This window comes from Saccoglossus kowalevskii, chromosome 11, assembly GCF_978046115.1.
Source record: "Saccoglossus kowalevskii chromosome 11, keSacKowa6.1, whole genome shotgun sequence".
Classification (NCBI taxonomy): Eukaryota; Metazoa; Hemichordata; class Enteropneusta; family Harrimaniidae; genus Saccoglossus; species Saccoglossus kowalevskii.
In genome coordinates this window covers 18060052-18204230 of record NC_140651.1, presented here as the reverse complement: position 1 = coordinate 18204230, position 144179 = coordinate 18060052, and the positions used below count along the sequence as shown (strand labels likewise).

At 35.5% G+C, this 144179-nt stretch overlaps 4 protein-coding genes and 1 long non-coding RNA gene across 5 annotated transcripts; 2 read left to right on the top strand and 3 right to left on the bottom strand.

The window, feature by feature from the left end:
• Nucleotides 1-35220: 35220 nt before the first annotated feature.
• Nucleotides 35221-57037, bottom strand: LOC100371562 (eukaryotic translation initiation factor 2 subunit 3). Its single transcript, XM_002733605.4, has 12 exons — nucleotides 56936-57037; nucleotides 52976-53039; nucleotides 48652-48779; nucleotides 47453-47574; nucleotides 46896-46990; nucleotides 46603-46761; nucleotides 46002-46136; nucleotides 43867-43961; nucleotides 43377-43521; nucleotides 40012-40181; nucleotides 38333-38505; nucleotides 35221-36935 (listed from the first exon to the last, which is right to left on the bottom strand). The coding sequence occupies exons 1-12, from the start codon at nucleotides 56990-56992 to the stop codon at nucleotides 36869-36871; spliced, it is 1410 nt and encodes a 469-aa protein (XP_002733651.1). The 5' UTR covers nucleotides 56993-57037; the 3' UTR covers nucleotides 35221-36868.
• Nucleotides 57038-87135: 30098 nt separating this feature from the next.
• On the bottom strand, nucleotides 87136-87815 carry LOC102803296 (uncharacterized). Its single transcript, XR_013420094.2, has 4 exons — nucleotides 87741-87815; nucleotides 87516-87614; nucleotides 87328-87426; nucleotides 87136-87229 (listed from the first exon to the last, which is right to left on the bottom strand). It is a non-coding gene; the product is annotated as an uncharacterized LOC102803296 (long non-coding RNA).
• On the bottom strand, nucleotides 87815-95533 carry LOC146736255 (uncharacterized). The gene is made up of 12 exons (XM_085505234.1): nucleotides 95396-95533; nucleotides 92167-92259; nucleotides 91359-91424; nucleotides 91142-91237; nucleotides 89708-89806; nucleotides 89515-89613; nucleotides 89319-89417; nucleotides 89128-89226; nucleotides 88934-89032; nucleotides 88202-88300; nucleotides 88000-88124; nucleotides 87815-87839 (listed from the first exon to the last, which is right to left on the bottom strand). The coding sequence occupies exons 1-12, from the start codon at nucleotides 95531-95533 to the stop codon at nucleotides 87815-87817; spliced, it is 1137 nt and encodes a 378-aa protein (XP_085361360.1).
• Nucleotides 95534-96356: 823 nt separating this feature from the next.
• LOC100371404 (membrane-bound transcription factor site-2 protease-like) lies at nucleotides 96357-110087 on the top strand. The gene is made up of 9 exons (XM_085505461.1): nucleotides 96357-96517; nucleotides 99112-99381; nucleotides 100671-100774; nucleotides 101446-101692; nucleotides 103277-103457; nucleotides 104974-105068; nucleotides 106713-106905; nucleotides 109146-109221; nucleotides 109779-110087. Exons 1-9 carry the CDS (start codon nucleotides 96443-96445, stop codon nucleotides 109999-110001), a joined length of 1464 nt encoding a protein of 487 aa, XP_085361587.1. The 5' UTR covers nucleotides 96357-96442; the 3' UTR covers nucleotides 110002-110087.
• Nucleotides 110088-113361: 3274 nt separating this feature from the next.
• LOC102803052 (uncharacterized) lies at nucleotides 113362-141337 on the top strand. The gene is made up of 7 exons (XM_085505460.1): nucleotides 113362-114008; nucleotides 121746-121877; nucleotides 124518-124591; nucleotides 124905-125005; nucleotides 126001-126141; nucleotides 128869-129025; nucleotides 139967-141337. The coding sequence occupies exons 1-7, from the start codon at nucleotides 113368-113370 to the stop codon at nucleotides 140917-140919; spliced, it is 2199 nt and encodes a 732-aa protein (XP_085361586.1). The 5' UTR covers nucleotides 113362-113367; the 3' UTR covers nucleotides 140920-141337.
• The last annotated feature ends 2842 nt before the right edge of the window (nucleotides 141338-144179 follow it).

Sequence of the window (144179 nt, the reverse complement as noted above, 5' to 3'; positions counted from 1 at the left end):
TTGCTTGTACAATTTGTGCAAGTAACATGATGAGATGATCAGAAACACGTAATGTAACGTACAAACTCCTTGAACGTGAATCTATATCAGTGATATTCAACACAGATGCATGTGTACAATTAACATCATAATCACGGCATGTACACCCTCCTGGGCAAAGGAACTCTGAAAGATATTGACAAGAAATGATTAATGTCAGACTAAAATCAGTGTTTTTTTATAGTTTCCTACGTGGAACGCATTTGGATTGTTTTAACTCACCACAATATAATTCGTCATCGCCATTCTTACACTGACACACATCATCGCATATATGTGAAGGGGACACAAATATATTGCTGTGTTTACACTTGTAAGTACCATTTACATATAATGTAGAGTTATCCCCTAAAACACAATTTAAAAACTTAATATTGATTAAAATTTCATTAGGATCTAGATTAGAACAGTCCGAAATAATTTGTGTTATTAAAATGTTAAATCGCTCATTTGCATCAACTTGCCACAGTTCATTTCATCCTCGCCATAAGGACAGTTGTTTTCTCCATTGCATCTAAGATAGGTTGGGATGCAATAGCTGTCTGGGCATTTGTATGTGTATGTTGGACACGTGTATCGCTCTGTAGAACGTAAAATAAATATGTTAATATATGACTCTTTTCAGAACACATGACATCATCTCTTGAATGTACACCTTGGGTTCTATGTATAATCATCTGTAATGCATTGTATATAATTAGATTATTAAAAATACTGGCACACTGTAATAACATTTATATTATACAAATGAATACATACGACAACTCTCCAAATGTGTTGTGTCTCTACAACCAATCTGGTATCCAAGCTCATCCACGTCATATAAACACCACCTATTTATATCAATGCATGCACCATTTTTACAGCGCAATTGATTTTTGGAACATGATATCTTGTATTCTACAAAAATAAAAACGTAACTAATGACACGACAATCTTAATAAGTGACCTGACAGCCAAAATAGCTTCGTTTCGAGTGATGCACAAAAGTAACTATTATATAGGTCCGAGTTACAAATATAATATTGTTTTAAGTATCAACGCATTTAGAGTCAACACTAATATTTTAAACAAAATATCATCACATAATGAAAAAATCGAACAGGGTCCACCTAAGGTACTTATATACAAGTTTTAAATATAAAACCGAAAATATCATTTTATTTATTAAAAATGATAAATCTGCCATGGGTCAAGCTTAGGTACCAAGTATAAAATCAGTTGAACTGGTAGTTTTCAAGAAGAATACGGAAATGTAATTTTTGATAGAAGGATGGCGTATAGATGACTGAAGGACGGACGTCGATAGACAATCACCCATATGTACAGTTATCGCTTCTCTCATTTAACCATATCTGACAAATGTTTCAATTATCCATAATAATTTTTAAATTGTGACTTCTGTTAATACATTGATATCAACTTTTGAACAATTGCGACATTTCCGAGACCAGACGTATTGAGTGACGATCATTATTGGTCTATGACTCCGTCCAATGTCTGACTGACTGAACTGTCTTGAAAAGTTTGAATGTTGAAATGACAGTAATAATATTAACCAGTCTTGTTTATATTTAAATTCCGGTATTCCAAATTATAATGAGTGGAAGTCATGGAAACAATTATGCTTTATAATATAATGTAAAACAATTTTACATTACCGCAATTGGCCTCATCAGGAGCAGTTTCTCTTTCGCAGTAAACGCAGTCAGTTGCGCCATCACATTTCAATGAAGCTGGTATGCATGTTTCATCAAGGCATCTAACTGCATTACACGTGTCTACAATAAAATGATAGTCATATTTAGTTTATTCGAGGTACATAGGCCATCGGCATTTAAGTGAAGAAAAAACAGCTAATAAATGCAATATATATATATATGGCTAACTGGTTGACCGACAAATGTATGGCAGGTCACGTGTACAATCAAGCCTAACTGCTGAAGTACGTTTCTTTGTTGCATTGAAGATAGAAGTAGGGATGCATCGTTTAGGTTAATAGATGATTTACGTAGTAAACAACAGTTATTTGTAAAATTGTATGAATTCAAAATGTGCTTGTAAGATATAAAATTCATTTCGTGGGCCTCAAAACACAAATATTAATATTATTTGAAATATTTCAATACATTATTTTTGCATATTTGGGTGTTTAGAATAAGATTATTCACATTGTGATACTTAGTTTACTTTAACTTCTGGAAGAATAAATTGTGATTGCACGCATACTACTGATTCAGTATTTGATTCACTTACTGTTTTCTGTACAACTCTCTTCATCACTGCCATCATAACAATCCTTTACCATATCACACTGCTTATTTGAGTCAATGCATTGACCGCTGTCACACTGAAAACTTCCAGTCCTGTTTTTACAGGCACGATGATCTTTACAGAATGCAACAATACAATTAATATGTTTAACATTGAGACGATTATTGCATCATGTATCAAGAAACTTTTCAATATTCCCGTGTTTATTTAAGTGACTCACCACAGTTTTTCTCGTCAGACAAGTCTTTGCAATCATCAATTATGTCGCAGTATTTTGAAAAGGGAATGCATCTATTCTCGTCGCATTGAAATCCTTTACACGTCCCTGAAATACGATAAAACGAACCATTTATGAGATTTCCATCTGGACACTGGAACATAATGTTTTTTTATTGGATTCACTGTTACATATCGTGGAGATAATGAACCGGCTATAAAAATCAATCATTTTATTTTTGTGAATATTTGATAAGTCCTACATACCACATTCTAATTCATCGGTACCATCAGTGCAATCAATTTCCAAGTCACACACGTCTGATAAATGAACACATTCCCCGCTACTACATTGAAATAAGCTTCTGGGACAGAGATTGTAATCTACATAGAATGTTACACAAATATATCTTTATGAATAATGTATTGTTATTATATATCATATGGTTTTCATTTAGTACTCGTTTTATTTAGTACACTGCACGAGTAGTGATCACTGTGTTAAATACACACATCATAATGTAATCTACGATATACTGCAAGCCAATTTTCATGTTGTGCTATGTTATTTCAAAATACACACGTGCATACGTGACACTGATTTGTTTTAAAATAAGAGAATAATTATAGTATATAAATAAAGTGCAATAGCTTCAATACTCGTTATGAAGTAAATATTATAATTTTGCCACTGAGTTAAAGTCACAAAATCTAACCTGGTTTGGATATACCGAGACCGGTATTTGAATCTAGTAATGGCGATGCTGTAAATGAAAATATTTTATTTTGAATATTATTATTTACAATGTCTGTATAATTTAATTATGCATACAAATATGGAGTATCAATTCAATTCAATACTGTTTGTATATAAACAATAATTTTCAAAATAATATATATTTGGAAACGCCTATGTGGAAACATATTATAACATAAAGAGGAAATAATATTATTTTCTTTCAAATATTCAAAATATCAATAGATTATTTTGAGTCATCATTATAAAATGGTTATCACTGTATCAAAAGATAAAAAGACCAACTGACCAGGGTAATAACGTGTAAGCGTGATTGAACATAATAAATGAGTACTCGGTACTATATAAACTATATGATATTAATATAGATTAAATGAGATGGTTACAATTTTTTCCACTTACCACGACTTTCAGGTTTGTTGGCAGGTTTCTTGCAAATAAATCGATCAGTTATATCGGTGCCACACATTGTATCATGCCAGTGTGCCGTGGAATATAAATTGGTCAAATATATCGCCACACAGTTTCCATATTGTCCACTGTCAGGTTGATAACTAAAATACAGTGAACATAATTTCTTGAAAGAAAGCATATACAATATTTGTTTCGGAACAATACATCTGCACACAAAAAATTACATTAATCATATCCAATATACTAAAATAGAAATAATAGGTCTAACTGGGAAAAGTCCACGGACAAAAGACGCTTAAAAGAGACACAAACAACACAACATAAACACAGACAAGTCAGTTAAAGAAAACATATGAATCCCAAGGCACTCAGCCATGAAGTGATGTTTCGAAAAGAAGAACACACCCTGCTCCATATGTGGCACTCGTCATATATCGATCTAAGTCATATTCATGGAGTGGTCTTCTTCCTACAGTATGATTATATTTTCTTTCAAGCTCCTGATACCTGCCAAATAATCTGTTGAATGTCCTGGCGCTTCATAAACTCAGTATACGTGCTACATGCTCTAGCATAGCCAACAAGTTGTAAAATGTGGAATGTTACCGGAAATGTGTGGACAATTAATGATGGCGAAATCGAACTCATCTTTTTTGTCATATGGTCTAGTAGAGATGTGACATTTGGAGTCAAATTCTAGATAAATGTCAAATAATGATACAGAATTATTTGATTCTATTGTTTCTTTTATTTCTAGCTTGGGTGGATATATCCTAGACAGATAATCAATGAATGTACGTGTGTTGGATAGTACATCATCTATGTATCTGAACGTGAAACTAGCTTTTTTGTGATTTAAATCTTTTAACAATTTTTTAAGAAATATTGCTTCATATGAGTAAAAAAATAAATCAACCAGCAAAGGAGCACAATTAGCTTCCATTGGAATGCCGCCGATGGTTTGTTGAAAGATGTGTCCCCCTAACTCTACACACATGTTGTCAAATAAGCATTCAAGCATACTAACATAACTATACTCTGTATAGAATGCTTTTGCATCAGTTTTGTTGTTGACAAAATAAGTGCATCTGTAGCCTAATACAATGTATGTATATCTACGTGAACCATTCTCTGTAAAGAAGGCTTGGTGAATGATGTGTTTCGAACGTAGTTTTGATTTGCTATGTGGTGTTGTATGTAGTGTATAGTATGGAAATTTAACGTTATTGACATTAACATGGAAAATAGTCGTGATTTAAATTTTCCCTAAAATTCTTTCAAATGTTGCAGTATCCACATATGATTAATACAACTTCTAGAAAATACAGCACCGCAGTATTATTCAAGACCTTCTTTTATAATACATAGTTTTGTGTTTTTATTTTGATATCATCACTAATGCTAGAACTCTTATTCTACATACCCTTCAATGTCCCAATCAGTATATCTTACTATTTGATGGTCCGTCCATTTGTACAGTCCTTCAGTGTCAGCATCAGTTAGACCTAGATTTACAGAACAAAAAATCGCTAGATGTAAAAATCTCTTATATTCAACATACTCAAATTGAAATTGTCAACCTTTACCCATTAGTCCATGGACACAAAACATGGGGGTATACATATGACAAATCATAGTTATATATAACTCATATGACTAAACACGACGAGTCATATATCAAAGAATTGATGTCATGAGGGTAACGCATGTACATAATATATATGTGTCACTACTAAACCTATGTAAGTCAAAGACATATGTCTGTCAGATGCCATAGCATGTATGAACTCTGATTCATCTCTGGATAAGACACTAGTCAAATGTGCACTCTGAACTTGACATGTGTCTTCTGCTTCATTCCATGATATATCGTGTCCTACTTCATAAAGTCGGTAGCATGAATCATTGAATAGCTCCCAGAATGGATTACAGAATATACCTGAAATAATAATACTGTAGAAGTCAAGAAACTAATATGTCAGTACAGTGGACTTGAGCCACTATGTAGTGTTTGGTAATGAAGTGAGACCCAGATAATTTCAACCCTCCAAAACAAACAGTTTTCTCGTACAATGTATTGTATTACCTGCACTATCTGTTAACTCAAGTGTTATTTTTTTGAATCTGTATACAGCAATGAATCCTTTGCTGTCGTCATCATAAATATCTGACAGAAATATGATATACAGGTGATTGAAGTCCGAGAGAATTGGAATCGTCGGATAATGTCCGTTGCAGTATCGACCACATCGTTTTCCCTCTATAGACTGACCACTGTACACCTCAACGTAATCACTGTTACATGCGTATTGACTTTGGCCAATGTCAAATTCCTTGAATGTCAGTTCAATATATGAACCATGAGGTGATTCCAAAATCCACGAACATAGGTAAGCTTTTTGGTATGGGGTTGGATAATCTATTGTTGAAATAATTCCAAATGGATGTTTGCACAATAATTTCCTTGGGCATATTCTACTGATGTCGTAACAGTTGATCACATCTGAACACAGGAACAATAATAGGTAAAATATATCAACAAACAAGATGAAAAAATACTCTTTTGATGGTGGAATGCAATATTTGCAAGCAAACTTTAATGAAGAGATAGAAGGATATTGTTTTTGAAAGAAAATATGCTCAATATGCTAAATAATATTCCTTTTCAATTTACTGATATACAATTAGAACACATTCTATTCATGGTAGAGGAAAAGGTTTCATGAATCCTGCTGATTTGATCCAAAATATTCTTATAGTTGAACTATGTATATATGTATGTATGTTCAAACACGTCATTGACGATAATTTGTGTTCCTTACCGTCTAATAGACGTATGTAATAATCCCATTGATGAGCCTCTCTCAGCTGATACATCGTACCGTTCATCCAGTGTGTGATATTTCCGAAAATACAATAGTTTTTCACGGTAGAATATGACATGTATCGACATAAAAATGTTGGTTCCTCGAAACACAAATGTAAACATTCTTGTAGAGACACATATAAATAATGTCTTGGCAATGTGTCGTCACTTTCCAGATGAAACATATTGCTTCTCTTGAAAAATGTAGACGATATACTACCTTCAAAAAGAATATATAGTGCATACTTTATCAATATCAATATTTAAACCTTGTTCTTGTCATTAATTTACATGTATGTCAATGATGAACTTATTAGTTCAACAACTACAATAGTAAGTATGTTAATTTAAAATTGACAACCACAAGACATATGAGTATGCCTAATAAAATATTGAGTTAGCATAAAATTATTTTGTATCAGTTCAGAAAATTTCAAAATTCATAACAACTTCACCAGGATTGCGCAAAGGCAGTAATCTATTTTGAAATTTTACAATGATTGGTTAATCTGGCGTTCTATTCTGACCGTACGTGAATATTTACAGACGCGCTCTCGTTGCTGTGTTTGCAGCGAAAATACTTATCGACAATTAAAGCAGAAAACTAGTTAAAACAAGCACAATGCAGCCTTGTTCTTGAAATATTGGGCGTCGCCATGTATATTTTAACATTGACATCAATCAGGAAATGGAAAATCTATTCCAATCTAGACACGGAATTCAGAGAGTACGTGTCTGGCGATATATTTTCAAATTTGCTTCGTTTTCAGGCGATCCAGGTTTTTGATGCATTAAAGCTACACAATTTGCTGATTATTATTTTTGACTTGGTTTTGCCTTTATTTTTAGGTTTTAGCTTGGTTTTGACATTGTTTTCAATTAGAATATTATAATGAATACAGAAACCTATGTAATAATTTATTTTAATGAATTGAATGACGTAATCACTACACGTCATTCAATAAAACAAGTTGAGTTTTCACCCACAATTCAAAGGCTCGACCTTTAATCAGATCTGCCTTGATGATGGCATGGAGATGTGTGTGTGGTATGTCATATCAGCCAAAAATTCACCTTACCGTTACGCAGTTTAACAGGTCCATATATTTCAATTAATCCTCCAACAAGAACATCTGTTGTACGAAAAGGCCGTATGAAATCTAATACGATGGAGGCGGCTTGAATTGTTGGACATAGCGAGGTGAAGCTTATGGAGGTGACGCCACGGGAAACAATGACCTGAGCAGTGATTACATACAAAGAATAAGTACTTCGGTGATTCATTACCTATACTCAAACAATATAATTGAAAGTTGTATCATCATTCACAAATATAATCACGATTGAATTCATAACCACGCTGGTCCATATATACAATTGGTCTGCTATATGTAAATCCGTCCATTACTGAAAAATCGCCCCGCTACTTGAAAATCACGGTAACAACAATTATTCAATTAAAAAACAACAGAAGAAAAACGGCAAACAGTCGAATGTATGCACCCCAGTGGGCTGACGATGAGGCTTTGGGTGGGTTATTAGTTATGATGCACAAAACAACTTAAAAATATTGTGCTACACGTACAATGAGGATTTGAAAGTTAAATCCACAGAAATAGCTTGACATAAACACGGAGATCTTTAACTTAACTTAACGTAACGTTGAGTAGAAATACCTTTTAATTTAAAATTTAAATTAACACAATTGTTGTTTGGGAATTAAATAAAATTAAAATAGTATAGATATGCATATTGTTTTGCATTTATGAATTATTATCATCACCGGGTACCGGTTTTGGGGTGGTTGTGAACGTCAGTCGATCAACAGTACCTTCACCCGGTTTGTTTCTACTATATGATATAGTATAACTTGTATATATCTAGTACTCGAGATTCTGTCATCGTTTTAATATCCAAATTATTTGAATAGTTTTTATACATTCTTGAGTTTTATAAATAATTATACTTCGTATACAAATATTTTGTTTATTCCAAAGGGTGTTTCATATAAATATTATAGTGCGTTTTACAACTAGTTGGAGGGAGTCGGTGACTCGTGAAAGACTACCCCCCAACTCTAAACATTTTAAACATGTGGAAATTTTCAAAGTGAAAAGATCTGACTCTTTCTCAAATGAAAACTGTGCACTCGTAATCGTGAACACACACACTGCTCCGACTCGTCAGGACCTGACGTGCTTCCCGGAGCACCAAGTTATTGACGTTATAGAACATATTTTTATAGATCCATTGGTAAGGCTGTTTTAAATTTCCAAATCCTTGATTAAGTTAACCGCATTATAGACCGAACCTTGAACTCATACTGTCCACGGTATACGTTCAATTTCATTAGCATAATGTATGGCAAAGTCTTTACAAATTATATAAAAATTAGCCAGTTATCTCTTGTTGTAGAAAAAGCAAACCTTAAGGATTACGTGGAGATTTACATATCACCATAGAACATATCCGACGAATCCAATACGCTCGGACTTCAATCATCAGTATATTACATATCTGTCAGATAATTATATATGAATCTTTATCCGACGAAGAAGAGTTGTTCGTTGAAGCGAACTTACTTGTTTTTCTGCCAACTTGAGTGAGTCTAATAAAGTTTTCCCGTAATAAAGTCGGTATCTGTGTATAATAGCATAAATTTCTGCTGGGCCGTCGTTTATGTGAGTGATGCTTATCCCAGTGATTTGAATAGACTCTGCAAATTGGACTGTCAGTCTGGGACTGGGATCGTTCGGTTCTGCAGCCCAGCCATACAGTCCATATGGCGGATGATAATCCGATATAACAAGGTGTTTCTTATATGATTTCCATAGATATTTACCAACATACACAGATGAAGCCCAGATTGTCGGGTTTATTCTTCCATCGACAAGTCCATATGGAAAATGTTCTGAAGAGCACGTGGAGTCTTTTAATAAATAAATTTAGATAAATAAATTTAAATGATTAAATGATTAAATAAATAAATAAATAAATAAATAAATAAATAAATAAATAAATAAATAAATAAATAAATAAATAAATAAATAAATAAATAAATAAATAAATAAATAAATAAATAAATAAATAAATAAATAAATCCAATCAATTGAATATTTGCCTTGTGTCGGACTAGAAATAAAGTGTGTTATGCGATTGCTAGGTAAAATGGTGAATCACCAAATGGGAATGCAAAAGTCAATAATTCGCAACGTGAAACTCTAATAACAGTGAAGTATGACGTTTTTTGATGAACAATTATCAAATATATGTTGAAGTGTGTCATCACAGAACAGACATAAGAGTTGTTCAAACAAGCCTTGAACAGAAATCTCTCTGTTAGAAAGGCACCATGGAGATGTGCCACAACAAATCCCTATTCTTTTTACTAAATGGTGCTTCATAACAATTCTTGAAATCTGTAGCAATTTAAGGCAGACTAAGTATGTCACGCAAGACAGTTTCCACTTGTTATGAGTGTGGTCTTATGAAGAGTACACGGATTAAATATTTATAGATTGTGAATGGACAATGGTATATATGAGGCGACTGTAAGAAATAAAACGGTCACCAAAACCAAAAGCACTATGAATAATAATGAGATATCCGAGATGTATTCTATCAAATGCATTTTTTTGTCAATTGCAACAATGGCAAGGGCTGAGTTGGTTACGTTGACAAAGTCAATGCTGTCATGAAGAAGATCGATTTTGACATGAACATGTCTATTGCAAGTTTGGTCTTGAATGCTCGAATAATGCTGCCAATGACTCCACACAGACGCAATGCATGTTGTGAAACACGTCATTTTAGCTAGCATGTCATTTTAGCTAATTTAGCTAACCTGTAATTTCGCTAATTTAAGATGTCACTAATTTAAAATAAAGTATATTCTCACAATGAGATCGTTGGCATTTTAGCAAATTAAGATTTTGTTATTTTTTTTTCAAATTCGCTAGAATGGCTTGTAGCTATTTCAATGTTCAACAGACACACAGACCGTCAGTAACGTTACTATTATATGAAATAAAGTGACAACAGATAGAGGAAGTTCATTTCCATTTGTGGCAGTAGTAAATATATTGCACAGGTCTCGTCTAAAACGTTTGGTAGAATTTGTTTGTTTTCCCGTCTATACCGAAGGGTATGTCCGTGTGAAAGTAGTTTGACAGTAGCGTTCAATTCGACAAATGTGATTAGTTCATCACGGTGTGTTTCGCCTAGTTTTGGCAGCACTTCAAGGAGACTATTTTGAGCTTCAACGTCAATGTTATCAGGTGTGTCAGGTTATTGTAAAAGATGTGTATTTGATTTGTTCTGTTAATTTGGCGCCTAAAATAAATGATCACCTTCTTGTTGTCATTCTTTCTAACTAGAAAAATAAGGAATTGCATACATCACTTTCGTTTAAAAAATTATGTCGCGCACGCAAGGCTACGCCTTTGTGTTCGTGTTTAGCAAGGCGGGGCTTTCATTTTCTTACTGCCAATAGTGTTGTTTATGTGGACAAGGAAATGACCAGAAAAAGCTTACGCACCATTGCTTATGCCGATATTCTTAATTTTACCATACATGCATTTAGTAACATAAAATATGTCAAAGCGTACAAGCCAACTGTCACGCCACCAAGTGAAGTTCCCCGTGGTATTGGCGCAATGCATTAAGCAGTTTGTGACGACGCAGGGCAGATTTTAACAGATTTGCAGTGTGCATGCCAGGTTCAATTCATATATTACGGTCCACGTCAGATTCAGTAGCACAGTTAAAATAGCCTGCCGTGATGACTGGGTCGTTATTATTACTTAGTCAAGTATTTTGTACGATCAGTACCATTAATGGGTGCATAGAATATTGTTACTATGTGAATATGGTTATCATTTATTTGATCATGAGCGGACAACACCTATCTCGGCACGATTTCACAATGTGATATAATAGACGCAGTTGCTGCTGGAGTAAATAATAAAGCCACATCTTCGCGAATAGCAGTGCCATGAGGAAATATTCTGCGCCACTTAAATTGTTAAACATTTTCATCGCAACATGTAGTATATAGAAATTTCAAGGATGGTAACGCTTAGGATAATTAAAACACTGTACCTTTTAAGGGCATCCCGGCAACAACTAACATTGTATATATGTTGCGCATGATTGAGCTTGCCATCATGAAAATAGGATTTAAAAATTAGCGATAAAGTTACCCGATTAGATTTGAACAGACGTGTGCTCCTGCTTGGTATTGAATTAGTTTATAAGAGAAAACTCAAAACACCAAGAATGATTTGATATTTGCGTTAATATTGTTGATTCACTACTATCAAAACATGTTGAGACATCTGAGACAGTAGATCCACCATTTTCACTGGATTTGCTTGCAGTTTCACCCATTTCATCAGCAGTTTATTTTGTGACAGTTTTGTGTTTAAGAGTTATTGTTACTGTTCAGTTAAACTCATTTTACTCAATAGAAATAGTGGCGAGTAACGCGGGGATTCAACTATGACTCAAGTTAAGAAGATGATGAAAATAAGATCGACACTATTACATTTGCATAAACGTGTGGGAGGGGTTTTGAGAGTGAGGGGAGCTATGGTGATGCCTATCAGTACGCTTTTAAAACCTTAATTAAGACTTATTTCCGTCGTTCATGTATCATCGTTTTTTTTTTCTTTATTGACTGATGGTATCCACTTCAGTTTCAATGTATTTTGTTGTGCAAAGTGTGAGGAGAATTCATATTAGTGATGGTCTGTTTCGCCCGAGTGGGATCGCTCGTATTTAAAAAAAGGCATTTTTTTTGCGGGTGAACAAGAAGTTCAATAGGAACGTGGAGATATACGTGTCAAGAGATAAATAGGAGACTGGCTCATTTGGGAGGCTGCAACAGTATTACTAGCGCTAAATAAATACGCAATCAAAACCAAATAAGTCACCAGACCAACCGGAATGCCATCAATATTTTCACATAGTACCGCATGTTTTTTAATGAGATGACATATGTTGTTGTTGACGATGACCTTGTATGAGCGGCAACCCACCAAAAACGAGGCACAAAGGCCAGAAAAAAAAAACCACAATAACCAAATAACAAAAATAATAAGTTTCTCATGAATAACTGTACGAAACTAAAAATAGAAAAATACGTTTCGGATAGAAGCACGGATCCCCTGAAGATAAGGGTGAAATAAAATAAATGACGATCACGTAACACCTTAAAACCCCGCAGGTGTGACGCCGGTTCACACTCGAGGGGTACACCCCTGCCACACTCCAAGGAAAAAATAAATTTGGATTTATTGTACATTAAACTCACCTGTTATGAAGGAACAATACACGCCGCCTTTTGCATGGATAGAGCCTTCTCGTCCATCTGCGCTGATAACTGCATATGCCCCAGTTGCAGTTGCTCTAAAACTTAATATGTCACTAGTTAATTTTCGACGAACTCCACTTTCAGTCCAAAAAAATTCATCATCGCTTATTCCGAACCAATATGCATCCCTGACTGTTTTAAATGGCGCCAAGGCTGCATCCAATCTTGAACATACTGTTTTGGCTTCTTTGAAATTAAATTGTCCTTGAACTGGAAACGCTATGGCTGAAATCACATTTCAAATACCTGGTTTAGCTTAGAGCAGTCAAACAGACATGCACGACGTGAGTGATGCCTTTGTAGCTCCACTTTCCTAGTCATTCGCCTTATATAGTTCACTCGAATTGGAATAATAATTATGTTATTTTATGTCATATCAAATTAACCGATGTAAAAGCGATAATATTCTACTTTAACTGTACAGAATTTCCCAAAAAAAAGTGATATATTATTACGTAATTTATCAAGATTGAATACTACATACACATATATACATATCATATAAACAGAATATTATAATACATTGGATACTACAATATATTCTTACCTGTTTCGCACTTACTTCCACTAAAACCGATTGCACATACACAAGTATGTTTGTCATATAATTGTAAACACGTTCCACCATTGTTGCAGTTGACATCAAGACACAGGTCATCCGTATGGTGAACTGTGGAAATAGAAATATTGTGACACATCCCATATGAGTTATTATCCATGTAACATGGTACACTATATTGCAATTGTTGTGTTTATATGCATACAACAAATATATTAAAACTCGTTTTTATTTTAGTTGCTGTGGTTACGCACACGTACATTATTATTTTTAGTTCGCGATATATGCAGAATGCAATGTTGTCGGTTATCAAGTTGGGAATAAAACTCAAGTAACGACAAATAGAGTTCGTTTTCCTGTATTATGATGATACTAATATCAAATATACTTATATGAAGCGCACACAGAATAGCGAGAACAAAAGAATTTAAGACATTTTGGTAAGTTCAGCTGAAATTCTTGTGATGACAGAACAATGAGAATATATGAATTCAAGTAGAAATTCTTACCACAACCTTCTCCAGGATTTCCTATGTTGCATTCACCAAGCAACAAGTCACTATTTGACACGAAATAACACACAACGCTTTCTGTCATAAAGTGGCAAAAGTTATGTTCGTATCCCATTTCTCGTAGGACAGGTATATTGTCAGCCATATCAGCAAATTCAAATACGGCTTCCCAGTTTAAACATGGTTCACCGCTGCTAGTTGTACTCACAGACCCGTGGTAGTCCTCTGCATTTTCAAGAAAATAACACTCATCCACTCCACCTGTCGAAATAAAAAAATAAACATACACAGTAGATAAAGACATTATATATATATATATTAAAATCAATTATTCGGTCTACATGAATTATGTACAAGAAAATTCCTACAACCAGGGTGTCAAACCGTATTGGTCAAACAAGATAACGATACGGGATGATTGTACACCATTTGAATTCAATAAGGTAGGCAGGGAACATTTCGTCCTGCATTTTACGAGCGTCTTCACCAATAATTATTTTTTGTATATTCAGTCGTAGTCGACGTTTTTCAACTTTGACTCGCTCGGCGAAATACTTACCTTCGAGAGGTACTGAACTCGACTCAGAGGAATACACATCCATTTCTTACAGTTAGTTTAGTATGTATACATAAAACCAACCAATCGCATTAATGCCAGGTTGTTCACTGTTATTACAAAACTGACATACCTCTTATAAAAATTCTAAGGCGTGACAAAATATGTAAACTACCTATGAATGTAGTCGTTGGCGCGGTCACGTGATTACCAAAGGTGTCTTAAGAATTAAAGCATTTCGGATTGAAAATACGAAACACTATTAGTATACAATGCGTGTTTTGAAATTTTCCGAATTATTTGATTGTTATATTTAAGGTAGCGAGAAGGGAAATTTTCACTTTTTTCTTGATTTTTCAAAAATTGATAAAACGGTTACTTTGGACCTTGACACATCATCTCATGTTTACAAAAGATCGAAATTGCGCAATAACGTTGCTTAAATTAGTGTTTCAAAACGCTAGAAGAAAAGACTACAACTGCCGTTTCGTGGATATTTGCATAATGTTTATCTTTGGAAGGGTTTAAATGATAACATCTTATCTGTATTCTCAGTTGTTGACGATTCTGATATAACGGGTGATAAGCTTTCCGTCGCAAACAATGCGTGTTTATCTAACGTCCATTGTCAGCATTATTGTCAGTCGAGACTTCGTCTGAGAAACATAGTCATACAGTCCGGGGATACAGTACTCATTTCGCCCAACCTTCCGCTTTTACATCGACCGCTTATCGCTTAATTTCCGACCATGCGGTCTTGTCCGACCGGAAACCGAGCGCATTTTAATCGCGTTTTTTTCGCTAGCTCGCTCATTGAAACACCGACCGCTCGCCCAAACACGGATCACTGGCACATGAGTGGTCGAAATAGTAATAGTAAAGTGTGAACATACAACTAGTATTAAATATTATTAAATTCTGAACGACACTTCAAATCTAATAGTACGTTGTATTACACTTGTATCGTGACAGCAACTGAACTGTGACCTCTTGTTACGTGTTTTGAGTGCTTGTTCTAGATGTACTATTTTTTATTATTTTAATGACAGTTACATGAAAAAAGCATAGGTAACTCATTTTGACAGAGCATAGAAACGAGGAAATGTTAATGATTAATTCCAAAAATAACGATACCGAATCCACGTCGGTCCATGTCTGGTAAAATTTGACATTCAATTTTCAAAAATAAGTCACAATCATTGAATGAGTTCAGTCTATACCGTATACGTACCGTAAAAGTGTTCCCACAATAAATATTTTCGACTAAAAACTGCCACATGCCCTGAATAAATCGAACAGAGCTTGAAATGTATGAATAATTTATTAGGCTTAAAAAAACGTGTCAAATTTAGTTATAGCCATAAATATTTGGTGGCCAGTCGATGAACAATACGTAACTCAGGATTCACACGGAAGTCCTCCAGGGCTGAAAATCATCGACCCTACTCTGGTTTACTTTATTTCCCAACCGTGGGCTCTAATGTATCTAAGCCTAGTATTTTCTTTTTGAACTGAGATCAAATTCCATCCGTTTGTCAAAATATACCGATGTTTTTCAGCGAATAATTTTGAAGCCTGTCACAGCACGAAAACACCATGTGAATCGATGCCGGAAATTGGATGGTACGACGACCCTTCAATTAGCGTCAAATATGCTTTGTTACAACATCATTGATTGGCTGAAAGTCACATGATCGGAGCACAACCTGGGTCACAGAACCATATTTGTCCGTATTTGTCCATTTTCAATCTTTTTTAGACCGGAAGTTGCCAACAAATGTCAAAAAAATCGTGAATTTCATGGATTCGAATCAAATAAAGCAAGCGATTGATAAGAATGATTATTAATATTTTCCCCGAAGCTCTTGGAATTTTTAGTTGTTTTTTTTATTTCAAGGTAAGAAATGGCTAGTTGAAGTTGCATCGACTTCAAGGCGGCTGTTTCACCGCGAACAACTCTAGCTCTGATGTAGTTTTGCGATGTAAAATAATATATATATTATAATAATGATAGTACTTGTTTAATTATTTGGGGTTTCAGCCCACAAATTACGGACATGATTCCCATGAATTACGGTAAATGTTTGTCCTGTTTCGGCTGATTGTGTTGATCGACGCCCTTCCTAAACTCAGTATGGAGAAACCAACTGGGATCGACATTCCAAACAAATTATTGGGACACGGTAAACAGACATTCCAAACAATCGAAATTATCAACGAAAAACGAGATTTTCTAGATATTTACAGACATACTGTCATGAAAAACATATGTAAAATTAACAAATACACAAAGAGGTGTAATATTAGGTTTTATTTTAGCCTTAGAAATATTTCCTTTCACTCAGCCCTTGCATGAAACTGCCATTTAGCTTCATGGTCCATCAGCTTGTCTTTGCCTCGGGGGAAAACAACAATAATTATACAAAACACATTGCGAAGACTCAACAATCAGGAAAGAAAACCCAGACAACCATGTCGTACTTGTGTTGAAATACATTTTGTATTTCACGTCAGAATATTGTTCAAAATAAAATATATTCAGTCCAAGCCAAATCGAGGTCAAAGGGTCAGATTGCGTGCATATAATTATAGATAGTTAAAACAAAAAGTATTTGAACTTTTGCCACCTGTTGAACATTCATAAAAAACAGAAAGACAATTATAAGACAATGTGAACCTCGGAAATTTTTCTATTAATCCCAATTTCAAATGCTCACGAGCGAGCGGGCGGTGACATTTCGGGGTTTGCGCGGTCGAAAATAAAGCGGAAATTGTACGGTCGAATTCAACAAGCGGTCGCAAAAGCGAGTGAAAAAGGTGATTGGAAAGCGGAAGCGGGTGGGAGGTTGTGCGAAATAAGTACTGTAATTTTGCGCAACTTTCTTTTAAATCGTTTTATTTTCCAAGTCAATATTTTATTTTACTAATACCATTTTTTCTAACGCAATGGCGAAGAAAAGAACGTCTTGACAGACGAGGCAAAGGAAAATCTGCCACGCAGTGTCGCAATCTGAAACAGCAATTTCTTTTCAAACATCGGCTATTTTGTTTCACCATGAAAACCGTTTTATTAGATCTCTTATCAGAGACACTTGAAGGATTAGCTTGTTTGTAAACTGTCAGCGTGTACAGTGGGACAGTAATGTTTGTCAAAGGATTATCTCTCGTTGTGCGTTCGCATAACAATGGCAACCCGAACGTTCCTGAAGTACGGACTCAAATGCCAGCAGTTTTCTTCATTTTTCACGCTCGAGCTTGAAATTATTCATTATATGACACTCTTTATGAGTACTATGATACCAGAGGTTAATATTTTTGGCCATTTTTAGTGTATATTTATAATAATGCAGCAAATCTACAGTGTTTTATTAACCAAAACTGTTTTTCGCGTTTTTCTCGAGTTGAGATTTTAACTGAGTACGACTCATTGGGACCGCCGCCAAATCAAGTGCGTTCGGATTAGGACATTCAAACTTGCAGTTATCGTTCAAAAGATAATGATGGTGCGAAATATGTCTGGGTTTTTAAAGAAAATGCTTTGTCACAGAATAATAGTCTGCTAAAGGTGCCAAGTATGAAATAATTTGAGGACAAACAAACAAACCTGCATAGAAATCGGAATAATAGGTCTTTTGATTACCGGGGACACATTTCAATGGACTTTATTACGGACAATGCATGACGTAAATTTCACCAGGAAATTACGCAGTGTGCTCTCGCAATCGCGGACTTAGTCATTTTTACAAGGTTCGCTATTTTTGATGTCACGTGGTAATTATGTAAACAATGACTGCCCAGTTTGTGCGAACTTGTACCTCTATACTTAGTCTTTTGAAATATATACTAGTAAGCTAAATTACTGTTCTGAACGAGACAACAGACAGAGAATGTTTTATTCGAAAACGTCACAAAACCTTCTCGCTACCTTAACTTAAACACGGAAGGTTTTGATCCAAAATATTTATATGTAACTTCAAGTAAACACAATCTGTGTACGCGATGTAACTATGGTAATATTGAGAACACATCTGCACTTTGGTACGTCAGAGTACACATTTAGTTGATTCTATGGAACCTGTGCTGTATGAAATATTATACAAATGTTACGGAGTTAAATGGTAGCTCGAACGTATTTAATAACCAAACACGGGGCACAGTTATACATTCTATTTGGAATAATATAGCAAGTATTCTTTGATTCATGCTATCCGTAGAGTAACACACTAAACGTACGTACTACTTACCGTATGTAGTATACACTTCGAATTCGAATATATGAATCCCGTACATTGTCAACCACAAGGATACGACATTTATTTCTCTGATTGGTGTAGTCATATAATTACAGTATAGGTGAATCCAAACTAAGTCGCCAACCTCGTGTAATCTAAGATGTTCCAGCTCGTTTTTGTACAGTACTCCACACACGGAATAAATACCACTTGAACTGTGACCGTGTACATGCACCATGATCAATTTAGCTGAAAAGTGAATAATGAAATTAATTCACTGTGAACAATTACAGTATAGCTACGATAAGAAATTTTCTACCAAAGCAATCACACTCAAAATACTTGAACGATTGTCTGAACGAATTACATAAAAAGATTCTATATGAACGAACAACCGAAATACATTTTGGTAAACTGGGATTGATCTAGTGCATTACACAAATTTAATCCCACGGTGCATTAATTGAAAACAATTCGCCGAGTTTGTTGCTAATTGAGGTATTGACCGTCCTCAAGGTATCTATTGCCATGTATAGTCATCGTATATATGAAGAAGCAACATCCCTGGTCGGGGGCATAATCAATGACAGCTTACCATTTTATTATCTCTCAGGATTTCGTGTAGTCATAAATATTCATAAATATTATGCGGGAACACGTGTATATGTTTATAGCAAAACAATCAGTTGAACGTGGATGATTCGTACCAATTCTATGTGAAGTTGAGGTCTTAAAAGTCAATCTTATCGTAAAGTGCACTCGTGCGCACCGAATGCGCATACGCTCCTGTCCCGTTCAATATATACACGTTGCCTAAAGGCCATATATAAATATTAGCATGTATGCACTATAATCATTTCAGCTAAGCCCTATCAATGTAGCACAATATTGCATACATATTGATATAAGTGATGTGAGTGAATATATGATCTGTAAAATATAACTACATTATGTAACTTGTTGGATCTACATCTGTACACTTATATGGTTGGGTTGCCAACGGCATAAAGAAACCCAAAAAAAATAACACTTCAGATGCAATCTGTCACACTCATTTTCACATTGAAACTCTTTATACAGTAAAAAGTGGTGCAACCTGATAACGTGTAGATATGCTCCCTAGATTCATGAATTAGTATAGTTGGATATTTATAATGAAACCTGAAAAATAAATTTTAGACGAAAATAATAACATTTATATTTAAATTGCCTCCAATATTTTGTTTAATGTGACTTTAATAGTAATTCGCATGTACTTGCATCGACATTAGCCGTACCTTGCTAGCACTCGCCACATTTACAGACATTTACACTACAATGCTGGAACTCGCCATCTCCCACCACTATAAATGATCTTTGGCACTTGGCAACATCTATAGTAACCTGCTAGAACCCTCCACTGACATTTATAGTACCTTCCTGGCACTCGCCACTTTCACCAACATTTCCAGTATCTTGCTGGCACTCACAACTACCGAAATTTGCAGCATATTGCTGGGAATCTCCACGTCCTCGACCATGACATTTATGGTACCTTGCTGGCACTCGCTACCTCCTTGTCATTTAAGGAAATTTGCTAGCACTCTCCACCTCCACCAACATTGATGGTACATTGCTAGCACTCTCCAGCGACATTTACAGTATCCTGCTGGCACATAGCACCTCTGACATGTACAGTACCTTGCCGACACTCACAACCTTTATGTCATTTTGAGGGATCTTGCTGGTACTCTCCACCTCCACGGACATTTATGGTACCATGCTGGCACTAGCCAACCCCCATTTCATTTGAGGGATCTTGCTGGCACTCGTCACCTCCAGTAACATGTACAGTACCTTGCTGGCACTCACCACCTCTCATGTAATTTAAGGGAACTTGCTGGCACTCGCTCTAGTGACATGTACGGTATCTTGCTGGCACTCGCCATCTCCGATGACATTTATAGTATCTTGCTGGCACTCACCACTTTTCATGTCATTTGAGGGATCTTGCTGGCACTCTCCACCTCCACCACCATTCATGGTACCTTGCTGGTACTCTCCAGCGACATTTACAGTATCCTGCTGGCACTTGGCACCTACGACATTTACAGTACCTAGCTGACACTAGACGCATCCAGCAACGTTTACAGTTCACTGCTGGAACTTGCCACTTCTAGCATCATTCAAATTATCTTGCTGGCACTTGCTACTTCGAGCAACATTCATGGTAAGTTACTAGAACTATCCACCAACATTACAGTTCCTTGCTGGCATTCGCCACCACCGCCAACATTTACAGTATCTGCTGGCATTCTCCATTACCGACATTTACATTATATTGCTTGGAATCGCCACCTCTACGACAGTAACATTTATGGTACCTTGCTGGCACTCGCTACCTTCTTGTCATTTAAAGGATCTTGCTGACACTATCCACCTCCAGCAACATTTACAGTACATTTCTTACACTCATTTACGGGATCTTGCTGGCACTTGCGATCTCCAGCAAAATTTACAGTACACTGTTTGATCTCGCCATCTCCACCCACATTTATGGTACCTTGCTTGCTCTTGCCGCTTCCCATGTCATTTAAGAGATTTTGCTGGTACTCGCGACCTCCAGCAACATGTTTGGTGCCTTGCTGGCACTCACCACCTCTCATGTCATTCAGAGAATCTTGCTAGCACTGAACACTTTTCATGTCATTTAAGAAATCGCCACCGACATTTATGGTACCTTGCTAGCACCAGCGACATTTACAGTAGCCTGCTGGCACTCACCACCTCCAGCAACATTTACATTACCTTGCTGGCACTCACCACTTCTCATGTCATTCAAGGAATCTTGCTGGCACTCGCGACCTAAAGCAACATGTAGGATACCTTGCTGGCACTCCCACCTCCAATGACATTTACATATTTTGCTGGCACTGAACACTTTTCTTGTCATTTAAGGGATCGCCACCGACATTTATGGTACCTTGCTGGCACCAGCGACATTTACAGTATCCTGCTGGCACTCGCCACCTCCAGCAACATTTTATTGCACACATAAACAATTGTCCTGCTAACAAATGAGTCATCTCCGTCACAGTGCATAATTTCCTGGCTAAGTTTTGTCGCATACAACTTGTTTACCACTTCCTTGTGACTGAGAATGTTCTAGAACCGTACTGTGTCTGGGTGGAATTTTTAGAAGTTGGTTGAATATGTAATAGGACACTGTAAGAAGCAATAGAAGGTAATGGAACATTCTACAAATTTGTAGTAAGTTCCAGACTCATTATGTATGCTGATGTAATGGTCTATTTATAGACAGTGTGGGTATATATAGGGGAGTTGTCAGTACTGAGATCAGATCGGAGATCTCGTTGAATTGTATTGGAGTTTAAGTATCTAGTTATTGGAGTAGTGGAGTTTTACCACGTTGTTGTACTTGATGTTTGCAGAGTATAATAATACCAGTACCAGTTGAAACCTCATCTGTTGGCTCCGTGTTCGTATTTTATCATCGCCGCCAGGGAAGTCTTTTTGTTACTGTTGCCATTTTGGTATTTGAACCATCACACCTGTACTATACCAATTACGGTAATATTACGTTGCGTGTGACAATTTTCATCATTGTACTCAGTTCCACATAATTTGATTTTAGCTTTATAATTTTACAACTGTAGTGCATCAGAATGTTTTTATGTCCAATTTAATTGTTTGTGTTCTAGGCTCTGTGAATTCTTCCACCACGTAAGTATCATTCTGCCAATAATAACCCTTTTATGTGATATCATGGAGTGAGTATTTCCCATCTACAAAAACAATATATTCACATTGAGTTTTGATTGTTGTGACTGTAGCATCACATATTTGTCTTGAACAACTAAACCTGCAGTATTCGCTCAGTCATATTCTGTAAATAAAGGCTTTAATTAACCCTTCTTGAAAAAACACATGTGAGCCGTTAATAGTCAGATAAGTCTTGATCTTCAGCACATGCTCCGACAACATGGTTTGGTCAATGCAGCATTATTTGCTGATATTATTCTTTATAGACTGTATACGGCTTTTGTGGCACGAGGTCGCTCTCTAGCATTACGAGGCAGGGCAATACGAGGTGTATGATAAATAACCCAATGTCACGTGATCAGACTTGGGGAGAAGAAATATATTAAACTTTCTGTTGAATATCAACGAATATCAAACTAAGCACTCCAATTCTGGACATTCATTGCTGCAATAAAACATGTGTATGTTCTGTATTTAAAATGGGCAGTCATTATGCCATATCAGAGCAAAAAGATGAAGAACAAAAATATCAATGTTTAGTACTAGAGTTTACAAAAAATAGAGATTTATTTGCACATTCCATATTCATCGAATCATATTAACCAAATAAAAATATTTCACACCGTGCAAAAATAAAAAAAACTTACAGCAAGTTCATAAAAAATAAATGAAAGGAAAACAAAAAATGTGAAAATTTTTTCTTCCATCCAACACTCAGATTTTCTTGACGTGAGGGTAGGCGATTAGGTGCCGTACGCGAGCGTCGATTTGAGACATGCACGCAGTACATGCTTACTTTGATTTGACTTAATATTTTCCATGCCATTTATTCGATACTATTTACAGAGTTTCTAATGGACCACCTGTTAAATTGTCATGAAACCATTCGTTATTTGTTTTGAACCGCGCTAGCTTTTCTTAATTCAAAGCACTTCTGCTACACAGCTCCACTATTCATTGGAAAATAGATGTCACCTGATATGTAAACCATTAAAAACTCTGCGAAATGCCATCACCAAATTGGTCGCATTTTGAAGTGATAAACTAATTACAACTATTCATAAAATAAATACTTTATGTTGAGTATAAAAGAAAACAATACATCGGCCAGCGGAAATGTCCAGCACAAGTCGTCAACTGAAACTAAAACCAATGATGATCGTCACTGCATGGCGTTCGAGTCCATTCAGCCAGATAAACATAATTATCCGTGAAACGCGGACACTATCAACGAAATACACCACTAAAACGAAAGTGTGCCTGTTGTTGAAACTATTTCCTGCGTTTATGAAGTGAAACATTCAAAATGCTAGTCATCGGTTACTCATCACAAAAAACGCCACAATGTTCAAAGTCATACAGTAACCAACAATATTTGAAAAAATAAGATAACTCATCATGAAATTGAACAAAGTTCTGAAGATATTGTGCTCTAAATAAATGCGTTTGCCAAATCGAGTCAATCATAATGGCACTGTGTGCACTTCCACCAGGCTTATCGCTGGTCAGCGCACGCGATAATAGAGCGCTGCCTCAGCAGCAGGACGAATGGCTGACCGTGTTTTTGAGTGATGTTTACATCATGCGACGACCACGACCATGATCCGACTTGACCTAGATCTGTTGGTGCCTGGTACAACAATCACCGACAATTCTGAAATATCACGTGTCAATGGCTACTGGGCATGCATATAACCTTTTTTTAGTCTTTGGATTCAACATTGACAAGGAAGTACAGCTAGAACATGTTTCCCGGCGATTTAGTCGTTGTATATACCTTTCCGAAAGCTGTATCCTTAGAATTACATACACCTGTTAGGTGCATAAAATAGCAATCCCATACGAGGGAGGTTCAATAAGTAATGCCCCTGACCCACTTTCAGTTGTCTAATCTAGATGAAATTTGCATGTGTAATGATTAACATCTCTATGGGTAATGTTGCAAAAAACAGCTCTTGTGGTTTCTGATTTACAGGTTTTCGAACTGAGTCAGGTGTGAAATGGAGCTAGTTGAGTGTAATGCAAGGTGATGATGCCCCATCATATGACCTTGTAAAACTCTGGCATCGTGAATTCAAACATGGTCGGAAGTCTGTGGGGACAGCACCCAGACATGGTCGACACTCGTCTGCCATTGATGAGGCATCTGTCCGTCAAGTTGAGGCAGCCATTTTGAAAGATCGACGCATTACTGCTCACCAAATAGCCCAAGAGGTCAACCTAAGTACAGGGTATGTGGAAACTATCATTCATGACCATTTGCATATGCATAAGGTGTCTGTCAGATGGATTCCCAGGTTGCTCACACCTTTCCAGGAGCAAGAACACGTTGAGTGCCAAGAAGATGAGTCAAAGTTTGTCAAAAGACTACACAGGATGAAATTTGGGTCCATCACTATGATCCAGAGACCAAAGCCCAGTCAATGCAATGGAAGCACTTGGACTCACCACCTCCAAAGAAGACAAGAGTGCAGCCCTCCGCTGGCAAGGGCATGACCACAGTCTTCTGGAACCAGGACGGAGTAGTGATGACAGTTTTTCTGGCAAAAGGTATCACAATTACAGGAGCCTATTACGCTTCACTTTTGATGAAATTAAGCGAAGCTATCAAAATTATGAGGCCGGGCAAGATCAGCAAAAGTATCCTTCTTCTGCTGGACAACGCTCTGGTCCACAACTCGAATGTCGCCAGATCAGAAGCACGGGCGTGTGATTCTGAAATCCTCCCCATACCCTATTACTTTCCCGACCTTGCACCCTTTGACTTTCATTTCTTCCCAGCCATGAAGTTTTTTTTTGAAAGGAAAGCGTTTCGCAGATGATGCAGCCTTGATTTCTGAAGTTACGTCATTAATCTCCTGCTTTGGGAAATGGGTCAGGGACTACTATATAATTTCTGAAACGCAGTATTTATTTCTCTAATGCTACACTGCAATATTCACTGTAGGCCATCGACTATTTATGTATTTTTTTATTTACCCGTGAACACTAAATTAAATGCAGATAATACATACCGTCTTTTTTTCTAGTCAGTAGTCGCACACTTTGGACATAGATGTCATTGTCGAATTCAATTCTGAATACACCAGGGTTGTCTTTAAATGGCCTTTCGTTTGCGGTTACTGCCCACCATTTGGTCATTACACATTGCTGTGTATTCCAATCAGTGTCAAAATTTCCAGGAGAAAAATCCGTTGAAGGTGACAAAAAGGGAAGAGTGAGAGTTGCAGCTACGTGACCTGTCATGTCGTACACACCATCCTTTGGGTATCGCCCATCATTAAGCGCCCATGGGTGCCGTACCCATCCTAATACTATCCTGTTAATTGCAGCATTGTAAATACCTAAAATGTGACATAACATATTTGTATTTACATATATGTATCGGAATTAAAAAAAAGATTGTATTATAGTTAGTATAAGTATTAACGAAATAAACATAATGTACTTACTGACGTTTGATTTTTTATAACAAGTAATATTGTACGTATCCCAACAACAGTCATTGTCCATACAAGCCAAATATGTTACTGGCCATATGTTACATGATGTCCTTTGAAATGGTGTCACCCAACATGATGATCCTGTAAATGTGTCAACAATTGTTGTTAGTTAAGAATTGGTCATATAACTATATATAATTATAATTATCCTTCTGACTGACCGTGTTTTATATGTTATATTTTGATTAAATAAGTTACTTCATAACATATTACCTTGGTGTAGTGATATACTCATAATCCCAGTTATGTATTGGAACGAAGACAAAACAGTCATCACAACATATAATCGAATTACCATGTTCGTATTATTAAGCGGGATAGGTGATTTGAATTCTTTTCTACGAATATATAAACTATAGTTTATGTAAATTAGAAAAAGTACATCTCTATTTATCACATTATTTTATTATTAATTACTTAGTTTGAACCTGCCCATCTTATAGGCATCTATTGTCTGATACTAAAAACCCTTCGTTTGTGTCAGAAACGGAATAAATCAGTTCAAATTTATAACTGAAAGGCGATCACAGAATTATGAGTCCCGTAATAGTTATTGCGCAGGTAAAATCAACAAATCAGAGCAAGGTACAACTTATTGTACAAACTATTATTGTCTAAAGTGTTCATAATATTGGGGATGTTTTGAGAATTCTTCGTAAGTAATATGCACAATATCTGCAAGGTATACTGTACACATTGAACACGTGAGATTATTTGCAATACTAGTACAATCGAAATAATTTGAATGAAGTTTTGAAAAGTATGATGGCGTATTTGGTACCGCATATTTGAAATTGTCATATTGTTGCCAGACAACCACTAATCCCTGTTTTTATTGCAATTGGGTTAACAAATTTACATCTATCACAAAGTATAATCAATTGGTTCCCGATTGCATGTACAACCCTTCCTATTATATCATGTAATTTGTCCACAACTGTTTATCAGGAATTGGAAACCGACTAATCCCTGCTTTAATGGAACTGGATTTACATCTGTCACAAAATATAGTCAGTTGCTTCCCGTCGTATTGGCAACTCGTCTAATTATGTCATGTCATTTTCCACAACTATTTAAATTATAGATTCACCCATAAGTGGTAAAGTTATATTTGCGCATGCGCTACAATATTCAATGTATTCATTAGTATAATAGTAAAACAGGCTACTGACTGAGATTAGAATATCAACCATCTCTGACCAAAATAATTTATGTTGTATTTGACAATATGATTGTGAGTGTGAGTTCATATTTGAATTAGTGTATCCAGCAACAATTTTAATGTGCCTGTTATTTTTACTGTTAGTCAACTTGCTTCTCTAACTTGCAACCAGTCTAAATTCAGAACTCGGAAATTGTGAGCAACCGTCTGTGCACTTGTCGTCGACTTAAACTACGACTGTACGATACTAAAAACTAAAAGAAAAAGTTTATTATACCCCAGAAAAGAAATCTATTTTCTTTTACTGTTTTTATTATTTGTATACTTAGAAAAAATATTGTCAGTCGACTTGCGTCTTGCCTAACCAATTCTGTACTTCTTTCACAGTTGTTTGGCATGACAATCTATATACCTTTAACTCAATAATCAAGCAAAAATAAACAAGTTTCAGAAATAAAACAAGAATGAGTGTCCAAAGTATAATGACATATGTTTCGTGTTACCTATTATATATCTGTACATACGTACAACTTAACTAATAATTCTGTCCAAATTCGTTATTCAGAAATTATGGGCACCCGTTCGTAAAATTATCGACTTCACAAAGTCACTTAACAAAATTTAAAGCAGAATAAAATTATATTAGAAATCAAACAATGAGATTGAGTGTACCTAGTAAACATTATTACTTAATCTACTAGAATACAATATAACTTAGTGAATTCATTACTTACTTGCAATGCTCATCTGCAGTTGTCGAAAATATAATGACATGTGTTTCGTATTGCCTATTATTTATCTGTACATACGTACAACATCAAAAGAACTAGTTGCCATGGTATTATCGAACCTTAGGGTAAAAACATTTTTCACTGTTAATAAAATTGCGTTTGCCCTAACCAATCTGTCTAAATTCAAAATTTCACAGTAGTTTACTGTGAAATAGTTCAACATATAACCGAGTATTCAAACAAAATAAAACAAGTTTCAGAAATCAAACAATGAGATTGAATGTACTTAGTAAACATGACCTACTAGGATACAATATAACTTAGTGAATTCGTCTCTACTTGCAATGCTAAATACTTTAGCAGTTGTTCAAAATACAATGACATATGTTTCGTATTGCCTATTATTCATCTGTACATGCGTACAACATCAAAAAAACTAGTTGCCATGGTATTATCGAACCCTAGGTTAAAACACATTTTTAACTGTTTATAAAATTGTTTTTGCTATAACCAATCTGTCTAAATTCAAAATTCAGAAATATTGGCACTTATCCGTGCAATTGTTCTCGATTTCACAAGCTCATTCATAAAAACCTAAAGCAGAAAAAACAAATACACTTTCACAGTAATTTACTGTGAAAAAATTCACCTTATAACCTAATATTCAAGCAAAACAAAACAAGTTTCATAAATCAAACAATGAGTTTGAGTGTACCTAGTAAACATTATTACATCACTAAGATACAATATAACTTTGTGAATTCATTTTATACTTGCAATGCTGAATACGTCTGTAGTTGTCCAAAATATAAAGACATATGTTTTGTATTGCCTATTATTCATCTGTACATACGTACAACACAATATTACTAGTTGTCATGGTAATATATGATCCTGGGGAATAAAATGTCCATCATGTTTACTGCCTTTACTTCCTAACCAATCTGTCTAAATTCAAAATTTTGGTAAGCCGTCCGTGTAATTCTTGTCGACTTCAAATATACCTTTGTCAAAATTTTTATTTAAAAATTTCAAAGTAGTTTTGCATGAAAATAATTATAAATTAATTTGATGATCTCGCGAAAACAAGGTTTGAAAATGAAGTGGTGGGTGGAGTTTATCTAGTGAACATTATTATCGGTTTTAGTAAAATACAAATAATTTCGAAAATTAATTTCTTACTTAATTAATTCTCAATGTATTTGTCAGCAGTTTTTCGAAGTACGGTGACATATTTTCCGCGTTGGTTATTCTTTATTCGTGCGCTCTTGAAGTAAACATTGTATTGCCAAAAAGATACATTTTATTGTAAACGATATCGTGATTACCTCCAGCTATCAATCAAATGCAGATCTAATGAACACTGTACAATACCAGGAAAATGTAATGGACTATACATGTCAGTCACGTCCATGCAATATATTTATCATGTGTATATTTCACTCATTATTATCTAGCACATGGTAACATGAGACGACACACTGGTTCAACATTATGAACACATCTTTATTTCTACGGCATATGTATACAAGACACGAATACTTTTTACAATGAATGATACATAATGAAATCTATCGACCGACCTGCTAACTTTATGCTTTAAATTTTGATCTATTTGACTGTATTTAAACTACCATAAACATTGTGCAGAAGTCTCAAAATATCACAACTCATTTTGGAGGAAGTTGATGTTATGCGTAATACATGATGATGCCTGAACAGTTGTGGATACATATTACTGTTCAATTAATTCATTCATTTATTCATTCGTTCATTCATTTCTGTTTTTTATTGTTCAGTAAAAAAAATAGTTATTTACAAGTTTAAAATAAATGTGAAAAAGAACGAATCGAGAAATCTGTATCGAATTAACAGTAATTATTCGAGTATATGAACAATTATATAGTAACCATGAGAAGGTAAGTGGTAATATTACATAGTGAATGTCAATAATAACGATAAAAAACTGCTTTGTGTTCACGTAATGCTGTCAGATAATTTGAGATCTTCTCCAATGACTGTAGCGATTGCGTTGTGGGTGCAATATTGTTCGATGAATGTCTGGTTGGAGTGGTTAAGTAGATCGTACTTAAACTCATTGATGACTCGGTTGCTGACACGTAGTTTGAAACATTGTGCGTCTGTGAGATCAAGCTCCTTCAGTTTATTTAAGCGTAACATGGATCGCTGCTTTAACGGTTGTTAGCAGGTAGCAAAGCAAACGATAACTGTTATAGACGTGTCTTTTCCTCGGTGGGTTTAAATGTATCAGGCTAGCGGTAACGTGTCGTGTCGTTCAGTAGATCTTGTATTATTGTTCTACTGTGGCGAATAGAGGGTTCAGTCTCGGGCTTTCCAGGAATACGTGTACAATATTGTCTATTTCATTGTAGAACGGACACTTGTGTGATTGCGAGATGCGACAATTGTAGAGTTTCCTGTGGGATATGTGCCGTGTAGCAGCCTCCATTGTAGATCGCCATTTGTTTTACGTAGAGGCGAGATGTAACAATCGCGAAAGCTCGGCTTGTATTCTGGAGGTATTGAAAGTATGTCTTTTTATATAGGCTTTGGAGGTATTGAAAATATGTCTTTCTATATAGTGTCGCACTTGATCTTTTGTTTAGTGAGGTAATTTATTGATGTCATGATTTTATATAAAGTGTGCCCCTATTTCCGTTTTGTATTTAGACTTTTTCGATTTCATAGTTTGTGTCAAGTGGATTTGTAAGATTTTGATTGTATCCATATTTAATAAGAACTTTCCATTCCGTAGGTATTGCGTTTTTAATCACATCTAGCGCTATATTCAGCACCCTTTTTGAGTAGATGGATAAAACTCGTGAACGCTATCAATATCAAGCCAATCATTCAAATTTGCATTACAAAAATATTACTTTTCCATACACATATATGGCTGTGAATTACAAAGTTCCCTACATCTCCGGCCACATACTTGCTTATGAATTACAATATAAGTTATATACATCTCCACACACATACTTGCCTATAAATTACAAAATAAGTTACATGCATCTCCACACACATACTTGCCTATAAATTACAAAATAATTTTTGCATTTGTTCACACACATACTTGCCTATAAATTACACAAAATGGTGCAGCTGACGTGTCGGGTGTGAAACAGTATGCAAGTCTTGCATACTGAGATTTTTTAGATTTATTAGAAAGCCTAATCGGTGTAGTAACTCCTTTGTTAGCCTTACCTGCTCGCCCAGCAACCTCTTATTTTAGTTTTGTAGCTACCAGTCACCTAGATACGGGTTGAACCCTAGTGAACACGTATGGAGCATAACCCGAAGGCAAGCACCCCGAATTTGAATACTTTGCCCAATAGAGTCAATGACTCACTGGGCGAATCTGTATGTGCCAGTAAGCATCGCTTAAGTCTAGCGAGGCTATCCAATCAAAATGGTGCATGGAGAGTAAACAGTGCTTGGCATCTCCATGCGGAACTGATCATGGAGCACATACTGATCTAGTTTGTATAGATCCAGAACTAGATGCCCACCACCTGTAGCTTCGGGAACTACAAACACGTGTGAGTAGAAGCCAGGGCTTGCTGCCAGGTCTTCTACCTCCTGTCGAATTGCCTCCGCTTGAGGGGATCCCCTTGTAGCTTCCGCATTCTAGGGGACATCCACCACACGGTCCCTTCTTTTGGGGGATGGTCTCTCTTCTCTCCAAGGGTTCAGTCCGCTTGCCTTTGGCAGCAGCCAACTGGCTCGATGATTCCACCTGTACCATCTGGTCGGTGACTTCACGAAGCTCTGAGACTGCACCCTCCATGTCCCCATTAAGGAAAGTGGGGGAGATCCAGTCTGCGTAAGGCGCAAGGCAGTGATGCACCCTGTGAATCAGCGGAAACACAAGCTGTCAAAATGGCATTCCACTGCACAGAGGTATACCCTGTCAAGAGAGCCACTGCAGGATATCACGCATAGTCGTGTGATGTACCGCCAACAATTGTGTATGTGGTCTAGTAGGCTGGTGCATTCCACCTCTGAAACTTTGAGTCCTTGAAACACACTGTAATATGTTCTAGTGTGCTCCACAAACAATTTATGGGTCGCAACTCTGATCTCAGAACGTAGTGGACTGTTTCTGACTAAGATGCTGAGAAACTCCATGGAACGCAGCCATCCCCCTTTACCCGTCCTGTGCAAACAAAGGTTTGTGGTACCTGGGTTGGAGGAAGGACCTGAGGGATCCCATCAGGGGCGTGAGGTTTGGCTCCAGACTCCATTACTTGATACAGTACATATCGGATAGTGCTTGGTCAAGCAGAAAGGGTCGTCATAAGGTTACCCCCACCCTGGTGTCTATACTCTTCTGCAAAGGACCAACACCCGCCCATAAACACCGTGCACCCTCTGCCACATTCAGCAATCAGCCGGACGAGGGGAGCCATGCAGTTGGTGTTTCCTTGGATCCCACACTTGGATCCTGACAAGAGCAACTGTTTCAGGAACGATGGTGAGGGTATGAACATTGGGTCACTAGGGCCGATGATTTCCCACATCATCCTCATGGCGTGGTTCACGGAATCATTTCGGAGAACAGTGTGTCGTCTGTCCCTTCTGAGAAAGCCTACAACTCATCGAAGGGGGAGTGACCCGTAGAGAAGGCAGTGCCTGGGAAAGATCCCTGGTACTGGTTTCGACTGACGATCCCTGGCTGGCAGGAAGTGGAGGAGAGACAAAACCAACGTCCAGTCCTGACCGTTATGCTCTTTATGTAGATTGTCTACCCGACCTGCAAGGGACAAAATTTGTTCTGACAGGCACTCGACTATAGCCCGAATCTCGGAGGCAAACCCGGTAACTCGCGAGGAAGGATCCACAGAGGGAGCCGTAACAGGCCCCATAGGAGCAATACGCTCGAGGGGCACAGCCTCGTCGTAGCCGACACGATCGAGCAGATCTCCGGCTGGATCCACTGCTCCCTGCTCTCACTCGCCAATGCAGCACCTGAGGTACTGGTAGATGAACGGGAGGACCCATACCAGCACTCCTCTCACTCAAGCCCCTGGGCCACCCGAACTGACCACGCTGTGAGCCCAAACGCAGAAACATGGTCAGCCTTAGCAAAAAAACTTGAACCACGCACATATTCAATCTACTATGGGGTTCCAACCTGGAATATCCAGGTGACAATTCCACAAGAACGAGTAGACTTTTGGGGTGACAACACGGGAGGTGAGGAGCTTCTCTAAGGAGTGCTTTCTTCCTTCTAGTTGGTCATCTGAATCGGACATTAATGCCTACAGTTCAAAATAGTTATTTTGACTGGTCGAAATTTATGCTGGGTAATTAAACGTAGCGAATTAAGTTACGTAATATTCTTTCACACACATACTTGACTTGCATACTTTTACACACACATACTTGACTTGCATACTTTCACACATACTTGACTTACAAACATTCACACACATACTTGACTTGCATACTTTTACACACACATACTTGACTTGCATACTTTTACACACACACATACTTGACTTGCATACTTTTATACACATACTTGACTTGCATACTCTTCCACACACATACTTGACTTGCATACTTTTACACACTCATACTTGACTTGCATACTCTTTCACACACATACTTGACTTGCATACTTTCACACATACTTGACTTACAAACATTCACACACATACTTGACTTGCATACTTTTACACACACATACTTGACTTGCATACTTTTACACCAGTGTTCTCCACAATCCAAAATAGCTGGTGGGCGGCCTAATTAGCATAAATTTGCATATTAATTTGCATGTCATTTACATACAGCATTCTAGCATTTATGTCATGAACTGCAATACACACTAAGTTATTTCTTTTTAATTTAATTGAAACATGTTACATTTTTTTGAAATACAAACAGATTGGTCACTATTATAATTTACGAAATGCAAAAAGTTTGAAATCGGTGATTTACACGTTCGCAAATTATTCTACGTTCATGAAATGCAATTCGAGTAACCAAGAGCAAGTACAAGAGTTATAATGTAGAAAATATACGAGATGATTTGTCCCCGACGCCAAAACGGACGATTTGTCAAAATAAAACTCATAAAATTTTTTATTTGTGGCGTCAGTACTCACCCGTGCCGACGGACGGTAAGATGCATTTACGCATTTACGGTCACGATACGTTGCGTTTTCACACGTTGTTTTGGAATTCAAGAAAAAATGCTAGCAATCGGCAAAAGAAAAGAATCTGCTATGTTCTCGAAAGATTATACATAAAAAATGGATAAATTGAAAAAAACATGGAAAAGATAACTAAAATATTATTCAATTACAAATACTCGCGGTAAACTAATCCGGCAGCCATGTTTGATGTTTATTACCGCTTTCCGAATTTAGTACACGAACACCCAGAATGCGCTGTTCCCCTGTGCAACTTAGATATTAAATCGTTACAGCGCCAACAACGGTGGGTGGCCGACGGTCGTTGAATGGGGTAGGCCAAAAGGTCACCAGTTTGCCTACTCCATGCTGTTTTTACGATGAAAATCGAGCGAACGTTGTAAATACGGCTAGAATTTTAATTTTTGTTCGAGTTTACATGCAATCTGCTAATATATTTGTTTATTTACTGTGCATATACATTTCGTTCGTATTTACTTCTTCCTTTCGTGATCGGAAGATGATTATTAAAAATACAGCTGTAAATTTAAACCACTGTAGTTGCGTATCGTGAGAAATAAGTGGCAACAATGTCGGGCGACGATGAATTCAGGCGATTGACACATTGCCATGAATACATTTGATAACTGCTTACAGACTTCCAGTGGTCATTGTTTATGTTTGGACTCTTGAAACAATAGCAAAATAAAGGGTTGGGCAACTACTCCTTTGTTTAGGCTTGGGAAGAACAATGCAAGCTTTTTACAAATAATTTCAGCTGGATGTGCGTTGGTGGGCGGGTGTTGAGAGTTACTAGGCGGCCGTAAAACTTGATGGGCGGGCCGCCCACCTAAAACCCCTTGTGGAGAACACTGCTTTTACACACACATACTTGACTTGCATACTTTTATACACATACTTGACTTGCATACTCTTCCACACACATACTTGACTTGCATACTTTACACACTCATACTTGACTTGCATACTTTTACACACACACATACTTGACTTGCATACTCTTCCACACACATACTTGACTTGCATACTCTTCCACACACATACTTGACTTGCATACACACATAATCACTTCGTCTCTGTAAGATCCCAAAAATGTTTTTTTATTTCTCATTTTCGATATAATAGTTCTAAATATATAATAACAATGTTACATAATCATTCCCATTATTATGAACAATTAGGAATTTACAACATGTGTAACTATGGGATTGGTAGCTTCTCAAAAATCAAATACAACCACTATCTTTATGCAGTACTATAGGAAGAAACAAACCCTGATATAATTTTAGGTTTGCGATGTGGAGGTAGAACTTTTGTTCAAAACATGGTTTTTTTTTACTAAATGTTCAATGGGTGAGGCTTTGAGTGGTGTACACAAAAAATGTGGGGGGGGGGGGGGGGGGGTTAAATAAAAACTAATAGTCTGCTACTGCACACATCAGTAACCTGTCTGTTCAATGTGAGAGTGATTGATGTTGTTACAATCATTGTCATTGCTATGACAACTATCTATTATTATAAGATATGGGGAAAATGTCTGTCATCCATTGTTTTGTAAAGTAAGCATATTCAAATTAGCAGAATGCTATAATTATGAAACAATCAACAATCAGTCATCAGCCAAAAACCACAAATGAAATCAAAGGAGAATTTTCAGAATAATGGGGGGGGGGCTTTGTCTACACAGGGCATAAATTTTGATTAATTTTCATTCAAAAAATCTTGAATAGGATCATAAAAACGAATGGACAAGTTCATGTTGCCCAAAATGTGATATATTTTCCGAAGTTTGAAGTTTAAACAAACCAGGCATGACTGAGACACAGGTGAAGATGCACAGAGGTATGCATGATGATCAAAACATAAGTCCCTGTTTTCAGACTCTGTCAGCAAGGGGACGAAAACATGTCTTCATGAACTGACAATGAATTCCATTATTCAGAACGTTATAAGTTACGTACTTCTCCACACACATACTTCTCAACATTGCTGCATGCAATATTGTCTCAGCATTGGTATGTGAATTTTTTTTTTTCAATTTGTACAACATTGTTTCAATATTGCTATGTACAACATTGTCTCAACAATGTTCTGTGCAACATGATCTCAACATTGTTATGTGCAGCATTGTTAAATGACGCATTATCTCAGCATTATTAAATGACGCATTATCTCAACATTGTTATGTGCAGCATTGTTAAATGACGCATTATCTCAACATTGTTATGTGCAGCATTGTTAAATGACACATTATCTCAACATTGTTATGTGCAGCATTGTTAAATGACACATTATCTCAACATTGTTATGTGCAGCATTGTTAAATGACACATTATCTCAACATTGTTATGTGCAGCATTGTTAAATGACACATTGTCTCAACATTGTTATGTGCAGCATTGTTAAATGACACATTATCTCAACATTGTTATGTGCAGCATTGTTAAATGACACATTATCTCAACATTGTTATGTGCAGCATTGTTAAATGACACATTATCTCAACATTGTTATGTGCAGCATTGTTAAATGACACAATGTCTCAACATTGTGACACGCTACATATACCAAATAAAGGCAAATATTGCAATGAAAAACATGCCACATTTCCTAAAGACAATTAGGGCCCTTTCTTAGAGGTTTGATTGTCAAATAGTTGTATTATAATTCAGATTTTCTTGAGAAAGCTGTGTAGAAGAATGTAATCTAAATGTTCAGGTTGTAGCTTTATTCATCTTTCGGATTTGATGGTTGGATTGTTACTCCTCTTCGAATTTGACCCCAACCAATCAACCTGAAGAAAATGAGCAAAATACAGAATTTAATGGTGAAGAACACTATCTAGGTACATCGTCTTTTGATCAACGGAGTAACAGCTTAGCATAATACATTGTTAAAGCATAAAGACACATGCAAAATGATAAGCAGTACCCGATACCACTCTGTGCAACACTGAATGCCAAGTCTACTAGATATGCAACAATGAATGTATAAAGAAGCTTCATAACACTACTATGAGATGTATTCGATACAAGACTCATAGCAACGTGTTCGATATGGGACTTATAGCGACGTATTCGATATGGGACTCACAGCGACGTATTCGATATGGGACTCATAGCGACGCATGCAACACGTTTGAAATACATTGTTTATTTACACCAAATTCAAACATGCACTTTGTGGTGAATGGTTTAAAAAAGCAGAATTTCCTTGTGGTATTACATCAAGTATTGTATGTGAAAGTGAAAATAATGTAAACTACTACATTATCTAATTTGTAGTATCATTGAAGAATTTCATAATAGAATACACAAGTTTTTTACGCAATAACAAGAGCTCAGTTGTAAAAAGGATTTGTCAAACCCCAAAATGAAAATCTAATTTCTAAGTTGTTCTGTATTTTTTCAGAAGAATAGTTCTTAAAAAGGTCAATTTTAAGCTCAGGAATTTGTACAGTTATGCCATGTTCATCAGTCAGGTTCATTTATTCGGCTGTCAACTTACTATTATACCTTTGTTGAATTCCCCCTGTATAATAGAACATGGAGTATTGCAATGCATTTCCATGGGGAATCTAAGGTGAAGTCACAAGCTTTTTTTTTAAGCTATGACGTGATATTAAAGATGACAAAATATATATTGGTTTAAATTTGAAATTGATGTGGGTATAGTTGTTACAGGAATGCTGATTGATGAATCCAGCTCCTTGGTGCGCCCAATTAAATCATTCAATTTAACTGACGTCAAATACAGCTTTTCCTAACATGCTCAAATATGAGTTGTAGAGACGACCATGGAAGGTTGGCTTCAGAAAAAAAAAGGTGAATCGGACAAAGACAGTTACATTTTGTGTATACATATTGTTAATAAGTTGCCTGGTAAAAATATTACTTATTACAAGCAAGTCCTACAAAAGCTGCATTGTCAAAGTTGTATAAGAGATGCACACCTCAGTTTACATGCATATCTACTGTAATTGAAATACTTTATTTTACCTGGAATTAATTTTCGCTGAAAACACATTTTGGATGTTTTGTGTGGATTTTATTTGTACTGATTTTTGCAGAGTTGAATGTAAAATATAGAAAAAAAAAGTATATTCGCTGGATTTTATTTTCACTGAATCATTCCTTCATTGAAAATTAATTCCAAGCGAAAATAAAGTATTTTACAGTATTTAACACTTACCTCCAATGTTTTTCCACTCTTCTACTGAGGGCTATTTTCTCACCAATCTCTGTACACACAGGATTTGTTAACATAATTTTAGCCAAATCAGCTTTTACAGCAAATACTCTACCACCGGTAGATAAAGATCCAATGTTCACCATTAATACCTCATTTCTGGCTAATTTTTGCACCTTGTAATAAAAAATAAAATCGTGTAATTAGATGCTCGTACACAAAAACGATTAATTCGGCCAAATCTTGTTAGCGATTGGCTCAATAATACACCATCGGTTGGTTTGGCTGTGAAATATTGGTATTTTTTTTTGCTGATTTGTGGGAATCTGAAAAACACATTTAACAACTTGTTTCTTTATTTAGTTTCATGTTGTATTCAAGATGGCAGCCCCCATATTAGACTGGCGCAGTCGGGGCGATTAATTTGTTTTTGTAGTTTAAATAAAATTAAAAAAAAACGCGAAATGGAGGTGTTAGCGCGAAATCACCCCGACTGGTTTATTCTGCAGGAAATTCATTGCTATTAAATATTCATGATGCACACATTATGAGGTGGGCGCGGAAATACGTGCATAATGAGGTCAACATGGTAAAGGTCACACTGCAGACCCAACATGGCGGCACGTTGAAATTCGAGTTTGTCGTAGTCGTCGTTTCTAATTCATCACAATGTGTAAAAAAGTAACTCGTACTAGTCGTAGAATTAAAAAAATATTGACTGCTACAATCAGTCGACGTCTTCTCGGTCAGAGGTCAGTTGAAGAGATGCTGTGATTGGCTCAGATGATTGTCAATTAGAACACTCATTAACATAATTACCCATTGAAAAATCGACGGGTTCCTGCAGTGTCGATAGAGGGCCATGCAGAATAGACCAGTTACAAGGGATTTTGCGCTAACACCTCCATTTCGCAATTTAAAAAAAAACTACAAAAACAAATTAATCGCCCCGACTTCGCCAGTCTACCCCCATATAGTAAATATCGCATTTACTTTATTATCACTTGTGCACCAGCTGACTGTGATTTATAATTTTTTAACATTAAATTATGTTCGTCATTTCTGCAAGCACATGTGCTAATATGGTATATGTACATCACAATGTCACTGAAACAGGTTACCTAGGTCAGGTCTACTGCACTGCAATATTAAATTCTATAAATCCATCAAGTGCACAGCTGAAATCTAAACATCTATACAATACCACTCAAATCTATGAAGTTCAAGTCACTCAAGTTCACAATCATTTTGAAGTTCAACCTGGAATTTTACTGATGACTTTGTATGACACTGTGATAGTTTTTTGTACTACATGTATATTGCCAGATTACATTGTTTTTGAAAAAACAAGGCCTTCTTTTTTTATAAATCAATAAAAAAAACAAATAATGAATAAAAATTAAGTACACCTATAATAAATAATAAATAATAAATTTGCAACGAATAAATTATAAAACTACAAATTTACAATTTTAGGCTATTATTATACTTATTGATGCTACAATGATGCAATGCAACGCGGTGTGATGTGATGCGATGCGATGTGATGCAATGCAACACGATGTGATGCGAAGAGTTGTATGTGAATGCGAAGCAACCAGCAGTTGTGACAATGTGTTGAGTTATGCGATACATTATGCAAAGGCTGCATTGTATGGACACTGATATTAAGCATGTGTTACCTTGGCTCCTTTTTTATCTCCTTCTGTTCTGACACCGAGTAGACGTCTGAGTAAGAAGTAGGAGATTTCCAACTCTGTGTAGATGTCTGGTAATGCACCAACAGATCCCAAAACCTGCCCAACCAGTCTATCAGCACGACATAATGTAGGATCAATCTTTGTGCCAACACCTGTCAATAGGATACCATATTCATTCTATTAGAAAGCACATCCTTAACAGAAGCACATACAAATTTGTTGTATGCTGAATTATTAAAATACATGTAGATGCATCGCTGTAATGTTTGTAAGTCAGGGTTCAAAATTAAGGTCTGTCCAGCTGTCCTAGACAAGCTGATTTTAGCAGGGAGAGGTGGATGTACAAATTGCCTGACCCTGTGGACAGGTGAATAAAGATATCAAGTTTTTACTAACTAACCGTATAGGGCAGTCCTAAGTTTCTAATGTCTTTTTAGGACTAATAATTATGAGCCAAGAATTAAAATTTTATTTCAAATAATATGTCTCAATAAGAATAGGTACATTATCAATTGTGACACACAGTTTTATTCTCTCACCAGTCAAATGAAAAGACAAATGTAATTTTTAATTTCAATTCCCGCGTGTGTATGCACTACTACCGTACTTATCCGGGTAAGAGCCCATGCCCCGGCCAAACGCCCACCCCCCACTTTTGACATAGTAAAGAAGTTGAGGTCATACACACGCCCAGGGGGTCTTTTTCTACACAAAAAATATAAAAAGAACTACCGGTATGTCCTATTCGTTGACTGTGGTTGTATGTTACTTTCTTGAAGTCTGTCGTGATACTTATAAAAATTGTTAATTGCATAAAACAAGGGGTGAACGCAAAATAGCTGTGACAGCTCTCTGCCTTCAAGCAAATCGTATAAGGAGAGCCGCTAAGCAAGTGTCACACTCGTTCGGCTTTAGCGTCGTCAACAACGAAACCAATGTTGCAATATTGTAGCAACCCGTACCTGGGAGAGTGGTTGAAATCATGTTATTTTGGCTTTATATAATATTTTGTAGCAGCTTGCGAATCCATAACTGGGGCCAGCAGTTTTGCAATGTCAAGCCGAAGACTGCCAACTTTTTTACCATCTTTCATTTCTGTCATGAAAACTATTCTTCAGTCGTTGGATAAAAAAAAAGCTTTCTATTTCAAGTCCACCGCGATATCCATATAGTGAGACATTCCAACCGCCGGAACTTGCTGAATGATAACTTTCACCGTGATTGATAAGCGTCGAGTCTGATAAGAAAGCAATGTCACGATTTGACCTTTATGATGAAATACTAGCAGTGATGTCATTCTTAGCCAATCAGTAAAGCAGATGCATAAAGGTCAAAGATGATTGCTAGACTGTAAACAAAAGCATCGTGTGCCATCGCAGCAGAGCGACCCCATTCTTTATTATGATTAGACATGAATGAAAAGTGCCAAGCTGACAGACTGCGAAATCTGTGGATTAAAAGTGCTAAGTCCAAATTGTGTGGGACGAATTTCAGGAATACATGTAAGTTGTAGGGATTTGCCGTTCTATTCCCTGCCGCAGTTCGATCTGCGTGTTGTCAATTTTCGCGAATTTTCGGTTTTTTTTGCCGGGGGTCTCCTGGCAAACGCCCACCCCTTCTTTTTGGCAATTTTCCATGTTCAGGACCATGGGCTTATACCCGGATAAATACGGTAATAGAACAACTATGGTGAATATGCGACAGATGACCAAGTTAGAAACCTTGATACTTTCAGTACAGAGAACCAAGATTACAAGGCATTATATAAACTACTGTGGAATACTTTATTTTCGCTGGAATTAATTTTCGCTGAAAAGGCTTTTTGGGCGTTTTGTATGGAATTTATTTTCACTGATTTTTGATGAGTTTAATGTGAAATATAGGAGAAAAAGTATATTCGCTGGATTTTATTTTCACGGAATCATACCTTCAGCGAAAATAAATTCCAAGCGAAAATAAAGTATTCTACAGTATATTTAAATTATGGATGAAAGGCATTGACTATGCACAGTTCCCATTCTGTATTCAATGACAAATTCCATCACGAGCAGAGATCCAGAAGTGGGCATATGTATTCGCCGACGGTATCCTACTTGGTCTAAAAATATTAACACCTTTCCTAAAATAGCACCGCTTGTAAGTTACCTATTGATATGTTAATTTTGGAATATGTGTCTACCTATTGTCTCTGAACTATGAACAATGTATCAGTGATTATTTGTTCACTGTGCAATTTTGTCCCACCTATGGTGGGGATTAACAGATAAATGTACCCCGAACCTGTGGAGGGATTAAATTTTAAGGAGCAAGAAGTATATCGTTGGGGTGGTTATAATGCATTTGGCTAAATAGCGCTGTGATGCTACCAGTCATTGCTGGGAATGTCCTGTAATGTACTGCGCTTATTTTGTTGATTCACTGAAAAATGTAATGTGTAATCAAATGTACAATCATTGTACTGATTTGTGAATAAAATCATGCCATCTCAGAGATACAGCTACATGTATAAACACATTAATAGACTACGATTTTAGAAAATGGCCCTCAATTTAACAAATTTGATCAAAACACAAAATAACACAACCATAGGTATTACCTACGAGTATAGTACTTGTTTCCAAAATTTCAACTGAATAAGGTGATACATTAATGAATCAGAATAGAAATGACTAACAAAATACGGTAGCCGTCAATTAGTCATTTCTGTTCAAATATGATATGTACCTGTAACCCAATATGCATGATCCAGATATAAAGTTTGAATAAAATCAATCAGTTCATTTCGAGAAATAGTTCTGTACACAGAATGTTTAACTATCAGAATTTAGCAAATTTACAAACTAAAATGGTTGCCAGACAGTCATAATTGTCCAAATGGGAATGAAAAATGGAGTGCATATGTAAGTTTGAATCTGATCGGTCAAAGCATGCCCTTGAAATGGCTTGGATGCACAGACAGATGAAATCCAAATTTCTAACTGTTCAAAACAGGAACTAAATTAGTGCTTTTAGATTTTTATTTCAATAATAATCATTAATATGAATAATATCTTACTTTATAAGGATATAAATTTAATAAATGCTGAAGTATATATTAATATTTGTATAATAATGTTTTATATATTTGACTAATAACATTAATCTCATGAAAATTACCAAATAGTATAGCAATACATCTAAGCAAAAATAAGTCATGATATACCAAACTTGAACTACACAGAGATAATATATCAGTTGATAAATAAAAGTTTGAGAACGACTGAACATGAATTACTTGATGACAGACATTTTAATCACTATACATGTACCTTGCCACATCAATATCATGAGAGGCAAAGATAACTCACCAATCAGTCCACCTGGTACTGCATATTGTAAATCGTTCTGTTCTGCGTATAATGATACAATCCGTGAAAATATTGGATTACACATCAATTTCCCATCCTGATCCTTGGAGACAATTCCAGGCCGCACTTCAATCTCCTGACCAATCTGAAAACAATTGTGCAATTACATTAACCCATTGTCCATTTTATATTCCCATTGTTTTCAGCTATCTATGATGCCTTTCAGCAAGTGATACGTTACAGACATGTCATTTTTCAGATTATACAAATTATCAAATAGACGAATTCATAGTACACACAACAGACATCATGCAAATATCTCATTGTGAACATCACTATTTATATGTGATGAAACCTTTAAAAAGAATTTACACAAATGCATTTGAAAACAATATCGTCAATTAATATAAAAATGATCACTCTCTAAATGACTTGGACTGCAGACTGTATTCCATGTAGATCGTACTGTGTTAGTGTTTAACTTACTTACCCTAAGAACACCTCTAAGGATGCTACCACCAGCCACACCCCCTTTTAAATCATCCACTTCACAGCCAGGTTTATTGACGTCAAATGACCGAATAACTGAAAATAAAATTTATTATTATACATCTGTCACCATAATGCCATAAGTTACAACGTGCTATAATTTTGCGGTATTTAACAGGGTATTTTCATCCTACCATATTAGGAAATGCGAATTCCAATATGGAATGATTACGCACGTAAGCATCCTCTAATAGTAAAAACAAACATGGCTGCCATTAGGGTTTGACCGGACTCCACACAAAGAAGTTTGCCAAAACTGTTGTAAACATTTTGGATTTCGGTATTCCCATGATGTATCCTGGGAAGAAAAGATGTATAACAAGCCATGCATGGCACAGTCCCCGTTAGTTATCAAATTCAAGATATATAGTTTTGTTTATAGTAATATAGCTGGAATATAACCATGTCAGGAATATGATTTTTTAACATTAAAATGATTGACAATTGTATCTGATCGTCAAAAAAGTACTTGTCCATATTGAGAGATATTGCTCTGGAACAGCATTCAAAATCAGCCATTTTGAATACATGTATATATATAACATGATGTATAACGAATATATAAAATTTGAATATAATCAGTCAAAGCATGTAAGAGATATGGCTCTAGAAGCCCAATCATTAAAACAAAATGACCGCCAGACAGCCATTTTGAATCCGATCTGAAAAATAAATGATGTGCATCAGGAACCTGTAATGTTTCAACATATGTACCAAGTTTGAACGAAATCCATTCATAAATGCTTGATATTTGATGATTTTTTAGCACAAAAATGGCCACCATTTGGCCATTTTGAATAGGATCGTCAAACCAATATATCTGTCTATCTATGACATGATGTATAATGAAAAAATTTAAAATTTGAACATAATCAGTGAAAGCAAGTCAGAGATATGGCACGAAAACCACATTCATTAAAACAAAATGGCCGCCAGTCAGCCATTTTGAATCTTATCTGAAAAACAAAATTATTTGTATCAAGGTCCCATAATGTCTAATGTATATACCAAGTTTGAACAAAATCCATCTGTAAACAGCCGAGAAATGCTTGATTTTGATGATTTTTTAGCACAAAAATGGTCGCCATTCGGCCATCTTGAATCAGATCGTAAAACAAAATGATGTGCATCAAGGACCTATAATGTCTAATGTATATATCAAGTTTACACAAAATCCATCTGTTAATGGCTGAGAAATGCTTGTTTTTGATGATTTTTAGCACAAAAATGGCCGCTATTCGGCCATCTTGAATCAGATCGTGAAACAAATTGACGTGCATATGTATACTATCATGTATGATGTATGTGTGAAGTTTGATTGTGATTGGTCCAGACATTTCTAAGATAAAGGCTCGTACGCACGCACAGATGCACGCACGCACGCACACACGGAGGTCAAAACATAAGTCCCCGTTTTCGGACTGCGTCCGAACGGGGACTAATAATAAGGTTATTACGAGGATACTGCAAAGTATGCACTCAGACAGTACACAATCACATCGACCTTCACTGCGCATCAGTTGATACTCCCACTGTACTGTCTTCATGCATACTTTTCTGTGTCCTCATAATAACCTCATATTATTATGCATCTGGCACTAAAAACAATAGAATTTAGTAAAAAGCTGTATAAAATCAAAACTTTCCAACTTAATTTTGACATTTAATCACTTCTGCACTACAGCACGTGATAGAAATGTTGTCACTGATTACAAACGTTCTTACTCCACAAAGCGTTTTTAATTTCACTTCATACTGCTACTTCCACTTTATACCGCTACTTCTCATTGAGTCTTTAGGTAAATCTCTCATGATATAATCATAAAATCAAATCATTGACAAGATAATGAATTATAATATAATATTGCCATTGTTTACATATATATATATATATATATATATATATATATATATATATATATATATTTAAACAGTGTATGCAAATAAAACAATTGATATGTAACATTTTTACAGCAGATCATGAGCTAGTGGTTACCAAACATTTGAATGTCGTTTTGCAAAAATGGAAACAAATGATGCCACTGAGATGGCTTAAAGAGGGTAAAAATATCTTACCAATTAATCTTGGTTTGGATGTGAAGTCTCTGATGGGTTTAGGTATTTTTTTGACAATGTATTCACAAATTACTTCAATGTTGTACTTGAGCTGTGCTGAGATTGGAATTACAGGAGCACCTTCTGCTATTGTGCCTGAAAATAATATTGAATGTGAATTTTCTTGTACAATAAAAATGCTTTTATGCTCCACAAGATTACTCCTGCATGTGCAACATATATAAATTTGGTTGTCGAGAATTACTTCAAAGTTTGTTTTGTGTTTTTTCTCGAATTTAGCTATTTTCACCAGCTATTCAACCAGCACTCCACACCAGCTCGTGCAGAGCCCATAGGAATACATGGTATAGTAGTGCACATCTTAGCAACATGGAACGTCTTGTGACGTAGCTTCACCCCAAGGATAGTGATCAATTATTCTACCACTAGAGGGCAGTATTAAATTTAGATTACACACATTGTAAAGCAAACATAAATTTGACAATATGTCACATGTCTAACACACTTTAATTTGATAAGTCATTATTCCGTGTTGACACAGTAAACCATTGTCTTTTCACATCTGATATTTGATAAGCTGGTCATGAAAACACTAATTTACCTTGAATAAACCTTTGAATTTGTTCAAACTGGTCCTTCGCTTGACTTTCTTTCACTAAATCTATTTTATTTTGCAAGATGAGTATGTGTTTCAATTTCATGATTTCAATAGCTGCCAGATGTTCTGATGTCTGTGGTTGAGGGCAGGACTCATTCCCGGCTGTAAGACGAAAACAAAGCAGGTTACAAAAATCATCTGATATTATGTATTGCGACTTCTATACTCTACTAAAATGTATAATATAGGTGAATATAGGGAGTATAGAAGGAAATCAAGTAACTGAAATGACATACCAATAAGTAGCAACGCTGCGTCCATAACAGCAGCCCCGTTCAACATAGTTGCCATCAAAATATCGTGACCAGGGCAATCTACAAAGGAGACATGTCTAGAGAAAAAAAATGTCAATTATATTCAGGTACACATTATACACTTAGAAAAATAGTGATATACTAGGAGCATAGCAGGGAATAGGTCAGGTCGTGTGTTTTTTTTTAAATGGCTGGCAGACTAACTGTGCTATTCAAATCTCTACAAAATGTTTGAATTGAGCAAGAATTAGCTCCTCTGTGTCTTAATTTGTGTGAGTGATAGGCAAAACATCACTGCGGCATGTCCTGGTAAATCTGAGTCTCGCTTCCCGGGGATGGAGAGGGTCAGACTCCCCTAGAATGGTTAGCCCAACTCACTCTCATTTTGCCCAATCCAAGGAAATATGGAGTCTGTAACTTCCAATCATGAACAAAAAATTTCACCAATAATGCTTAGTCATAAATATCTTAGTTTTCAAAAATTTTACACATAATTAAATTTCTATGTATACCTTGAACACCAGAGTTTGTTTCCTCACCTAAGTATTTTGAATCTACCAGGACATCCAGGTCGGTCACATGGAAACTCATCTTCCTTACTACTACCAGCTGATCTATAACAAGTTGGTCTAGGACAGCGTTCATAGCTACACTTGAATATCTGGAACAAAAGAGTAAAAAATAACAACGTTGTAAGTATAAAGATGACGATACTGGATCACACTAAAATATGCATCAGTAGAAAGAGTATTTTCACAGAATTGAGATGTGGAATTTATTTCATGTTTCAGTAAATAGAATACGGGCACAAAATACTGAATGAGAAGACTTCGGATAGTATGTCGTGTTATATGGCCCATTCTTGGAAGTGAACATCCAGGAATTTTCACCGTCTAGCAACCACAACAGATGAAATAAAAACTCTCAAAAACAGTACTTTGGGCTAGCAGTTGAGCCTCTCCTGAACAGTGAAACTAGATTACCTCTACAGGTGCAACATACATTGTATATAAATTAGGTTGCTCAAGATTGTCTCATAGTTGCGTTTGTGCTGTTTTTGCATCTTTTTTCACAAGCTCTTCGATCAGCTTTCCACAACAGCTCGCACATAGCCCATAGGAATACATGGTACAGTAGCGTGCATCTTAGCAACCTAGAATATTCTGTGATTTAGCTCTGCACTCAGGGAATACATAATATAAATATTAAGTAGCTAGAAAGGTAATGTTGTTACTCTTCCAGTCGTATATGTGACGTTTACTTATGTGTAGTATGCATATTTTAAAATGTTTACTCAAATACTTTCATTTTGGCTCAATATTACAGGAATTACAACATTTAATATAATCTGCACAGCCCTATAATGACAATACATTATCACAAAAATAGACTATGTCAATCAACATATTAATTCTTGACTTCATGGGTACAGACATTTGTAACAGGTGTTTTTCTAGAAAAATATTGCCAGAGGGAGCACTGCAATTCAGTGTCAAGGAGATAAGGTTCTCCCTACCAGGGTGTGGAGTTTTTGATAATTCCAAGTTAAAATGGAGCATTTTATGGCTTCCGTGGGGCCAAAATTACTATCAGACAGGTCACAGTTGAAGACTGTGGCCAGATGTGATCCCGGGTCAATCAGAATTTTATGGTTACCAGAGGATCTGCTCCCCAGGGTATGGAGGTGCATGGCCATGGCATGAGGGTAATGCACGCCTGTTATCCCAGTGTAGCATACCTTAGCATTGGCGTATCCTAGTTTAATAGTAATATTCCTTTCCAGTTCATTTTTGAATCTAACAGTTTGTACACCTGATATGGCTTTGACCACAGTTGATTTACCATGGGCCACATGACCAATAGTGCCTAAGGAGAAAGCAAAAATACGTCAAGCTTTAAATACTGTAAAATACTTTATTTTCGCTGGAATTAATTTTCCCTGAAAAGGCTTTTTGGGTGTTTTGTACGGATTTATTTTCACTGATTTTTGATGAGTTGAATGTGAAATATAGGAAAAAAAGTATATTCGTTGGATTTTATTTTCACTGAATCAGCCCTCAAGCGAAAATAGCAGAAATAAATTCCAAGAAGAAATAAAGTATTTTACAGTAAATATAAACAAAAACTGGTTAGCTACAGTACAGTTTGAGTGTAACTTAACTTCCGAGCTGTCTATCAGCTGCCTTTGCTTTTTTCATAAGAACTTGAAATGTTTAAAGCCAGTATTATTTTCATCAATAATTTCAACTTATTCAATATAGTATTTACCTATGTTACTAAACACAAGATTATAATGAACAATTTCAATACATGTATGTAGCGGTTTTGAAAACAAGCTAAGATATAAATCCACCTTAACCCTTAACATGCTTCAATTTATCTGACCATAACGTTCCCCCCACTGCATTCTTTTCAAAAAAAATAAGGCAGTCACTGTGGATTCAATAATCGTAACTTTTTTATTTGCCATGCAAAAGTCAATAATGTGATATGTAAACATATCTAGAAAAAACAATCTTTCATAATATTGTATTGCTATGACCACTTATAGATTTTGTGGTATACATTTTGGGTATAAAACAACAGTTTTAGTAAAATTTATATAAAAATATTTGTCTATTATTTAATATTTATAAGTCAGATGGCTATCATTTATCTGAGGAATTTGTTGATATTCTGAAAGTATGCATTTAGAAAAAAAAATTCTGACCATATATACATAAATTAGCATATCATTTGCATACCATTTAGCACCAATGAATGACATTTTATAAAAAAGACTACCTAAATAAGTCGTTATAGTGAATGAAATAACCAACACTTGGATTTGCAATTTGTGATCATGAAACAGTTGCCACTCCTTATTGATGTAATTTACACAAATTTGCGACTTTATTTTGATGTAATAATGATTGTTTTTGGTAAAAAAAAGTTAAGACAGAAATTATGTAAAGGTCCACGAAAAAAAACTCATGGAAGTAAAATATATAAAATATTGAACAAAACTGTAAATATATTATATGAAGAATGTGATATTTTGATGACAAAAATTGCATTGTCATAAATAAATTTGCATATCATTAGCATATCCATTAGCACCAACAACAGCTGTTTAATAAAAAACACATTTGAATGCAAAAGCTGTAAGCATTCAATACATTGCAATTTAGGGGGAAAATCTTCATTTTGTTTACGAAAGCTGTGAAAAGCATTCATGGATAATTATTTATTTACAATTGCAACTAGATCAATTTATTTGTAGTAGTTGCTTGTGTTTTCAAATATGTGTATATATAATAAACAAGCTAATGAGCTTCAGCATGCAGTAGTGAAAATTAGAGAATTGCAGGTAAGTCAAGACAAAATTTCAAGATAGAAATTATTCAATAAAAATGCAGACCACAGATGCACACAATATTAAGTGAGTAACGAATTAGGTATCAAAATAGAAATCTGTTGAATCAACTGCATCAAAGTGACATCTGCTGTGATAAATCTCAAAGCATGGGTATGTACATAAGGCGTCTTCACACTTGCGACACCACACGCGACTCTCTTGTGGACGCTTGCCATCTTGATGCTTTTTGTAGTAGGCTCTGTGAACTACACACTGGCGAGTTGGGTTTTGTTTTTTACTACCAAGGAAAGCAGGGATGGGTGAGGGGAAGTGGCGTTCTTCGAGTAGTCTTAGTGGCTGACCAACTGATCTTCTCCCTTTCGGTGCTGGGATGGGTGCAGTGGTTGCACTAGAAACAAGATCATGAACAATGGATAAACGAAATTTAGCGTGAGTTAGCTTCTTGGCACTGAACTTCCTGTGAAGGATGTAGGCATTAGTGACAAGAAGAGCTATCATGTGGAAAAAAAGCTTGATATACATGTGCGACTTTGAACGTCGGCGATGCATTGTGTACGATCTGATCATCTGCTCTGAAAGATCCACACCTCCCATATTTTTGTTGTAATCAACAACACACAAAGGCTTCACAATTGGTTCTCCGGATCCCCTGGATAGGCCAACAAATTTCCAAATTGGCATGTGTACTGATAACAACATAATAACATCACGCTTGTCTTTCCATTTCATCGCCAAGACTCCATTTCTCTGACAATAAATGACTTCACCTTGTCGCAATGGCAATTTCAGGGCTGCAGGCATTTCTTTTCTATTCATTCTAGCTGTACCAACTAACATTGTATCTTCAGCTTTTAGATGGTCAATAAGCGTAGGACTGGTGTAGTAATTGTCCGTGTACAGTTTGTATCCCTTGTTCAGCAAACTACCTTTTCTCATCAGCCCCATTACTACATTGAAAGTATGGCCTTCATTTTCACTTTCTATTGTATCGGGGTTAGGGGTGTAATTTTTTCCAGTATATATATCAAAAACAGAAATGTACCCACTTGATGATTCTGACACCATGTATGATTTCAAACCAAAACGATCTGGTTTACTTGGAATGTACTGCCTGAAGTGAATATTCCCTCTCCATGGCACCATTCCTTCATCAAGACTAATACACTGCTCACACGTATACACTTCCGACAAATGGCGTGTTATGGTGTCATACAGAGGTCGGATTTTGAAAAGAGGGTCATATCCGGCTTCACCACGAACAACATAGGCAGCATTATCATTGAAGTGCAGAAATTTTAAAATGAGCTCGAATCTATCCCTTGGCATCATGCTACGATAAAAAGGCGTCGAAATTATCGGATTTAGGCTCCAATAATCATCAAGATCGTTCTTATGGAGCATCGACATAGCGATTGTCATGGCAAGAAAAATCTTCATCTCGTCTATGTTTACATTCTTCCACTTCCGGAGTCTGGAGTGCGGTTCCAAGTTTTCATCGTTGCGTGCAAGATGATCATTTGCGTGAGAATTTGTCTGCTCAACAATGCTGATAATGTCCTCATCTTTAAGATATAACTTGACAAAATCGAATGCAGTTGTGTTTTCCGGCAATTGAACATTGAGTCCCGGAACACCGGTGAACGGTGATACCAAAATGTCGCCACTTGCTTTCGATGACCAGCCAAGACGAGTATCGTCGGCAACTTCCACTCCAGAATTTTCAATCTCCCACTCAATATCATCATTCGGGATATCACCAAAATCGATCTCTTCCGCAGTAAAACCTTCAAATTCGTATTCAGAATCAGAATCGGCAAATATTTCATACCATACAGCTTGTATTTCAGGGTCATTGAAATGCAAATTTGGTGTCGCCATTTTGATTGCGTTGCTAGTCAAACATTCAAAGTTAGCGGTCAAGCTATGGAATTTGAACATGTAATTTGCATATTGGGCGAGGAATCCTCGGTTGAGGCAATAATAACACACACATATACACAGGTCAAAGTTTATTTCATATGTTTTTCGCCTTTATTGATGATGTACTCCACATATACGTCATTCAAAACAACGCAATTTCTCAGAGGGTCGTTTACAATTATTCTCGTGCTTCGCTGTGGGATTCAGACGTGCTATTACGAGTATTCTCGTACATCACGTCTTAAGGGTTAAATCTCGCTAAATGTTATGTTACGCTCAGACCATACTTTATGTCCCAATTTACAATAAATAATCACCAGTTTATAAGCCAGCTACCAGCTTTAATGTTTTTTTTCATTTGTTTTTTCACTATTTTGACAAATATATAGTGCCCAAAATCATCTTCTTAGTATATTTTAACAGACACTTACAAATACCCTGTCTGACACTCACAGAAATAATGGTTCACACAATATGTTTTCACACCATAAGTTGATAATATATTTGCTCTATTAAGATAAACACTCATTAACTAAATAAAAATTACATTACTCCATCAATTACTGTAAAACATGTTGAAAAAGTGGCATGCAATTTTAGCGAATTGTGGTAAAACGACGTAATAGCGAAATGTTAATTTAGCGAATCTCTCTTGTCATTGTTGATTTCTATGTTGATTCGCGAAAAAGACATGCTCGCGGGAAAAAACATGCTCGCGAAAAAGACATGTTTTACAGTATGTAACAGAGCAAATACAGTGTATACATTGAGAATGAAGGCTTACCTATATTAATTGTTGCTTGTCTACTGATTACTTCGGGAGATAGAGGATCTAATTTAGAAACATCCTGCAATAAAAAAAAAACTATTTGTTACATATACAGTGTACATGTGTATGACCCTTTTGTAGTTCTTCAAGATGTATAGCAATAATACAAAAACAATCAATTTAATTTTCTCTTCTAGCAGACAGACCATTTCCTATTACATGTAACTGGAAAAACCAGACCTGTGAAATCAAACAAAAAAAAAGACAAACACAAGAAAGCCATCAGAGATGGCAGATTCCCTGACTATTTTCACAAAAGAAATATCTTCAGTAGTGCTCCAGAAGATATTTATGAATTTTTAATGAGGTCATGTAACCATATTTGGTCACTAAATATGTTGCAATATTTTCAATAAAGCACTGGTTGGATATCTGTAGAATGGAACTTTTCCTGAAAATCAACATTTTTTTCAAGTGAAAATGCCTGGTCTATCTTGAAGACACAATTACATCATACACAAAAGAAAACTTTTGAGGCAGCATGTGTTGCTTGGTGCGATGTAATATTCCAAACATGGTACGGGTGAGGAGACTGCGTGCCTGTGTTGAATCACAAACCACACTAACCCACTCAGACTGTTATCTGAGCTTGAATGTATGTGATACTGTACTGGCCTAATTCATTGGGTTTTATTTTCACTTATTTCACTGATGGCTGACTACTGTAAAATACATTATTTTAGCTGGAATTAATTTTCGCTGAAAAAACTTTTCGAGTGTTTTGTATGGAATTTATTTTCACTGATTTGTGGCAAGTTGAAGGTAAAAAATATAGGAAAACAGGTACAAAATGTATATTCAATGGATTTTACTTTCACTGAATCATTCCTTCAGCAAAAATAGCAAAAATAAAATATTTTACAGTACGCTAAATTAAAACCCAGGGATTATTCAAAATAAACAACAAAATGTATCATTTGCTACTTGTTATAATAAAATCAACAAACTAAACCTGATTTCTTTAAAATCACTACATAGTACATCTTACATTTTCATATTATTACTGCAGTGTTTACTCTAGGACGCGAGATTGCGCGATTCCCCGCCTACTACACTTTGTGCGCCATTAAAAAAATACTCCAAGGGCGAAAATCGCCCCTTTCTTCACTGCCCATTGAATTCTTTTAATGATGGTCTGTGCGTGTATTGGACTGCGACGCGCCGAGTAGCTTGCTGATACAAATAACAATCATCCTCCCACATATTTCGTTTAAAATTGTGCGTCCTTATATTTAAAAATATTACATTGTAACCTTCTTCGGGTATGCGTACGTAAGTTGGAATAGCCCACATTGAGTTTCTGAAGTGTGTGTGACTGGGCGACGCGTTAAGCAACTTGGCGAGGCAACAATAAATTGTTCTTCCCGCTTGTTGCGTGATTTAATTAATTATTTCGCGCGTCAGAATCATTTAAAAAATATTTATTATTATATGAATTTGCAGCGTTATATGTAAAAAAACACCACTTGATGTATGTGTCACGTTTAATAAATTACGTCGGGTTTTCGATTCACCCAGGGAGCTCATGATGCACCGTTGTTTCACGGTTGACATCTCCGGTGATACCAACAGGAAACTCATCATGCCAGCGATGATTTCGATTGAAGACCAACTTTAATCATGTTTATTCAAAAATAAACGTAACTACAGGCATATGACAAGAAAAGTGCTTTAAAACAATGCATGCAGATCGTAACACTTGCTCAGTCAACGCAGATAGCACCCCAGCGCGAAAGACTAAGGCGCCATGTTGTTGAAAGTTTGAAAGTTCATCGCTACCATATATGGGAGCAACAAGTGACCTGATGTGTGAATTCACGTTTTTAATTGGATAACTGCTTGACACGCTGTCAAGCCCACCAGATCGGCACAGCTCTCTGATGTGCGTAGTTTAGAATTTCCGATTGCAACTAAATTAATTAAACAATGAGCTTGCATTATGGGTTTTTTTGGGGGGGGTCGAGTGTGTACCCAGTTTTTTGGAATTTCCATCTTTGACGTAACTGGGTCACGGTGTTATTTTTTGGTTGATTTGCGTAATTTATACAAAGCTGTAAGGAACGAAAGTGTTGTACTGTGAAGTTCTCGCTGAACCTACCCATGCTAGATCACGTCGTAACAAATGACTAGTCTGTTTTCACCCGTAAAAAAAATAATTTGAAGAATAGATCGAAACAAATTGGCGTCGTTAACAACGTGAAGAATGAGTTTATCAATAATTTGATAGACAACATAAATGCACGCTTCCCGGAAGTCATTTCGGCATTCGATGTATTGGCAATGTGTCATCTCTCCTTCGTACCCGCCGACCAGATCACGGCAATGAAAAATTGGAGACTCTGATCGCACATTATGGTGTTGATAAAGTAAACAAGGAGGGCCAAGTTTACAAAGCTCTTATCGATCCAGACGAAACCTGACATGATTGGCGTTTATTAAAAACACTAGTGATGCAGCAAAGCTTACCCTCGTGACAATTTTATTTTACTGTGGAAATTGATAAACACGAATCATAAGGCCACGGTACCAAATTTAATAACTTTGGCAAAGGCAGCCGTTGTTTTGCCTGTGAATACAGCAATCTGTGAGAGGGGATTCTCTGCCCAAAACAAGGTGAAAACGTCCCTCCGAAATCGATTAGAAGAGGCTTCTTTGAATCGTCTGCTCACCATCCTAGTAGAAGGTCCTCCTCTTGCAAAATTTGATGCCAGTGAAGCTCTCAAATTATGGCAAAGCAGAAAATCTAGACGTATTTTCCAGGTTTAGAGAAAATAAAAATAGAATACTAAATACATGTTTCAGCTTTCCCTTTCAGCTTTTTGTGTTTTGGCAATTATTACTACAATTGTTCATGAAACATATTGCACGTTGTGTTGACAGGATTTCTCTGATTGTATGGTAACATGTGCAGAATGTTATTAACATTAAATAAATAACAAATAATGAAATTATTGTGTGGACTATAATTATTATATTTGCAAAATTACATACATTTTAGAACACAAAATGAAGAACATAACAATTGGTAACAAGTGGAGAAAATAATGAACAATTACTGCCAATGTTTTATTAAGAAAATTTATGCTTATTAGAAATTCCCCTTGTTACAGAAAATCCCCCTCTATTTTGATCTGAAGGGGCGACAATCCCCCTCATAAATACAAAGCTGGAGAAAACACTGTTACTGTAGAATACTTTATTTTCGCTTGGAATTTATTTTCGCTATTTTCGCTGAAGGAATGATTCCGTGAAAATAAAATCCAGCAAATATACTTTTTTCCTATATTTTACATTAAACTCATCAAAAATCAGTGAAAATAAATTCCAGGCAAAATGCCCAAAAAGCCTTTTCAGCGAAAATTAATATCAGCGAAAATAAAGTATTCCACAGTATAGTAATTAATTCATGATAACCATATGGCCATACATAGTAACACTACAGATACACAGGTAGAAATAGTGAGATTCAATTTTGACCAATCAATGTGATCAAACCTATATGGTTATTCTAGAATTCAGGTATTACATTGAAATTACGGATATGACTTTTAACAATACCGAAAGTACATGTACAATGACATTGTGTTAAGATACAGGGAACCGACTCGGCGCATGACGACACATAGGGGACACTCGCAGTGATAAAGGGACGATAACATTGTCGGTGTAAATGGTGGGGTATATATGTGTCGATACAATTACGTAACACAAAATCGTAATTCGTGGAAATGAATTATCAGTCAAGAAAATTGCATCATGCTCGTTTTTATTGCCAGCTGACGACGATGTGTGATCAAAGCGTTATGAAGTCGGGCAAATCCCAGCCACTCAGACGATTGCAGTAAGGTAGAATGACGAATAACGACACCCGGTGTTTATGACAATTATAACTATCGCCCAGGAACCGTTACTTACCAGCGTTGCGAGATCCTGCTTCGCAAGATGTGGCTGACCCATGCTTTCGCCCGCCATGTTGAAAATTATATGTGCCTCGTTTTGAGTTCGAGTCACTTTACTATGCCGCCATCAAGTGGTCGGCTACATAAGTTTCCTTCTTTTTTAATACCGTGGCCGTTGAGGTTTGTCATTGGACTTGTTACTTACTGTCTTGAATTAAACAAATCCCTTTCTTCAAGAAATGCCTACAAAGGCTCGGCGACTTATACGTAGCTGTTTGGGTATAACGGTAGCCGTGATATATAGTAATACAAAAGTAAATTGCAACGGGTTTGCTACGTACATCATGTCAAGATCTCATTCAAGTCTCATCTCGTAGACAGCGAGACTCAGGATACAAGACTCGTGTCGTCACAGGAAGCGCTGTAGAAGACGCCGACCTGCAGCGCGCAGCGTCAATGCGACAAGACTGTCAACAGTCGGTCGTACCTAATATTAATCTATATTATTAATATATATTGTACGTAAACGTAATAGACGTAAATAAATTGAGAATGCCGGGACAGGAATTATGGAGTACCGTAAGTCCCCCGCTTGAACTCCTTTACATTTCCCCGGCCTCGGCGTTTGAATCTGTTTGAATGTTTAGAATACTGTACTGTTGTTGTAATTGCATTAGGCCCGAGGACTGTCAACAGCCTATAAGTACCGACGGTAATATATATTATATACAGGATCTTGGAGTTTATATTATATAGACAACTGCAAATTCCATGAACACGTCTCTCGTATGGTCTGCAAAACATCATCAATAATGAAATTCGGTATTACAACTTTTGATAATAAAACCAAACATTCCAAAGCTATTTTCAATCTTGGAACGATCTCTCTTGTAGTATCCTCGGGGGCGGACATCCGGGCATTTTCACCGCCTGGCAACCCGCGGCGGTGAAAACAAAGGGCCAAAACTCGCAGAAAACAGTACTTTGGGATGATTGTTGAGACTCCCCTGAACAGTGTAACAAGATTAGCCCTACGTGTGTAACATATATAAATTTGGTTGTTCGGGATTACTTCAAAGTTGAGTTTGTGTTGTTTTCTCGAATTTTCACCGGCTCGACCGGCGTTCCACAGCAGCGCGCACAGAGCCCATAGAAATGCGTGGTACAGTGGTGCGCGTCTTAGCAACGTGGAACGTCTGTGACGTAGCTCCGCCCCCGAGGATTGTAATGTTGGATGGTCGCCTCGCTGTCAAATGATTGGAATTCCCTACCAGAGACAATAATGTCTTCAGTTCCGGAGCAATTTATTTTCAAATTTTACTGAAACACTCATGGGATCCCAGGGGATCAGGGATTGTGACAAATTGAATGTTGTCTGACAATACGACCTCTCTTGTGTCAGTACGACATCTCTTGTGCCAGTACGACCTCTCTTGTGTCAATACGACCTCTCTTGTGTCAGTACGACATCTCTTGTGCCAGTACGACCTCTCTTGTGTCAATACGACCTCTCTTGTGTCAGTACGACATCTCTTGTGCCAGTACGACCTCTCTTGTGTCAATACGACCTCTCTTGTGTCAATACGACCTCTCTTACGTCAGTACGACCTCTCCGAAAAAAAAGTGGGCTTACCCTGTTGTTTTAAAAGTTCCATCTGGACCAAACACACATAGGCGTTCGATCAGAACGAGAAGACAGCATATTTCCCTTAGAGTCAAATTTAATTTGTCCGCGTTTCTCAACAATAAGGCTGTTTTAATTGTTTTGCATTTAATTTTTAAAAAGTGGGATAATTTTTAATTTCAGTGGAAAGGAGTTTATTTTATTATACAGAACATTCACATGTCCTACCTATACCAGCAACGTGTCCCCTCCTAAAACTATAGAGGTATTTTGACACGTAAAGTTATCTAAACTTTCCAGAGAATGTTTTGTGAATAACAAGACAAATCCTCACATTTAACATACCAAAACGAAAGCCATGGCAGGGGCACGTAGATTTGTGTTTAGTCAAACTGACTGAAAATCCTAAAATCAAGTTGAAATTAGTATATTTCTCGAAATAAAACTACAATGCAAAATGTGTTGTCATCTTCATGCTCGGTATAAATTGTCACGTGACTCATCCATTTTAAAGACATGTCTGTTCAGTGTTCACGGAATATCAGTCGTTATCCTATCAGTCGTTTTTTCTAAGTGTCTGTTTGGCTTCCGTGCTTGCCTAATGCACGGCAGTTCGTTATAGTGTTGTTGTGACACGGTAGTAATAAGCAATACGATAAAATAAACACGTATTGCATAGCCATAAGTCTATCTCCCAAGGGATTTTGGGTATCAAAATACTAGTACTAGATACTAAAAATTGTTGTTATTGACACTAAATGCATTAATCTCATAGAGGAAAGAAGTAAATCATCTGAAAGTACGTGATCCATCTAAGGATGGTTGTTTTCAAAAAGACGTCAGAAATAACCAAAAATGAGAAAAAAAATAATCACTAAAATAAGAGAAGTAAAATGTTCGTAATGACAACCAAATACTCAAATCACCTGAATATAAAATGTCAAGGCGTTTTCAATAAAAAGTCGAAAATACAATTTTTTACCAAAATTGACAGAAATATTGACTAAAATTACAGAATTGAAGATATCGTCACAAAACGAACAAATCTGACTGAGGTCCACCCAAAGTGTCTACACATAAAATATATCAAAGCAATTTGGTATTATAAATTTGTACCAGAATATACCAATATTTATCAAAATTAACGGTTTGAAGACATCGTCATAAAATGAACAAAACTGGGGAGCCCCCCCCCCCCTCCGAGGTACTTATATATTAAATATCGAAGAAATCAGATCCGCTGATTTCAAGGGGAATTAAAGAAATATATCACATTTTACCAAAAATGCCAAGAATATTTATCAAAATTGAAGTTATTTTTACAAAATAAACTAATCTGTGGTCTACCCAAAGTACATACATGTATATATAAAAACAAGCATATTTACCATTTTCAAGAATGTAAAGTCAAAATGTAAAGTTGACGCCAACGGACGACGGCGACAATTAGTAATATGAACAGCTCCACTGTGTCGACCAAGTTAACAGCGGAGCTAAATAGTCGACGCAGACGACGGACAATGAGTAATATGACGACAGTGGACCTAAAAAAGCTGACAAATATAATTAATGAAATTGGCAGTCAAAATAAACATATCAACCAATTTTGTAATTTTTGGTAAATTTCATACCGCATATAATTAGACAGATTCTAAGTGAACGAAATAGTAAATGTATTTAGTTGACTGATATATAATTCACTAGTATATCAAACATGACGACTATTTCTATATGCGGGTTTTGGTCAATGTTCTAAATTTTGTTTAAGACAAACCAAACTAAGAAACTCAATTCATTTCTTTGAATTAATCAAACTCTCTTTTCTTCGGAGTTCAATACACATTTTCTGTCGTTTGCGCCCTCCTGCGACGACACATATTACGTAAATCGGTGTAAGGGACGCCCGGGCTGTTCACAGCGTCGACATAGTTTTGGACTGTAGACATTAGTCAATAACTAATAATGTTTTGATAACTGCACCATATTCTGAGGAACGAACACCAAAACAGTTGTCGATTTTAACGACATTGTTTATTTCATCAGTCTGTCAGTTTTACATCTGCATTTCGTCGACAGAGGGCGCGATCAGTAAGAACAAACAGTCCCACTCAAATAAAATAATATTTAAGTATTTATTATTTATTCACTTAATGATGCATTGTCATGAAAAATAACCATTATAGATGTAGTAGAGTTCAGGGGAAACTGAAGAGGTCAAATTTAAGCTTAGTTAAAGCAGGGGAGTCGTGACCTGCGCATGCGTCAGATGGCCATAGCGTGTCATTGTTTACAAGCAAGCGTCTACCCATGAGCCTTTGCGTTTTTAGCGTGTTATCGTCGCTTGGGACTCAATTATCTTTTTAGAATTGTATAATTGATAGTGAAACAACAACTGAATCAACAAAATGTTCGATTATTGCCAACTTTTAATGGGGACATCTTCTCCTCACAATGTCGTAGTTGCACATTTAGGTTCTTCATGATACCAGTGGAACTAACCTAAAGGGCGGTGGACGTCACGCCACGCATGCGCCAGATATGGGTCTCATATAAATAAAGATGGTGATTTTGACTGTTGCGCACACCAACGAGTAGAAACTCGTTGCTCAGGGCATGGCAGGTACTAACGTTAGTACCTTCCGTGCTCAGGGCAAGACTCTTGTGATTTCATTAGAAAATCGCATTGGATTTTGGGAAAGTAAATGTCTATCAACACAAATGTCGCACATGCTTATGTCAAGACAATATTCGTTACATTTGTGATGAGGATTTCAGACAACATTTATTTGATTGTACTGAAACCGCCTATGTTAGCTTTGCAGTATATCGTGACACGTGAGAATTACTTTCATTGAAATAATCATTTGAATATATAATGAATCAACGTTCAACACAGCTTTCCCATTAGTTGAGCCATCTGGCGACAATACGCTTTTTGTGATGTACGGTGGGTTTTACTACTGTAAAATCATTTCTTTCCGTTGTTTTTTTAATTTCACTTTATTTCACAATTTCACTGGTTTCTAAGTTCACAAACTTTGCAGGGTAATAATAAGTTTAATTGATATTTTAAATTTTAAGGTGGTTTTAATTCAGATGAAATTCAGATCATGAAAAATAGCCAAATTAAAAACCAGTGATTGATTTACAGTACATGTATATGCTAAATTATATCCCACACTGTTTTTGGAGGGGGGGGGCAAGGGTTATTTTTGTTCAACGTAATTGCAATATTTTTTTGTTCGTACTACGTAAATTGAAAAAATAAATTCCGTAATTCTGTAATCACAGGCTAGACGTACAACGTAATCGATCAAATATTTTTTTCGTACACTGTAAAAATGTGTCATTTTTCTCGGTACGTACAAGAATTTACATCCAAATAAAAAAATCGTAAAGAATAATCCAGGGAAATTACATTATAGAAACTGTAAAACGACTAGATGACACAATTCACTACAAAATTGAATGTCAAGACGTAAAAGGCCCTCTAACCGAATGAAGAGCAATACGAGGGTAATATGCGCATGCGTCTCTACACACGGCACAGCAATGGCGGAGAATTTGAGCCAGAGAGCTCTTCGGACCATTCAATGTTCCTTTTTTTAACACTGTAAACTGTAAAAACGTCTTTTTTTTCCTTGTAAATTGTAATAAGCCCTTTTTATTTCCCGTAAAACCGTACCAGCTACCCCCCTTGCTTCCCCTCTTTTTGACTTGAATGATGGTGATTTGCCACTCTACGTCGTTTTGCCACAGGTCGCAAGATGTGTATCAAACAACCAAACTGAGAAGACAATTTGCCTGTTTTGTATGGAGTTTATTTTCACTCATTTTGATGACTCGAATGTGAAACATAGGAAAAAATGTATATCATAAAAATGTATAATTTTCACTGGATCATCTCTTCAGTGAAAACATTGAAAATAAAATATTTTACATTATTTATTGCAGTCAGGCTATATATAAGACATTGCCATGCAAATTATCAAAATGAACAATAAAAACTTTCAGAAAATGTAGTCCATTATGAATTGTGTATATTCATTTTCATTGAGCGAGTGAACAGTACATTGTAATCTAAGATGAATTATACTAATTATGCACATGAAAAATATGTATTATAGTAGCCAGAGGGTGAAACAAATTAAAATTAACCAAGTTAAAACAAACTGTGATTCAGACATTCTCTAAAAGTTACTAAGGGAATGACTATTTATTATTCCTAGAGGGGTTGGGCAATTCTCAGTGCTTTCTCAAAAAAGTCAATGAACCCCTTTAGAAAAAATTGAAATTTTTTAACCCCCCTCTATATATATATTTTCATGTGTTTATATTGATCTTTTTGTATTATATTTAAATATATTCAGTTTATTTATTTATTTTTAAAAAAAGCATAAAGTAAAACAATTGTGTGTCAATCTTTAAGAGAAAATTATTCGCCCCCCCCCCCCCTTCAGCTTTGATAAAAAGTCACTGCCCCTTCCCTTGTGGCCTTAGAAAATATGTTTTGCCTTACCCCCCGCCTCCCTCAGAAATAATACATTGTACATGGTCATTCCCTAACCATGCTAATGAACATCAATCAATTAATCATCGTGGCGCGACGACCACCACCCTTAAATGTAATTGTATTAGCAAAATAATTTTAAAAATGGATGAAAAAAAGTTGCTTTGAAAACAAATGCTTGTAGTCACTATGCAAATTGCAAAAATATGGCGACTGAAAGCACCCGTCAAACCTATTTTGTATGTGATTTTATCATTTATCATTCTAAAATATACATTGCGGTAATACAGTACATGTGTTGGCTAGTATTTTTCTATCAAATTTTTGCATTTTTAGAATATTTCACACCTAAATTTTAGCCAGTATTTTTTATGCAAAATGCAAATTCTAAACTTTTAACTTAAATACTTGACTAATTATTATATCATCATATGTGTACGTTCAATGGATGATCACAATTGTTTTTTTGGGTGACTTGAAAAAGATGTTCAACACTTTTTATTGTCGAACAAACTGGAATCTGCTATTCAGTAAATATGGGAGGGTGGGGGCAAAACTAACAAGTTGATTTTTATTCAAATTATAATAAGTGCAACATCTCTCAAGGGGAAACCATGACATGGATTAAAATAATCAGTTCAATCCGTATCATCAGTCACAACATCATACTTTGTTTTCGTTTACAGAGTGGCCTTTCAAGCATCCCGAAGAATGTCAGCGATATCTTGGTAACCAGCTTCTCTGGCCAAATCAAGTGGAATCTTCTTATCCTGAAATAAGTTGAAATGATATGCACCAGTAATCATTAGGTAATCAAACATATGACAAAGCATGGTTATATATGATTACACATAGAAAAAAAATTAATTAGATTAATTAACTATGATAGAATACGTACTACCAGTACCTTTGTTTGAGCGTTCTTGTCTACATTAGCATCAAGTAAAATTCTGACGACATCAACATGTCTGTTCTGACTTGCTAAATGAAGGGCTGTGTAGAAATTCTATAAAATATAAAATCATTACACATGCACCCTACACAGGTCTTGATGTTCATTTCCTTACATGAAATGCACTCAGGAATGAATGTTAGAATTTTTAGTATATGTACCTTCGTTCGTGCATTTTTGTCTACATTTACACCCAGCAAAATCCTGACCACATCAACATGTCCTTTCTGACTTGCAAAATGAAGAGCTTTGAAGCAGTTCTATAATATAGAAAAATTATGACAGTAGTATACATGCATAATAAAAAATCTGAAGCAAAATCACACTTTTTATTGTTTTTTAGAGGCTGCCAATTACTTGCACTGATTTTATATTTAGATATCATCTAAATATTTAAATGGTTCACTAAAATCTACCTCTGGGATGAAAAATGTCCCTGGTGATCTGCCAGAAGTGGTGTTTCCGGTATGTACCGGACACCCTAAGAAATCAGGTTTGTTTCCTTGGTTGAAGCGAAACCTACAACTGATGAATGCAAGAGCTGCCGAGGTAGAATGGACGAGGTGTAAGAAATGAGCAGGAACTAGTAGCCACAGTGTAAACAGTAGAATACTGGATTTATGTGCCAGTCATTTAACAATGTGAAACAACACAGGGAAAGGTTTTCCAGGGTTCTCATCTTTACTGGCCACTAGAGGGCGCCACTTTCCGTTAATCTCCCAGGGAAAAAATTATCCCAGTAGATAATTATCTGTTACCTAATTTATCTATTTAGATCTAAGTAACCAAAATAGTGATAGTAATTGAATAGCAGCAACATCCATGTTAGTGTATTCAATATATCACAAAAAACAAATACGAAACAATCAGTAGTACCTGTGTTTGTGCTTCCTTGTCCACATCTGCACTCAGTAAAATTCGGACCACATCAACATGTCCATTCCGACTTGCTAAATGAAGAGCTGTGAAGCCATTCTATAAATTACAAGTCAATAACATTTGTATTAGGCTGAAATTACATTTAAAGACACAATATTTTGTCTTTTTACCAAACTTTGAATACAATCTGAGAAGGAATGTCCAACAAAATGAAGAAGACACCTGAAGAAGAAAAAACATGTAGCAACGACCATTTTGAATCAAATTACAAAGTAAACACACATTCCCACCATGTGTTATGTTCATTTCATGATTGAATAAACTATGCTTCCTCAAAAGGGTGCTATACTGACTGCTGAAGTGTTAACTATTCATTTTATTGTTATAGTTCAATATTGCAATAAGTAGCCCATATATTAATAATTTGACAACAATGAAATCAGAATGTCTAGATTCTCAGAAAAGGGTTCAAAATGGCAACTTTTGATTTTTAACTTCAATCCAATATGGCTGCCGAATATGTCGATCAATAAAAAATTTCTTCTAATATACTTTGGCCTTAATGCTACATGCTGAACATTAATTTGATCGGTTGAAACCCTTGTTAAAAAGGAAAAATGCAAGATGGCAGCCAAACCAGGTGACTGATCAAAATTATTTTATTTTTATCATAAGATTTGACCATGCATGCCAAATATCAATTTGATTGGTTAAAGCACTGATGAAAAACAAATAAACAATATTTTTGGGGAATATCCAATTTGGCGGCCAAGCCATGTGACTGATTCGAATCAGTTTTTAGGAGTCTGAATAATTTTAATATAGAGATGCAACATGGCAATTTGAAAAAAAAATCAGGTAAATGTGGCATCAGTAAAAAACTACTTCTTGTTTAGCGAAATCCTAAATGGAGGCTAACCCATGTGACCATGTTATGTCGAAAAAAATAATAACATAGGGCTATAAGATTTGCTTGTACCCATATAAAATATAATAGAATTTGTAGTACCTTTGTTTGTGCATTCTTGTCTACATCAGCAGCTAGTAAAATTCTGACCAGATCAACATGTTTATTACGACTTGCTAGATGAAGAGCTGTGAATCCATTCTATGAAAATAAAATTATTACAGTAGTGTGCATGATGCTATGTATATTTCATTCAATACTTTCATGAATATGTATGATACAATCTACATTACCTTTGTTTGTGCATTCTTGTCAACATTTCCAACCAGTAAAAGTCTGACTACATCGACATGTCCATTGAGATTTGCTGCATGAAGAGCTGTGAAGCCATTCTGTAAAATATAAAGTGATAACAGAAAACACATAAATTAAATTCATTGTATTCAATACATACTGAATTAAATCTATCTAGTAGAATATGTAGTATATGTACCTGTGTTTGTAAATTCTTATCTGCCCCTGCATTCAGTAGACTTCTAACCACTTGAATATATCCATTATGACTTGCCAAATGAAGGGCTGTCCCACCATTCTATCAGATATAAAATGATTACTGTATTATACATGTATAATATAAACTTTTTTTATACATATATAAGTAAATATTGCTAACTATCTCGTACCTTCGTTCGTGCATTTCTGTCAACACCTTCTCCCAGTAAAATTCTGACCATACCAATAAGCCCATTCTTACTTGCTAAGTGAAGAGAGGTCCATGTCTTCTACACAACATCAAACATAGTAACAAATCATATTAAACACTGTATTATACATTTCATATATTATGCATATTCCAGCTGTTGGCCATGTCTGAATCAGATTTTTTTCAAAAAAAACGGCAGTTGGCCGTCTTGAGTTTTACAAATTAAAGTGATGTGCACCAACTACCCAAAATGGGTTGCGGGCTTCAAGGTTTTACTAAAAATATAAATAAAAAATAAAAAAATAAAAAATTTATACTTCATTAGTAATGTTGACATTCAAAGTGACAAATAATATCAATGATTTTGTCAAATCTTTGTCATTATCCAAAATGCTTTGTTCTTACAGATACAAATAAATAAAAATATATAATATATAAATATTTTTCTTAATTTACTTTTATTTTTAAAGTGTAATTCAGATATACATGTGGACTAAGCTCATCTGCAGTAACATCTACATTGCTTTCAACTCATCTGTATCTGTTACACTAAGAACTCTGCATCTGCCCTGACAAAATATTTGCAATTTGACATGAGCACCAGTGTGACTTAGTCTTGACTGTGGAGACAAAACTGTTGAACTGAATACTTTGCTAGTGTTAAACTTAAAGTCATTCACAATGAATTTATTTTAAACACGTCCCCGTGCATTCACAGTATTTAAAGCAAATATTTTTCTACTCTCATTTAGTACTTAAGTTTGACTAATAATATGCTTCCCCTATATTTGGTTGTGCCTAAATCATCTCTCAACTAAAAAGTTAATATCGTACAGTTATGTTCTAAATACCTGCACTGCCGGTAACCTTTCTTCTTGCAATGAATACTTAATATGTGTTCCACTAATTACTTCAAATCCTTTTTCATCCGGATCTACATTGTAGGAAAATGTGTATAGTCAATTAACCTAGAATAAGAGAAAGTTCACACTTTGAATATGGTCTTTGTGTAACCTATACACTTACCTTCACCATACTCCAAATCCAACAAACATTTTCTATAATTCCATTTCTGAATTGTAGTCTTCAGTTTGAACTCTGATGTGTGGAGATCCTGCGAGAATTTGGTGGATATGTCCTTCTGAAACAGTTTGTCTAGTTTTCTACTGTCGTATAACTCCCACAAACCATTGAGAGTGGCAATTTGTTGGCATTCCACAACGAGCCAATGACCATGTAAACGTTGTGCAAATGCTCCAAGTGTTCTCAGCTCAGCTATAGTATTTGGGAGATCCTCGTTGCTTTTCAGGCTAGAAAAGGCTAGATAATTAACATACTGCATTGCTTGATTATGGCATGATGTTCTATGGTTCACTGAAGATTCGATCTTCACGTGCATTCCTAGTTGCCCTAAAATACAAACAAACATTTCAAAAATTCGCGGCAAAATCTACATTCTCTTAACATTGTTTCATTTTCCCCTAAATAGTAAGGTGTTCTGTTTCTTGTTTCTTAGAGAATCATAATAAAATAATATGAATGGTCTACATGTGGAGAACACACATTTCAACAATGATATTATTTGAGACTATGAGTGAAATGTCAATAGGCCAGGATTGTCCTCATAAGCGACAGAAAGTGTCAGTGCCAGCTTTCACCAATTTTTGAAATGTGCTTTAAATGTAAACTCACTCGTAGATAATGATTCGTCATATTCATATTCATATTCAGACTCTTGATTATTCTGTATAGTAGATTGAGAAGCCTCAGGTTCTGAATCAAAACAGTTAATGCATTATATTTAGTAAGATAGATAACAAACCATTTTATATAATAATCATTTTGTTAATAACATGTTTGTTATAAAAAGTGAAAACAGATGCATAACTTACTATAGAGCATTTCTTTTTCACATTCTTGGACTTGCTGCGACTGTCCAGAAAGGGCACTTACAATGTCTGAAAGCAAACAGTTTATATTTATAAATACTATCTTAGTAAAATAAACTGGTCAATGTCTATTTTATTAACATAATTTCATGGATAACTTACTTGTATACTGTACATCATCCATACATTCGCATTGCCCATGTGAAGTAGAATACGTGCCTATAATGGAATAGTTAATGTATATTAGTCAAAGTATACATATATGCAATCCCTGCTGAAACTTGCATGATAGATAACAAAAACAAAGATGAAAATAATGCCGAGAATTCTGATGTAAACTATTGGATGCTTTTATAGATAAAAAAAAATAGCAACTGGTGAGAATGGTTACCTGGAGATACCACGTTTTCATTTTGCTGCTGGGATTTCTCAAAGCACCATTCTCGAAATGCTTTCTGTGATTCCTCGATATGTTCACATTTCTCTAGATCTTGCTTTAGTGCCAGAATTCGGCGACATGATTCTGGATAGTTGTGCAGAATTTTCCAGATTTTGATCTTCCATTTATCACATGCACATGTATCAGCTTCATTGACACCAACATCAACAATAAATCTGTCATATTGCTTTCCAAATCGTTGTCGTAAAAACAGCGCCACACCTGTTTGAGATGCAGTTAGAACTGGCACACCAGCTGTGATCGCAACTAGAATCATAATACCAAATGCATCTTTTTGAGGGCTATGAAGAAAAAGATGACACTGTTCTAGATCCTGCAAAATATCTTTGTATGATCCATTCGGATATGGATTAATCTGTAGGTTGGGACAATTATCTTGGCAATTAGTCATTAGATTATGGCCTGTCTCCGAGTCAGATTTTGTGCCACGAAGCTTCCAATTTGCTTCACAATTTGGATCAGCAACTCCGCACAAAATGTCACGGATTTTCTTATTATCTTCGATAGAATACAAAGAAAGTATCTCAATTCCATTTTCCAGGTTAGATATGTTCGTATCTTTCTTTTTAAACATGTTATCTATGCCAGGAAGATATAAGGCATGTGTTGTGTTTACACGTGCACCAAACTTGCGTACAAAGTGACGCATCACTTTTGGGCCAACTGACAACACGTGATTAGCAGACTGTGCATGTTCGATTGCTTCATTTTCTCTCTTCTGAACTTCTGTGGGGGTAAATGAACTAATATTTTCTGGAATATAGTGGTTAAATACAACTAATTTGGCATGTGGGAATACTTTTTCCTTGATATCTTTTGCTGCATCCACAGTGCTGCCTAAATGTGATAAATGGCCGATAATGATGTTAATGTCATGGCATTCCTTGAGGTGCAGGTAGTAGGATTCATGCAACAAAAGCCAGTCACTAGTTGGGGTCTTATTTCGCAAACGCTTATTCACTTCAGGCAAAGTTAGCTCTACTCCAAGTTGTCGTGCATCATCTATTTCTTCCTGTGTTGCATCGAGAACAGTGCAATACACTTTGTTTATATCCTTTCCCTTGGCTAGTGTGTTAGCAATATCTCTCTGAATGAGAGATAGTGATCCATCTTTGAACCTTTTCGGCCACCACTCATGACCTACAATTAGTGCACTCCATTTTCGGGCACCATTCATGATCTACAATTAGATTACAATTACAAGTGTTACGTAGTTATTGATTGACCATGTGTCTTCAACTTCTCCAGTATGGAATATTTCCTTGGATTAGGAAAGACTGAACAAATGCAAAATAAAAGCTACAGGATTCATGTTGAATTGATCTCTTTTTGAAGGCAGGTCAATGGCAACCTTGTTGACCTCCCTTGTACCGAGAGCAGGAGTACTGTGAAAAGCAGTCAGCCTTTTATTTTGTCAAATAATTCTGCTGATTGCTTAAACTGCATATTCGAGCTATGCATGTGACTTTAGAGAGAAAAAAAAGAATAGGAAACACACATACATAAGCAAAGAATAACTTGAAATACAAAACAATTTCCAATGAAGCCCACAAAAGTTGTTGGGAAAACGTTACAAACTTGCACTAGACATGGAATGTGATTTTAAATTAATTCAAAAATTAGCAAAACTGTCTGCTATACACTCCTTATATGCAAGAAAAAAAACATAGTTGTAACAACAACAAAATATATAGAAAAATAAAAAAAACCTACGTATTTTTTAAAAGTATGTAAAGCACAACATTTGTTCATATGCCCAAACCGGTTAACTATTGGCACAATGGACTGTGTGACACCATGGTACTAGATGTTCGATCACGTGTTCTTTGGCGTTCCTGTTCAGGATTTTGACTGGTGAGGAAATTCCATGCTGTGACCCAACAACTAGTGAGCGGATCCACTTACTACCGTAGCTGAACCCAACAATTAACATCAAAGTCTACTACAAAATGAAATCTATTGATACCGTAATGTGAGGAATCCAGTCGTCGGTTACATGTCATTCAGGTAACCGCACGCCACCGATCATTTACACACCTACACACATCCTTGTTAATTTATAGAATCTATTATTTTTCTGGCCAGTTATTTACGTGATAATTTACAAATATATATGAAGAGTATTGAATGTCCACTTTCCTCTTCCTCTCTCATGTTTATGTCGTCTTCAATTCTTACTAATCGTGAAGGTTGCGCTGAGCACTGAACTATTGCAGGGGAGTTTATATTGCCATAGACGAGTAACCATACCAAGCATAGTTTTTGCTGTACCTAATACGCTATGCTTTCATGTAGTTTGTGGGTGGCGTTGTAAGATTGACCGATGTGCATTTGTGTCTCTATTTATATATGCATACAATTATATTGAGCTATAATGGCGTCCATCAGTCTAAATTATCCCCGTGTGTTACTAATTATGTAACTTTAAACTTGTTAAGAACCTGCACACGTGATGGTAAATAAATGATTATTGATTGTTTTTGGTTAATAATTGGTACGACCTCGTGACACTGAGGTACACATCTTTTCACAGTGGCAAGGCACTTTGTCGTCACTGTGGTCAAAGTGTCCGTGTTTTATACTTTGTCTGAACTTATATTTATAGACACATGCTGTTATCAGACATTACAAATTTCTTTACACAATAAAGTATAATGAATTAAAAAATAGATAATTTGCATTCACGGGCAGTTTAAAGAATGTAAGTACACCTTAAAGTTGCAATTTATTTAATTTTATTTCGGTCAGCTCGATTCTTTTTACATTTTTTTTTTTTTTTTGGGTCTGCTTTTTAGTCCCCGTTCGGACGAAGTCCGAAAACGGAGACTTATAATTCGGTCTCCGTCCGTCCGTGTGTCCGTGCGTCCGTCCGGAGTCATATCTCAGAATCCCTTGGACCGTTTCCGTTCATTCTTTGCATGTGCCTAGTACTTTATGTGGGACATATGCACATGCAGTGGTTTAGCGATTCCATTCAAAATGGCCGACTGGCAGCCATCTTGTTTTTTGAAAATGTTGTATTTTGGACATGCTTTGTCAGTTGTCATTCAAACTTGGTACATAGATTATACATGTTGGGATACATGTCCATGACGATTTATTTCGCAATTGGATCAAAAATGGTCGACTGGCAGGCATCTTGTTTTTGTTTTTTTATGCGGTATCTTGGACGTGCTCTGTCAGTTTTCATTCAAATTTGGCACATACATGTACTTTATACATGTTAGGATGCATGTCCATGACAATTTGTTTCAAAATCTGGTCAAGGATGGCCGATTGACAGCCATCTGACTTTTTGGCCTTACTACTATATTTCCACAAGTTATGTACCATTTTCATTTGTATTTGGCACATACATCATACATATCAGTGTGTTTCATAATCAGATCAAAGATGGCTGAATAACGGCTGTTTTTATTTTGGCTATATTACTATGACACGAAACAAGTGTTTTGATGTAAATAAACAATCTGTTGTATACACCACTTGGAACTCAAGTTTCAAGGACACGCTCGCGACAACCCCTCCGCTTTAATATGACGAGCACAAAGAGAACTTAACGGGGACTGTGTCATTTTAAATGACTTGTTAATCAGTGGATTACTATATCAGATTTATATATAATGAAATTTGAGTTACGAATATCCAACATGATAACAAGGTTATCGTACCGCCGTATGTTCAGTATATATACATATTTGTGTTACTGACACAGTCAGCGGTAATGTCAGTACATACTTACTCGGTCTCTGGTGATAATAAATACATGTGTATGTAAATAATAATAAGGGCAGGTATGATAAATTACCCAAGTAATCTTTGTCAACTGTCGGCTGTCTATATAATTCACAGTAGTTGGTAGTTCTTCTCATACAAGCCCACGTAAGTGCTTCTGTAAATTGTAAATACAATTGCTAAATGAGTAATAGGAATAGTCATTTGTTGAGGCAACACAGTCAACCAGATTATGCATACAATCTCGGCTGCTTATACTGTGGTGTTATGAGGCTTGCATTGCACAAACAATTGCGACCACCACCACCACCACCACCCCCCCCCCACCACCACCATGCCTGCACAAATTACTGTAACCCACTCGCAAGAAAATCGGTGAACTACCCCCAAGAAACACCGACCTATCCCCTGTAATTTCTGCCGGTCTCGTAGACATAGATATTTAATGTGATTTGTAGCATAACACTGTGTATCTAAACTCACAATTTGCACACAAAATACACTCAGGGTTGATATCAAAGACATACAATGTTGTCAGACATAAGAATATTTAGCTGTATGAGAACAATTTCTGGATATACCATATCTCGCATTCGCTATCCAGTGAGTATTAGGATCTTATACCCAAATCTGTCTTAATGCAAATAACTTCAGGTGACAGGTATAACCCAATTTACAGGATGATAGCTAATTTACATCGCCGGCATAAGGTGGACATACATCTTGAACGATCTTTATGAAAAACGCTCAAAACACTGTAATAATAACACTTACGTGTGACATGTGCAGTAAGTCGGAGCAGTAGCCACCCGTCGCCCGCTTCAAGTAGTTCCTTCGATGTTGTCGTCTTTCATGTCTTATAAGTAGGTTTTAGAGCCGTTTTCCTGGAACCCAAACCCCACCCACTCAGTGAATATCTGCGTATAAATCACTCAATTTTTGGTGACAGCTAGATATTTGCCGACGATATCCTGATAAGGAATTTACCATTACAACTCTGTGTAGGGGTGAGCTAAATTGGTTTATGTTAAAAAAACTTTCCTGTCATCTACTAGATATGTGTGAAATTTAGACATATTTGTCAGGGTTTGTGTTGTATAATGTTCTTTTAACCAAGGTTGTGACTATACGTTCAGTGTACATAAACTCGTCGTTTTCGTCGGTGATCTTTCGTTCGCCTGATAGTACTGTAACTATTATGAAATATTCGTTCGAATGCCGTCGTGTTAGAATTTTGTTTGGGGGCGCAGCGATCTATCATATACAACGCATGTACGGTAGAAGGTGAGGGCAAGCCAAGTCTTATTGGGATTTTTTTCTTTCTGTTTTATTCTTTCAATTTTTCATTTTTAAAATTCAAATTTTGTTATCTTCAAGTAACTATGCTAGTCAAACAAACAGGGAAAGACTTGTATACAGTGATTATGCAATTTGGGTGCAATTGCAAGCGTTTGCAAGCATAGTTCGATCGACCTTATATGTTGTAACGTGTGCGAGGAGGTACATTGTGTTAGAATAAATCAGTTGAAGATTTATTTTTACAGTACAACGTTCAACTCTACACAATAACGGAGGTGGCAATTTATTTCAGTGTTAGTGCAGTGTTAGTGTTCCAGATGAAAAAAAAGAAGACTAGTTCGTATTTGACTGCGTATTTAGATCAAATTTATTAAGGGTCCAAGCTATGCACCTCTTATTAATCTAAGGTTATTATTATTGTCCATTTCTTTTTCTTCGATTGACCTTTTCTGAGAATCCAGGAGAGCTGAATAGTGTTTGCCATGTCTTTTGTGATACACTAATTTGTAATAAAATCTTTAGTGGCCACGTGACCTTGGCCGCCATGATTTCCGAAAAACGGTTAAAAACACTTGAAAAGTCCATTGATCTAAAATTCAAATATGTACAAACTTAATCAATGTTTGAGAACTTTTCAATGATCGGTCACAGGTGAATAATTTTATATTGATGCCACATTTTCCTATTGCTTTGACATTTGCCAACTCTCCACTGATCTCCTTCAGACAGCAGACAAATCAATCACATCACGTATGCACATTGTTTAGGATCAACAGCTTGCATGGTTAGGGTGGACATTATAAATATATAATACAGGAATTTTATAAATCGATTGTTTACTAATTATATTCAGTAGTGGCAATTTTACAATGTTTTAATCATAAGACACATACCTGGCAATCACGCGGCCGTGTCAACGCTGCCACGCCTTAGAGTTTTATTACAGAGTTTGTGACAGAGGAAGAAGACAGCGAGGCGTGGCCTCAGCTGACAGTTTAGATGAATAAAGCTGGACTATTTGTAATGAATTAAGGTGTATATTCCTTTGGATCAAACCTGCTATCTCTACGTGTAAGTGTTATCAGCCAAGCGAGACAAAGTTTACTGAACACAATGCTAGCGTTCACAACAAGTCACATGGTTTGTCCGCCATCTTTGATTTTGTGAAATTATGTCGAATTATGTGTGTTGTGTTGGTCCGGTTGGTCTGAAATTTGGCATGTGCACTCCACACTGAATAGGCATTGTTTCTATCAAATATCACATGACTAGATCACGTGCTTCGGGTGGGTTCATCTGACCCCATTAATATGCTTCGTGGTAATATCCCATTTTCATTTTTTTTTCAGATATGGAGATGCAGCCTATGTTATTATGAAGACATTGAACGAGAGATATGACTAAAATAAAAGGCAACTGATGTGACTAGAGTTGAGATGAACAAAAATAATCACGTGACCTCGTTATTATGCATTAGCACATGGCTTATTGTATATTCAGAAAACCATATCGTGATAAGCAAACTAGGTAGTAAATACATGACACCAACTGCATTTTCACTTCAAGCTTCTGATCAATAACATTACCCGGATGAAAATCACTCGAGTTCAATAATTATGAAACAGGTGCCAGAATGCTTTGGTCCTGTTGGTGCCGTTTTTGTAGACAGCTTATAAATATTGCATAATTTTGAGTTCGTTGAAAGGCATCAACGAATCCCGGTGAATTATGAGAACTATTTTGTATGTTGGCAAAAGAACGCAGTTTACTCGTTTAAATTAACTATAAAATATGTCAAAACAGAAACAATCACCTGCATCTGTTCAAATATACTACGGTATAAAAAAATATCTGTTTGACTCATATACAAACATGGATCATTATTCATCGGTGGTAAACATCACAATACAATACATCACATCTCCCGAGAAGCCAATTCTATTTTTTGTCTATTACGTATTTTGCTCACAAATTCATGATTGTAGCAGTGTTTGGGATTCACTCAGAAAATGTTGATTAGGATCAGTAACATACGAGGACTAGGAGATTATTGACCTTGTTAAGGTGTCTCGAAGTTTAACTTTTTATATCATTATAACGACTGATAGCAGAAACCAATTCATCCGATTGATGAGTGGGTGTATTTATTTATAATACCAGTGACATCAGCGCTGTCTGGCACATAGTCCTGTGGCATAGCCTTAAAGTACCTGTGAAATGTCTGCTATTTTCTGGCCCAAAATCATTTATTGGTACATCAATATTATTATTTTTTATTTTATTAAGTACAAAATATTGTTTTAAAGTGAAAAATGGGCTTCAACTCATTCTACGCCAATTCTATTTTTTTAATTTTCATTTCATTTGCATACTCGAATACTCCCTGTGAAGCATTAAGGGAAACTTACTGGTCAGCGTGCATTTGTTTCTCGGGGAAGAGTGGACCATAAAGAAAACATATTATCAAGTTTATCGTATAGGGTTTAGTTATAAACGAACGAAATATATCTCTTCTGGCGTAGCTGGTCGCCGCGATCAACTGTGCACTGCACAGAGTCACTTGCATTGTGGTCGGTGAAGTCGGTTGAAGTGCCGACAAAACTCTCCATGATCTCCGGAGCAGCCATTTTTGTCTATTATGTATTTTGTTCGCAATTCATGACTGTAGCACTATTTGGGATTCACCCAGAAAATGTTGATTAGGATCAGTATAATGCGAGGACTAGGAGATAATTTGTGTCTCAAAGTTTAACTTTTGACATTACACCATTTTAACGACGGATAGAACAAAGCAATTAATCCGATGAGTGGGTGTAATTATTTATGTTACGCAGTGACATCGGCGCTGTCTGGCACTTAGTCCTGTGGCATAGCCCTAATTATAGCAAATATTGTGCACATTATGATACGAGCATGAAACTTTGCACACTTTGAATGTCAACCAGAGTTCAAACAAGGTCATGTTTCGTAATATTGACAATGCAAAAATATTATAAGCTTAAAAATAATTCAAAACACATTTTTAAAGAATATATGTAATAACAAACAAACAATTCTTATCAGAAAATATGTAACAATTCTGTCAAAATCACCTCAATATTAATATTAATACTAGTATTACATTGACTCTAAAATTTGAGTTAAAACACTGTTTAGCAGAATTGAACTTATAGATATTAGGATTCAAGTACAAGCATGTGTATGTCAGGAAATTATGGGGTTCAAAACACAATATTTTGGTATAAATGATTTTAAAATCATAATTTTTTCCATAAACAAGCCCAAATTATAATGTTTTATCAATGGTTACCACTGAAAGAATTACATTGTTTTATCTCTAGAAGTTTCAAAAGTTGCAAACTTGGAATTAATCACATCCTCTTGAATTTTCAATATGAAGATCAGTCTCTGTCGCATAGACCATAACAAACACACACTGCAGTATAGGGCGGTTTTCCTTTTATACACTTGCAATGAGATGAACAACCCTTCTTAAAACTCCTGGTTCTGTCATATAACAGCATAATAAATCTCTCAATTGTTGCCAAACACTGATCAGCAACATCGCCTGTTCCTTCTGCTAACTCAAGGACTGCGTCCGTAACTTCAGGAAAATTCTCCCAAGTCATCCATGCCGTTTTCTTACCACGTCCAGCAAAGGATGGTGATGTGTCAATGCATGCAACATTGGCAGAGATTTTGATTGCATCGGATAAAGAACTTCTGCATAAGAATGAATAGATAGAACTCTGTAATGCTGTCCCGTTCCAATCCATAGTTTTGAGATATGAAGTGCCTGTACAGCAGCAATGGATAGTACAACAACATATGTTTCTACTTTACGAATCATGACTTCTTGGTGACCTTTTGCAATTGAATCAGCAACATGTATCATCATACATTGTTAGCTACTTCGTGTGAACATGGTGATAGACTAGACACATCATCACGTTGCGGAAATGTAATTACATTTTCATTATTAGTAGCTACAAGCTGCTTCCCTTCAGTTTGAATCTTGCTGATTTGATACAGCTTTTCTTGTTATAAGCAAGGCCAATTTCCAGGGATAGCAACATAAGGTGATACCTGCCCTCTCGTTCTACTTCCTCTTCTAGCTCATGTAGATGCTTTTAAACATGTGGTAAAATAGTCATCCTGCATTAGGTCAAGTCTTCCCACTCACTCTAGTTGCTTTTCCGGGTATGGTAGGATTTGTTCACTATGAATGTGTTCACTATAAAAAGCTCTAGATGTACCCGATTTCAACATCTACACAAATGATGATAACAGGGTGGCTGGAATCATCTTCTGAAAGTTCTGTGTCTTTACTTAAACATGTAAGCAGATCACCCTTTGGCCGGAATGATGTATTCTTTGATGTCTTTTTCTTTCCTGATTTTTAATGTGGTGACAGTGAATCAGATGTAATGTAAAGTGATAACAGTGAAGAGCATTGACGTATGCCCCATGAAAGCGATACTGGTGCCGTGAGAGCGCTGTTTATTCAAATTGATGATTGTGCATTGGAATATATGTGACTGTCAGAACTGATAAAACCATGACCAAAACTTTCAAAGATTTGAATAGGTATACCCAACGAAGAATTGATGTTTGAATAATTAAGTTTAAATTATCATGAATGTATGATTGAGCCGTTAACATAGCGGAGACGCCATGACATTGTTTAGGTTAGTATTTTGTAGTCACTACAGAGCAGACTCGCAGGGCGCCATTGTTCAATTACTTGGGGAGCAATGCGACAACCGCCTAAATGCACTATTTGGGCGGTTTGTTATCACGAACTGAGCAGGACATGACATCATACAGATTCTGATCAATAATATTCCAGAATTTCTGCTTAAATTCACATGGTATTCCATCAATGCCTAGTGTACATCCAGCAGCAATGAGATTCATCGTTTTGCCGAATTCTTCACGAGTGATGACATCATCAAGGTCATCGCGATCACTTGCACTTGTGGTAAACCTTCAAGAAAAATGTCTTGTCATTTTGTATCAATGTTAACAGAGGTGTACAAGTTTTTATAAAAGTTTCCAGTGATGTGAAGGATATCTTGAAAATGGTGACTACAATGGTTGATGCTTAAGGTGAGTGTACTATTGTACCATTCTAAAGTAAGAAACATTGCTTTCAGTCAAAAACTCCTTGAGATTGTAAGTTGTGTCAAACGTTTTTAGTCCCCGTTCGGACGTAGTCCGAAAACGGGGACTTATGTTTTGCCCTGTGTGCGTCCGTGCGTCCGTGATCACCTGTATCTCGAACATGCATGGACCGATTAAGTTCAAACTTCACTCATACATCACACATTATATGGGACATATGCACATGCATTTTTTTCATGATCCGATTAACGATAGCCGAATAGCGGCCATTTTAAGGCCGAAAATGCATCAAAATCGCATTTTTTCACCATTCCGGACCCGGATCTCAGTTATGCATGGACGGATTTTGTTGAAATTTGGTACATACATTAAACATAATAGGACCTTGATGCACGTCATTTTTTTTTCGGATCAAGTTCGAAATGGCCAACTGGCGGCCATTTTGTTTTAAAGAATTCAGTTCTGGATCCGTATCCGAGACATGTCTGGATTGATCAAGTTCAAACTTCACACACACATGGTACATTGTACATCATGTCACAAATAGATATGTGCATTTGTTTCATGATCCGCTTAAGAATAGCTGAATGATAGCCATTTTAAGGCCGAAAATGCATCAAGATCACGTATTTTCACAATTCCGGAACCGGATCTCAGGTATGCATGGACGGATTTTGTTCAAATTTGGTACATACATTAAACATAATAGGACCTTGATGCACGTCATTTTTATTTCGGATCAAGTTCGAAATGGCCGACTGGCGGCCATTTTGTTTTAAAGAATTCAGTTCTGGATCCGTATCCGAGACATGTCTGGATTGATCAAGTTCAAACTTCACACACACAAGGTACATCATGTCATAAATATGTATGCGCATTTGTTTCATGATCTCATTAACGATAGCCAAATGGCGGCCGCTTTAAGGCCGAAAATGCATTGAAATCGCACATTTTCACCATTCCGGACCCGGATCTCAGTTATGCATGGACGGATTTTGTTCAAATTTGGTACATACATTAAACATAATAGGACCTTGTTGCACGTCATTTTCTTTTTGGGATCGGGTTTGAAATGGCCGACTGGCAGCCATTTTGTTTTAAAGAATTCAGTTCTGGATTCGTATCTGAGACATGTCTGGATTGATCAAGTTCAAACTTCACACACGCAAGGTACATCATGTCATAAATATGTATGTGCATTTGTTTCATGACCTCATTAACGATAGCCAAATGGCGGCCGCTTTAAGGCCGAAAATGCATTGAAATCGCACATTTTCACCATTCCGGCCCCGGATCTCAGTTATGCATGGACGGATTTTGTTCAAATTTGGTACATACATTAAACATAATAGGACCTTGATGCACGTCATTTTTATTTCGGGTCAAGTTCGAAATGGCCGACTGGCGGCCATTTTGTTTTAAAGAATTCAGTTCTGGATCCGTATCCGAGACATGTCTGGATTGATCAAGTTCAAACTTCACACACACAAGGTACATCATGTCATAAATATGTATGCGCATTTGTTTCATGATCTCATTAACGATAGCCAAATGGCGGCCGCTTTAAGGCCGAAAATGCATTGAAATCGCACATTTTAACCATTCCGGACCTGGATCTCAGTTATGCATGGACGGACTTTGTTCAAATTTGGTACATACATTAAACATAATAGGACCTTGATGCACGTCATTTTTTTTCGGATCAAGTTCGAAATGGCCGACTGGCGGCCATTTTGTTTTAAAGAATTCAGTTCTGGATCCGTATCCGAGACATGTCTGGATTGATCAAGTTCAAACTTCACACACACATGGTACATTGTACATCATGTCACAAATAGATATGTGCATTTGTTTCATGATCCGCTTAACAATAGCTGAATGATGGCCATTTTAAGGCCGAAAATGCATCAAAATCACGTATTTTCACAATTCCGGAACCGGATCTCAGTCATGCATGGATGGATTTTGTTCAGATTTAGTACAATGTGTTGTACATATACAGGTGCATTTCGGTCATGATCTGCTTTGAATGTATATGTCACTCAAATATGAACGGAACGGGGACGTGTCATTGACAATGACTTGTTCTTTTTATGACAAGTGTGAGGAAATGCACTTTTCATTGATGATGGATTACATTTTCAAGACGCATTTTGTCTTGTTTAATATTGTTTTCAAAATAACAATGATCTTGTGTTAGCCATATTATTTTATTGTTGCCGATATCCCAATTAACACTGCGCTTAGTCTAGAAATCAGTAAAGATGTACGTATGCCTCATGTGCATTTGGTGATGTCACCATGATAATGACGTGAGGCATCAGTAAGTTTCAAACGCTCTAACACAGTGTTAGAGCGAAGGGTGTATGCCTGACGTATTGCCGCCATTACGATTGAGTTCAGCTGAAATGGTACAGTTGAAATCACCTTCTATTATAACAAGGACATTGTTGACATTTTTGACAAATAATTAGACGGTCGATGCTTTGCTTTTAAGTATGCAGAAAATTAAACAAAATACCAGAAAATATGATTCAGAATGAACATATCAACTAATTTTTTGATTAATTATTTTGGAAATGGTTCCATTTTATATCGCATATAAGTGAACAAAACAACACTTCTATATGCGTGTGGTCAATGACCATGGGGATTCCATGTTGAACATTTGTATTTGCTACTGCAGGGTTATATTTCACATTTTCACAAAAATGTGATATACTGCATAAGAACACATTGAATGAATTACATCTGTGGATAGAATTGCGTGATCGTTTCTGAGGAAATGCCCAGAACGCATGCACTCCAAATATGCCACATTTTTGTTTATACCAGCTGTGGTTGATGCCTTGTATAGTAATTCCTAAGATTCCAGCGACGGTTGTATTACAAATTACTGTCACTTATATGAGTCATATAATAGTATGTCACATACGACTTATTTACTACTTCCGTGTCACCGAGAATGTTCTAGAACTGTACTGTGTCTGGGTGGAATATTCTATATTTTTTAGGAACTGGTTGAATAGGTAATAGAACACTGTAGGAGGCAATAGAAGGTAATGGAACATTCTAGAAATCTGTAGTAAGTTCCAGACTCATTATGTATGCTGATGTAATGGTCTATTTATAGACAGTGTGGGTATATATATAGGGGAGTTGTTCAGCACTGAGATCAGATCGGAGATCTCGTTGAATTGTATTGGAGTTTAAGTATCTAGTCATTGGAGTAGTGGAGTTTTACCGCGTTATTGTACTTGATGTTTGCAGAGTATAATAATACCAGTACCAGTTGAAAACTCATCTGTTGGCTCCGTGTTCATATTTTATCATCGCCGCCAGGGAAGTCTTCTGTTACTGTTGCCATTTTGGTATTTGAACCATCACACCTGTACTATACCAATTACGATAATATTACGTTGTGTGTGACATAGTAAAACACACTGTATTGGTAAATTGTGAATTCCACATGTCTCCATCGTACATTCGCATCGTGCACACAGGGGAACACGCTATTTTGTTCTCAGCTGTAAACACACTACAGACAAACAAGCCCATAACCACAAACAATACAATGAAACTGGTTTCCTGATTATACAAGTTGTCCTTTATCATGTATCACATGAAATAGATATCGAATAATCTCAGAAATATTTCAAATTACAAACTAGCAATAAATTATTGATATAACGAATTATAAATTGCTACAGTAATATAATTTGTTAATTTGAATGACTAAATAATGTTGACGTCAAGGAATAATTCAATACTAGAGGGATTGACTAATAAGGGCGATGTATCAAACAATCCAATTATAGTTATGTTGATCAGTATACCAAAATAATTCAAATAACAACTTCTAACCCAAAGGTATGATCACAAATTATAATATATAATATTAAAATAATTCATATATGAAGATAGTAATGGCTTAGAATAAAACATAAGAGGATAGAGTGGTAGTTGCCAGCATATTCTTCGTCGGAAAATTACACAAAAAGACCAAAAAGAATAATGACTAATTACATAGCTATAACATTAACTTTACAAAATACAAAAAATGAAAGGAATTCCGATTCCTGGTAATATGTTTTAAATTACAAATTAAAATATGGTCATTGATAAATACACATGCCAATTGTTTCATTCTGAATAAATGCATGGAATACAAACTAAACAGTAGTGCATGCCAATAACACAACATCATGTTTGAGAATACAGTAATTCAGTAAACAAATTTAATTTTGACAATTACTATGAAGGACGACTAATGAATAATTTACTCTCATAAAATTTAAATCCGAGCAAAGAGATCTACATCCCCATCAGTTTCTAAAGCAGGAAACGTTGAATAAACCTGAAGATAAAAATTCGATTAGTAAAAAAAAGTGTGCACTAGATGAAATAATAAAAGGTTCAAACACAAATTCACTTGTCGCATTTAACACAAGTTTATAGATTATTCTTAACACAAGTTTATAGGTTATAGATTAGTAAATAATCGTTCATTTTAGGGACGTATTCAAAATATGAAGGGCAACCTGTTGACACAACACATCATTTCTAAATTACCGTTTTTCATCATACTTTCGTTTGGAGATTTTAGGCATCCTGAAGAAGATCAGCTATATCCTGGTGACCAGCTTCCTTTGCCAAATCAAGTGGAGTCTTCTTGTTCTGAAACATATAGATTGCAATTCACAGTGACTAAAATTATAAACACGAATAATCAGTACTCAATGAGACAGTATATTATTTACCTAGAAGAAACAACTAAATGGCAATATTTAGTGATCACGGACATGCAAACTGGGAGAAATTCAGAATGCATATAGTATCCCTTGACTAACCAAGTTCTATTCGCTTCCCATGTGTGGTCTTCTAGCTGTGAATACCAAATGCAGTAGCTATAATAATATTCATCTTTTTCTGATATGAACCAAAAACTGAATTGCTTTAGTGTTTATTGTGCTTATAAGTAAGTATTTTGAAAACTAGCATTGGCGTAGTGGCTGCGGAAGAAAAAAACATTTATTCCAAACAAATGATGCGAAAGATGGCTGTACTATAGATAACTGGGTTTGAGCCTGGTCTGAGCACTACTGCGTGCACTGGTAGGAACATGCATGTCCAGTGTATGCAGCAATATATAGCAATATGAGCATCGTGACTAAGCCCTTGTAATGTACACTACTGATCAAAAGTCATTTTAGCAACAGCATCAGAATATGTTTCATTGGTTTACTCATAAGATTATCACAAGCATTCAAGCAAGACATAACCCTGTGATCACCAGTAATGGATTTGAGAGCCACCCTACTGTGAGCACAAGCACAAGCCGAAATCTTATGAGATGCCATACATTTATTATCAAAACTGAGAATGTCAGTGTGTATGTTTTGGCATGTCCCATAGCATCTTTGCTTCTGTGGCCAAATTCGGGGGCATTGTTTCTCACTCCAATTTATCTAAGACTGAATTGGAATAAAGTAGACAGATGTAGTACCTGAAGTTCATTTACAGAACATTTCGTAAGATAAGCAATTTGTTCGCCATAGTGATTTGAAGTGAATTTGAACATCACAAGATCGAAATGGAAGATTACTTTCAGAGAATAAATGAATTGTCCTTCTGACGTTTAGTGTCAGAAGTGATCATTTTGGTTTGCTAGCCAGAAGCAAAACATTTGGTGGTAAGATCCAGTCATTTTTGACACTGATAGATATGTTAGTACGGAGTGCCAGTGTGTTATATTTGTAATGAGAGTTAGCTCAGAGCCAATCTACAGAAATGATATGCTGCACAACTCAATCATACACATATATTGAGATGAATACATTAGTTGTCCTAGGAGAAACTGCTACTATTTTTGACAAGCACCTGCTCGCATAGGTTGACAGTTTGCAATGATTACTGAAATGCACATGATGAAATGTTATTCCATTCTATTCAATACCTTTAGAAATGAATATGATAGAAATGTTAGTACCTTCATTGGTGCATTCTTGTCCAAGCCTGCATCAAGTAAACTTCTGACCACATCAATATGTCCATTCTTGCATGCTAAATGAAGAGCTGTGACGTCATGCTGTAAAATATGAAATGATCACAGCAGTACACGCAATATAATGTCTATTCCATCGATATTCCACACAATCATGAATGTATGATGTATTCAGTAGTACCTTTGTTCGTGCATTCTTATCTACATCGGCATCCATTAAAATTCTGACCACATCAATGTGTCCATCCTGACTTGCTAAATGAAGAGCAGTCCATTCGTCCTAAAATGCATTAACATACAATGTGAACATTATATTGTCTTCCCCATTGATATATATGGGCTTATCAGTGAGTAAGATAGAATCTTTAGTACCTTCTCTTGTGCATTCTTGTTTACACAAGCATCTAGTAAAATTCTGACAACATTGGTATGTCCATTCTTACTTGCTACATGGAGTGCTGTCCATTCGTTCTGTAATGCATTAAAATACTTACATACATTCAACAGATAAACACACAAAATAAATATTGTAATATGTTGTGTTGGCATTCAATAAGCTTAGACATAAATATTTTTTACTACCTCTCCTTGTGCATTCTTGATTACATCTGCACTGAGTAAAGTTCTGACCACATCATCGTGTCCATTTTTACTTGCTAAATGAAGAGCTGTCCATTTGTCCTACAGTATATGAAAACAATCATAGCACACATTTGGGAGAGAAGTACATATTTATACATACACATAAACTTAGAAATTAACAGGATAGAATATCTAGTACCTTCATTTGTGCATTTTTGTCTACATCAGCGTCCAGTAAAATTCTTACGACATCAACATGTCCATTCTGACTTGCTAAATGTAGAGCTGTGGTGCCATCCTACAAAATCAAAAAATGTACATTACTGTTGATGATGTAATGTATATGTTATTGTATTCAATACATTCCGGAGCAAATAAGATCAAAACTGCTGTACCTTTGTTTTCATTTTCTTGTCAACTTCTGCCTCCAGCAAAATTCGGACCACATCAATGTGTCCATTCTGACATGCTATATGAAGCGCTGTGACACCATCCTATAAAATAAAGAATCTCAATGTCTGGTTTATTATAAAATCACGTACAAATATTGTGACAACACATTCAACACGATGATGTTGCTCGTGAATGAGGGTATTTCCTGGATTCCCCATATTTGCATATTAATTACCATAGCCTTGACGTTGATGTACCTGTTCAATAACAACATCAGCGAGCAGACAACTGACTATGATATATACTCTATCATACACATACATACTGTAAACATTAAATTTTCCCTTAGTGGCCTAAATTTTTTTCTTTCAACAATGTCGTATTTATTAACACCCCGAGTGCAACTTCTTCTCATCCACAAAACACAAAAACCACAAAAATGCACTGCATGTATGCACTGTGAAATTCCTTGTGTATTACAGCATACTTTTGTTTGTGCATTCGTATCTATATCTGCATCCACTAAATTTCTGACCACTTCATTATGTCCTTCCTGACTTGCTAAATGAAGAGCTGTCCATTTGTCCTACAATACATTGAAAACAGTTATAGCACACAGTTAACAGATAGACACAATGTGAATTTTATAATTATTCGATTTGTATTTGATAAGCATGTGAATGAATAAATTATAATCTGCTTTACCTCCTCTCGTGCATTCTTATTTACACAGGCATTTAGTAAAATTCTGACTACATTACCATGTCCATTCATACTTGCTAAATGAATAGCTGTTGATTTGTCCTACATTATATTAAAAAGAGGTTCATTAAAAAGAAAAACACATTTCGTATTATAATGTAAATTCATTGGCATTCTAGTTGAGGAAAAATATAGCATCTTTTCTAAACCTGTATCTCATAACGTTATATTCACGTTATGAATATGTCAGAATCTGTAGTACCTTTGTTTGTGCTTCCTTGTCCAAACCTGCATCCAGTAAAATTCGGACCACATCAACATGTCCATTTCGACTTGCAAAATGAAGTGCTGTCGTTCCCTTCTGTTAAACATAAAATTATTAGTGTTACACACAATAGAATATCAATTTCATAATATATTGAGAAATGAGTGATGTAATCTGTATTACCTTCGTTTTCGCATGCGTGTCCACACCTGCATTCAGTAACAGTTTAACTACATCAACATGTCCATTCTGACTTGCTAAATGGAGTGCTGTGTTGCCTTTCTATGAAATATAAAAGTATTACAGTATTACAAATCACGTAATGTACATTTTGTTTTATTCAATACAATCAGGAATAAATATGATAAAAACTGTATTACTTTCGTTTGTGCTTCCTTGTCCACATCTGTATCCAGTAAAATTCTGACCACATAAACATGTCCATTCTGACTTGCTAAATGAAGAGCTGTAATGCCCTTCTGTGAAATATAAAATTATTACAGTGTTACACGCGATAGAATGTCTTTTTCATAATATATTGAGAAATGGATGATGTAATATGTGGTACCTTTGTTTGTATATTCTTGTCTACACCTGCTTCCAGTAAAATTCTGACCACATCAACATGTCCAGTCTGACTTGCTAAATGAAGAGCTGCCCATTCGCCCTACGATAGATTTTAAGTAGTTACATCACACATTGAAATGATAATTACACATCATACTATAATGTATACTAATATTTTGGTGGTATTCTTCAAGCAGCGAAATAAATATGAAATAATCTGTAGTACCTTCTTTTGCACATCCTTATCTACATCTGAATCCAGTAAAATTTTGACCACATCAACATGCCCATTCTGACTTGCTAAATGAAGAGCTGTTTCGCCATCCTATAATATAACAAATGAATACAGTAATACATATTATCACACTATATTAAGTACAATAGAATATCTAGCACATTCATTTCTACATGAATATGTACATTCAATTCATATCAGCAACTAGTATTATTCTGGAGTATAAATTTATTGTTACAGTATTACATACGATGTAATGTCCATTTTATAGTATGATACCTTTGTTTGTACTTTGTTTACATCTGCATCCAATAAAATTCTGGCGACATTAACATGTCCATACTGACTTGCTAAATGAAGAGCTGTGATGCATTTCTATGAAATAAAAAAACATATTAAAGTATTACACACGACAGTAAAATATGATAAGAAATAGATAATATATGTAGTACCTTTGTTTGTCTATTCTTGTCTACACCTGCATCCAGTAAAATTTTGACAGCGTCAACATGACCATTTTGGCTTGCTAAATGAAGAGCTGTGGCTCCTTTCTGTGGAAAGTAAAATGATAACAGTAGTGAACGCAATGTAATGTTCATTTTTTATTGTATTTAATAAATCAGAAAAAGGTATGATAGCATCTGTATTACCTTTGTTTGTGCATTTCTGTCTATACCTGCATCCAGTAAAATTCTGACCACATTAATGTGTTCATTTTGACTTGCTAAATGAAGAGCTGTGGTTCCTTTCCATAAATATAAAACCATTGCAGTAGTAGACACGACGAAATGCTCATTTTATTGTATTTAATACACACAGGTATAAATGTAGGAAACACTGCGTGACAGAAAAGTGATGTCAGGGCATAACCTGGAACAACTCCCTGATGTCCCGTGGTATCAGCTACTTATACACTGGCTGGCCAATATGATTTCCCCAGAAACAACTCATTCTCAAATTTGTTTAATACTTAAGAGCCAGGACTGCACCGGCTTCATGACTTAACTGTTTAAAATAACTCCGCTCTCTCAACAACACACTGAAACTTTCAAGTTAGCAGGAAATTACAGTCGGTAAAACAATTTCTTGTCTCTTGCAATATTGCAAGAAATCACAGTAAATAGTTAGCTAATCTTGCTGTCAGTCAATTGGCCAGTGTATAAATATAATAAGATATGTAGTACCTTTGTTTGGGCATTCTTGTCCACACCTGCATCCAGTAAAATTCTGATCACATCAACATGTCCATTCTGACTTGCTAAATGAATAGCTGTGGTGCCTTTCTATGGAATTTAACATTATTACAGTAGTAAACACAACGTATGCTTCATCTCATTGTATTCAATACAGAAATAAATATGATAGAATCAAGGAGTACCTTCTTTTGTTTATTCTTGTCTACACCTGCATCCAGTAAAATTCTGACCACCTCCACATGCCCATTCTGACTTGCTAGATGAAAAGCTGTGGAACTTTTCTATGAAATATAAAATATTTACAATAGTAAAAACCACGTAATGTTCATGTCATTGTGTTCAGTATAATCAAGAATTTACGAAAATATAATACCATCGTTTGTGCACTGCTGTCTACACCTGCATCCAGTAAAGTTCTGAATACATCTACATGTCCATCCAGACTTGCTAAATGAAGAGCCGTAGCACCATCCTAGAAATTAAAAAAATGATTGAAGTAGCACACAATGAAATGAAGCATACGTTGTGTCCAATACATTCAGGAATAAATATGATTTATTGTATAGTACCTTCGTTCGAATCTGTTTGTCTACCCCTGCATCCAGTAAAATTCTGACCACACCCACATGGCCATTTTGACTTGCTAAATGAAAAGCTGTCGCACCATTCTATGAAATATAAAACACATATTATCATTGTACACACAATGTAAAACGTTATTTGTTATCTGTATTGAATATTTTCATATATGATAACATCTACCTTTGTTTGCGCATGCTTGTTCACACCGGACTTTAGTAAAATATTGACCATATCGACATTCCCATTTAGACTTGCTAAGTGAAGAGCTGAGATGCCTTTCTATAAAATAAAACTTGGTTACAGTATACATAATAAATATGATAGAATATGGGATGATGGGAGAATATTGTATTAACTACAATCGAGGGGTAAATATACTTCGTGACTTTGTGAAATCTAACATTGTTGAGACGCTAAACAGACATTGATATATCACCCAATCTTTGTATATTTTCACTGTAATAGTGTTTGATAGTTGTGTCAATTGAAATTTGTAAAATGATTTTTTTAGCACACCATACAGTTCATTTGATATTCTTCGTGCATTGTATTTAATTTGGCTACATTTTCGTGAGTTTATTTACGTGTTCTAGCTTTATGTGAAATACATATCTTGGCAGACTAAGATATGAAGCACACCAGAAGCAAATATATGTTGCATTAACCAGGTAATATACCTGTACATGTTCTTAAGAAGAGACTGACTGAAAAAGAAATAATTCATGGTCTTCAAGGACACTCATGATAATCGAGCCAAAATGAATCTTTTAATGCACTGCTGAACATAACAAATACCTGCAGCTAATGAGCACATTAAACCACCATCAAAGCAAGCAAATCCATTAACAATGTACTGTGGGCTGAACATTTGCATCCAGAAGAAATGAATCACTTGCTGTTACGGAATCACTATCAACCTGGACAACTTGGCCCTTTCCCCCTTTTAAACAGCTGGCAAATTAACAATGAATACAATGAAACCAAAGAAGAGGGTTGACGAAAAAAATTTGAATAAAGTTGGTGATGCTATGTTCACTGTTGGTATAAAGTCTAGGGTAGACAATATAGCAACATTGTCCTGTGTGGCATATGTCAAAGTGACAAACAATGGAGCAGCTTCCCCGGTGGAGGGTAACTATATATTAAAAACGACGAGGAAAGAAAATAGTTGAAGACTCGGTAAGACCAGAGAAAAGATTATTGTTACCTTGTAGATTGTTGATTACCATTATCCCAACTGGTATTGACCATCCATAGTACCAAAATGTCTACCCCATCATCACTGTGGTTTATGGGCTCTATTCCCTGACACCCCTCAAAGATCTCAGACTGAGCCCATAGTATTTATTATCATAAAAATAGCTAAATAGCTAATATATCAAACCATCATTGTACAAATATATGGAATTGCCTAACTGGCATAATTTAATGGAGGATCCAAGCATAATCAAACACTGATTTATATCAATATTGAGTGGTATACAATCAGCCATGGTCCTCAAAACATGTTTGGCTTATGTGCATAAGCACAAAATAATTGTTCATGCACTGCAAATATGTTTTGTGTAAGGGTATTCACGTGCTCATTAAAACCCAATGACAATAAATTCATACCTCATCAGTAATGTTAACGTCAGTGCCTGACTTTATCAATGACTTCAACAATTCTTTGTCATTGTTCAAGACAGCTTTGTGTACATCAGGTCGTTCCTAAATAAATGAAAAGATATACAGCAGTAATTGTGTTAACATTCGTGACTTTATTATTAAAATGTCATGATTAAATTGCTACAAAAATCCACATTGAGTTATGTGTACAGTGTGTACTTACCCGAGCTACGTCATCACCGTCTTCATCACCAAATGTGTCTGTCACTTTGAGAGCTTCGTCACTGCCCTATCAAAAGTAATGCATATTTTTTGCTCAAGTGATTCTGTTATCACTTTGACTTTAAACTTAAAACTACTGATTGATCAGTTTACATATTGCTGTGTTGCGCATATGCGCAGTGCATATTTCAAATTGGCCTACCTAAACAATTCAAATATATCTATTGTTCGAATACCTATTGTATTCCGATATTTGCAATAGTTTTCAAGTGCCACATATGCGATATCTAATACAAAAATCCAGTAGTAATAATATACTTCAACAAATCGGAGGGGGGGGTCCGTCTATACAGAACATTTTATAACTAAATTGTTCCTCTTTGTTTTGGATGATTTATTACTACTTTTTTTCTGTCTCTTTTATTATTGTGCATTTACATTTTTATTCAAACACATGGTTATAGGTGTATTTCAATTATATATATATACTACATGGAATATTTGATGTGTAATACAAAGGTATTTCATGGTATTTCATTTGTATGTGTGGTTTAAAAAAATAACCCAACTTCCAGAATAATGGGTCATAGGGCCAAAAGTGGTACAACACTAGTAAGTAAGTTAATGGTGAAAGTGCCACCTTCTATAAAATGTACATCCAGTGATTCAGATGCATAACTACCATTACTGTGTGACACCTTCCTGAAGGTAGATAAATATCACCTGATTCATTAAGCTTCTAAACAGATGAGTGACATAAACAGTATAGCCATGTGTACAACTAAATATAAGTAATCATGTAGTCTTACCTGTACTTCGAATAACTGTAAATCAGATGTTCCTGGCAACGGATATATACTCCGTTGCTCACCAACTTTCTTACCGTAAAACCTCGCCCAGAACTACATTAACAACACATTTCACATAATTAGTACATTTAAACGTAAGAGATAAAGTAATTTGTAAAAATGGATTCAATGTAACCATACTTACCATTGTCGTATTTCAAGTCTAATAGATGCTGAATATTATATGAAATCTTAATTTTAGTCTTCAGACTTTCCTGGTGACAGTGTCCTGGCAAATTCGTTACCACTAATAAAACAAATGACCATCCATAACGTTTTAGTAGTGTGGATTAGTTTACGTAGTAATACTATGTTACCATCGTTACAGTATTTTGATGAATATTTATGTTGCACCGGTCTTACCAGTACACATCGTTACTGGTTGTTGTGTATATTTTATAGGTATGACGTCATAAACAATATCTTATATTAATCATAAATTTTACCGGTATATAACTTAGTTTTAAAATTAATAGTGATATCACGTACAACCACTTTTACCTCAAACGTTGTCATCTGACACGAATCACATATATTGTACTTATTTGTATCACAATGTAAACTTTTGCTTAGAATAAAAGTGGGTGATGATTTTATTCAAATCTGTTATCTACATTGACACCGATGGTTGAATCAAAATTAATCTATGGCGCTAACAGTACTGCTTATACTAAATATCCGCGCCGCTACAAATTATACAATTACTTAAGCTAATCTTAAAATGTCAAACAGAATCTCAAATTGATGTAACCAAATTTGGAAAAGGTGGTGTGGAACCGCCACCTGTTTACTATACATATTTGTATTGTTGGTATTATTCTGCCATCTATAAGCTAATATAGACTTGCTTGCAAATATTAATGGCACTTTTTCGAAAAAGAAAACGAAAATGCGTCACATAAATAACACAGTTGTGAACAACCTCGTGGTCAAGGCTGGAATAGTATTTATACACGTCAAACTCATCTTTCTTTCAAATGTCATCTGCATATTATGCATATATGGTTGTTTCTGATTGGTTTAATCTCGTTATTCCAGAAATTATTCTTAGTTCCGCGAATCACGTCATGCACGCATACGAGTCATTTATGTTTGATTTTTTTTGCGATCATTCTATTATTTACAATTTTTGTTATTTACGGGTATTTCGATAAAAAAAAACAATAGGTCGTGTAAGCAAGTCTACATTTAGTATAAATTCCTGGTAATAATATATAGTACTTACATGATCCTGGATGGTAATAAATCCAACCGTAATAAATTATAACCTCGATAGCCGTTGCTAACTGTCTGAGTTGAAATGTATTCGGATAGGTTACATGTACCTAAGTTAAATATTTGCAAATATTATGTTTAGCAATATAAATGAATAAATTGAACATTTTTATGAGCACTGAACTCGGGGCATTTAGTACTATATACGTAAACGTCATGGTTATTATTGTCAAGAAGACAAACTGATATTTTATTGACCCAAGCATTAATACCCGCAGCTGGTAGTTTTTTTATTAACTTCAAACAATCAAAGTTGCAAACTTTATCAGGCCATAATAAATCAAAGTCCGTTCAAATATTGTGACAGGAAATGGCTTTCGAGCACATTAGTAAGTGTGCTAATACATTCGTGTTTGTTTAATTTTACGTTATGACTTTTGTTTGTTCTATTTCTGTGTTCGATTTCACGTATAACGGTAAACGGTGGTTCTTATTTTACTATTTTTCAATATAATTATTCAACTGTGAACAACTGTATAATTATTTAACTGTGAATAACGGTAAGTTATTTCGTTTATTGGTTTGATTTCCCGTCTATGTTGTACATTTGAACGTGGTGTTTGCGTGACGATTATAAAATTTGGCATGATTATTTGTCGATACAATATACTTAACCTTATTTTGACCCACGCATATCAATATATATGGAGCACAATTCTGCAATAAATCTGTCGCTTTTTGATCGTCGATAGTGTGGGGATTGTTGCGCTTCTGTCTAGACCGGTATATGTGATCTGCAGGTCCAATTGTATTACAATTCTGCATCGGATACTAACATTATACACCTCTTGTCGAATAAATGGGGACGTGGGTAAAGGTCAATGGCCTAGCTCTCGTTAACTACCGATTATGATACATGGTTCTAGCACGTAGACCCAAACATGCAATTTACACTGCGCGTATAAACATACCACTCACTATGATTTGTAAATGTGGGATTGGAACCAACGACATATAATGTTGTTTGTCAAAGATTGTCGTATGAAGTTATTTTTGCTTAAGACTTGTACGTGACAGTATATTCCGTTATAATAATTCAACCACGAACAAATGTTAAGATGAAGTTGAAATGCAATTTGAGATGAAATATTTTACTTTGACCAAAGTCACGTATTGCAAATTAAACAAATTAGGCCTTTGTGGTTTACGTTAATAGTTTGTTATGGATTCTAAAGAAACGTGGCGGTGTGTGAATTACAATTAGGTAGGTAAACGAAGTGCATGATCTACGTCGGAATACTTAACAAGATTGTTTTCTGCTTCTAAACTTGGAAAAAAGACGCCATTTTCATTAAGAATGTTTGTTTAAACTTCTCGGTACGTCAAATTGGCAGACAATGGAAAATGGAATAGAATGGTAAATATAAATGTGTAATTATGTATTAATTCATTTGGTATTAAATTTCAAAATATACTCACTAGTGGGTTTCACAGCTAGAGAAAATTGTTATGCTTGTATGCGTCCAAAGTTGTGATTAAAAGCGTGCCCGCAACCCTCGATGTATAACCGCACTCTGATTACCTACACCAACAAAATGAAAATTACATCTTCTAAAGATCAAATCATGGTGTGGTATCTATGAACAAGTTTCGAAATGACAAACAGCGAGACCAACAGTATAATACCGAGTAAAATACCTACGTGTACCAGATGCAGTGATACGAAACGGTTTGTATCCACCCTCCGTCTCCTGCAACTACTAGTAATTCCCTCGATATTGACGTCATTCTCATATAATTTAAGAGCCGTTGTTCTACAAATCAAATCCCACCCACAAAATAAATGCCTGTGTACAAATTAGTTAGCTCTTCGTGTTTCGTGACAACAAGAAACTTGCCCGATTTCAAGTTGTTAGTAAGATTGGCCATTAAGAACTCTTTATAAGGGTTGCGTTAGATTTGATTGGAACATTACCGAAATGGTAAGTAGCGAGATCAATACTATCACAGCAAGTAAAACACCAACACGTAACAAATGCAGTGATTCGAAGGTACGAATTCTACCGTCGCCCATTTCAAATAATTCCCTCGATGTTGACGTCTTTCTCGTCATATACTTAGATTTAAGAGCCGTTGTTCAGCAATTCAACCCCACAAAACCACCCACTCATCCAATAAAACCTGCATATAAATTACTCACCACTTCATGGGTTGTGGTTTGCGAATAAGGGAGTGACCATTATATAGACTGGAGGGGAGTAATAGAAGTTTGTTTCTATGATGATGTTGTTTTCCTATAGTATAAAATGTGTGTTATATAAAATTTGTTGATATTTGTTTGTACGTTTCTTGTCTGATATGTTTTCCAAAAAATTTTCTTTTAAATGCTCCCCCCCCCCCTCCAAAAAAAATATGTCACCCCTCCATTCTATAATATTATTGAATCAGATCTCATCGGGCTTTATTTTCAACACATTTTTTGTTTTTTATTCATTTCGGTTATTTTATTTTTTTAATTGTAATAATAATTACATAAAAAAACGAATAATTCAACGAATAAAAAAATGTAAAATAAGGATGAGAAGAAGGAAAGTTTAATAACTGATTTTAATCAAAATGTTCGATCTTCTAGCTTGCTGTCCTTCAGTCATAATCATATTCCTCTTGGTGGCGCACTTTGTTGTCACAGTGCGCCACCAAGCGATGACACTCATGCAACACACAACTGAACAGGAAGTAGTCGCGAATGAATACAAATATAACAATTTGTTTGATAGACTGCAAAGTAAACACCTCATTGTAATTGTATTGCATTTATTAACGCTTTGCGACATGTTGTAGTATAGTGCACAGTAGGTTTTCAGAACATTATTAATAAACACGTTATAAATTGAGGGACTACGTTGTGTTTACATGCACGTGTACAATGTAGTAGGTGTGAATAGGTGATTGATTGAATAGATGCTCACATGTTATTATATTTCAGATGTCTGTTTACGATATGATTTGAAATATATAAGAAATGCAGAATAGCAGCTTGGTAGCCTTACTACTCGCTTTCTGGTCTTCTCTCTACCTGCTAGACGTCTTTCTCAAGGTAGGCATTAAGGCAGTCGGACAGTCATGCAATCTCGTGATAAAAATAAAATCATGTCTTTCGATGATTTGGACAATAACACAATACTGCTAGTTGCTGTTTTAGCAGCTCCGACAGGAAAATGTTGTACTGTGTACCTCATTTAAGATATAATACAAAATAACCCAATTGGAGATGCTAACACTTTAGGTACGTTCATACGCATCATATTGTTTATCTCTGTGTTCATCAAAATCCACACGCTGTCTAGAATTATTGTAGACACTGTTTTTTGTTAAAACATTTATTTATAATATTTGGGTCATATATAATATTTTTTTATTTGTTTTAGAATCACTTAATATCCATTTGAATATATTGAATGGATACAATGCACAAAAACAAAAAAACAAACATATCAAATACAGGCGACTCCAAACACTAATGGCACTTAGTTCCAAGTGGATCCACGAAGGTTAAAATGTCTTGAAGAAGCCGGAGTGAAATATCATAAAAACAAGATAAATAAAACTCCAAGCTAAAAACTACTATTAAAAAAACAGCACAACGTTTTGGATGGCAAAGCCTATCTATTATCAGGTGTAAAAATAAAGAAAAAGGAATGACTAAGCTAAATAAGCACAAAAGTTCACAACCACAACAAAATTGTGAAAGACTTCCTTTTGTATTGCCCACTCATACTACATAACCATAACTCAAAACCTCCTATGCTTCCCTAATTCAACTGTACAGTATTTTAATGCAGGAGGGTCGTCACCTGCGCACGCGCGGGAAATGAGTCCTTAGCAACAATTTATTAACTCGTAACAACCTACTGAAGGAGGTTAAAGGTTACAACAACAACAAAAATTACAGATACAAATTAATCAAATTACAATGGCTAATAGTTTAAAAACAAAACCCCAATGAACACCTAATAGGTGTAAAAAAAAAAAAAAGTCAATGACTAAGTAGGTGCTGCTGTCTAATAGCAAAGCTGTATTTCAGATATTGTGCCAGAGGAATTGTTAAGTTATTATTTGGCATTATTTTTATGAATTTATTTTCAGGTGTGAGATTAGTAAAGTCAGGAATAATCTTTTCAGCTTCATTGTATAAAATGTCCCTCTCTTTACTATATACTGGGCATATTATGAGGAAGTGATGTTCATCTTCAATATCATTTTTATTACACAATTTGCAGATTCTGTCGCTACTTTTGATTTTGTTGTGTCTTCCTTTTTCAATTTCTAAACTGTGATTGCTCAGTCTGAATTTAGTTAGGGTACTTTTCAGTTCTTTATTTTTTAGCTTAATTAAGTAGTTTTTCAAAATGAAGTTTGTTTTAAATTTTTTGTAAGTCCTCAATTTGTTTTTTGTATTAGTGTTTTGTCTGTTATCATCATTAATTGAGTTAATCCAATGCTTTATAAATACATTTTTTATTTTATCATATATCTGTGACATTTGTAACGATTTTAGCTCATTATTGTCAATATCTGATAGTGTTTTATTTGTAGATTTCAGTACTGAGTTAAGTTCATTGTACCACTTATTTTTTATAGTCTTGTTAAGTAGGAAGGCTTCCTTAATAATGGAGTTTTGAATTTTGTTTAGATGGTTTGTATATTTTATTAACTGTTTTTTAATGAATGAATCGATAGGATATCTACCCAACTCACTTTAATTTCCCAATTTCGGAGTGTTTTTTGAAACGCCTAGGATGAAGCGACAAAAGCTGAGGTGTACATCTTCTATAGTAGAGTTGAATGAACTTTCTTCAGCCCATACTTCACATCCATTTATAAAAATTGGTCTTATTAGTTTATCAAACAATGATAACATTAATGAGGGACTGAGGCTTTCATTATGACCTAATTTGGCTTTCAAAGAGAATAATGCTTTCATTCCTTTGTATTTCAGATGTTTCATAGCAGCTTTAAATTTTCCATTAGGGCTGAGAACAATACCTAAATAATTATAATTTCTCACGATGTTAATCTCATTCCCTTCAAAAAAGAATAAATCACTGTCATAAAGTTTATTATTTTTATTAAAAACCATAATTTTTGTTTTTTCTGTGTTCACAGCGAGTTTCCATTTTTGTGTGTATTTTGAGACACAGTATATGCCCCTCTGGAAAACTAGAGGTTTCCTCAAGAGGGGCTTATACAATTAAATGTGGAGAAGGGCTGGAGTGTCCTGAGAGGAGTAACAAAATAAGTCATTCCAAATGTGACTGTTGTTGAAAAAGTGTTTAAAAATATATTTTGCGTGGAGAGCTGGTTGATACAAGTGGCTTCAGGGGAGAGTATTTATCCACAAACTTAATTTGAGTAGATAATACAATGATACAAATATCAATCCACTTTACAAATAATAATGTATTCAACACCTGGTGACAGTTCCGGACATTCAATGTCACTGTTGTCTCTCCTGACAAACTGCGAGTGCTAGTGCTGAGACATAGTGCATTTTTTCCACAGAAGCCATATTCATGTTTGGAATTATATCATAGGGCTGTGCGGCCATCTCCCTATCAAATGGTTGTGCTATGTTATTCAAATAATTCACAAAACAATAAAGTCTCCAAAATTTATATTTTATTTAACTAGTCTTATCGAAGATATGGTAAATATTATCAAGAATTCCAGGAGCAGCATGGCATTACAGTGTCTATTGGACAAGCACGCTGGTATACAACCTGTATGAATAGAGTATTTCTAAAAATTGGACAGAGTAATTCTACCTTATTCCATGCATGGTTTACATTTGGAATATGGTTTGGTATTATTGCAATGGTATCATCAATAGTTTTATTAGTCTTCATGTTAATCAAGACATTCCAACAAGACTCGACTTCAGAACAAGTGTTGACTCCTGTGGTAAGAATTATTTGTTATTTACTAATGAACTCCTACAATGTATAGATTTTTTTTAAAGAGTAGTAGGTAGACGGTAGTGAAAAAAAGTCACAAAATGACCTTTGACCTGATTATGGTCAGCCTGTTGACGCACCATCAGAGATATTGTTGGGTTTACCTCTATAGTCAGATGACCTGATGTATGGAGCAATGGTCAGCATGTCTGCCCAACATCAGCTTTTTGATAAAATGTTGACAATTTTTTTCACAGTTACTGTACAAGATAATAATTGTTGAAATCAGGTTTTTATGTGCCTCCATCGAACTTTTCCAGCGTGCTGACCTTATGGCCAATTAACTCAAATTTAGCCTAAACAATTGTTGAATGATGATATTTTCAATAGTCAAGATATTGAGAAATTAGTTTCCATAAAAATGCAATAATGTTAGCATACTATCCCACACTAAATATACATGTATCTAATTTCTAAATGGTGGACGTCTCTGGGAAACTGACAACACTGATCAATTTTGTCAACGGTGGAAATTGTACAAGATGGTATATCACATGTCAAATTTATTTAAGACACTTTGTTATGTGAAACAGTATGTGGATCCATTGTATAGTCACTAAGCCTGGTTATTTAAATATATAGTGGGTTTCTGAGATAAACTAAATGCAACATGAACATTAAATTTTAACAAACAAATGAAGAATGGACTATACTATTACATAATCAGAGAATTTTGTAAAATGTTTTTTTGTTTTCTTTCTTTGCCTGTTGCTACCTCACCTCAAAAGGAAAGGTCACGTGTCAAATAACAGGAATGGCAGCATATAAATTTAGTAGATTGAAGTACGTGTAGTATGGAGTAATAAGTGTCTACTGACATGGCTATAAATGGCCTGAGATATTCATTTACAATGAGTTGTATGTAAATTGATGCAGAGAAGTAGGCGCTCATAAAATTGGTATGCACTAGAATGGTAATCAAGTAATGTAATAAAACAGCGGAACAGTAGTGTTGTAGTCCTGGTGTAAACACACACCACCTGTCCCTGCTCTAATTTTGTGCATTGGGGGGAGGGTTCCAGACCAGAGTAGAGATCATGTGGCTAATCAGTTTCTTTCCTTGAATATTAAATATAAAGTAATTCTTCTGTGGTTTTCATTTGACAGGGTACAACGTTGCATTATATTCTTTATTGTTCAGAATAGAGATATTTTCTTGTATAGCTACCATTACCAACACCAGTCTTGTAGTGAAGAAAGTTTGTTTGTAAACCCATCTCTTACTCTTTTCTATAGATGCCTGGTGTAAACTTGCCACTTAGTCAGATTGCCTATTATTTTCTCACCTTAGCAGTTTGTGGAATTTTACATGAGTTTGGACATGCCATTGCCGCGGTCAAGTAAGTAATATTCAAAATAAATAATGGGTTGTTCCCTTTTTGCAATGTTTTGTAATATTTCAAAATGCTACTTAGTCAATGGTACATAAAATCCTATGCAATTAGTTTAGAAGCTTATAAGGTACTGTGAAATACTTTATTTTAGTTGAAATTAATTTTCACTGAAATGACTTTTTGGGTGTTTTGTATGGAACTTATTTTCACTGATTTTTGATGAGTTGAATGTAAACTATAGAAAAAATGCATATTCACTGCAATTGGTTTTCACTGAATCGTCCCTTCAGCGCGAAAAGAGAAAATAAATTCCTAGTGAAAATAAAATATTTTACTGTTAGTTACTTATATCCAGTAACAGGATTTTAAATACTCACAACTCACTTAGTAATAATGTTAATTTTTTTTTAAATATCACAGACCTTAGCAACTCACCAGTTCGGAGATGCAGTTAAGAGGCTACAGACCCCCTAGCCTAGCTTTAAAATGTTTTAGTGATTATATGATTTCAATCATAGGCATACATAATCATACTTTGAATAATATGCACCACTAATCCATTGTAATTCGTCAAGTTGTTTTTGACACCTATTCAAAATTTATAAGCATTTGTAAATATTTTAGATAAAAAACATTCATGCCTTTACTGTAGCTATTTTAAATTTAATTTATTGCAGAGAGCAAGTACGAGTGAATGGTTTTGGTGTTTTTATTTTTCTTCTTTATCCTGGCGCATATGTGGATTTATACACGGAACATTTAAATGCGATATCACCTTTGCGCCAACTTCGGATTTACTGTGCTGGTGTCTGGCATAATTTTATCATTGTTGTTGTTTGTATTTTGTTACTACATTTTTTACCTGTGCTGTTACTACCACTGTATACAATGGGAAATGGTGCAATAGTAACAGAAGTATTACCGGTGAGTTTATTAAGGTAGAGATGTAGTTTATTTTGCAAATTTTGACAAATTTCACTTTTTTATATTTTTTATGGCATTGTATAAATATCTGTGTTCTGTGAAAATTTGAAATTAAAATCATTAGCGGAACTCTGTTAAATCCAATGGCGATGTAAATCAGCATATATTTTTACTTAACTATAAAATATGCAAATTAGCAATTATCTCAGCTTCTTTTTAGTGCATTGTTTTTTGTTGAACAGTGTTACAACAATCATACAGACAAATAGCCTGGGTGTTAATTTATGCATAAACTTGAATTAGTGAAATTTGAGCTGCTGCCCAGCAAAATTGACAACTGGTAGACAGTTTTTAAGACGGCACTTTTTTCACAATAAACAGATGTACCCATAAACCAATTTTGACAGGAAACAGAGGCATGGTTTAGAAGCTACCAGTAATTTTTTTTAAATCACTTTTGACCCAAAAAAAAACACATTTTTGTGCATATTTCAAACTAAAGTGTCCATAAAAAAAATACTAACAAAATCTTAAAATTCATACAATAAGCTTTCCGAAAATATATAGTTTTGTGGACAAGGGAGGTCATTTTGGTTGCCTAATTAACTAATTAAAATACCTGTCAGGTAAACTGCATCTCTACCTTAAGGTAGAATCCTACCCATATTATTTGAGAAAGTTGGTTATAAATCGCATGACAATTTTATTAGTTTATTATAAAGGCACCACGAAATAGTAATCTTTTATTTGTTGTAATGACATATTTTAAGGAGCTTGTCCTGATATTTTTCATAAAACCTTGTTTTAGAACAATTCCGTGAAGCACAATGTTGAAAAATTTTTGACACTTTTTAAAACCAAGATTTTTGAAAAAATAGAGGACAACAAATAGTACCCCATCATTCACTATATATGTCAATAGCCTACAATTCAAGATATGATATGTTATATCTCTGCTATGGAAATGTCTGGTAAAAGCATTAATAATACTGCCAAAATGGAAAGCAATCAATTACAATGCTTCATTTTCTTGAAAATTAGGCTGGTGATGCCCAACTTTTTTTTAGTGAATATCCTTATATTGCCCAGAAAGTATACTTTATTGCAAAATGACTAAATTCTCGGTATTTGCATTCATGAGTAGGCTTCTAACTTAAGATACTATTTTATTTACTGATCACTGACACTTCCACCAGTGTGTCCACTGTATGCTGATATGAAGTGTCACTGATATGTTCAGATTTTCTTTTTCATGGAACTAGTTCTGCTTATTTCTTAGCACACCAATAATACAACACAAAACATTCCTCCTGGAAATTAGATTCATCAGGTTATGCAAAGTGTTGATACTAAACATTTCTATCTAAAATAATTTTACTACATTAAGCCATACCCACATGTACCTTAAATCAATTGATAGACACAGTAGGGAAAACCTATCTCCCCCATATGGAGGCTCCTCTGAATTGCAGTGCTCCCTCTTGCAGTTTTTTTCTAGAAAAAAACCTGGATAGATTATCGATTGAGAACTGGCATGTCTTGATCTTGACCTCAAACTTAAGTTTTCTGTGTTTCTTCATTCAGCATTCCCCAGTATCTGGAGAGAACGGTTTAGATGTAGGATATAAATTACTCAGTATTAATGGTTGTACTATTAATACGTCAGAAGACCTATTGTTGTGTGTGAATGATGTCATCCATCAACCAACAAAAGGCTATTGTTTGTCCATAGATGATATACAACAGATGAACAAGGCAAACACAGGTATGAGTACCATAATAGTATTAGTGTCATAATTAATCGACCATTTTTCTTTCACTGCGAGATCCCATGTTATGCATGAAATTAAATATGAAAACAGAACAAACACCGTGTGGTATTCAATAAATGCAAATATTTTTTGGGGACATTTTCATGTTTAATAATGTGCTATAATGATGGTCAATTTTGATGAAGTAAGGGTATCTCAATGGAATATTGAACTCTGCATTTCAACATTGAGCTATAATTGTATTTTTTCACTCTACAGGTGACAAAATTCTATTTCAAATTCAAATTTTATGCTTTTTGAAGCAGCCAAGCAGTATAGGAGCTTGTGCTGAGATCATTTATCCTTTGATTGAATTGTATTTTGATTTAAAAATTTTATTTTATGAAATTTATGTTTATGAAATTTATGTTTATCTGTTCACTCTATACAGGTGACAAGTCATTGGATGGATTCAAGCATTGCTGTTCCAACACATCCATGTCAGATTTATGTTAATCTGTTCACTCTATACAGGTGACAAGTCATTGGATGGATCCAAGCATTGCTGTTCCAACACATCCATGTCAGATTTATGTTTATCTGTTCATTCTATACAGGTGACAAGTCATTGGATGGATCCAAGCATTGCTGTTCTAACACATCCATGTCAGATTTATGTTTATCTGTTCACTCTATACAGGTGACAAGTCATTGGATGGATCCAAGCATTGCTCTTTTAACACATCCATGTCAGATTTATGTTAATCTGTTCACTCTATACAGGTGACAAATCATTGGATGGATCCAAGCATTGCTCTTCTAACACATCCATGTCAGATTTATGTTAATCTGTTCACTCTATACAGGTGACAAGTCATTGGATGGATCCAAGCATTGCTGTTCTAACACATCCATGTCAGATTTATGTTTATCTGTTCACTCTATACAGATGACAAGTCATTGGATGGATCCAAGCATTGCTGTTCTAACACATCCATGTCAGATTTATGTTTATCTGTTCACTCTATACGGGTGACAAGTCATTAGATGGATCCAAGCATTGCTGTTCTAACACATCCATGTCAGATTTATGTTAATCTGTTCACTCTATACAGGTGACAAATCATTGGATGGATCCAAGCATTGCTCTTCTAACACATCCATGTCAGATTTATGTTTATCTGTTCACTCTATACAGGTGACAAGTCATTGGATGGATCCAAGCATTGCTCTTCTAACACATCCATGTCAGATTTATGTTTATCTGTTCACTCTATACAGGTGACAAGTCATTGGATGGATCCAAGCATTGCTCTTCTAACACATCCATGTCAGATTTATGTTTATCTGTTCACTCTATACAGGTGACAAATCATTGAATGGATCCAAGCATTGCTGTTCTAACACATCCATGTCAGATTTATGTTTATCTGTTCACTCTATACAGGTGACAAGTCATTGGATGGATCCAAGTATTGCTGTTCTAACACATCCATGTCAGATTTATGTTTATCTGTTCACTCTATATAGGTGACAAGTCATTGGATGGATCCAAGCATTGCTGTTCTAACACATCCATGTCAGATTTATGTTTCATGTATACAAGTAAAGATGCTAGTGAGAGGGTAGGACATATGATTTTAATTTAAATATGAGGGTGTGTTTTGGTTTGGTATTTGGCAAAAGAGAACCATACACATGACATTCAAAGGTGTTGCTCATTTAAATTAAGGGATTGCGTGAAGGAAAACTTGTGAGGGCTGGAAGGAACACTGGAGGAAGTGCACTGGAAGGAACATTTACAAAAAAATATAGGGTGGGCTAGATGGAAAATTTGGGCAAAGCTGGAAGAAACATTTAGTGAAGATGGAAGTAACATTTACTAAGGGTTAGAAGTAATGTTTGGGAGCTGGAAACAAATTTAAGGAGGCTGGGAAGAAGTTCAACCTGGGAAAGTTTAAATCAATAACAAATCTTAGCTGTAATGGAAGGCGGAATACATAAATATGTGATATTAAATGTAATTCTGACATGATGTTGTAAAACTTTAACAACACTCCCGCCCCTCTCCCACTTTCTTTAATTAAATGATTTAACCCTAACTGTAATAAGGAAGTCAACAACTATTGAGGTCACCATGCTTGAAAGTTCTTTTTTAATTTTAAATTATGAAAATAAATGTTTAGTAATTGTAATACCAATCAAGGAGTGTGAATCCACTTATCAGCACAGATCTTTTACTGCAAACTTTACTTTTGATTGCTATAACTGATAGCAGTTATGCTACAAATAGAATTAAAATAATGTTTGTTCCAAATGACGTCAGTAAATATAATATAATGTGGTGTGATTATTTATTCATAAAAATGTTTGATTGAGACAAAGAAATGAGTAAACAGAAACTAAAAAAGTAATTGATGAATTTTTACCTGTTGTGGCATTGAAATAATTTCTCAAGTTCTTTGTTCAAGGTATAAAATCCTTGGGGCTCAACAGAAATCACCAAAAATGACAGCAAAGTAATCTTTCAGTCTTTTCCACACACTGTACCAGGTTCTATGATTACATTACACTTTAAGTAAGATCACATACAGTGGGAAAAAACACTATAATGAATAACATTTATAGCGTAAAAATGATTAATCTTTTTGAGTACAGGACTTTCTGTGCCTCAGGAAAAATCAGATTACACTGGTCCAGTAAGAGTTTTGTCCACATCATTGGCTTTGCACTCTTTGATAAATAATGGTTGTAAAATATCTATAGAATATATTACATATTTCTATCATATTCAATATTCTAAAATGTGGATGTATTTGAGTCTAAGGCAGGACCCCTGAAATCTTACCATGACATTGATTTAAGTAAGAATTTTAATGAAGGCGCAAAGTCTTTACAAATGTACTCTTAGTCAGCCATTCAGTCAACTGTAATTGTTTTGCTAGTTTGCAACATTGCCAGTCACTTCATGCTGGATGGTTTAGTGCACGGGATTACAAAAATACATATGTTTGTCTTTTGTTTTGAATTTGAAATCATGCGCATTAAACTTTCAGTCAAGTGGATGGAGATATAATTGCAAACTAGTGATGCAATCAGCTGTCTGAGTGGGCTGATTAGTGGTATTCGTAAATGTTGTGCCCATAGTAAACAATCTTGGTCTGTAAATTAAGAAAAAAAACTATTTTTTCTTGATTAGATACTTAAAATGTGTTCTTTTCTCACTATATTTTTTATTTAATACTACATAAATGTTGTTTTGATTTCAGAAATATGCTTGCCTGACAGCTCGATCTGTGACGGACAGAATCACATGTAGTACGTACTATGACTGTATAGTACACCGTGATATGGCTTGTCTACATCCAGCATTGGATAAAAATACTTATTTATTACGTATTATTCATGATAGTGGACCAGCTGTATTGTTTGTAGGGGATCCATATTTCCTCACATACACTGGTGAGTTTAATGTTTTATGTATTTTTTTGTTTTCCTAGTACAGACACGGTCTGAAAAAAAGGACATACAGATTGACCTCTCTGCATGCATGCATTTGTATCATAATCATACATTTTCTACATTCCTAAACCAGATCTCAGTCATCTTTGGATGGGTCCTGTCGGGTTCAAAATGACCGACTGGTTGCCATTTTTGACTCCCGTGTGCGAAGCACAAAAGGGAGTCTTTGCAGTTACCCTGTCTGTATGTCTGTATGTCTGTATGTCTGTATGTATGTCACTTTTTTTGTTCCACCGTTATCTCAAGAACCACTAATCAAATTTTGGTGAAACTTGGTACATGCTCTGGGATAATGCGCAGAGTTGATTAGGTTTTGGTAAAAATCTATGAATATTAATTACCTAATTTGCATGATAATTAGCTGATTTTTAGCTGTTCCAAGACTGTTCCACTGATATCTGAAGAACCACTCATTGGATTTTGATGAAATTTGGCACATGGATGCTCTGAACTAGTGCGCAGATTTGATTAGTTTTGGGTAAAAATCTATGAATATTAATTACCTAATTTGCATGATAATTAACTGATTTTAAGCTGTTCTATGACTGTTCCACTGATTTTTGAAGAACCACTCATTGGATTTCAATGAAACTTGGCACATGGATGCTCTGAACTAATGCGCAGATTTGATTAGTTTTATGTAAAAATCTGTTAATATTATTAATTACCTAATTTACATAATGATTAATCAATTTTCGGCTTTCCACTGATATCTCAAGTACTAATCATAACATTTCAATAAAACTTTGTACATAGGTGTCATATGACACTGCACATACCTGATAGTTTTTAGGGTATTATCAGTACATATTAATTACCTAATTTGCATAATTAATTAATTTTCAGCTTTTGATATTTCGAGTAGTAATGATCACGTTTCAATGAAACTTAGTACATAGTTACTTGAGGACTGTGCAGAGACCTAATTAGTTTTTGGGTAAATATTTGTGCATATTAATCACCTTATTAGCATAAATAGTTAATTTTCAGCTTTTCACCTGATACATGTATCTCAAGTACTAATCATCACATTTCAATGAGACTTGCGACATAGATATTCTAGGACTATGCAGAGACCTAATTAATTTTGGGATAAATAATTGTGCCTATTAATTACCTAATTTGCATAATTAGTTAATTTTTTGCTGTTCTATGATGTCTAAAAACCACTCATTGGATTTCAATGAAACTTTTAAAGAGTACCTGTCACATTTCAATGAACCTAAGACTATGCACCATATTAGTTTTTGGTAAATATTTATGCTTCTTAATCACCTAATTAACATAATTAATTAATACTGATATCTCAAGTATTGATCATCACAATTGAATAAAACTTGGTACGTAAATGCTCTAGGACAATAAACAGTCTGATTAATTTTGGGTTAAAATCTGTTCATATTAATTCTCTAATTAGCATAATAATTAATATTTTTTTGGTTCTAATCACATTTCAATGAAACTTGGTACATTGTGCAGACCTTATTAGTTTTACACTTAAATCTGTTCATATTAGTTACCTTATTTGCATAATTAGTTTTCAGCTATTCCATCAATATCTCAAGTATAAGTAATTTTGAATTAATTTTTAATGTGTCTCCAAAACTCTCAGCACACGGGAGTTCTTTCTAAGCTTTCTTTGATTTTTTAAATGCAGTTTCAAATCTGATTCATATCTGATATGCCTGGACCGATTAAGTTAAAACTGCACATATTCATCAGATTTTATATTGGACATGTGCACATGCATTTGATTCCATGCCTGAATGGCAGCCGTTTTAAAGCCAAATATGAATCAAAATCCAATATTTTCACAATTCCAGAACTGGAATTCAGCTGTGTGTGAACTGATTTGGTTTAAACTTGGTACATACATTAAACACAATGGAATCTTATAATGCGCTTTATTTTTATTTTTCTGACTGGGTTCAAAATGTCCGACTGGTGGCCATTTTATTTCCCAGAATTCAGTTCTCCGAATCCTCATCTCCAACATGCCTGGACCAACACACATACATCAGACATCATATCAGACAAATGTACATGCATTTTTGTCATCATCAAATCCAAAGTGTCTGACTTAAAATAATTTATAAATTAAAGTTATTTGTTTTTTTGCACTACTATACATGTGTTGCCACATACATGTCTTTTCTAACTGATATGAGTTTATTTTGCAGTGAGAGTCTCTAGTTACATTCCAAGATATACATTTTCACCGATAAGTTTTCCAAATATGTTAGATACATTACTAAAGTATCCTTTTGTCAGACATCTTGTTAGCTTGTAGCTTCACAATTTGTATATAATTTGAATAAAACCATCTCAGTTAACTTGTGGGTTCCTAATTTGCTTATAATTTGAATAAAATCATCTAAGTTATTTTTTTTTTTAAATTTGGTTGATGTTGCATGTTTGAAGTCTATCTTCTCCTCGTCAGTTCCAAATGTTGCACCTTGACTAAAAGCTGATCAATCCTTGCCAAGATGCAAGTTCTGATTTACAATAGCAGTTTACAAAGTATGCCAAAGTTATCTATAGAAATAACACTCTGCATATGAATACAAGTGTGGCCAGGTAACTAGCATAAAGACAAAGAGGCGTGTAGATTTACAAAAAAATAAATCGCACCTAGAACAAAAGGTCACATGACTAAAAGTTGTATAGGTAAAGGAAAGTGTTCAAATATGATGTACATTGTTTAAATAAGACATACATAACATATATATATTAACCATATGTCTTTACTTTATTATATACGAGAATACAGAACTGACAGCACAACATGTTTCCTTAACACTATGGTACTTCAGATATTTCATTTCACTCTCAGGGGCGTTGGCCATTCTCAATTCTGTTCCTTGCTATGCATTAGATGGCCAGTGGATTCTCACAGCTTATGTGGAGTATATTTTTGCCAAATCAATTCCAAAACCCACAGATCGAAGTTTTCTCATAAATTGTATACTACTGTGTGGGACACTTTTGTTGGTATCAAATATCCTCATCGCCATGGTAACACTGTTTATGTCATAGAATTTTTGAAGAGAAAAAATCATTTTTATATGTTCATTTTATGTATTTTTTTTTTTGGTAGAGAAATAAAATATAATCTTTTAAAATTGTTTTTGTGTTTTAAGTGAATGTCGAGTTATCAACTGTATATATACTCTCATGCATCTGACATTGAAAATAATATGAGGTTAATATGAAAATACTGCAAAGATAATGCACAACAGTACAGCAGGTGTATCGACCGACACGCAGCAGATGTCGATGCGATCATGTACTGTCTCACTGCATACTTTGCAGTATCCTTGTAATAACTTATTATTATACATCTTTTCTTCCCAGAAACACATCATGGGAATGCCAAAATCCGTAACGTTTAGAATAGATTAAGCAGACTTTTTCTGTCGGGTCAAACCCTTGGGGGGGGGGGGGGGGTAGCCATGTTTGTTTTTTTATTATTAAAGGATGCTTACACGTGTAATCGTTCCATATTTGGAATTTGTGTTTCCTAATATGGTAGGATGAAAATACCCCGTAAAATACCGCAAAATTACGGCACGCTGTAACTTATGGCATTACAGTGACAGATATATAATAATAGAATACATGTATATCTATCAGTAAAACACTGAACATCTTTTGAACATTCCTTATTCTCAAAATTGTGCATAATGTTTACGTCACAATCAAACATTTTTGTTTATTCCCATTGGACAAAGAATTTATAGTATTTGACGGATGGAAATTATGTATAATGTTTACGTCACAATCAAACATTTTTGTTTATTTCCATTGAACAAAGAATTTATAGTATTTGACGGAAATAGAATCAAATTACTGAATGCAAACTTTTTTAAAATGCAAAACATTCTTAACCATAGTTGCTATTTTGAGCTGTGATTTCTCAAAAAAATTACGACTACAAGCAGAAAAACAATGTATGTTAATAAGGTTACCATGAGAATTAGACTGGCAAAGTTGGGACTTCTTTTTTGTTATACAAAAAGAAATAGTTAATTGTTCTTTTAGTCCTTATCGCGAAAACTAACCTGACCGCTAGCTAGTCACGCTAGTTTTCGTGATCACATTAAAAAGACTAAATTGACAATTATATTTTTTGTAAAACAAAAAAGAAGTCCCGACTTTGCCAGTCTACATGTGAATATGCATTGGTTGATACAATCTTCATGCATACTTCGCGGTATTCTCATAATATCATATGACCGACAATAAAATAAGAACTGCACACACAGCGTGCAACTCCAAATATGGAGTTAATATCACTTTTCGCGTAACCTTGCCAGTGTTTATAACTTTACAGTAAGTTGCATGATCATTCTTGATATAGACAGCAAAATTTGTGACTTGTACAATATTTTACTCGTTTTCGCCAAAAAAATCAACAATAGAACGTCTTGTTTACTAGAATGTTCTCAACACTCAATCTGTTCATTTTAGATATGTGTGCATTCAAAATTGTTTTAAGTTTAACATTACAGATTGAAATTTACTTTGCACTTTCAAAGTAGTCGGAAATTGAAATTCCTACTTTCAGATATTTAGTCAATAATTTGGCAAAGCAAAGTTTGATGTTAGTTTGAAATCCCCACATCAAATACATGCTTATTCTACTTATTATACCCGGTACATGCAGTAGCAAGTGCAAAACCAAAAGAATTTGCCTTTGGCTTTCCAAGCTATCGCAGTTTTTAACTGCTAGTTTTCACGTTCGTCCTCGTTCTAGTGATCATTTTCCATGATTTTTGTGATGGTACTGTTGCATGTATGATAAAGAGGTTATTCACTCGTAATAAACGTGTGGCCTTGCGCAATGTAATGTTTTTTTTTTTTTAATGTTTAAATACTAAGCTTCACCAAAAATAAAGTAATGATGGTATTTAGTAGCATAAATCATTGTCATACAATTCTACTATGACCTATTTATTATCCATTTTTTTTCACCAGATTTTGTGCAATGGAAATGTAAAATATAAAGCCCAGAAACAGAACGATTTTGTTTTGCTTTTTTTTATAAAAATGTGTTAAAAAACTTACCATTTAATTGGGAAAATAAATTGAACATCTATCTTTTTTTCTGCACTGTCAATTTCTGATCATCTTGTTATTTTCCCCAAAACAATGATAATTATATTAAACAACTGCAATACATTTGTTTTTGTTGTAGAAACGCTGATGATACTTATATTTACATACTGGGATGATACTTATTAAGGTTTAGTTAAAAAAAAAAAACATATTCTATGTCCCTTTGGATTCTTCATTATTTGTAAAAGAAAACAACGGTAGAGGGCGCTGTTGCATACATCACCATGCTTCATGAAAAGCTATGGCATTTGGGTTGTAACAAAATGTGTTGAGAAAAATCAACAGTTGTAGTCATTGATGGTCAAAACATGATCGATCACATAGTTGATATCCTTGGCCACCGCAAAAGCAAGGTACTAAATGATTCAACTGGAATGGTTTAATTTAACTGAATGTTAATTTTAAGTGATTAATTGATTAAGTAAGAGGAAAATAAACGTTTATAATTCCAAATGGTCTAAAAAAAATAATGTAAATCTTTATTGATGAGAAATGTCAGTGTGGCTCTAGTATAAAAAAAAACAATATAATGTGTGTTTGCTATAAGTATTGCTGTGGAGTACATTACTGTGATAAGGCAACCCCAAAATGACCTTTGTTTGTTTTTTAGTTTCTATTTTCTTGTGTATTGTTTCTGTCTTAAATGTTATGTATTATTTATGTGAATAAAAGCTATACTAGTATATATATATATATATATATATATATATATATATATATATATATATATATATATATATATATATATATATATATATATATATATATATATATATTATAATAATTATGTGCTTATATAAAAAAAAATGTGCAGAAAAAACATAACAAAAAGCACTCTTCCAGCCACCCCTAATGCTTTCAAATGGTTGATCCCAACCTAAATCCACTCAAGACAGAGTCTACGATAATAACCAAAAAAAAGATGCTGATGTATTACAGCAAATACACTAGTGATAGTGACTTTAATAACACCACGGTCTTTTTTTTTTTAGTAACCGTGATAGCATCCTACAAGTTGAACGTAAACAAACAATAAACACAACTTTACTGCCGCTGGGTATATTTTTAACCGCCTATTCAGCCCGCACGCTAATATTATTTTTTAAATAATTTAATCTGCGCTCCGCGTATGTTGTACTATCTTATTAAAAACATGATTCGTTCGAGGGTGAAATGGTCTAAGTGCAATATGATTAACGTCCACGATTATAACCTGTATTTTCGAATACCGACGCTTCTATTTATCAGATATACTCAGTAATCACAGATTGTTTTTTATTCAAAATGGCAGACGTCACGGAAGAAGAATCTCGAACTGGAGAGACTGGTATTGATTGCCGGGATATTTCGGGAGAGACGGGGTTCCAGAAAAATGAAAACGACGAGGACAACGTCGATTATGTAAACGCTACCTTCGACCAGACAGCTGTTTTTATCGAGGGCTCAGAAAATGTGCCGAAGTGCGGACACTGTTCTGAGTCCGGCAACATTGTGATATTGCCGACAGAAAATGACGACTCAAATGATGTGTTGGATGGGCATGAACACTGTGGTTACATCCATCATACCATCTCACCGGATCATATACAAATGCAGATCAACCCTGGTGATAATTTTATGCCGGAACACATCGGTGGGGCGACGCTCACCCTTGAATCACGGGACCCTAAAACCAATGTAAAAGTGGTGAAACGTTATGAATGCAGTTATGAGGGCTGCCAGAGATCGTACAGTACTGCTGGTAATCTGAAGACCCATCAGAAAACTCACAAGGGACAGTACAGTTTTGCGTGTACTCAAATGGGATGTGGAAAAGCATTCCTCACGTCGTACAGTCTGAAAATACATGTCAGGGTGCATACGAACGAAAAACCTTTTTCATGTGAGCAACAAGGATGCGATAAATCATTCAACACTTTATACAGGTATGGTACAAATTACAGTATAAATACGGTGGTCGAGTTGACTTGGGGTCGAGTTGACCAGAAGCCCAAATTACTTGATCTGGCCTCGAGTCAGGTGAATCTCCCATCTCTGCAATGGTCTATGATGATCATATGTATGTATTCATTATAGTTTCTAAACACATGTTAATTAATTTTACATTTTCCCCAAATACACTAAGATTCACAAGTTCAGAGTGATCATGAGAAACAATTTAGTGGTTTCAGAAAAGCTGCGTCGACAATTTATAAGTAGTTTATAACATATTTATAATTGTTGCATTCACATCAAATGAGACAACAGAAAGGGCTATAATAATTTTATGATATGCAGCATAGCCGATCAAATTCTGGTTGATACACCTTAGTTGATTTATTGATAGCCACTTTAGAACGCACTTCCGCAGCACACCCGCAGACTTGGTGGTTCATTGGGGGGCTATGTATTTATCAGTGGGGAAGTCATAGCGATTATTCTGATTGGTCAAGGACAGTTTTCCAATTTGTAATTGTTTTGTGTTTATGATTCATAAATTTTCGAAACAGCTTTTCTGAAACCACTATACAGTGAATTTTATGAAGGCGTGAATGTTTTTTGATGGAAATTTGTAAAATATTTATAAAACCTTTACCTTTACAGACATTTCATTCAAATTCAAAGAATATGCATTTATTGGATATAGACCATTTGTATGTTCTGTATTTTAAATGTTGACATTGGTGGCTATACTAGTGCTTTATTAACATATTGCTATATCTCTAACATGTAGAAAACATGCAAAAACTCTATTGAAGCCTTTTAAAATAGTAACTCTCATTACCAATGAGTCTTTGCAATTTCCTTCATTCATTGGCTGATTTACTACCATGCATTGACTGTTTGAAATTATAAAACATTCATGCCTTCATGAATTTCACTGTAACTTTTGAGAGTAGTTGTTATTAAAGCGGGGTTGTCATCACCTACGCCTGCGTCAGTTGGCCATAGCATGTCATTGTTTACAAACAAGCGTCTACCGATGAGCCTTTGCGTTTTTAGTGAGTGTTGTTATCATCGCTTGGGACTCAATTCCCGTGCATGCGCAGGTGACAACCTTTCGGTTTGAAATACTAATATAAAAACATGGAAATATGAAACACACACAAATATGTATCTGCTGCTGTAGGAGAGATCTGTAAATTTACATTAGTAACGATCTATTATTCAAACACTCATGTTAAACCTAGGTTAACCCGGCCTGCCCTTTCCAGTTCTATTCAAACCTACTTGACCTACAATATGCTAATTTGTAGTAGGTCTGCCTTCTGAACCTTAACACTCCCAACTAAAAACAAACAACAGAGAACAAATGATACAAGTCAATACAATTGTTATTGTGAATATTTAGTCAATTTATCTGCAATTAATTACAGACGTAATAGTGTGATATATTTCATGTCATTATTAAAATATGTATCAAGTGAAACCATATACCAGTACCTTCTATTGTGATATATCTGGTAAATCTGTGTTTGAAACAGAACTGGAAAATAATGCAATAGAAGTTGAATGAGCAGCTTCTCGGGATGAAATATTATAAGTTGTATATATACTAGTACTGTTCTCAACAGCAATAGTGCCCATGCCCGGTCAAGCACCCACCCCCCACTTTTGCGCAATTTTTATATTCATGATCACATTCGGCAAAGTGCCCACGCTTCAACAATGACTGTTGTTTATTCGCCGAAATCAATTCCAACAGACCGTGCTTCGACATTGATAATTCACCTCTGCATTGCATTACCAGAAAATTTTTTCGAGAATTTCTGAAGAATTGCATCAGTACAACACAATATTCTGTTTGGTTAATAACAGATTTGACCCATCAGGTCAAAGGACTTTGTTGCAGCTCAAACCATGCAAATACATCATGGCGGAAAGTGCTTCTCATCAAGAGTTTACGTGCGATGCAACACATTCATCAGTGGAGATAATGAAGATTTTGACTTTGACCCAACAGACTCTAATATTTTTAACCTTGAAAATTTGGGTTGTACGTAATTAATATTGTAATAAAATGTGCATATTTTTTGTGATCATTTCTGTTTCTTCATTGTAAAAGTCAAAGACGCCGCAACTAATTTCGTAATTTTATTTCCCCTCAAAGACGTAATATTAAAATTAAAATTGTCATTTGCATTCTTTTCCGAGAAGGGGCTCGGGTAAACACCCACCCCTGGAAAAATCATGATTTTCTGAGTTGAAGACACTGGGCGCTAAGTGTTGAGTGTTTTTTTTAGACGAGACATACTGTGAAATGAAGCTTGCACACAATAAATCGACACATTTCAGCTACAACTATTTGGTCTTGACAAATCCACCAGGTAAAGATAACCTAAAAATAAACAACAGCTTGGAAGATGTGAATGAGAGCGATTTGAACTACAGTTTTTATGCAAATTAATGTGGTCGATGCACTGTCCATTGTCTAGACGTTAGAACCGAAAAACTGGGTTTTATTTAGGCGGTTCAAGGCAGTTTGGGTTAACCCAGGTTTGACCCTAGTGTTTGAATATGAGATTTTCCTTTACAGTTTGTATTCACTGAGGTACAATTATGTTGCTGCTAACTGAAATGACTGCCTGTGAACACCATTTTGCTCAGTTAGTGTATTCACTAATGACAGCTATGTATAAATGTAATTTTGGGGTAGAGATGCATGTTTGTGGGCACTTGAGAGTGAAATTCTTCTTTTTTTGCTTTTTATTATCCAAACAGTCTTGGCTATAGACTGTTAAAATTTTGTAGAATTGTGAATAGTGGAACATACTCACAAAATTATTTTAAAATATAGATAACAGGTGCAAACATTCTCTCTTTTGAATGCTTAGCAAGATTAAGCAAGGCTGTACATAAGTAATAAAAAAGAAACATGGTGAAAAAAAGAAATGACGGGATCTCCATATTATGCACTATATTTAACTTTTAACAAAACGATAATACATTTAAATTTGGAACTGTCATAGCCATTTTAATTATGAGCATTAGCAAACTTCTTACTGAGTGAATTGTTATGCAAATTAGCAATTATCTCAGCTTCTTTTTAGTGCACATCCCAGACCTTTAAAAAAAAATAGCTCCTAGACGCTTTGACCTTTTGTTTTGAAATTTTCACAAATGATTGACAATCTGTTTATCTTCAAAACGCCGTCGGGGCATTGTTTTTGGTTGAACAGTGTTACAACAATTGTACAGACAACTAGACTGGGTGTTAATTTATGCATAAACTTGAAGTTGTGAAATTTGGGCTGCTGCCCTGCAAAATTGACAACTGGTAGACAGTTTTCAAGACGGCGCTTTCTTCATAGTAAACAGATGTACCCACAAACCAATTTTGACAGGAAACAGAAGCATGGTATAGGAGCTATTTTTTTTTAAATCACTTTTGACCAAAAAAGCATATATTGTGCATATTTCAAACTACAGTGTCCATAAAAAAAAATACTAAAAAAAATTTTAAATTCATACAATAAGCTTTCCGAAAATATATAGTTTTGTGGACAAGGAAGGTCATCTTGGTTTCCTAATTAACTAATTAAAATACCTGTCAGGTAAACTGCATCTCTACCTTAAAGATGTGCTGCTAATAGAACAAATACAGTATGTGAGATCAAAAAAGTGATAGAGAAAGGAGACTGATCTGGTAACTGCATCCACCACTACTTTTAGGTTCTGCTGTGTCCAACTCAACCTTCTCACTACCAAACTTTCTTGCCCAAATTTTTCTGCACTTTTTTCTTTTATTGTTCAATATTTCTGGAAATGAACCTTAATTTTGGAACCAACAGACAAATTTTGGATAAATTTTCAGCTTTTGTCATATTTTGAAGGAAAGTGCAGACTATTTTGTGAATTTGTGATGAAAAGAGGGAACTGGTGATGAAAATGTTACATATAATCCCTTCAAGTTAATAGTGGCGTTCATGTGCCAAGACTCGGGTCGAGTCAGCACGTGCCGAAACTTGTGTGTGTACGATTGAGACTGAGTCGTCATGTGCCGAAAAAAACTTGATCTTGGTTCCAAAAGATTCTTGGGACTGAAACTCAACACGTGCTAAGATTTGCTGCCAGAACGCTCGGTGCGAGCCAAAATCGCGCTCTCGGTGGTAAATTTAAAAGAACATATGCTGATTTATGATATGACGATGAAGGGAAATGCAGATATATATGGTCAGATGCTGTTGTAATGAGTGAAATTAATGCAAACCATCATCAGCGAGGCATATGTATGTACTGCTGCAACTGGGATTTTCTTGCAATGCTACATTGAAGTGAACAAATAATTGTTTTTCGAATCTTCTTATTCGTTCATGTGCACGATGACTCGTAATAAATACCATAACAACAAAAGGATATAATTTCAATATAGCAATTACTATTATCATCATATGCGTATTGTTTTCCATGTTTGGGTCAAATAACAGATTGACCAATAAGGACGTGATTTCGGCATGAGTCGAGTCGGTCCTTAGTGGGTCCAGACTAACATGAACGCAACGGCTGTAATCCCTTTGCAAACACAAAGGATTAAAAATGACGGCACGTGTCGAGATCCATTAAGGTGAACATTGTAAATATTTCATTGAGACATATAAAAAAGCCACTGTGTCCGCATAAACAATGTAAGGAACACCAAACTGAAAGGTCAAAAAACTTTTCAAGAACGAACAACCATTTTCAAGATATATTGATTTGATTTGTGTAGTAATTCTCCTTTATTCTTTGGAACAAATGAAAATTACTACTAATTTAATAAATATTATATCATAGGCTGTGCTTCGTCTAAAAATAAATAATTTTACCCTTATTTGCATTGGCTTGACTAGCAAAAGGTTAGAGGAAGCCTTGATATGATAATTTAGGAGATATCCTTTGTATATCTTTGTTGTTATTTGTGGCGCAGTGTTTACTAAATGATCATGTTCTCTCTCACTGCAGTGTTCTTCCCAGGCTCAGAGGCAAGCATGGCGGTCTAATTTGCATGCTAATTTGCATACTAATTTGCATATTTTTCAGGATTCACTCTCACAAAAACAAACATACAAGACAGTATTAAAATGTATGAGAGACTTTATTTAAATTACATAATACTTTACATAATATACCATAATTTGACAAGATCGTCATTTAATGTGAACTGTTCCTTAAAACTTAGTCTAAACTAATCCTTCTGACTTTGTTGTGCTCCAAACATTGGCTGCCTTACTGTAGTTAAACTCGATCGTCATAGACTTGCACGGGACTTTGTTCCATAAAGAAGATCCACTCTTTGCAATCATGTTGTGCTTTGAGCATTAACTGCACAACATTCCTAGTGGGAAAAAATGATAAATAATAAAAAAACAACAATAAATGTAAACATAACGATTGTGTTATCAATACATGCTCACAAACTTATGTCAAAGTTGTGTTTACGTGTATGAATACTTATTATTTTTACTGACATATAATTTCACTATTTTGATGTTTTGAGAATACTCACTGTTTTAATTTTACGAATTTGTCAAGGAAACAATGAGTTTTTTGTAATTGTTATTTTTTATGTTTACATAGATTTAATTTAGCAGATTTTACTTATCAGCAAAAATAGAAAAATTAAAACCCAGTGAATAATTAATGCATTTACAGTATTTTTTTCAATTTTGTTCCACATGCACATCTCAGCTTTCTATACAAGTTTTTCATCAGAATATTAGAAAGAATGAATAAAGATAATTAAATTTTTATAAAAAATCAAAAAGAAAAATTTTTTTAAATAAAAGAAAACTCTTTTGAAATACAAATTTACCAGAAACTTGAGGGCCTAACTTTTGCAGGAAATGATTGTGGGTGACAAATGCAAATCAAGTTTACAAATTGTAGCTTACTGCAGTTGACCTTTCAGTAAACCCCATCAATATGATAACAACTATGTCATCTCATGTAAACAAACAATGTACTTTATTTGCTTTATTGGAAGAGAAAAAATCTGATTTGTTGTATACTGAATCATCAAATATTTCTTATTTTGATCCCAGAAAACACCTCTATAATTTATTTAAGTGTATACGCTATTGATACAGCAAATACCGTTGGACTTTTATTCATATTCATCAACGTCTAGGACTGCACCTACATCACACATGACACAGTACAACAATAGTGTCACATTTTAAGTGAAGTCAGAATGAGTAGACAATTATGTCTATAGTTTAAAAAACTGACTATTTTATATATTTTATGTATTACCACTTTATAACAACAGACTTCTATTTGCTTATGGTCTTGAACATTAACTACTGTAAAATGACTAATTTTCACTAGGTTTAAATTTCACTGATTTAGCATTTCAGGCATATTCAGTGGGTTTTAAATTCATGGTTTCATCACTTAGATGGTTTGTTTTACATATTCACTGGAGGTAGAGGATGATTTCCACTTCATTTTAAAATGCCCTATGTATGAAAACATTAGAAAATTTTTTTTACTCTCATGGTCATATACTTTATCCAACATTAGAAAAATTTTATCAAATAAATCTTACCAAATAATCACAAAACAAGCAATTTTTGTACATAAAGCACAAATTCTGAGACAAGAATGTATTAACATGAGCTGACTTTTGACCTCAGGAACAAATATTTATGTATTTATTTTTCTATGTATTTTGTGAAATGGGCCAGTGGCCTTTAAGAACAAATAAAGATTCTACATAAAGATTCTACTGGGTTTTAATTACCGCATTTTTCAGTCAGCGAAATATGCAAAATTAAAACCCAGTGAATTATTAACCCTTTTACATTACACAACATTGAATATGCATTGCAAAGTATTTGTTAAATCATGACTCAGTTGCATGTTGCATCACAGAGTTGATAATACAAGTATTCAGTACTTTGGGAATGGTCAGCTACATATGTAAAATCACAAATACATGTAGCATTTGTTTTTGAATTCCCTTGATGTCATTTCTAGTATGCGGATCAATTGGCAATACTGTTATCTATGATTTCTTGTTCGTAATGCAGCATTTATAAGTACACTGAGTACACATATATATATGCAAATATTGTGTTATGGCGATTCTGATTACTAACTAGAGAACTAATACGTGAAATTCGCTAAAACACCCTTGTGAATTGTGTAATCACATGTCCTGGTTAAAACACTGCTTTAGATTTTTATCATACAAGTTATTATTAGGCAAATATACACAATAGTTTCATAAATTCTTACCATATTAGGGATTTTTGAAATTTTAAATAATATCATTCAACATCCAACAAAATGGTGATTTATCGAAATGGGCTTTTAATAAAATTGTCTTTTGAGAAAATGTCATATTCCTATTGCAACTGTGCTAAAATTCACAATTTTATTTCCCACAAAAAGACGTAGTATTCCCCTCACATGTAAAGGAAAACTAAGCAATAATGGAATTGTAGGTAGCAATACCAGGTTTTGAATAATATTTAGCAGATCTTTTCAAATATAACGATAATTTTTATTGTAAAACATAAGCATGAAATAATTCATCTCTAATTTATTCACTTCATCTGCATCACTGAATGAATGTATATGCATACATGTACATGTGGGTGTACTAAATCAATCATATGACAAAGATTTTGCAATTATGATGGTACATATTATTTCTTGGAGCGCAAAAAATAAAATTGTATTTGTTATTTTATTAACAGGCTTAAAGCTCATAAGAGATTACATTCAGGGAAAACATTCAACTGTGAATCGGATGGCTGTACGAAATATTTTACAACTCTTAGTGATCTTAGAAAGCATTTCAGAACGCATACAGGTGAAAAACCATACAGGTAAGCAGTTTTAACATAAGTTGTATCAAATAAAGAATACTGAATTTGGTCTATAGGTAGTACATGTGTGTTTATGTAAATGACAGATGTAATTCTATGTTGTAATTCAACGGACCAGCATAAAATTAATGCAGTCTTGTAGTTTGGAAATGCACTTCAAATTTAACACCCATAAATGTGTCCTTACTGGAAGTCGAGGAATACTGTACAATACTTATTTTCAAATTAATTTTTACTAAAGAAGTAAATCAGTGAAAATACTATTTCTCACTAATATGTATGTAATTTAAAGGGGCACCTTCCAGTTAAGCCTAATCTCACAACAAATTTACTTTCTGGATTAAAATAACAATGGATAACAAAAGATAGATTAACATTGTAAACAACATAAACAATAGTGTCCCATGATTCTTTGGTGCAATCCATGGGATTGAGCGGTTCCCACAAAATCAGTGATACAAGATTATGTCAACTTTTAATTTGTTTAGTAAAGGTATTATTTCATAGTATTAACAGGTTTCAGTGGAAATAGTATTGCAGGGATATTCACTTGTTGGTGAGGAAAGTGTATGTTTCTTCAGCATTTTTGTCGGCTGTCAGCCAAATCACAGCAAGGGACTGTTATCCTCAAAAAATATAGTTGATTGTACTTGTAACAATGGCTTTAAGTAACAGCTGCGAGACTGTAAGATATTAGCATAGCCCTGTCAACTTTTCTGATTCCAGCTAATGTCAATTCCTGGTCACTGATATGTATGTACATGTACGGTACTTGTACTTATGGTGTGTTTGTTCTGAACTGTTGATATGATATGATATGATACAGTGAGTTGAATAAACTAAAAGATTAAGGTCACCAATGATTCAGAATTGTTATCATGTTGTGTTGTGTTTGATTACTGTAAACTTTGTAATTTTCACTGCCAGAAAGTTTCAGAATTTTATGACAGTTATAAAGATAAAATTGTGCAAAATTCACTGCTACAAAATTTTGCAGTATTGACTGACGTGTGAAATTGAAGACGTTTGAATTATGTTCTTGACTGTAACTGAATGTTGGCTTATCTGAACTAGGCTGGTCTTTGCTATGATTCAAAGTTTTGTTAACATACATGTAGATCTACAAGAGCATCAGTTTGAAAACCAGTTAAATGTGTTTGTATATGTATCAGATGCAAATACAAGTCAACTGTCATTCTTTAACAAAGGGCGTACATGTAGGTATATCTTGTATACCAAGATAAGATAGAAAAGATAGTATTATTAGATGCGTCAGCTTGCCGTACTTTATTTTCCATAAATAAAAAACTTACATGTGCTTTTATCAGCAACATATTGAGCGCCGTCAGCTCCATATGTTGTCTACATCATCGTCTACATCTACAGCTTTAGGATTTAACGCATGCAGTACGGTAACTATTAATATGTGTATAATACATTCACGTAGCAGTAGGGGTAAAACATTATTAATTAAAAATTGATCTTTGATTCAGACATTCTCTAAAAATAAAACTTGCTACAACCTATACATCTTCATAAAAGTGCAGATAGAGGCATCAAGCATATTTACAATCCACGACCAGATTTTGGTCATGTATGGAGGGATTTTTTTCAAACTTGATGCGCATCATTTGGTTTTTATGATCATATTCCAAATAACCAGTAATTTTGTTTTAATGTATGTGGTTCCAGAACTAATCTCTGATATGTCTTAATTGAGCATGTTCAAACTTAATTCGTACATCTTGTCGCACATATGCACAAATATTTGTTTGACTAACAGATTCAAGATAACCAAATGGTGACCATTTTAATGTTATAAAAATTCATCAATCAGACATTTCTGCCATTCTGGAACCTGAATTTTATCGGGTATGGATGGATTTTGTTCAAACTTGAAAAAACAAGTCATTAACGATGGTATGTTAATTTTATCATACTTTGGGTTAATAACGAAAATGAAAAAACAAAATTGGGGTTACCAGACTATACCAGATACAAGTGTCCAAAATTCTGTATGAAACGATTCCTATTTTATTTATATTATAATTATGAATTTTGAAACTCATTACGTTCTGAATGCTTCTACAGATAGTCAAAATGAATGTTAAAAAGGGTCAGCAGGAAATGTGTTAAGGTAGAAGCCTACTCATAATATTTGACAAAATTGGTCATAAATCACTTGACAATGTTCATTAGATTATTATGTACAATCATGAAGCTAATGAAATAGCATAATTTTGTGTGTTACAGTTAAGTTTTTTGTGTAATCATTAACAATATATGTTTTTTTCAGCCTATGTCACCAGGCTAGATTTTGAGATATTGCATAATCTCTGCCATAGGAACATGTGGTAAAATAATAGTGTCAAAATGGTGACTTTTCGCTAAAATACAATCATCAATTTCTCGAAAAAAGGGCTGGTGACCCCCAACTTTTTTAGGTCAATATTCGCATATTGCCTTGGAGTACAGTTTATTGCAATATATTCTGGGTATTTTAATTTATGAGTAGGCTTCTACTTTAAGCAAAGTTTGTTGAGAAGGGACTAGAAAATTCGTTTGCTTTAGGTGGATTTACCATTTACGAAAGGCTCAGTTAAGATTTCAATTAAAAATATTGAATATATTTTTTCTCAGGTGTGTCTACAATACCTGTGATAAAGCTTTTGCTGCCAGTCATCATTTGAAAACACACATCAGAACACATACAGGTGGGTTTATGACTACCAGTAGTTTATTTAAAAATAGAAACTGTCAACAAATAAGAAGCAGGCCTAAATATATTGTCTGTACTTATTATAGATTGTCCACATCTGTATGTCTAGCTAAAAAAATGTTTCTGTTTTAGTACCGGTAGTTTATAAAAAAAAAAACATTTATAACTGGCCTAAAAGAATATTTTTCTTCTTAATTTAAAAAAATATTTTTTTTTGCTCACAAATGCCTGTTAAATGCTAAATCAAAAACTGCTGATATTAAAAATAATTTACAATTAAACTCCTTTATCTTTTCCTGTGTGTATAGGTGAGAAACCATATGTGTGCAATGAAAGTGGATGTAGTCGTGCCTTTACTACTCAGTATAGTTTGAAAAGTCACCTCAAGGGACATCTCAACAAAGCCTCGGTATGTACACATATGTTCACTTACTTCACAATTTCTATATTAATGGTACATGTGGAAAATGATCATGATCAGCATTCTCTACCAATCACAGCTAAGATAGTGAATATAGTTTGCATAATATTAGCATATATTTGCATATTGAATACTAATTTGCATTGGTTGATATGAAATATTTCTTATTATTACAGCGAGTGTGCAGAGTGTTAGCAAACTTCCTAGAAAAGTTCCTATGAACATTGTAATCTAGTGAGGGACTTTGTTATCAAATGATCTATTCTTATGAAAACAATTTGCTACATTTTGTAACAATCTCACTTTATTGTGGATTGTTAATTTTTGTCTAGGTGCATACTATGGCTAAGTCTGTTTTCATATTACAACATTATTGTGACTATACAAATGATGTAAATCATCTATATAAATCTTATTTGCGATTGCTTCAACCATCTAGCAGAAGTCGATAGGGTTATTGTAAAATTGATAATGACTTTCCAAAGGAAGTTGCAAGTTACCCATACAAATCTTGTTTGCGCTAACTGTAATCCCTGTCAACTTAGACCTTTTGCTACCCTTGTAACTTGCCTTGGCAATATTCACTTTTCATTCTGACAACAGATTCTTTTTCACCATCACGGGGTCGGCTCAATTACATGTGCTACACCATTCCGTCAACCTGGGTATCTATTAGCTCAACCAATATACCTCAGAAAATCTAGTGCATGGGTTAGACAATCTGTCTTCTGGTTTAGTTCTTGACCATGTCCAGACTGGTTGACATGATTGGCATATGTGGGCAATGCATACAATTAAGTGCACTCACTGCCAATTTAACCAAATCTCACTTTCAACACCCTTTTCAAATTGTGCCTCACCGCTATCAAAATAGTTCTGTGCATTGTTTCTGTTTCACAATTTAAAATGTTACTGATACTTTTCAAAAACATGTGACAGAAAATTAAAAAAAACATTTCTTCTGTTCAAAATAATGTTTTCAGAAATCGTCAGATGGTAATAGTCAAGAAACAGTTGTTTCAGCGAGTGATGTTTCCTTGGACTCACTTCCCAGCTATGAGAGCTGTGTCGGCAGTAGTGTACTCATAACAACAGCTAATCCATCAACTCAGCAACAAGTCGTGGTATGTATGTTACAGTATAATTCATATAGCTCATTACTAAGATCCCATCTATGCATGATGGAATAAATAAAATATGTGAATCAACTATATACGAATCTGTTGACTTGGTCTCCAACAGTCATATTGGTAAAAACATCAGATTTTGCTGTGTACAATTTAAAATTATGCCCTGTGAGAATTTGTGTATTTGTTAATTTTATCATGACGATAAATCTCTAATTTCAATTTCAATGAATATTTTTGGTAATGAGTGATAATTTTGAATTCTTAAAAAGTGCAAGTCTGATTGCTTTGATGTTTTATGTATAAGTATCTCAGGAGGACTTCACTTGGATTTGTTCATTTGGTGTTCTAATTTTGATGACTACGAATGTAATTTTTAGTCCCCATCGGACGTAGTCCGAAACGAGGACTTATGTTTTGGGTTCTGTCCATACTTCTGTCTGTGTGTCCGTCGTCATTTCTCAGAGACGCCTGGACAGATTTTTTTTAAAGCTGGTACAAAAACAAGTCATAATAGGACCATGTGCACATCGATTTATTTTTTATTTGGCGACCATTTTTGTCCCAAAAAACACCAAAAAATCAATATTTGGACATCAACAGTTTCTCGGACATGCACCGATTTCATTCAAACATGGCCTTGACATCAGTCACTGATGCTCATCATTGTTTTTTCGTGATTTGATTCAAAATGGCGTACTGGTGGCCATTTTGTTTTTTGCGAGTGTTCTGCTCATTTTACATAGGTGATTATACAGATTTGGGTTAAATTATTTGGTACATAGGCAAGATATCGCTTTGTTTTATTTTATTGAACTTTAACTGACAGCCACTAATTGTCCTAAAAATCAACATTTGGACATGTCATTAACAGTTTCTGGGGCATGCATTGACCAATTTCATTCAAACTTAGTCTTTATACCAGTTTCATGAACATTTGTAGTTAATATGATAAATATTATTCAAATGCTTTTCATTGTTTGACAAAGTCACTAAAAACATGACGGGGACTATGTCATTAACAATGACTTGTTTGGTAAAAAGTGATATTTAGAGGTTGACCTCGTATTTAATAATGATATCTTCAATTCTTTAATTTTGAAAATATTTCAATATGTTTTGTTTTTTATGATGATAACTTTGATTTCTTTAATTTAAGTAAATATTTATGTCAGTTCTAGGGGAAAGAAAATATATCTAAAATCTTTTGAAAAAAAGAAAAAAAAAATTATTTTAATCACATATATTGTATTGTAGATTTTTCAATGTGAATTATTAGTCCCCGTTCGGACGAAGTCCAAAAACGGGGACTATGTTTTGACCTCCGTGTGTCCGTGTGTGTGTGTGCGTGCGTCCGGACCTGTATCTTAGAAATGCCTGGACCAATCACAATCAAACTTCACACATACATCATACATGATATCATACATATGCACGTCAATTTGTTTCACGATCTGATTCAAGATGGCCGAATGGCGGCCATTTTTTTGCTAAAAAATCAAGCATTTCTCGGCTGTTTACAGATGGATTTTGTTCAAACTTTTGCTTTGTAGCGTTACTGTTTGTTTGACCAAATTATTTCAACTATTTGTTAATAGTTTTGTGTATTTTCCAGTCATAGCTGTCTCAATACATGTAATAATGGATGATTGCATTAAAGCTTTCAAATAACTCCAGATTGTCAGCAATGGTTTCCAATTATTTGACTGATGTCTAATTCTCAGCTTTCAACAATTAGATACTGAATGGGTCAATTGGGGTGAACTGGTATTTTTAAGAAATTGGCAAAAGAAAATGTGTTAATCAGGGAATCAGGAATATTTTGTTAGCATTATACTCCAGACTTGCTTCAATAATATTTAATGAATACTAAACAATGCTGTATTTTTGGAATTAATATTTTATTTGAAGACTTCTTTCAAAATATGAAATATTTTGTTCATATGCATTCCACTATAATAAAAATAATATTCAGGTTTATGCTCTGGACAATGTATGCATCATAGTCAGTGTGAGCAAATTGAGAGATGTCAATTACACTGATTCAGTGTCTAATCACAACATTAGGCCAGACTTTTTTTATTCCTTGTTTCGCGAGTTTTTATAAAGCAATTTTTTTTAGGAGGGCGAAAAAAAAATAAAATTAATTCTTTTTTTTCCATTAGATTTGTGTGATTCTCAAAGAATTGTAAGTGAGATCATTGATCAGGGGGAAGAAATGAAATAAAATTTTATTCCTTGTATAACCTTGTTTCTCATCTGAGCGAGACTTCGGTACTTCGATCATGATACTCTCATGAAAATGCAACTTGGATTTGTTATGCGGCAGGCGGTAAAAAAATGAAGATAAAAATAATATTTTTTTAGCATTTTTTTGCGCTTACAAGTCAGCGGGCCGCTGGATGGATACTATTGACAGGTTTTACTGTACAGCATATCGAACATATGCACATCTATTTTTTTTTTTTTTTATCTAAACTAATTTTACAAAATCATCAACAAAAGTATTTTTGCCATTTTTTTATACATTGTAGAGCTATATATTAGTCGCAAAGCTTTTTGTTGAAAAGGAGAATTCAAAATTTTGAGGTGATTCATGATTTAAATATTCCCTATTTCTGCTTTCTAAGGTTTCTTTTATTTATTATCTCATTGTATGTCTGTTAGCGATGTTTGCATTTTGATTAATTTTTTTTTTTTTTTTGCCATGTGTATTTTTTGTAGAATTGTGAAATTTACGAGCAACCGGAACAATTAAGTAACAGCACACCAGAACAAATACTGACCAATATGTATGTAGTACAAAGTGATTCTAACATAGCTACATCATCCAGTACAGACTTAAGCACTGTTGACAATGCTACTGTGGCTAATCTAGTGGGTAAGTAAAACAGTTCTAACATAGCTACATTATCCAGTACAGACTTAAGCACTGTTGACAATGCTACTGTGGCTAATCTAGTGGGTAAGTAAAACAGTTCTAACATAGCTACATCATCCAGTACAGACTTAAGCACTGTTGACAATGCTACTGTGGCTAATCTAGTGGGTAAGTAAAACAGTTCTAACATAGCTACATCATCCAGTACAGACTTACCGGTAAGCACTGTTGACAATGCTACTGTGGCTAATCTAGTGGGTAAGTAAAACAGTTCTAACATAGCTACATTATCCAGTACAGACTTAAGCACTGTTGACAATGCTACTGTGGCTAATCTAGTGGGTAAGTAAAACAGTTCTAACATAGCTACATTATCCAGTACAGACTTAAGCACTGTTGACAATGCTACTGTGGCTAATCTAGTGGGTAAGTAAAACAGTTCTAACATAGCTACATTATCCAGTACAGACTTAAGCACTGTTGACAATGCTACTGTGGCTAATCTAGTGGGTAAGTAAAACAGTTCTAACATAGCTACATTATCCAGTATAGACTTAAGCACTGTTGACAATGCTACTGTGGCTAATCTAGTGGGTAAGTAAAACAGTTCTAACATAGCTACATCATCCAGTACAGACTTAAGCACTGTTGACAATGCTACTGTGGCTAATCTAGTGGGTAAGTAAAACAGTTCTAACGTAGCTACATCATCCAGTACAGACTTAAGCACTGTTGACAATGCTACTGTGGCTAATCTAGTGGGTAAGTAAAACAGTTCTAACATAGCTACATTATCCAGTACAGACTTAAGCACTGTTGACAATGCTACTGTGGCTAATCTAGTGGGTAAGTAAAACAGTTCTAACATAGCTACATTATCCAGTACAGACTTAAGCACTGTTGACAATGCTACTGTGGCTAATCTAGTGGGTAAGTAAAACAGTTCTAACATAGCTACTTTATCCAGTACAGACTTAAGCACTGTTGACAATGCTACTGTGGCTAATCTAGTGGGTAAGTAAAACAGTTCTAACATAGCTACATTATCCAGTACAGACTTAAGCACTGTTGACAATGCTACTGTGGCTAATCTAGTGGGTAAGTAAAACAGTTCTAACATAGCTACATCATCCAGTACAGACTTAAGCACTGTTGACAATGCTACTGTGGCTAATCTAGTGGGTAAGTAAAACAGTTCTAACATAGCTACATCATCCAGTACAGACTTACCGGTAAGCACTGTTGACAATGCTACTGTGGCTAATCTAGTGGGTAAGTAAAACAGTTCTAACATAGCTACATTATCCAGTACAGACTTAAGCACTGTTGACAATGCTACTGTGGCTAATCTAGTGGGTAAGTAAAACAGTTCTAACATAGCTACATTATCCAGTACAGACTTAAGCACTGTTGACAATGCTACTGTGGCTAATCTAGTGGGTAAGTAAAACAGTTCTAACATAGCTACATTATCCAGTACAGACTTAAGCACTGTTGACAATGCTACTGTGGCTAATCTAGTGGGTAAGTAAAACAGTTCTAACATAGCTACATTATCCAGTATAGACTTAAGCACTGTTGACAATGCTACTGTGGCTAATCTAGTGGGTAAGTAAAACAGTTCTAACATAGCTACATCATCCAGTACAGACTTAAGCACTGTTGACAATGCTACTGTGGCTAATCTAGTGGGTAAGTAAAACAGTTCTAACGTAGCTACATCATCCAGTACAGACTTAAGCACTGTTGACAATGCTACTGTGGCTAATCTAGTGGGTAAGTAAAACAGTTCTAACATAGCTACATTATCCAGTACAGACTTAAGCACTGTTGACAATGCTACTGTGGCTAATCTAGTGGGTAAGTAAAACAGTTCTAACATAGCTACATTATCCAGTACAGACTTAAGCACTGTTGACAATGCTACTGTGGCTAATCTAGTGGGTAAGTAAAACAGTTCTAACATAGCTACTTTATCCAGTACAGACTTAAGCACTGTTGACAATGCTACTGTGGCTAATCTAGTGGGTAAGTAAAACAATTCTAACATAGCTACATTATCCAGTACAGACTTAAGCACTGTTGACAATGCTACTGTGGCTAATCTAGTGGGTAAGTAAAACAGTTCTAACATAGCTACATTATCCAGTACAGACTTAAGCACTGTTGACAATGCTACTGTGGCTAATCTAGTGGGTAAGTAAAACAGTTCTAACATAGCTACATCATCCAGTACAGACTTAAGCACTGTTGACAATGCTACTGTGGCTAATCTAGTGGGTAAGTAAAACAGTTCTAACATAGCTACATCATCCAGTACAGACTTAAGCACTGTTGACAATGCTACTGTGGCTAATCTAGTGGGTAAGTAAAACAGTTCTAACATAGCTACATCATCCAGTACAGACTTAAGCACTGTTGACAATGCTACTGTGGCTAATCTAGTGGGTAAGTAAAACAGTTCTAACATAGCTACATCATCCAGTACAGACTTAAGCACTGTTGACAATGCTACTGTGGCTAATCTAGTGGGTAAGTAAAACAGTTCTAACATAGCTACATCATCCAGTACAGACTTAAGCACTGTTGACAATGCTACTGTGGCTAATCTAGTGGGTAAGTAAAACAGTTCTAACATAGCTACATTATCCAGTACAGACTTAAGCACTGTTGACAATGCTACTGTGGCTAATCTAGTGGGTAAGTAAAACAGTTCTAACATAGCTACATTATCCAGTACAGACTTAAGCACTGTTGACAATGCTACTGTGGCTAATCTAGTGGGTAAGTAAAACAGTTCTAACATAGCTACATTATCCAGTACAGACTTAAGCACTGTTGACAATGCTACTGTGGCTAATCTAGTGGGTAAGTAAAACAGTTCTAACATAGCTACATCATCCAGTACAGACTTAAGCACTGTTGACAATGCTACTGTGGCTAATCTAGTGGGTAAGTAAAACAGTTCTAACATAGCTACATCATCCAGTACAGACTTAAGCACTGTTGACAATGCTACTGTGGCTAATCTAGTGGGTAAGTAAAACAGTTCTAACATAGCTACATTATCCAGTACAGACTTAAGCACTGTTGACAATGCTACTGTGGCTAATCTAGTGGGTAAGTAAAACAGTTCTAACATAGCTACATTATCCAGTACAGACTTAAGCACTGTTGACAATGCTACTGTGGCTAATCTAGTGGGTAAGTAAAACAGTTCTAACATAGCTACATTATCCAGTACAGACTTAAACACTGTTGACAATGCTACTGTGGCTAATCTATTGGGTAAGTAAAACAGTTCTAACATAGCTACATCATCCAGTACAGACTTAAGCACTGTTGACAATGCTACTGTGGCTAATCTAGTGGGTAAGTAAAACAGTTCTAACATAGCTACATTATCCAGTACAGACTTAAGCACTGTTGACAATGCTACTGTGGCTAATCTAGTGGGTAAGTAAAACAGTTCTAACATAGCTACATTATCCAGTACAGACTTAAGCACTGTTGACAATGCTACTGTGGCTAATCTAGTGGGTAAGTAAAACAGTTCTAACATAGCTACATTATCCAGTACAGACTTAAGCACTGTTGACAATGCTACTGTGGCTAATCTAGTGGGTAAGTAAAACAGTTCTAACATAGCTACATCATCCAGTACAGACTTAAGCACTGTTGACAATGCTACTGTGGCTAATCTAGTGGGTAAGTAAAACAGTTCTAACGTAGCTACATCATCCAGTACAGACTTAAGCACTGTTGACAATGCTACTGTGGCTAATCTAGTGGGTAAGTAAAACAGTTCTAACATAGCTACATTATCCAGTACAGACTTAAGCACTGTTGACAATGCTACTGTGGCTAATCTAGTGGGTAAGTAAAACAGTTCTAACATAGCTACATTATCCAGTACAGACTTAAGCACTGTTGACAATGCTACTGTGGCTAATCTAGTGGGTAAGTAAAACAGTTCTAACATAGCTACATTATCCAGTACAGACTTAAGCACTGTTGACAATGCTACTGTGGCTAATCTAGTGGGTAAGTAAAACAGTTCTAACATAGCTACATCATCCAGTACAGACTTAAGCACTGTTGACAATGCTACTGTGGCTAATCTAGTGGGTAAGTAAAACAGTTCTAACATAGCTACATCATCCAGTACAGACTTAAGCACTGTTGACAATGCTACTGTGGCTAATCTAGTGGGTAAGTAAAACAGTTCTAACATAGCTACATCATCCAGTACAGACTTAAGCACTGTTGACAATGCTACTGTGGCTAATCTAGTGGGTAAGTAAAACAGTTCTAACATAGCTACATTATCCAGTACAGACTTACGCACTGTTGACAATGCTACTGTGGCTAATCTAGTGGGTAAGTAAAACAGTTCTAACATAGCTACATTATCCAGTACAGACTTAAGCACTATTGACAATGCTACTGTGGCTAATCTAGTGGGTAAGTAAAACAGTTCTAACATAGCTACATTATCCAGTACAGACTTAAGCACTGTTGACAATGCTACTGTGGCTAATCTAGTGGGTAAGTAAAACAGTTCTAACATAGCTACATCATCCAGTACAGACTTAAGCACTGTTGACAATGCTACTGTGGCTAATCTAGTGGGTAAGTAAAACAGTTCTAACATAGCTACATTATCCAGTACAGACTTAAGCACTGTTGACAATGCTACTGTGGCTAATCTAGTGGGTAAGTAAAACAGTTCTAACATAGCTACATCATCCAGTACAGACTTAAGCACTGTTGACAATGCTACTGTGGCTAATCTAGTGGGTAAGTAAAACAGTTCTAACATAGCTACATCATCCAGTACAGACTTAAGCACTGTTGACAATGCTACTGTGGCTAATCTAGTGGGTAAGTAAAACAGTTCTACATAGCTACATCATCCAGTACAGACTTAAGCACTGTTGACAATGCTACTGTGGCTAATCTAGTGGGTAAGTAAAACAGTTCTAACATAGCTACATCATCCAGTACAGACTTAAGCACTGTTGACAATGCTACTGTGGCTAATCTAGTGGGTAAGTAAAACAGTTCTAACATAGCTACATCATCCAGTACAGACTTAAGCACTGTTGACAATGCTACTGTGGCTAATCTAGTGGGTAAGTAAAACAGTTCTAACGTAGCTACATCATCCAGTACAGACTTAAGCACTGTTGACAATGCTACTGTGGCTAATCTAGTGGGTAAGTAAAACAGTTCTAACATAGCTACATCATCCAGTACAGACTTAAGCACTGTTGACAATGCTACTGTGGCTAATCTAGTGGGTAAGTAAAACAGTTCTAACATAGCTACATTATCCAGTACAGACTTAAGCACTGTTGACAATGCTACTGTGGCTAATCTAGTGGGTAAGTAAAACAGTTCTAACATAGCTACATCATCCAGTACAGACTTAAGCACTGTTGACAATGCTACTGTGGCTAATCTAGTGGGTAAGTAAAACAGTTCTAACATAGCTACATCATCCAGTACAGACTTAAGCACTGTTGACAATGCTACTGTGGCTAATCTAGTGGGTAAGTAAAACAGTTCTAACATAGCTACATTATCCAGTACAGACTTAAGCACTGTTGACAATGCTACTGTGGCTAATCTAGTGGGTAAGTAAAACAGTTCTAACATAGCTACATTATCCAGTACAGACTTAAGCACTGTTGACAATGCTACTGTGGCTAATCTAGTGGGTAAGTAAAACAGTTCTAACATAGCTACATTATCCAGTACAGACTTAAACACTGTTGACAATGCTACTGTGGCTAATCTAGTGGGTAAGTAAAACAGTTCTAACATAGCTACATCATCCAGTACAGACTTAAGCACTGTTGAAAATGCTACTGTGGCTAATCTAGTGGGTAAGTAAAACAGTTCTAACGTAGCTACATCATCCAGTACAGACTTAAGCACTGTTGACAATGCTACTGTGGCTAATCTAGTGGGTAAGTAAAACAGTTCTAACATAGCTACATTATCCAGTACAGACTTAAGCACTGTTGACAATGCTACTGTGGCTAATCTAGTGGGTAAGTAAAACAGTTCTAACATAGCTACATTATCCAGTACAGACTTAAGCACTGTTGACAATGCTACTGTGGCTAATCTAGTGGGTAAGTAAAACAGTTCTAACATAGCTACATTATCCAGTACAGACTTAAGCACTGTTGATAATGCTACTGTGGCTAATCTAGTGGGTAAGTAAAACAGTTCTAACATAGCTACATTATCCAGTACAGACTTAAGCACTGTTGACAATGCTACTGTGGCTAATCTAGTGGGTAAGTAAAACAGTTCTAACATAGCTACATCATCCAGTACAGACTTAAGCACTGTTGACAATGCTACTGTGGCTAATCTAGTGGGTAAGTAAAACAGTTCTAACGTAGCTACATCATCCAGTACAGACTTAAGCACTGTTGACAATGCTACTGTGGCTAATCTAGTGGGTAAGTAAAACAGTTCTAACATAGCTACATTATCCAGTACAGACTTAAGCACTGTTGACAATGCTACTGTGGCTAATCTAGTGGGTAAGTAAAACAGTTCTAACATAGCTACATTATCCAGTACAGACTTAAGCACTGTTGACAATGCTACTGTGGCTAATCTAGTGGGTAAGTAAAACAGTTCTAACATAGCTACATTATCCAGTACAGACTTAAGCACTGTTGATAATGCTACTGTGGCTAATCTAGTGGGTAAGTAAAACAGTTCTAACATAGCTACATTATCCAGTACAGACTTAAGCACTGTTGACAATGCTACTGTGGCTAATCTAGTGGGTAAGTAAAACAGTTCTAACATAGCTACATCATCCAGTACAGACTTAAGCACTGTTGACAATGCTACTGTGGCTAATCTAGTGGGTAAGTAAAACAGTTCTAACGTAGCTACATCATCCAGTACAGACTTAAGCACTGTTGACAATGCTACTGTGGCTAATCTAGTGGGTAAGTAAAACAGTTCTAACATAGCTACATTATCCAGTACAGACTTAAGCACTGTTGACAATGCTACTGTGGCTAATCTAGTGGGTAAGTAAAACAGTTCTAACATAGCTACATTATCCAGTACAGACTTAAGCACTGTTGACAATGCTACTGTGGCTAATCTAGTGGGTAAGTAAAACAGTTCTAACATAGCTACATTATCCAGTACAGACTTAAGCACTGTTGACAATGCTACTGTGGCTAATCTAGTGGGTAAGTAAAACAGTTCTAACATAGCTACATTATCCAGTACAGACTTAAGCACTGTTGACAATGCTACTGTGGCTAATCTAGTGGGTAAGTAAAACAGTTCTAACATAGCTACATTATCCAGTACAGACTTAAGCACTGTTGATAATGCTACTGTGGCTAATCTAGTGGGTAAGTAAAACAGTTCTAACATAGCTACATTATCCAGTACAGACTTAAGCACTGTTGACAATGCTACTGTGGCTAATCTAGTGGGTAAGTAAAACAGTTCTAACATAGCTACATCATCCAGTACAGACTTAAGCACTGTTGACAATGCTACTGTGGCTAATCTAGTGGGTAAGTAAAACAGTTCTAACGTAGCTACATCATCCAGTACAGACTTAAGCACTGTTGACAATGCTACTGTGGCTAATCTAGTGGGTAAGTAAAACAGTTCTAACATAGCTACATTATCCAGTACAGACTTAAGCACTGTTGACAATGCTACTGTGGCTAATCTAGTGGGTAAGTAAAACAGTTCTAACATAGCTACATTATCCAGTACAGACTTAAGCACTGTTGATAATGCTACTGTGGCTAATCTAGTGGGTAAGTAAAACAGTTCTAACATAGCTACATTATCCAGTACAGACTTAAGCACTGTTGACAATGCTACTGTGGCTAATCTAGTGGGTAAGTAAAACAGTTCTAACATAGCTACATCATCCAGTACAGACTTAAGCACTGTTGACAATGCTACTGTGGCTAATCTAGTGGGTAAGTAAAACAGTTCTAACGTAGCTACATCATCCAGTACAGACTTAAGCACTGTTGACAATGCTACTGTGGCTAATCTAGTGGGTAAGTAAAACAGTTCTAACATAGCTACATTATCCAGTACAGACTTAAGCACTGTTGACAATGCTACTGTGGCTAATCTAGTGGGTAAGTAAAACAGTTCTAACATAGCTACATTATCCAGTACAGACTTAAGCACTGTTGACAATGCTACTGTGGCTAATCTAGTGGGTAAGTAAAACAGTTCTAACATAGCTACATTATCCAGTACAGACTTAAGCACTGTTGACAATGCTACTGTGGCTAATCTAGTGGGTAAGTAAAACAGTTCTAACATAGCTACATCATCCAGTACAGACTTAAGCACTGTTGACAATGCTACTGTGGCTAATCTAGTGGGTAAGTAAAACAGTTCTAACATAGCTACATTATCCAGTACAGACTTAAGCACTGTTGACAATGCTACTGTGGCTAATCTAGTGGGTAAGTAAAACAGTTCTAACATAGCTACATTATCCAGTACAGACTTAAGCACTGTTGACAATGCTACTGTGGCTAATCTAGTGGGTAAGTAAAACAGTTCTAACATAGCTACATCATCCAGTACAGACTTAAGCACTGTTGACAATGCTACTGTGGCTAATCTAGTGGGTAAGTAAAACAGTTCTAACATAGCTACATCATCCAGTACAGACTTAAGCACTGTTGACAATGCTACTGTGGCTAATCTAGTGGGTAAGTAAAACAGTTCTACATAGCTACATCATCCAGTACAGACTTAAGCACTGTTGACAATGCTACTGTGGCTAATCTAGTGGGTAAGTAAAACAGTTCTAACATAGCTACATCATCCAGTACAGACTTAAGCACTGTTGACAATGCTACTGTGGCTAATCTAGTGGGTAAGTAAAACAGTTCTAACATAGCTACATCATCCAGTACAGACTTAAGCACTGTTGACAATGCTACTGTGGCTAATCTAGTGGGTAAGTAAAACAGTTCTAACGTAGCTACATCATCCAGTACAGACTTAAGCACTGTTGACAATGCTACTGTGGCTAATCTAGTGGGTAAGTAAAACAGTTCTAACATAGCTACATCATCCAGTACAGACTTAAGCACTGTTGACAATGCTACTGTGGCTAATCTAGTGGGTAAGTAAAACAGTTCTAACATAGCTACATTATCCAGTACAGACTTAAGCACTGTTGACAATGCTACTGTGGCTAATCTAGTGGGTAAGTAAAACAGTTCTAACATAGCTACATCATCCAGTACAGACTTAAGCACTGTTGACAATGCTACTGTGGCTAATCTAGTGGGTAAGTAAAACAGTTCTAACATAGCTACATCATCCAGTACAGACTTAAGCACTGTTGACAATGCTACTGTGGCTAATCTAGTGGGTAAGTAAAACAGTTCTAACATAGCTACATTATCCAGTACAGACTTAAGCACTGTTGACAATGCTACTGTGGCTAATCTAGTGGGTAAGTAAAACAGTTCTAACATAGCTACATTATCCAGTACAGACTTAAGCACTGTTGACAATGCTACTGTGGCTAATCTAGTGGGTAAGTAAAACAGTTCTAACATAGCTACATTATCCAGTACAGACTTAAACACTGTTGACAATGCTACTGTGGCTAATCTAGTGGGTAAGTAAAACAGTTCTAACACAGCTACATCATCCAGTACAGACTTAAGCACTGTTGAAAATGCTACTGTGGCTAATCTAGTGGGTAAGTAAAACAGTTCTAACGTAGCTACATCATCCAGTACAGACTTAAGCACTGTTGACAATGCTACTGTGGCTAATCTAGTGGGTAAGTAAAACAGTTCTAACATAGCTACATTATCCAGTACAGACTTAAGCACTGTTGACAATGCTACTGTGGCTAATCTAGTGGGTAAGTAAAACAGTTCTAACATAGCTACATTATCCAGTACAGACTTAAGCACTGTTGACAATGCTACTGTGGCTAATCTAGTGGGTAAGTAAAACAGTTCTAACATAGCTACATTATCCAGTACAGACTTAAGCACTGTTGACAATGCTACTGTGGCTAATCTAGTGGGTAAGTAAAACAGTTCTAACATAGCTACATTATCCAGTACAGACTTAAGCACTGTTGACAATGCTACTGTGGCTAATCTAGTGGGTAAGTAAAACAGTTCTAACATAGCTACATCATCCAGTACAGACTTAAGCACTGTTGACAATGCTACTGTGGCTAATCTAGTGGGTAAGTAAAACAGTTCTAACGTAGCTACATCATCCAGTACAGACTTAAGCACTGTTGACAATGCTACTGTGGCTAATCTAGTGGGTAAGTAAAACAGTTCTAACATAGCTACATTATCCAGTACAGACTTAAGCACTGTTGACAATGCTACTGTGGCTAATCTAGTGGGTAAGTAAAACAGTTCTAACATAGCTACATTATCCAGTACAGACTTAAGCACTGTTGACAATGCTACTGTGGCTAATCTAGTGGGTAAGTAAAACAGTTCTAACATAGCTACATTATCCAGTACAGACTTAAGCACTGTTGACAATGCTACTGTGGCTAATCTAGTGGGTAAGTAAAACAGTTCTAACATAGCTACATCATCCAGTACAGACTTAAGCACTGTTGACAATGCTACTGTGGCTAATCTAGTGGGTAAGTAAAACAGTTCTAACATAGCTACATCATCCAGTACAGACTTAAGCACTGTTGACAATGCTACTGTGGCTAATCTAGTGGGTAAGTAAAACAGTTCTAACATAGCTACATCATCCAGTACAGACTTAAGCACTGTTGACAATGCTACTGTGGCTAATCTAGTGGGTAAGTAAAACAGTTCTAACATAGCTACATCATCCAGTACAGACTTAAGCACTATTTTAAAATCTAAAGCATTGTTTTGTATGTTGAATTCATAGGTATGAATGGAACTGGCCAGGTGACTGCAACAAGTGATATAACATCTGCTAGTAGCAGCACGCAACAAACACCTACCACACTAATAGTGCAGAACGCTAAGGGTGAACAATTTATCATCCAGGCAAACTTGGCAGAAACCCTGACAGACACCCCTACCCATGTACTGACACAGGTGGCACCAGAAGGAAACACTCTCACATCCAATGTGGTGCCCGCGACAACACAGCTGATCATGGCACCTGGCAGTGTGCAATCCAATGTGGGGCCCGCGACAACTCAGCTGATCATGGCACCTGGCAGTGTGCAATCCAATGTGGGGCCCGCGACAACACAGCTGATCATGGCACCTGGCAGTGTGCAATCCAATATGGTGCCCGCGACAACACAGCTGATCATGGCACCAGCGAACATGCAAGTGCAGGATCTATTGCCGCAGAACAGTGCATTAGAAGTGACTTCAACTGGACAGAACAACCAGGTGCAGCAGAGCACCACTGCAATTGACGTCACCCCAGAGCAAATCACGTATATTGTTGCTGAGAAAACACCTGATGCACACAACAGAATCTGTGAGCCTCACACCACCACGGTAACAGAAGAAAGTGACAGTTTCACCAATAGTGAATCAAATTTGCAAATGAAGTCTGAGATTAAGACAGCCAACTGTGAGCAAGTAAAACACATCAACACGGGTTTATCCCTCTCTGGATATGAGACCATATCAAATGATTTTGTTTCCAACCTATTACAGACACAAGAATCCAACCCGTCCAGTGATCATCTAACTCAGACAGAATTTACCACTACAAATAACATAATCAACACTCTTGGCTTGAGTTTTGTAACTAGTCCTGTGACAATGTCAACGAACACCACATCCAGTGTTACCACAAACAACATTGCTCAAGAAGTGAATTGTATTATACCACATAATAATAGTGAGAGTAAGTAATCGCCTAGTGAACATCAAATTTACCTGCCCTAAGTCTAAATCATTAAATCTTATTACAATTATTGTTAATCAGGATTAATTAGTCATTAAGAGCTCTTTCAGTATGGCAATGCAAAGGAATATTGCTGGCATTCTTAAACATCAGTGAGCACTGTGCTAAGAATTAAATTGTATGTTCTCACCAGTTTACGACAAACTTCAAATTCATGGGTTATCCATTGGCCCTGTATATTACAATGTTGTGAGAGAATCTGCAGAAACACCCTTCAAAACGATTACCATATTTGCTCTATTAGTAGTGTTACGTAAATGACAGTGTTGTATCAAAATAATAAAACAACTAAGAAAGCTCCATGCTGACCACGTGAATTGTAATCCCACACATCCTTTGAATTAAACATAAATCTATTCATATCAGTATCTTTTGTATAATGGTATATACCAAACTGATTGAACGATCTGATATTATAATGACCTACATTTAAAAACTATCATATTATGCGTGACGTTTCTTATCATTCTTTATGCAAGAACAGTTCACGCATCAATCACTTATGGCTTTGAAATATTGATGACATTTGCGGATTTGCAAGTACCCAAGTTTTCCTGTATCAGGAAAAACATACAATTAACCTTACAAGAGCATGTCTTTGAATTATTGAACTTTACACTGGCTTAATTATTGAAACTTATTTTGGAGTTAACCTTTTCACCACCAGACACCCCCCCCCCCCGAATTGTCTGCACTTTTTTCTTCAATATTTATGAAAATAAACCCTAATTTTGGAGCCAACAAACAAAATTATTTTTGTCCTAATCTTCTGAAGGAAAGTGGAGACTATACACAGGACTATTTTGTGAATTTGTGATGAAAAGAGGGAACTGGTGATGAAGAGGTTAATTTTTTGTTTATACAGAATTAGAGATGTCAGCTGATGCATGTGGATTATGTTTGCTGTTGTCATGGTTATACCAGAAATGTACATCGCTGTCAAACCTGTGTTTATATCCACCTCCACACAGCTGCTATCTGTCAATAGTGACCACCTGCCTGACCACCCTGGAACTGGTTCTGTCAAATCAACCTGTGTATACCAGTGACCATCCTGGAACTGGGTCGATCAAATCAACCTGTGTATACCAGTGACCACCCTGGAACTGGTTTGGTCAAATCAACCTGTGTATTATACCAATGACCACCCTGGAACTGGTTTGGTCAAATCAACCTGTGTATACCAATGACCACCCTGGAACTGGTTTGGTCAAATCAACCAGTGTATACCAGTGACCACCCTAGCATTGGTTTGATCAAAGGAACCAGTGTATACCAGTGACCACTCTAGCACTGGTTTTATCAAAGGAACCTGTGTATACCAGTGACCACTCTAGCACTGGTTTTATCAAAGGAACCTGTGTATACCAGTGACCACCCTAGCACTGGTTTTATCAAAGGAACCTGTGTATACCAGTGACCACCCTGGAACTGGTTTGATCAAAGGCACCAGTGTATACCAGTGACCACCCTGGAACTGGTTTGATCAAAGGAACCTGTGTATGCCAGTGACCACCCTGGAACTGGTTTTATCAAAGGAACCTGTGTATACCAGTGACCACCCTGGAACTGGTTTTATCAAAGGAACCTATGTATACCAGTGACCACCCTAGCACTGGTTTTATCAAAGGAACCTGTGTATACCAGTGACAACCCTAGCACTGGTTTTATCAAAGGAACCTGTGTATACAAGTGACCAACCTAGAACTGGTTTGGTCACATCAACCTGTGTATACCAATGACTACTCTGGAACTGGTTTGGTCAAATCAACCAGTGTATACCAGTGACCACCCTAGCATTGGTTTGATCAAAGGAACCAGTGTATACCAGTGACCACCCTAGCACTGGTTTTATCAAAGGAACCAGTGTATACCAGTGACCACCCTAGCACTGGTTTTATCAAAGGAACCAGTGTATACCAGTGACCACCCTAGCACTGGTTTGATCAAAGGAACCAGTGTATACCAGTGACCACCCTAGCACTGGTTTGATCAAAGGAACCTGTGTATACCAGTGACCACCCTAGCACTGGTTTTATCAAAGGAACCAGTGTATACCAGTGACCACCCTAGCACTGGTTTTATCAAAGGAACCTGTGTATACCAGTGACCACCCTAGCACTGGTTTGATCAAAGGAACCAGTGTATACCAGTGACCACCCTAGCACTGGTTTTATCAAAGGAACCTGTGTATACCAGTGACCACCCTAGCACTGGTTTGATCAAAGGAACCTGTGTATACTAGTGACCACCCTATTTTTATTTATTCTTAGCTGCAAATGTGCCTTGTAATTGATTCATGAATAAATTAAGCTCCTTATAAATGGCGACTATACACAGGTTTGACAGTAATATAGTTCTCTATATTAGATTATATCTTGTTGCTGTTTTATGAATTTTTGTTTTTTTTGTAAGGTGAATGTTTTAAGTGTTATGAAGAGTTAAAATATTGTAGTCCTGGGGTTTGTCTGACTTGACTATGCAATATTTCCTGTCAATTTCACTTGCAGTGTTTTCATATGTATTTAATGTCAATCACAAGACCGTATTTAGTTTAAAAATTTGTTGTGTATTACATTTATTTAAATTTTTTAAATATGCAGGTGTTTGATCAATAAGGGAATGTATAGCTGGTAGGCATGGGATTCTACCAATTTTGATTTCACTTACTAGTATTAGACATATGCAGGTTTATGGCGAGATTATACAAGCTTCTGTGTCATACCAAATATGCGTTTAGTCCAGGCATTGTTACATTGCCTTAGAAAATTTCATAAATATTAGAAACATATCAGTTCATACTTACGGATTGCAGATAATAATTACAATCTTTGTATGCTTAAATTCCAATTACTGTCATCTTTTTATACTTACATTCCAAGGCATGTATGACGCAGAAAACTGTCTACTAATGAATGGTCATAAAATAACCCCGCTTTCTTGTTGTGGAATCAACACTTGTATGTGCTAAGTAACCTAGCAACTGGACAATCATGTTGTAGATTTATCTCATTATAGGTTCACTCACCAGCTACTTTGTATAGTAATTGCTGTTATGTGCTGCCCTCTAAGTTTGAGTTTTTTTAAGGTGTAGAATTAAACATTGTTCCAATAAGTATGTGAAAGGGTGGTGGTCATCGCGCAGCGCATGTTCGAATTTCATGTAAACAATGTATTTTACATGCGTTGTATACATTGCTGTGAGTCC

Coding starts and splice junctions, on each gene's coding strand:
- LOC100371562 (XM_002733605.4), bottom strand. CDS start 56,992: ATGGCGGGCGAAAGCATGGGTCAGCCACATCTTGCGAAGCAGGATCTC. Junction 46,137..46,602: donor AATTCAAAGGTTTATTCAAG/GTAAATTAGTGT, acceptor TATTATTTTCAG/GCACAATAGCAGAAGGTGCT. Junction 40,182..43,376: donor AGTACCAGGTGGACTGATTG/GTGAGTTATCTT, acceptor TCCTATTGACAG/GTGTTGGCACAAAGATTGAT.
- LOC146736255 (XM_085505234.1), bottom strand. CDS start 95,533: ATGACGAGAAAGACGTCAACATCGAGGGAATTATTTGAAATGGGCGAC. Junction 89,227..89,318: donor ACAGCAGTGCACAAACGATG/GTATTATATTTT, acceptor TATATTTCATAG/AAAAGTTCCACAGCTTTTCA. Junction 87,840..87,999: donor TATAAAATGGACATTACATC/GTATGTAATACT, acceptor GTTATATTATAG/GATGGCGAAACAGCTCTTCA.
- LOC100371404 (XM_085505461.1), top strand. CDS start 96,443: ATGCAGAATAGCAGCTTGGTAGCCTTACTACTCGCTTTCTGGTCTTCT. Junction 101,693..103,276: donor TAGTAACAGAAGTATTACCG/GTGAGTTTATTA, acceptor TTCTTCATTCAG/CATTCCCCAGTATCTGGAGA. Junction 106,906..109,145: donor ATATTTCCTCACATACACTG/GTGAGTTTAATG, acceptor TTTATTTTGCAG/TGAGAGTCTCTAGTTACATT.
- LOC102803052 (XM_085505460.1), top strand. CDS start 113,368: ATGGCAGACGTCACGGAAGAAGAATCTCGAACTGGAGAGACTGGTATT. Junction 114,009..121,745: donor TCATTCAACACTTTATACAG/GTATGGTACAAA, acceptor TTTTATTAACAG/GCTTAAAGCTCATAAGAGAT. Junction 129,026..139,966: donor TACTGTGGCTAATCTAGTGG/GTAAGTAAAACA, acceptor TTGAATTCATAG/GTATGAATGGAACTGGCCAG.